This window comes from Coptis chinensis, chromosome 8 (assembly GCF_015680905.1).
Source record: "Coptis chinensis isolate HL-2020 chromosome 8, ASM1568090v1, whole genome shotgun sequence".
Classification (NCBI taxonomy): domain Eukaryota; kingdom Viridiplantae; phylum Streptophyta; class Magnoliopsida; order Ranunculales; family Ranunculaceae; genus Coptis; species Coptis chinensis.
The window spans coordinates 72,415,184-72,559,362 of record NC_141463.1 but is presented as its reverse complement, the minus strand read 5'-3'; the positions used below and the strand labels follow the sequence as shown (position 1 = coordinate 72,559,362).

Below are 144,179 nucleotides of genomic sequence, written 5' to 3'. Positions count from 1 at the left end.
CAGGCTCCTGATTCTATTGACTGGCAATATTCTATTTGATCAAATTTCTCAAAATGTGGTCTTTTGGATGATTTGACATCAGAATTGTCCAATTGCATTAACTTTCATTGGAAAGTTAATTTTGCCTAATAGGTGGTCACTAGGAAATATGTTCAACCTCATGAATAGTTGTTGAATGCATGCAAGTGGGCATGAAGTTATACTGTGCTGAATTATGGATGATCATTGTTATTCTTAGACCTTTTGGGAAGAAAAATAGCATTATTTTACTATTTTTTGAGCTACTAAAGTTTTACATCCCCAGGGAGCTAAATGATAATCGAGGTGGACATATTCCACCTGAACTTGGGAAGCTTACAAATCTATTTGAACTGTAAGTGTCTTCTGACTAAATGTATTTTAGTACCAGCTTTAGTTTTCATTAATTTCAGTTTTTCCAAAGTTTTGTAAGTTGGTTTGTTGTGCCTTTTACGTGCATGCAGGAATGTTGCTAACAACAATCTCCAGGGTCCTATCCCGGATAACCTAAGCTCATGTACGAATCTCAATAATCTGTAAGCTTCTAACTATTTCCAGTGGGCTAGTTATTTGAATTAATTGTTGTCTCTATTTAATAATCTTATTGACCAACTAGGGTTTTTAAAATGTTGTTGTTGCCACTGGTTTCAGGTTCTCTTCGTCATCTTTTACTATGTGATCCAAATACTAATGGCAGTTAAGTTTATGTTTGATATACTCTAGCTTTATCTTTGAATTTGGGTTTATTCACCCAATTCAATAATTCTAGTAGCTTATTTACCTTTTTTATTCTTTCAGCTAATTTGTGGTGCTAAAGTTTGGTTTGGGTGTGTCTTTGCAGTTTATGCGTTACTGTTATTAAGGTTTTTTTTTTTTTTTTTTTTTTTTTCTGGAATAGAATTTGGTTAGTCTCATCCTGTTTTGGTTTGTTTCAGGTATATATATAGTTTTATTTCCTTCTGATGGTGTTGTTGTTCATATGTTTTGGTGATGTTCCTCTGGTCGAGATGTTTCTTATAATGCTATTGGTTTTCCTCATGCATGCTACCTTTATAATTATCAAACAAAAGAGTTCTACGATCTTAGTTACGCACATGATTCAACAGCAGGTTTGACACTATCTGAAGTTTTACCAGCTTGATAATATAGCATGTTAGGAAATTAATCAGATGTATCCTAGTTCATTGTGTATAGAATTTGGCTGTGTGTTATACTGAAAAAATTATTCAGACATATACATGAAAATATATGATAAATATGTGAACATTATGATTAGAACTGACTAGAATTGGAAGTCTCTACTATTGTTATTGACCTCCGATAGCTGGGACTGCTTAAAGGACGTTGACCCCCTTCTCTAAATACAGTTGTTTATTTTAACAACTGTGTATTGAACTGAAACCCCAAAATACTAATTGATGAATGTAGAAATTCTTAAACATGCTTCAACTGGAATGTGTTCTTTCATGAATACTTTGTTTGGGAAATTCTCTTTGGCTTTTGCTTAAGAAAGTAGTTTGTTTTCACACAAAACAGAATATAACTTTATGATACATGTGCTTAGTAAGAGAGTTTCTTGCTCTCTCTGGAGATGTCTGACAGGAGATTCTGATTTGATAGGTTTTATTCCCTTATCCATGCAGATTATCTAGTGACCAAGTGTGGTGTGCTTATTATGTCGCTGTTTATTTTCTTCACAACAACCATGTCAGTTTCGTTTACAGTGAGAGAGACACAGACTCGCATGCTCAAGTTCACAGGTTGGTTTGATATTATTCTCTTTTATAGAAGTATGTTGTAACTTGTGTTCACCTGGTATGACCTCTTGGGTTGCCTTATAAGTCACATGCTAGACTGTTAGAGTAATGACCTTACTATAAAACAAGTCTGGGTAATGAACCAATTAAGGCTATGTACCATCAGTTGTGAGGATCGATAAGCCATGTCCATCTTAACTAGTTATTAGGTGATCTCTGCAACATTATATCTCGATTATTAAGAGTTACTTGTGATATCAATTGGCCATTTCTTTTCTTTATAGATGTAAATAACTATTTTTGTTAACAACTAGTGCAGTGCAACTGGAACACCATGCTCGACATCGACTTCTAACTTTCCAGTTGATCTTTGTGCATGTCATTGAATCACTAGTTTTTATACCAGTAAGTTTTATGTAATCCTTTGGCTCACTTCTAGTGAAGTTTTTAGGTTCAGTAAATGTAGGGACATTTTAGCACTACTGAGATATTCTTCCATATTTCTTAGTTCCTCTTTACTCCATCTTCGCTCCACCCTTTCATTTTACTGTTTTACCCATTTACAGTGCTTTATGAAATTATGGAGTAATCTCATGATTGTGCATGGTTTCTGCAGATTATGATCGGTATCCTATTTTTCTTGTTCGAGTTTTATGATGATCAACTGCTTGCCTTCATGGTCGTGTGCTGACTAGCGAGAAGGCGAGTGGGCTAATAGTAGATCAGTGAGTAGGCAGCTGAAAGATAAAGTGGATGACTATGTGGGGAGGGCTACATTTACGGATGGTCGTAGGATGAGTCGTGTGAGGCTCACGGATGCGGCTTATAATCGAGCGCCGATTGGATACCAACATTGGCAAATGGGTGTAAATGTATTTATATGTTTCTTGGTAGTGGTGTTGCATCATGTCTGGTGGCCTATCTTAGTTGAATTCTTGCTTTCTTAGTTGTGTTCATTGGATTTTAATTTTGACATGACGAAACTATTATATTTTTGGTTTCACATTTTTTTCTGGGTGATCTAATGGATAACATCTTAATGTGCAGATAATCTTATGTCAAAAGAGAAGTGATATTATTTTTTGTGAAGAAATGGTGACAAGGAATTACAAGAGCCTTTCGATGAATCTAAATGCTATTGATCAATTTTTTTATTTTTTTGTGAAGATGGTTTCATTCGTAACTTACTTGAGGGATGTTTAGAATTGTGTTTGTTTAAGTTAATACTTTTATTAAGATGACTGTAGAAAAAAAAAATTATGAAAGGGGATGATACAACTCTCTTTTGTTTCTAATTGAGTAAATTGACTCATTTTTATTTATTGAAATTTTGTTGTTTATTACATATTATTAAATAATTGATATTCTAGTTGTTTTATTTTAGGTTTATTTGTTGAATGGTAATTGGATGGGAGGGGGACAGGTGAAAATTGTACAAATTGTACAAAATTGACGAACAATATTAGTAATAAAAATAGTCTCATATCTATTACTTCTAGCGACGATTAGAGCGTTGTTTAAAACACTCAAAATTCAAATATTTTAGAGCTTTGACGATGATAAAAACTTCGTTCAAACACCCAAAATTCAAATATTTTAGAATTTTGACGACGATAACAATGTCGCTAAAAACACTAAAAATTCACATATTTTAGACCTTTGACGACGATAAAAACGTTGCTAATAACACCAAATTTTCAAAATTTTAGACTAGTAGCGATGATCAAAACGTCTCCAATAATACTAAATTTTTCAAATTTTTTGGGCATTTACCGATGATAGAAACGTTGCTTAGTAAGGCCTCATTATCGACGATTTGGCAAATATCGCAAAACATTCACCTTTTGCGACGTTATTGTATTAAGAACACGAAAATAAATTAGCGACAAAATTAGGGCAATGGCGACAATTACCATCGTCGCTGAAGGTGCCACATCTAGCAACGTTAAAAAAGCGCAGCTCTATATAATTGCCGACTATATCACTAGCTACGATGTAGAAACACCAAAAATCGTCACTAAATATCATGGGCGACGTTTTATCAATATTCAGCGACGTTTATTTTTGTCGCTAAAGACCCCGTTTCTTGTAGTTATATGTAGCCTACCTCCAATGGCGTATGACTTGTCATATCCAGACGAGGTGGTTTGGTGGATACGTGATGTAATGCCAACGCCGGTAGATACCGGTCATGTTGTTGGTGGGGTGTCGAGAGCGCCAGGAAGTAGCGCATTCAGCAGTGACCCTCCTCGTGGTGCTCGAGTACCAAATGTGGCAAGGGAGGCAACGCCAGAGATGTATGGAAGGCCTCGCCGGAGACTGGCTACCCGACACATATCATATGTGCCACCAGTTTACTCATGGGAGCACACCGAAAGTGTGAGTTCCCGGGTTGCATCTAGTGTCCATTTGAACTCGGAGAATAATGCTAGAACTCCGCGTGGAAATAACTTTACCACAGGTAACTCATGTGTGTGCGAGCATTGCATTTTTGTGAACAGCTTACTTTGCGACACGGAAATAAAAAATGACTATAATTCTGCTTGCTAGGAACAGTGCCTAGTCCATCGCGAAGGAGAAATCTTATTGTCAGTAGTTCAGAGGATGAGGAGGAACCAGATGCCCCCAGTAGCTCAGAGGACAAGGAGGAACCAGATGCCCCCAAAAATGATCAAGGGAAGGGTGTGCAATTGGGAGAAACACCACCCCATACTGTTCCGGCTTTTGGGTCAGCTGCAACTAGTTCTAGTGATTCTGGGTTCCGTGTTAGGAGTGGTAGGCCTTCGAGAGTACCCTTAGATATAGTGCCTATTAGTAGTATGATACCGACCTTTGCAGCAGATAGTTCGCATGGATCTAATGGGAGTTCGGCGTCACATAGAAAGCGAACCCCTAATGTATCTGATACAGGAACGGAAGTACTTAATTCCGCGTCATCTAGATCTCATGGCCGCCGATCTGCCTATAGGCAATGTTCAAATCCTGATCATGCTCCCCGAGAGTCGTCGTCGGTGCTGCCATCGGAAGATATATGGAAGTGTTGACACGTTACAATGGGATTTAGACAAGGTAAACAACAACACTTGAGCTTATAACTTTATTAGTAAAGAAGCAAATTAACACGTTAATATTTATATGGACTGCAATACGGGTGTTAGCCACACGACGCTATGAGAGCCATCAGGAGGAGAATGCTCGCTTAGCCAGAGAAATTGCCACGCGAGACGCGGAGCTTGATGTGCTGAAGGAGGAGTTATCCCGATATCGTAACAGTGCTTGAATTGTTCCTATCATAGTTTAGATTTGGTGTTCATGTATGTTTGCATGAAGTAGCTTGTTTTAACTCGGCAGAGATAAAAACTCAGGCAATAAGTTGGATATGTTGAATGTGTAACCCTCCTTATAAAAGATTAGACAGTGGTCTACCATTGTCGCGACTATATCAATGCAACTAAGTCACTTGACGAACAAGCGTAGTTACATTGCAAAGATTCTCCAGTAGATGATCTTTGTGGAGACCAAAGGACAACCAGAAGTGCCTTATTAGTTTGATTAACCTGAGTGTAGCTTAGATTGCGCCACCAAGGGTAGACGCTTTATGTAACCTAAGCAATCGCACCCATACCAAAAATGATACATTATCATTCTTGGGTTTGCGTTGTCGAACGATGATACGAGATGTAAACCCCCTGCACCACGCAAGCCGAAACTAAAGTGCAAGATGGCCTTCGCCACCCGGGTTTAGTAAGTGTAAGAATAGAAACTGTTGCACATTGGAGGAAATTGTCACCGGCGAGTAGAGACATCAAGGAATCTGTCAGCAAATATAAACTATATTTCATCAAAAATATGCCCCCAAGTAGGCTTTGACACGTTAGAAAACTTATAGACTAAACACTTCGAACCGCATGGTATGGCAGGCATGAAGAAGAAAAATAAGTGAGTGGCATGAATGTCGATGATCGAATAAGACTTATTATGTAATGGGTATGTGAAAGTGTTGGCGTAATAATATAGTCTAAGATTTATGTTGTAGTAAATTGTGAGAAAATACTTAACAAATAAAAGTAGGATACTTATCTGAATGTCTGGAGGTAAGATTTGATTAGATTTGGTTGTAGCTTTCCCGTGACACAATATTATAGAAGTTTGACGTTTTGAACCAACTCCATAAGTTGTGAGTTGAGCATTAGATCTTCCTTAGATGACAACAAAAACATTCCCCATTAGTCTTATAAAACTTCTGACGCTGCTATTTTTGTTTTAATTTCGTAACCATTGTCGCGCATCTCACTCTCGTGATTGTAATTGAACTTGGTACTGGATTTTTTTTGGTATAATTCTGAACATCCAATCGGCCATACTGGAAGTTGGAACCAAATTGGCCTGGTATGATACTTTGGTATGTTCCCTACAAAGTAACGTAACCTGTCTTGTACATAAGACCCAATCGCCTGGCTTGCAATCTTGCACACAACTTCTTGTCCTAACTGCGCTCCATAGAGTCCTGGTAAGTGATGAGATTCTGCAGGGCTTCATCGTTGAGTTCCTTCACCATGGCTTCATCACGAGCCAAGATGTTGATATTCATCTCTGTAGAGGTACCTGGTTATACCGAGAGGAAGCCTCCATGAACGACAGACGCTCAAATCCCAAGGTTACACTAACTAGATCTAAGATGCGAGATAATGGGTATGGATGCACTAGGCAAGCTTTGTTTAGGTTGTGGAAGTCAATGCCACCCCTGAGCTTCTCAGCAGGACCATCCCCGATATGTATTATGGTAGCTCTTGCACTCCGCACAGCCTTGTGACGAAGGACACGGGAATTAGATCCCCGAGTCCCTAGTGGTTCCAGAGTGTGTGGAACAACTTCAGACCATCTGTTTCCCCCGCTCTGAGAAAAGGATCTACGACGGCTCGATTGCCCCACCTCTGCAGTGGTGCCTAGAACATTCTCCATGTTCTGTCGAGTCGCGACATGCCGATTGGCAACTTCTGCATCATTCATCGCAGTTTGTCCAGCCATGGTAACAAGGACGATCGAAAAATAAAGTCGAGGATATCACGCTCCGACGGAATACCACGTGTTTGTGGGTTCGATATTCCCCACAGATGGCGCCAAAGAATGTCGGGGCAAAAAGTTAACCCGACACTCCCAATGTGATGGTGCTTCCGAAAGCTCGAAAGAGATGGGGATTGGGATTTTTGAGGAAGAGAGACTGCACCAACGTTCTGGTTGCCTACGTACCCAGTGACGAATCCGGGATCAAATCTCTTAAAACGTAGTTCTGGAGGATGCAGAAGCCTCCGTATATATAACAATCTCCTGCCTTGGCGGCCAAGAAAGTGATTCTCGGAGATTGCCTTCCTTGATGAATCCTAGTATGATCCTATCTAAAATAGGATCATTCCCCAAGATTTCATTCTATCCTTGTGCAAGATCTTATCGGATTATACTAGGATTTCTTACTTCCTCCGATCGGATTATTAGATCAGAATCATCCGAACGGATTGGATCCATGAACTTTGGCCACCCGGATGGGCCCTGGACCTGTTCTGAACTTTGACGGATTAGAAGACCGAATGATCCAAAAGTGTTTATTTGGACAGCCACTAGACTGGTCCGCCGCTGGTCCCACATCCGGTCCATGGTCCGAGTACACTTTGGACTGGAAATATAATGTAGGGTACACATACCAGCTATAATGTTTCAGGCTCAAGGACAATCACAGGAAGGTTACTCATACAATTTTTTTAAACAATATGCTGAAAAGATTCAACCTGAAGCGGATCTAACTTAACAACGGAAAAAGGTTCGGTTAAGGTCGTCGCAGGCGTGACTACAAAATTTGTTCCCAAGACGTCATCAACAAGAGGGTTAGCAATAGAAGGAGAGATAACAGCAGGCACCATGGCGAGAGCAACACTGGCATCTACATGCGAGGGAGCCTCCCTCCCACTGGCAACCAGACGAGCATGCCCCTCTTCTAGCCGCTCATACTTCTCCTTCAGCTCCTCCAGTTCGCTGCACATCAAATCATATGCCTCCTTGGCCTGTAGGGTCACCGCTTTGCACTTCTCAGTGAAGTCATTAACTTTGGCCATCTTCCCCTTCAAATCACTGAGCTCGTTAACCGTGACCGTTCTCTCCAAGGTCACGGAAACGAGCTGAGCTTTTAGATCGGCCAACTCTTTCTTCTCGGACTGCTACACCACCTGAACTATTTCTAACTCGTCTTTCACTCTTGCGAGCTCAACTTTCTTCATCTTCGCGATCTGGGCCGTAGTCTTCAGTTTTTGGTAGCCAGCTATAAACTGCACCCAATCACACAAGGTTACAAACCAAACACACAGCATGTACAAGTAACAAAATCATCCAAGTAGCAGAAAAACTTGGTACTTACCAAACAGAGAGCCAAGTCCATCGTCCTCAGATTCTCCTCCAGGTCCTTTGAGTCCAGGTCCCTCCTGTCCCCATCCAAAGTCATCCCTTCCAACAAGCAGGCCACTATGGGTGCAGACTTGTAACTACAGTCCGACCTCTTAACAAGTCGCTCCTTCGCTGTGCCCTCATTTACATACACCAAGTTACGTTCCAAGTCATCTTTCCCCTTAACAGAATGACCCTTACTAGCAGCCAATTTCTCCTTCCCCTTACCGTCAACAGAGCCCCCCACAGCAGTGGATTGGCCAGTCTCAGTGCCACCATAACCCAGGACACTAAAATCGACCTGGGCCCTTGACCTCGGGACATGAGCTGTCTTCCTTCCAGTTCGGTCAACACTACTAGCACCTGAGCTGCTCCCAAAAGCATGCCCAGCCCCTATAGCGACCTTCATAGCTCGCCCTTCAGACTCCTCAGCCAAACTCTTTAGAGTATTTTTCTGCTCACGAAAACTAGTGGCGATGTCATCCAAGTCAAAGGGGGCATCCTCCTACCCTCTCCCCCTTGCAGCGACCTCAGACCTTTCACCATCAGGTCGCTTCAATGACCTATGACCACCATCCACACCGCCAGGTCGCTCTTGAGTAGACCGGCTCTTCTTCCTAGCCTCCCGACTCACAATCCCACTATTTTCACACTCCATACTCGAACCACTTGATGAGGTAATCATGTTCTAACCTCTGGACCTCTTCTTCTGTTGCTTCCTCTTTGCCCTGATCCCACGTTCTTCTCTTTCAACAAAGTAGCTGACCACTTCAAGCAACTTCTCTCGCTTCTCAGAACGATTCAGACGAGCAAACTTCTCTATCACACTACGTCCTTTCTTTCTGACAATAGCGACCTCTGCAACATAAGAAAGTCAAAGGTCATATTCGTTATAGCATATACTTATCAACATACAAAACAGAGGCATGGTTCAACCAAACAACCTAGTACATACCAATAAAATTATAAACCCTAGTCTCCACACTAAAACCAGAAGTGCAATAATTCCCAACTATCAAAAACGGCCTCTTCTCCCAGGGTTCGTTGCTAACCCCATCCAAAACGCTAGACTTTCCAGTCAATGTCTGTAAGCTAAAGTTGTTAGCTCTAGATCGTTTCACAACAAAATGCTCAACAATATCCGCAACACCAATGTTATATTCACCACTCTCATTCAAAAGATCGAACACCCTAATTAAGCAAACGGCATGTGTTCCCAACGAACTGGCAGGGCGCTTTCTCACAAAAATTTAAAAACTCACATGTCAGCCTAGACAACGTAACTTCAACCCCGCTCTCAATTGCCCTTCGCAGATAACCACACCGTAGTCATGGGGGACGAACGCGTTACTAAAAACATCAGCGTCCTCACTCAGTTCGTGAATCTCTAGATCACTTACACGAATATCATACGCACGCCTCAATTCACCAAAGCTTTTCAGAGCTCACTTGTCTACTACCCTAGGAGGCAACCCACTAGAGGATGATGCACCAGAACTGCTCGCCACCGCAACCACAGATTCAGAACCAACCTTCTCTATCTCCTCACTCAGTGAAACCTCTAGAATCTCATCAGATCGAGTATCATCTGAATCAGACATACTTCCTCTTCTTTAACAAGTTACCAACAACAACCAAACAACTACAAACGACCTCACAACCCAACAGAAAAAGCAAATGGCATAAGAAAATCGCAAAACAAAAATGGCAGAGAAAAAGAAACTAACCTTACGCTCTCGTTCTGAGTAGGATGTAAAGTGACGAACCCTTCAGGTCTCCAGGCATATATCACAAGCCACCGGTTCGTTTCCCAAAAAAGTCCAATCATTTTATTTAACCCTAGTGTGCCACGTCTCCCCACAAAACGAGGTGGTTCAGTAACAACCTTTCAAATCAGCCGTCCCACGTGCCAACTTAAATCTCTCACCAGATCGCTACACAATAACAAATGACCTGCTGAGAGGGGGCTGTGTGAGAAAGTAATATACACTTACAGTAAATATTAAGCACGTGTCTAGCACAACAAGACGACCACACTCATCCAAACATCCAAGTCGCTTATGATCAGCTCATACAAGTCAAGTGACCTCATCAGCACTAGAACGCTCTGCTCCCAGAATGCCCATGTCCAAAACAAACTTACTTGCTTCCACTTTGTTGCCTAAGCCCCAATTCCGAAGGTAGTTTACTTTTTCAAGAAGAAGATATCAAGCCTTGTAAGCAGAACCAATTCACGTTGCCTATGTGTTTTCATACAACTTAACTTCTTGTTGAACAAGTTAACAGAAATAGAAGTTGATTCTGATTCCTATTTCAAGCTCAATACTATTTCACGCAGAAGTTCAACATTCACCTCACAAACCAAATAGGCCGGGCAATTTAACGGAATTAGAAATTAAGTCTAATACTCATTCCTCTATTCAAATTTCCAAAAACAAGTTTCATATATAATACGTGAAAGTTTAGTCTGATCCAGTGTTGTAAAGGCATTAAGGCACACCTAAGGTGCGTATCTCTCTTTATGCATTAGGTGTAAGGTGCGGCGTGCACGTTATTCTGTGAGGCGCGCAGTAATTAAAATAAATAAATAAAAAAAATAAAATATAACATGAATTATCACTGATTTGCATAGCTAAACAATAAAATCAATTCTATAGGATTGTAAACATGTCAACCATTGAGCAACACCCGTAAAAATTGTTAGAAAAATGGGTGTGTAATTAAAAGTTTAAAGTGTAGTGAACACATCACTACACCATAACAGCTTATTTGTAACGGATATACATCCATTACAAAAAATATTAGTAACGGTTATCTTGCATTGACACAAAAAGCGTGACAAATATTAGTAACGGTTATAAAATGTTAGAAAATTTACTAACGGTTATCAAGTGTTGCTAAAATTAATTTCAACAACACATACCCAACCGTTAGTAAATTTATTAGTAATGGTTATTGATTTTGTTCTTAATTCATTTCCAACAAATAAAAGTGTTAGCAATTTTCCATTTCTAACGGATATGTAACCGTTACTTATGCTTCAATTAGTAACGGATATATAACCGTTGCTAAATTTGGAAGCATATGAAAAAAAAAATTTAAATATTCTGGTCCCAATTGTTCCTGGGCCACCTGCTTCTAGCATACATCCCACATATTATACACCTGTCCATCCCACTAAAAACTTAAACATATACTTGGGTACAATAGCGAGAAAGAAATCACTTAAACCAAAATACTCCATAATTCATTCGTAAGTCACAAGTCTTAACTTTGATTATATTTTATTCAACAATAGGATAATAACCAAAAATATAATAACAATCAATAAACTTATTAAGTCTTTTGTAAACAAAATACATGAATAGAATTAGTCCTAATAGCTCTAAAATGAAACCCTTTAATCTCTCACATTGTCCTTCCACGACCTCTAGCAATCATAAAAGTCATCGACACCTGCAACCAGACCAATGACACCAAAAAGAAATTAAGAAAATAAAGAGGTTCGATACATAGTAGTAAGTGAAATTTGTTTAAGTTAGATTCATAAAAACAAGACATTAAAAAACTATAAAACTATGTGTAATAGGTTAAAAGGGTTTAAGCTAGAAACAACTTGATGAAATCTAAATATACGAGTATGAAATTTGTTCGAGTACAAAAATATTAGGGCAATCAAGCTATACTAGGGCAATAATTAGTCTTAAAAAATGAATATTCACTCCTAGCATTAATTACATACAAACCCATAAATATCAGCACCTCATCTTCAATTGTATGCAAGTGGTCAATTGTATGCAAGTGGTAAGAGTTCTCCCTTCCTAAAGTGAATATCTAAATCTTTCTGGAAAAGAGTTTTACTATAATATGGAGATACCACACCACTAAACATACCAATTAACATTCAATTCATTCGCTTAACTGCCTTGAACAATCCATATACATACCCAACACTTTAAACTAGTAAGAAACAAACTCTTATGACAATTAACTTAAGGAGGAAATTAACTTATTACTCTTTTTAAATATAAACACTATTTAAAGTATCAAAGTGAAATTAACTACTTACCCAGGGGTGTATCTTCGGTTGAAATGTGAAGTTGGTAAGAAAAATCATTGAACAAGCAACTAGTGAGGGTAGGAACCTTAGGCAACCATAGTCAAATAAACTTAGCTCTACAAGGTAACAACCTAGGAACTCTAATTGCGGACTGGGGGACTGCAAAAACCACATAACTCACTTATTAATTCAAACATCCACAAGTACTACAAGGGAGCATAACAAGTACATATTCAAAAGTGTGACTGACTTACTTCACAATCCCCTTGTGCAATTCTTGTAAACCTCCGCAAGAAAGTCTTTATCGAGGGATTTCCCATCTCAAAGTTTAGAAACTTAAATATGTTTGTTTTCATCTTTACTACCTGTGAACAAAACATAAAGCATTTGCAAATTTAGATGACATTGAAACAAAAATAACAAGCGAGGTTGAGACACACAAGGGAAAAAGGATTTACCTTTTGCTTGGTGTAAGTATTGTTATTTGTTATATTGACAAAATCTTCAACATGAGGGGGACTGATCTCTTCATATTTTCCTTATTAAAAATAACGGCAATAAAATTACAATACAATTCAATCAATAGTACAATCTAGAGAACAATAAAAGGAGTGAGTTTATCATTCTTATGAAGCAATACGCATGCAAGAACCACCAAGAAGCTAAACTTTATGTCGGTTAAGAGCATTCGAAGATAGATATCTATCCAGGTTGGAGATGGTAAGATAAAGGATATCAGACACAAGTTTGTATTTCAACTGTTGTAGAAATGATAAACCATATCGATTTTCATTTCAGTATGCATGACCTGTTGCAAACTCGCATAGTATCCAATAATGCTTCACAATAGTAGCACACATGACTAGCTAGGATAGCATTTATCAATCATATTAGGAAAACATCTATGTCACATCTTAGCATAGCATCTCATATATCATTATTATGAACAAGAGCTAACACATTCTCTAGTCTAAGATTTTACCTTCTGTTTACACGTTGTGAAAAGCATTTGGTGATGATCCATGGCCCGCTCAATCACTTCCAGATTACTAAGGTATAACAGGTTCACATCAAAAACTTAAAGTTGAAAGCTTGCAACCTGCATTAATGAACCACTAAGTATAAAAAAAATAGATACACCAGAGTATCTAATGTTCTAACAATCTACAGGAAACTACACAATCAATAAAACAAAGCAGAGCATTGAATGTTTGAAAACTAAATGTTCAACAAGAATTCAAACATATCATAACAATATATGCAACGCACATTGAACCAAATAGACATAAAATCGAGAATGAAGGTTACAAAAAGATGATAACACAATACTTAATGTAGCTATTATACCAACTTCCCATGCACTAAATTCCTAGTATACTCTCATATGTTAAAACAGCTAATAGGGGAACATTAAGCTTTGCAAGTATTCTAGCAACTATTTTTTTTTTTTAAAAAAAAACTTTCAATTTCACCTGATAATATAACAAGCAAATGTGCTACGTGCACGGCATTTGTGTGTACATGTCCGTGCAGGAGAAAGAGGAAGGTCAATCCAAAAAAATGGGAAAACAGTAAATACCAAATATTACTATAGTAAGAAGAGTGACCAAATTACCCCTTTCATGTAAAACATCTGGTAAGTTAGGCTCAAACTCTAACGCCTTGGTCAAATCTTCAATAGCTTGAAAAGAAAGAGAATGTCATCTAAAATAGATAGAATTGAAAAGGTGAAGTACAACATGTTGATACACATAAAACTGGGTTTTAAACACACATAAACCTCCCAATAGCTTTTTTCCGTTATTTCTATGGTCTTCACTGATTCTAATCACTGAGCCCCATGGTAATGTTATCTATAAGAAATGTTATACATATGTGTGTGTGTGTGTGTGTGTGTGGAGGGAAAACAAGAACAAGGGTGTGACACTTAAGTTAAACTTATTGTAACATTTTTCACCATAAAGGAACCCACACAGAGACAACAAACAAAGAAAGAACAATTGTACATATTTAGATACCAATAATGACAAACCCCCATAAGACCATAAGTTCCAAACATAATCAAGAGTGGCCTTTGGCTACTCTTTCTTCCTTTTGGTTTTGTAATATTTTTCACCTTTTTTTCATTTTTATGTACGTGGCCACTGGGTCTAGTCTTTCAATAGTGGCTTTGGCTGCTCCTTCGGGTGTTGATGTTATTCTAAATTATAATAATATAACTTCCAGAATCCAGATAGAATGGAAAATGTATTCCCAACCAGCTAGTCGAAGACAATAGCGATTGTTAATGATCTTACACCTCCTCTATCTCATCAAAGTGAAGGTTTAGATAAGGCGAGTACCATCGGTCAACAAGCAAACTCAGTAACGAAGTTGCCACTCCTACAGATGCAAATTATAAAGGAAGTTATATAATAGAGAACCTTGAATGTGGCTGAAGAATGGAAATCTAGTGAATAGTGAGCAGAAACTCTGTTCAACAAGCTAGCGCCCCTTCACTATCACTATCATCCCTTTGCATCTACTGAGACAAAATTGTGAGTTTACAAGGATCAAAGAGACTCCAGTTAACTTCTTATTAATGAAGGCCGTAAAATGTATTCTTGCAACTGAATTTGATAAACTTTTATGAACATATCCCACTTTGTCTGGGATGATGATTATGATTAAAAATTTTGATTTAGAAAAGGAGAAACAAAGATGCCACATATCTTATCTGAACAAAATAAGGAGCCTAGTTGGTGTAGCAAAGCAAATGGTCAAACGTGAGATTTGTTGCCAGATTGGCAAGTATTAGAATCTACGAGCAACTTCAAAATGTGTCATTATTGTGGTTATATATAATGGAAATAGCTTTACATAGTTATATACCATATGAAAATTGTAGTGTAGTTAATTAAACCACAAATTCAAAGAGAAGTATGGAAAAGTCTTGCCTCCACTAATTCTCCTAAAGCTGCCTGAGCCGTTTCCATGCCTCTCCAGCTAATGGAGTCAATTTTATAGCCTAATAAATAAGCAATAAAGACACATCCATTAATAAAGAGAAGCCACTTTTATATACAATGAATGAAGAGATTACAGACCTCCATAAAGTCAGTAGTAACATAATTAAGGGTGTGTTTGTTAAATTTTAACTCATGGAAAGGAAAGGAAATAAAATGGGTGGTCCACTATGGAATGGAATGGAAAGGAAATAATTTTAAATGGTATGTGTTTGGTAAACTGGGGAAAGGAAAGTAAAAACTGGGGAAAGGAATAATCATGTTTGTTTGCAAAAGCTATGGAAAGGAATAATTGTATTGTTGGGTGGGGTGTATTAGTAGTAAGTCCCTATCTATTTATTTTCTTTCCTTTCCTTTCCACAAAATTTTCAGGGGTTAGCTAAAGACACAAAACCTTTTTCATTTGTTTCCATATGGAAAAGCCCATTTCCTTTCCATGGATAAACAAAAGACTTAAAAACTATGGAAAAGGTGGACCACTCTTATTTTCCTTTCCTTTCCATAGTGTTTCCATCATAACAAACACACCCTAAGTTCTTGTTGGAATGCATAACCAGTTCCCCTTCCTACCAATGCCTCTGGATAAATAGGATTGTGTTTCAATATCTGAAGATTCCAAATTTCAAAAAGAGTAAGTTGATCCCTTCTTCACAAGAAAGAAAGAGTGCACAGAGAAGTAGCAAAGGCACACTATGATACATGAATTACGGGCTAGTTTACTACTAAAGAATCAAGAAGAAGATACTTCTTATCAAACAAGGCAGAAAATTTAACCTTGTCAAAGATAGAAATAGCTTGAGCATAATTCCCTTCATTCTGCAAAAGAGTTTAAATCATATTGGTAATAGAAATTATCCGTCTTATAGGCAGCAAAGACAACAAGCAGTCACGGAATTGCCAGTCAACCATCATGCCAAACATTAATGAAAATGAACATAACTTTTCATCTATGTTACTTGGATACATGAGATGGATGTCATACCAAGGTTGAACACTTCACTTCCTCAGTGAAAATGCTATTTTCATGGCATATCCAGGCCATAACTTTGTAGTACCAGGTAACATAACTTTTAGTAATTCTTCTAATTTTAAAATAAACAATTTCCCCATGAATGGATCCAAAATACAAGTCATAGAAAATATTGAAAGTAACATAAGTAAAACTTAGACGCTCTATCCCTCTTGATAATCGAAGATCCAAGCTTATCGACATGGTCTTTGAAACACCATTAGCCTTCTGACTCCTCTTAGATCCATCACTTGTTTTCATGTGAATTGCAGATGCATCAATTGATTTGATGCATATTTCAGATGAACCACTTGATTTTTTGTCCATTTCAGATGTAGAGGTTTGCTTCTTGTGTGATTCAGATACGCCCCTTTGGTTTGCTGCTTGCTCCAGATGTGTCATTTGGTTTAATGATTGCTCCAGATGTGTCATTTGGTGTGCTGATCGCTCCAGATGTCTCATTTACTTTTCTGATCACTGCGGATGTATCATCTAATTTGTTGATCACTGTAGATGTGTCATTTGGTTTGCTAATTGCTCTAGATGTGTCATTTAGTTTGATAATCACTCCAAGTGTGTCATCTGGTTTGCTGATCGCTCCATAAGTCACACTAGAAATGTTGGATACTTGAGAAGTACCACTTGATCTACTGCCATTTTCAAGAGATACATTTGGCACACTGTGTTTTAGTTTCCAAATAACATACACACATAATTGGATCTGAGGACTCTTTAATATGTTGTTCAGAAACAATGCGTTTATTTTGTTTGGCACGAGCAAGTAGCTCCTCCAAATCTACCAATTGTTTCAAATTAGTTGATTGTCAGACATACTATCCATGTCCTTGCTCCCATACAAGAAGAGCTTCCTCCTCCTTTCCCAAACATGACAAGGCACTGCCTAGACTACAAAAAAAAGTGGAAACAAGTACTAAGCTCATGTTCAAAATGATCAACCTAACATTTAACTACTGTTCAAGACTCCAAAGACACTAACTTCATGTGACATAATTGTACGTGAGTTAATGAACAAAAAGAATTTACATGTTGTTTGACTTCGCAACTGACACGCACTCCTTTTGTGTGTTGAGATGATATATAGATGATGTAGATAGATGATGGTCGTTGAACAAAATAAAAGCGTATCAAAACCTAATTATCCCTCAATAAGTAAAGGATGAGTAGGATATTGTTCCACTTTTAAGTGTATGTTTATATGAAGGACGGGACTGGAAAGGGGGTTTGAGGGATTAAAAACTATTATTATAGATATTGTAGATTCTAATGCTAAACTAAACTAAACTAACTAAACTATTGAGAATTTATAAAATAGGGAATTCAAGATATTAGAATCCACCGATACTTTTGATCTGTGACCTTATGCTTTATGGTTGTTCTCACAAGTAGACTACAATTAAGCAATCGAGCGAGTGATGATGCCCTCTTGGATGAAACATCATTAACGAATAACTCTACTTAAGGGTGTTCCCATGTTTATGCTATTAATATCTTCTTTCCTTTTATGTAAGCTTGGGTAGCTATTCAATGAATTACCATCTAAGGCAAACACAATGAATACTTCCCTTACTCTAAAACACTACACAACTAGAAGAAAAGTATAGAATAATAGTATAATATTCAATTACAATAAATAAAACTCTGTTCTAGCATTATATTCAATTGCAATAAATAAAAATCTTAATCTATACTTCCATCCCCTTGTCTGGGCAATGGAACTAATAACTAAACAAACATAAAGAACTAACCTGATTAAAGAATACCATGAACCAAAAGAATCAACAAACCCTAAGCACCGGCTTCATCTTATCCCTTGAAGGAGAAGATTAGCCTTCCATAAAAAAGGAAGAACACGAAGAAGAAGAGTCGAAGAACATAAGACTAGAAAGACTAACTTATTAAGACTCGGCTAGTTAATACCAAATCTTTTATTATTAATCTCTCTCTGCCTCAAGTTCTGAAGACAAGAGTATAAGTGAATTGGCAAATTACATGAGGCACTTAGGTCCTCTATTTATAGGGTTACAATGAATTCTAGAAGCATTCCAAACCTCCATTTGTTTCCTAATACAAATCAACTTCTTTCATAGTCCAACTTTGTCTCCAAAACTGAGAAGGAAATGGCTAAATTGTCGTTTCATGCGTTTGGACGCACGATCCATGCGTCTAGACTCACGATCCATGCTTCCCAAATGCGAAAGTCTATTCCTTTGCTTCTAGAATAGACTTCCGTGTCTTCTTTTGCGGAAGTCTATTCTAACCTGATTGGAGAATATCCTGATTGGAGAACTAACCTAATTGGAAAATATCCTTCTATTTTCTTTTGTGGGCTTTGGTCCAAGCAACGAATCCTTTTGCATTGGGCTTCCAAATAGGCTTTAAAATAGGTCTAAGTCGCATCTTTAATAGCTTCAATTCATTGGCCTTCTCCATGATTGTCCACGGGCTTCCCATGTGATCCTTAATGCTCTGAATTGCTTCGTTTTACCCTTTTTTCTCTAATATTCCACAAAATTCTCTTTTTCACCTGTAAAATCATAAAACATAACTTATAAACACTATTAGTCCACTAAGATGTCTAAACAAGAGGTATAATTGAGGGTTAAAATGCACTTTTTGAGCACTTATCACAACTCCCAACTAGCCTTTTGCTAGTCTCTTAGCAAATAAGATAAAAAAAAAAAAAAGATAAGTGATCAAAATCACATCCTAATAACAAAAATAAAATCATAACTCACTTTTGCAGGTATCGTGATTGCATTTACCATATGCAACAAGGCTTTAAGCCTTTAAGTTCCCCAAAAAGGACGAGTTATAGTCTCGTGAGGGTTTTCAAGTGATATACCCACAAAATCAATCAATAGCATGTTTAAGAATGATAGTATTTTTCAGAGAGAGAAATTCCTTACCCACTTAGTGCTTACTCCAATAGACGGTCTCCATTGCTAACTACATTGCTACAAAGACTCATAGATTATGATGAGAGATAGTAAAAATTGACAAAATTCTCAATCAAGGCTTTATTTGTGTACTTAGTCAATCTCCTATACTCTCTTATCTAAGAAACGAAATCCCTAGTTTACCTTTAGACAGATAATCTCGACTTTCAATCCTCACCGGTCATACTCTCATAAAAGAATCTCTCAGAAGATGTTATACTATTTTACCTCATGTATGTGGGGAAAAGAATAATGAATATGAACATCCCACATACTACCTTGAAAAAAAGAATTCTAGATGACAGTAGTCTCATGGAAAGAATGTCAATCACATATGAAGTGTCGGGTCCTTCACTTTAGCATTCTCTCACCTATTCTAGACTTTGTACCATACTGTAGTGATAAGTCATAGGTTGTAACTTGGCTTGGTATTGGTTTATGAAGGAAAGATAAAAAAGATTCAAAGGTTGTTTCTGAAAAATACTAAGGGTTTTGCTTCATTCTTTGGAAGATTTCTTCAAATTCTATATTGCAGAGAAAATTCTTCCTTTGTCTTAGCTTTTCCATCCATTCTGTTCAACTTTTTTTTTTAACTTCAGTGGTATATCCTTGATTAGTACTGGATATGCTTATTTTCCACTAGCTTCTTTCACTTAGAACAGAATGATGGTCTTCATTGTATCTCTCTGATATTTCCTTGTAATATTCCTTTTGTGCTCTTTCTTCCTTCTTGTTCCCCTCATATTCTCAGGAACATATGGGTATGGCTGATAAAGGTTTTTGGCTATACTCCTTGTCTAGAGTTGGGTAAAGGATAAAGGGTTTTGGAAGAAATGGCTTGATATGAGGCTCAAAAGGGTTTAACATGATGGTCCTACTAGGTGGGATAAAGGCTGAATGGGTTCACTACTTGACTTATCAGTATAATACTCTATTTTGAATAGACTACAAGACCTAATGGCTATCTCCCCAGTTGATGTCACTTCGTGATTAACCAAATCAACGAATAATGAGACTATATTACAATGACATAAAGAACTAAAAGATGTTGAGTCACTAAGACTCGGATTTTTCGTAAGAACTCTCTAAAGAATGGGTATAAAGCTCAAGTCTCATGGGCTAAGTCTAAAAAATTCTACTTCCAGTTTACTAGGAGTTAAATCTCTCTTCTAGCAAAAGTACACAAAACTGACCAAGTACTATGGTGGTGCCTTGATAAAGAATTATATCAACAAGAACTATGTCCGAGCATAATAAATAGTCTAAGCGGTAATGAAATTGATAATATCAACTATCCATCAAACTCAACACTAAGCAGTATAGAATCTATATCCCAGGCTCATCATTAAAATTCATTTTTCTCATGCTACTGATATAGAAACAAAAAAATTTTTGTTTTTGAAAACTAATTTTCAAAATTCATTTCTCAAGTACACCCTCCCCCAACTTGACATATGCATTGTCCTCAATGTATAGAAATTAAGTAAATGAAATGAATGAGAAAAAGGGAAGATGTTACCATTGATGCCGAATATCAAAATTAATTGCAAAATAAGAACATTTCCTTTTACCAAGATTTTTTTTTTTAGGTCTTTTTAAGTCAAATCCCTAAGACTATATATCATGCATTATCAATTTGGAGTGAGGAGATCAGATTTTCTTACCCAAATCTAACGAATGTTTGGAGGACGAGGAGGTCTCTCACCTTGTGGGTTGTCAAAAATACTCCTTGATATGCTGGAAAGATTACTGGTGAAGTTGCTTCTCTACCTTGAACTATTTCAAGTCTGATGATTGTGTGATAGGCTTGTGGTTCCTCTATGTAGAAGATTGACAAAAATCTTTCTTTCTAACAAGACAATAGTATCTGATGTGCCCTTTACCACCACAGTAATGATAATGGATGTCTGGCAGACTGCGCTCCAAGGTGGGCAATAGACTGGTTCACATCTCTCGTTCAGACAATGATGGTGTAGAAGAAGCTTCAGCAGTGCAATTCTTCTTATCAATATGGTCCACTTTCTGCTTCAGAAGACTTATCTCAGTTTCTAGATTCTGTTGTTTTTCCAAAACTTCTTTAAGCTGATTCTCTAGCAACTGATTTTTCTGGGTAGAAGTTTGTTGTTCATCCTGAAATGTAAAGTTCATCTTCTCAAGATATGATACTCTCTCTGTCAATTTTCCATTATGCTCACTTAAATCCTAAATTTTCTGTAGAGATTCCAAGAATATGGCTAGCAACGCCTCTGTGGTGGGGTTCTCAGGTTCATCACAGTTTTCTGTAGATTGAGCACTCTCAATTATATCTTCGAATGGGAAGGATTCTTGTATCATGCTATCAAGGAAGTACACCTCTCCACCTTCGGCGTCATCATAATCCTTATGCAACAGGTGAAAGATATTTATGTCCATGGACATCTTACCAAAGTTGATCTTCATTTCACCATTGTAACAATTTATCAAAGCTTTTGCGGTAGCGAGGAAAGGTCGGCCTAGAATAATTTGAATTTTATCAAAGGCCTCTTGGGTGTCTATCACAATGAAATCCATTGGATAGTAGAAATCAGCTACTTGAACAAGAACATCCTCAACTATGCCTCTGCGAATCTTGGTAGAACGATCAGCCAACTTCAATTTGACTTTTGTAGGCTTTAGGTTCTCTAGGCCCAACGCTTGGTAAACATGATATGGCAAGAGATTAACACTAGCACCAAGGTCTAAAAGAGCATTATCCATGAATTTTTCTCCTATCTTGCATGATATTGTAGGACTTTCTGGATCTTTGAGCTTGACTGGAGCTTGCTGATGGATAATAGATGTTGTTTGTCCAGCTAGAAACGCTCGCTTTAGAACATCAGTACTTCTCTTTATGTTGCATGCATCCTTCAAGAATTTGGCATATGATGGCAACTGCTTGATTGCTTTGAGAAAGGGGATATTTATATTATCTTTCTCAAATGCCTCATTCATCTCTAAAAATTGCTTGTCCTTTTTGCTTTGAGCAAAAAACATAGGAAAATGTGTCTTTGGTACAAACACATCAGCATGTGTCTACTCTTCTTTTTCTTTGGCATTCTTGCATATCTTGTCTTGGTTATCTTGACAAATGGGAGTTGAAAGGATTTCTCTCACTTCCTTTCGAACTTCATTTGAAATCTTAACTGATTGCTCTGTAGCAATGTCATCATGAGAAGGTAAGTCAACCTTGTTGTCTATCTTCAATCCTGATCTAAGAGTAGTAACTAAGCTGACATGATCATGGAGTTGATCAGTACTAGAAGTTGTCCCAATGTGGCATACATCTTCACTCCTCAATATTGGTTCCATAAGTTAGGTTGAGTGGCTTGTGTCTTTATAGACAAAGCAGTAGTGAGTTGGTCGATCTTAGCCTCTAGAGACTCCATTATAAAACATTGACTTGCCTGAGATTGCTGAAGATTGAGCAGAGACTGTGCAATAAGCTCTAGAACACTTTCAAACTTCCAATTTTTTTGTAATAGCAAAGTAATAGCATTCTCCGGTCGGGTGTCGGTCAGTCATAATTTCTCCTAGGATCGCACTAACTCTCCACTTGTATTGGAATTTTTCTCTGAGAGTATAATTGTTGTTGAGGAACCAACTGTGAAGCTTGACTTGTCATGGAATATAACTTTGATCTTGAGAACACGGGGTCCAAATTACCACACCAATAATTACCTTGAAAGTTATTACCACCTTGGTTGGGCCTCTGAAATGAGTTTATATTGTACTCTTCAACTGATGCATGTTGATAGTAACTAGGACATTCTAGAGTTGCATGAGAAGTGTCCAAATAGACTTCGCAGTATTGGCTAGCTTGCATGACTGGGAGAGATTTAGCTTGAGACTTGTTGATCTTGGAGGGATTCATAGAGAACTGGTTGAATTTCTTACTCAGAGTTTCAATGTTGGTGGCCAGGCTGGCCAATGTAGACTTCAATTCTTGATCTGATTGTTCATGTGCTTGGTAACCAAATTGCTTTGGCTCGCCCTCCATTCTAGCTACATCATCATTGCTAGTAGTCCACTGTTGTGTTTCTTCAGCTAAATTCTTGAGAAAGTTGTAAGCTTCTTCTCCATCCATCGATGTAAACTTGCCTTTGTGCATTGACTGTATCATCTGCTTGTTCATCATTGAGAGTCCTCGATAGAAAAATTGAGCCAATGTGCTCTTGTCATATCCATGATGTGGACACGAGACTAGCAGATTGTTGAATCACTCCCAACTACAATGATATTCTTCAGTCGCTTTTCCTTTGAAATTGCTGATAGCTTGCTGCATGGCATCAGTATTCTGGGGTGGGTAGAACTTGTTCATAAACTTTGTTCTTAACTTCTCCCAGGAATCAATGGAATTGATCGGTTGAGCAGTTAACCATTCGGATGCTTTATCTTCGAGTGAGAACGAAAAAAAAATCAACTTGATACTCTCATCTTTGATATTCTGGTTCTTGAAAGTTCTGAGGACTGATAGAAATTTGTTCATGTGAACATAAGGCTGAACATTGTTTGAACCATTGAACTTTGGAAGCATAGAGATTACTAATGCTCTAAGTTCAAACTGGTTAGCTTCTGTCTCTGGAAAAACAATATTGTTGGGTGGGTCTCCAATGATTGGCGAATAGAAATCGCTCAACTTCTTCCTCTGTTGTGCTTGCATGGGTGGGATAGATTCACCATTATTCGGTTCCATAATACCTCCATCATTGCGTGCAGCCATTGTATCAATCTCATCTAGTATTCCTGTAAGTCCGTTGTTGAACCTTGTCCACTGTTGTGTTCTTACCGGACGACGATATGGACGACGGGGCATACACTAGAAAATGCTATGCGAAAAATGACGAACATTATTCTACTATGCTTGATTGCAATTAAACTAATATGCAAATATTCTAAATTATACTAATATGCAAAATTACTTTCCTTCAACTGGGTTGGGCTCAACTAATATCTCACCTATTGTCTAAAGCTGTCTCTTCTAGGGTTATGGTGAATCACTTGGATTGCTTAAGTACCACGGCCCACAGACGATAGTCCGTTTGTCAATATTCAGACAATAAACACTAGAGTTTGATGTTTCACTGTGTTGGCTTACAACTTCAATTGTTGAAAATGTCCTAAATGCAATTATACTATAAAGCAATAATACTAAACTACGATGCAACTATACTAAGAATGAAATAAAAAGAATGAAGATTCAACTAACCTGGATGGTAGATCTTGTCTTCAAGATGTCCTTCAAGCTTCTCTCTTTCTCGAAAGGATGGATGATGCGGCTAAAACTAACTCAAGATCCAAACTTCTAATCTTGAAAGAAAATGTTAAACATAAACAACTTAAAACGGCAGCGGCGCCATTTGACACGCGCTCCTTTTGTGTGTTGAGATGATATATGGATGATGTAGATAGATGATAGTCGTTGAACAAAATAGAAACGTATCAAAACCTAATTATCCCTCAATAAGTAAAGGATGAGTAGGATATCATTCCACTTTTAAGTGTATGTTTATATGAAAGACAGGACTGGAAAGGGGGTTTGAGGGATTAAAAACTATTATTATAGATATTATAGATTCTAATGCTAAACTAAACTAAACTAACTAAACTATTGAGAATTTATAAAAGAGGGAATTCAAGATATTAGAATCCACCGATACTTTTGATCTGTGACCTTATGCTTCATGGTTGTTCTCACAAGTACACTACAATTAGGCAATCGAGCGAGTGCCGATGCTCTCTTGGACGAAACATCATTAACGAATAACTCTACTTAAGGGTGTTCCTATGTTTATGCTATTAATATCTTCTTTCCTTTTATGTAAGCTTGGGCATCTATTCAGTGAATCACCATCTAAGGCAAACACAATGAATACTTCCCTTACTCTAAAATACTACACAACTAGAAGAAAAGTAGATAATAATAGTATAATATTCAATTACAATAAATAAAACTCTATTCTAGCATTATATTCAATTGCAATAAATAAAAACCTTAATCTATACTTCCATCCCCTAGTCTGGGCAATGGAACTAATAACTAAACAAACATAAAGAACTAACCTGATTGGAGAATACCATGAACCAAAAGAATCAACGAACCCTAAGCACCGGCTTCATCTTCTCCCTTGAAGGAGAAGATTAGCCTTCCATAAAGAAGGAAGAACACGAAGAACGAGAAGAAGAAGAGTCGAAGAACATAAGACTAGAAAGACTAACTTATTAAGACTCGACTAGTTAAAACCGACTATTTTATTATTAATCTCTCTCTGCCTCAAGTTCTGGAGACAAGAGTATAAGTAAATTGGCAAATTACATGAGGCACTTAGGTCCTCTATTTATATGGGTTACAATGAGTTCTAGAAGCATTCCAAACTGCCATTTGTTTCCTAATACAAATCAACTCCTTTCATAGTCCAACTTCATCTCCAAAACTGAGAAGGAAGTGGCTAAAGTGTCGTTTCATGTGTCTGGACTCACGATCCATGCGTCTCAGATGCGAGAATGCGTCTGGACTCATGATCCATGCGTCCCAGACGCGGAAGTCTATTTTCCCTCTTTTGCTCTATCCTTCTATCTTCTTTTGCGGGCTTTGGTCCAAGCAACAAATCCTTTTACCTTGGGCTTCCAAATAGGCTTTAAAATAGGTCCAAGTCGCATCTTGAACAGCTTCAATTCCTTGGCCTTCTCCATGATTGTCCACGGGCTTCCCATGTGATCCTTAATGCTCTGAATTGCTCCTTTTTACCCCTTTTTCTCTAATATTCCACAAAACTCTCTTTTTCACCTGTAGAATCATAAAACATAACTTACAAACACTATTAGTCCACTAAGATGGCTAAACAAGAGGTATAATCGAGGGTTAAAATGCACTTTTTAAGCACTTATCAGCAACACCGATCTCTATTTTTAAGATATTAGAGTTAGATAAACTCATGTTCACTTTCCATGAAATGTGTTAAAATTCAATCTCCCATCTAATCAAAAATTTATAGTCAAATAGAGAGCAACACTGCAAATTTCCTATTTCGACTACACTGCAAATTTCTATCACTCGATATTTTAATGCACATTTCCTATTTCGACTACATTTACATTTATAAACAATCAAAATAGAACTTCATTTGTAATTGATAAAGGTTGAAAAAGTTGGATTAAAACAGACCTTTAAGAATGTAGGCTTGAAGAAGAGTCAGATCAAGTTGAATTGCCTTATCACAATCCTTAATCACATGCTTATGTAACTCTAATTTATTATAACAGAACGCCCGATTACTTCAACTAAATAATATCATGAACCAATTCGAAATGAATCAAAATTTCAATCTAATAAATAAAGGGAAGAGAATAATAACTAATACAACCAAATGTCTTGAGTAACAGAAGAACAAGAGAGAAGAGTATCGAGGACACGAATTGCTTTGGACCAATTACGAGAGCTACAAAGTTTGGCAAGTTCTATTCTCTCTGATACAAAGCTTGACTCCATTTCCGTTGCCAAATCGGTTGACTCAATTCGGCTTGTTATATAGGTGTACATTAATAGATAAGAAGCAATGTGCATTAAAAGAAAAAAAAAATGTTATTTTTTCCCTATGTAATAAGGACATTTCATATTCTTAAAAAAATTAGTGTCTGGCACACAGGCACTTGTCGGACACACAAACATGTTACACATACGATTTTAAATTAGGATATCTTTTAAAAACCTAAAAGACTAAGAACATAAATTATTAACATAGTCACAACTCCAAGATATGCCACTTTCATAGATAACTTGTTTGTAAGGAGCCGCTTTTTAAGGTCTTGAACCCAAGAAAAGTGATTATCTTCTTTTGGATTAGTTGTGTCCCCGTGTCCTATGTATTATAGGTCCACGTGTCCAACACTCTATATCTGTGTCGCACACGCGTGCCCATGTCTATGTGACTTAGATTCTTTTTTTCTTTTTTCTGAAAATTATACAAGTCAAGTGACTCCAGAGACACATCAATGTCACCGTACTTAGCTAGTCCATAAGATCCCTTGAGATGTTCTTTTCACCTCACCACTGTTTCAATACCTACCAAACATTAAACTATAAAAAGCAATTGCAAACTCCACAAACAAATAGTTCAATAATAGACACAACAATAAGACCAAATCTTTATGTGATATGCACCTCTGTTTTTCCATTGGTTCCTGCAAATGCCTTAACTTCTTCACTCCTGCAAGTAATTGGAAGATAAACATCAGAGAGATATTCTATTGATATGTGTTCTAAATAAATATTGGGCATCCACAAAGTAACAATTTTTAAATAAGTCTTTGGTTTGTTGTTTACGCAAGAGAAATAAACATAGGAGAATAAAGAAAGAGGAGGGGTTGCAAGTAGAAGAAGAATTTGAAGTTTGACATCCCACTAAAATGGCAACAGTATGAGTTAGTTGAAAGCAAACGAATTGGGCATAAATCAAGACCAAAGCTGGTTTACATAATTCGAAAGCCAAAGAGATAAGAATCAACATACAACTAAGTTCATCAGTTAGATAAAAAAAAATCTTAAAATCGAAGTGAAAATTTAACATGAAGGGAATGAATCCAACATGAACACATTTCCTACCCATGTCATTGATACGCACAATACAATATGAGAGAATTTAAAAGGGATCAAAATCTAACATACAAAGATGCAACCTTTGGCCATGCTTGAAAGATTATATACTAATAAACAATAATAATTTTATGTCCAAACAATCCCATAGATAAGCTAATTCTTTTTTTCGAAAAATAGAAAAAAAAAATATAAACCCTAAATAAATGAGGATTCACTAATTGATAAGTTACCTTTGGCAAAATAACATGCTTCCTTGAGCAAAATGAACAATTTGAGCAATTAATTGTGTAAATAAAAAAACCCTAGCCAAACCCTAACAGTTATAAAAGGGGAAAAAAGGAAAATAAGATGACAGCTTATTACCTCACTAAGCAACACCGGCAACCGGCAGCGGCAAGTTCTAAGTTTTCTCTTCACTTTTTTCGTTTCTTATCCAAGGGGTGTAAGATGAACGCGATACTGAAAAAATTCCCTCCCTATAAGTTTTTATCCAGTTTAACTGTTTTTATTTTCGAGTTTATTTTTTAATATTTGGTCACACTACAATATCCGTCACATAATATCTGAGTAAATGTTACTAAATAAATGAAGTATTTGCATACATATTATGTAACGGTTGGTAACATTTCTAACGGAATGTATGTGTCACATAGTTCCTAACAGTTCAATATGTGTTAGGAATCAATTTTCCTAAATGTTGCAAAATTAGTGTTATGGTGTAGTACATGAAACTTGATAAATGAATGAGTAATTTGTCTCCCAAGCTACCCCACTTGAGATAAAATGGTTGAGAAATGAGTGTGATGAAAAACACTTAGTCTCACATGAGAAGAAAACCAAAGAGTTGTTGAGTATATAAGGCCTAATTGAGACTACTTGGGTTGGGCCCCAAGGGGTACCAATAATTTTCTGTGGAGACGGAATGCAAACAAGCTCAACAAGAAACACGAGCGCGCTCGCCGCTGCACAGTCGACTGACTCAGCTTGGGCATGGCTAAATGGTGTGTAGTGTATATTATTTTTGGACAACCAATTTCTTAACAAGGCACAATCCATTTGGGCTCATAAGACTTAACAATTTCACTTGAAACAGTAAAAAAAAAAAAAAAAAAAAAAAAAAAAAATTTTGAAATAGTACAACGATTCGAAACGCTGTATTATGCCGAAAAGGTGCGACATTTCGAAATATGCAACAGTTCGAAACGTTGCATTATGCCAAAAAGGTGCGACCTTTCGAAAAGTGTGATTATTCAAATAGTCACTGTGTTGTTTCGAAAAGGCACTACTCTCATATAAATATCGAACGTTTTTGCATGAAGAGAAATGACTGAAAACCTCTCTTCTCCTCTCTGTTCTTAGTCAAAACACAATGTTGATTTCGCTAATTGAAGTGTTGTTTTCATAGAAGGAAAAATCCATTTTTATCTGGGGAGACAGTTTCCCATCCAACCGTGAAGCACCGTGAGGGGGAAAATTTGTCTTAAAGACATAGTGAATCTTCACTAGGCTCGGATTGCAATTTTTGTACTTTATACAAAAGAGAGAAAAGTTTGTACTGTTGTTGGTAATTGGTAAAGAGTAAGTATATTTGAATTGTGGTTCCTAACAAAAATCACGAATCATTTAGATATATAGTAGTCACTTAAAAGAAAATGACATAAGCAACCATTAAATAGCAAAATGAAAACAATCTAGCTCAACTTCAATAAACTAAAGGAACAAGCAAATTGAACTGAGCCAAATAAAGGGACTTCATGAAATAGAACACATGATTCAAATTTTATAATGAAATTCATAAAATTTCATTTAATTTATCTCTGTGTCTTTCTCTCAATCCATTCAACTTAATAAAATCTTGTAAAAAAAAGTTTAAAGTGCCTAATATAAAAGGTATAAAAATTGTATGATTTCGTGTACCATACAGTTATTGAATCGAGTGTGGATGCATGTGTCACATATAGCCAAAAGTATACAAAAAACAATAAAAACTGCAAATGATGATAAGGCGCAGCGCTTTGTGCGTCTCGCACCTCAGCAAAAGGTACGCGCCTTATGTGTGCACCCACGCCTCGGTTGAGACGAGACACTAAAGGTGAACCTCTTTGCGCCTTGACTACACTAGTCTGATCACGCACCATCGTTTGTACTAGTAAATTGAACAAACATTTCGTGAAAAATTCATTTTCTCTGCCCACGTACGAAAAGGTTATGCAGTCTCAAAGATTTCAAAATTAGTTATAACTTCACCTAGTTGCACGTTTTGTAGCAAAGTATGTTGAATCGTGTTATCGAAGCTAAATCATCATTTTTTTTTCGTCATCGTTCTTTTTCGTTGAAATGGGATGAATTTGGCACTTTATCCAAAGGGGGAGTAACTCTAGAGGACAAATCGCGGGAAGAAGTAACTTGAGAGGACACCTTTTTTTTTAATCACTCACAAGGACTGGGTAAATGAAAGGTCAAGTATACCCTTGATGCAAAATTAAAAACAGCTCGGGTAGATGAAATATTAAGTATACCCCTGGTATGAAATAATAAATGGCCCGGCCCAACCAAAATGACCCGGTATATATAGTATGAACAATGATTGTTCATATCTATTTGGGATATGAACCATCACTGTTCATACATTAACATGAGTTATGAACACTCATTGTTCATATAAACAATCATTGTTGATTGTTCATACCTATTTGGGGTATGAGCAATCATTGTTCATACCACAATATAATGTATGATCAGTAAAAACACATATTAGAGTATGAACAATCATTATTTATACCTCAACATGAGCTATAAACAATTATTGTTCATATCTATTTGGGTATGAACACTGATTGTTCATACCTCAACATAATGTATGATCAATAAGAACATTTATTGGAATATGAACAATGATTGTTCATACCTATTTGGGGTATAAATAATCATTGTTTATACATCAACATGAGTTATGGACAATTATTGTTCATATCCATTTTGGGTCATTGTTCATACATCAACATGAGCTATGAACAATCACTGTTCATACATCAACATGATCTACAAACAATGATTGTTCATACCTATGAACGCTATGAACAATCATTATTCATACCTATTTAAGGTATGAATAAATAGGTATGAATAATCAATGTTCATACCTAAACATAATGTATGATCAATAAGAACACTTATTAGAGTATGAACAATCATTGTTCATACCTATTTGGGGTATGAATAATAATTGTTCATATATGAAAAATAATTATTGTTCATACCTATTTGGGTATGAACAAACATTGTTCATATATCAATATAAGGTATGAACACTCATTGTTCATAGTAAAACGACATAATGGGTAAAATCGGAAAATATTTATTTCAAATCCGGGCCATTTATCATTGAGGATTATTTTCACTCGAAAATTGGTTTTCAGGGTTATTTTCACCCGATATTTGTCCTTGTGAGTGATTATAAAAAAAAACTCTGTCCTCTAGAGTTGTTTTGAATTGAAATTAGGCCTTGGGACCAATTTCTTGTTATCCAAAAGGGTAAAAAAATGAAACAAAAAAATTGGGAAAAAAAACTGACTGTGATTTTTTCTTCAACCTTTAAAAAAAGGGAGATTGCAAAATCTTAAGCCCTGGTTGCAAAATCGCTAAGCTGTCAACTAATTTTGTAATTGAGATTTTTCGTTAATTCTTTGATATCCTCTACTAATTTTGTAAGATCACAACTTTTTAGATTTGGTTTTCAATTGGACAAGGATTATTGATAACCAGTGGTAAGGTAGTTCCTTGTAGTGGTGTATAACCTGTGAGGCTCTTACTAACATTTTCCCACTAACGTGGAGAGTACCTATTTGTATCACAACTCTATATATTATATTTAATATAAATTATCCTTTACTGATAATAAAAAGTTTGGTTTTGTTCCACTCTGTGCCATATACACCATTTGTTTTTGTTTGTTTTTTTGATAAAATCTTCATAGATATATTTATATTAAAACATGCATAATAGCACCGGAGAATACATATAAGCATTCTTTGGTCCATATGATGTAGCCCAGTCAGCCAAACTCATTGGCCAAGAGTTTCCAGTTACAGAAGTGATTCTAAAACCAAAAAACAAAAAAGAACTTAAAGAGGCATGAGTGCTTTCTATTTTTATTTTTTTGCTAAAAGGTAATTGATTAATAATAAAAGAATAAGAGTTACATGGAAATGAAAAATAAATAGAAAAGAGTAGCTAAGGAAAGGTAACCACAACAATGTGTATCTTTCCTAGTACAAAAGACTCTAGTTAAGAAATTTGAAATAGGTAGTATAGTGGTTCTCTAAATTCTTCATGAAAGGAGGTCTGGAGTCCCACCATATACTTTCTCCTTGAAGAAGAGTAGCTCCATGCCGCGCACAGCTATCAGCTCCCAAGTTAGTCTTTCTCTATATTGGAGTGACATTGATCCATGCAACTTCATCTTTCATCCTTCACCACATATGCTTGAATCTCCAATGCACAGTATTATTCTGGAAAGCTTTAACCACCGAGGAGGAATCACATTCCATCCATATATATCTCCAACCTAGTTCCAAAGCTTTTTTTATGGCTTGCACAATTGTCATGGTTTCAGCCAAGTAGTTAGTCGTTATGCCCATTCCACTTGCTACTACACCCAAATAATCCCCCTTATAATTTCTAAGGACCAAACCCCATCCCGACCTCCCTGGATTTCCCCTCGAGCATCCATCAGTGTTAATCTTAAGAATTCCCGGAGGTGGTAAGAGCCATTAACATTCAAAGATTTTAGGGGATTTGCAGAGTTTGTGTTGAAGATTAAAGCATTTCAGTACCTTGATATCGTGTACTGAATTCTCCATGTGACCTGATGATTTGTGGTGGGCTCTTATTGTTGCTCTCCTAATCAAAAAGGCCACTTGCTTGAATCTTGACTCCTTAGCGTCATACATCACCTTGTTCCTATTCTTCTAGAGGCTTACCATGGCTGTCAAAGAGCATGCTTTCCACATGTCCAATATCAGTGAACTGTAGTGCTTACCCTGTTGTTGCACATCATTAAAAGATTCCAGCTCATTCGGAATGTTGAAGATTTCTCTTGCATACTTCCATACTCTTTTAGCGAAAGAGCATTGAAATAGGACATGAGCCAGAGATTCCACTTGGTTTAGACAGAGGCAACATCGTGAGGCGAGCTGAATTTTCCTTCGATGTAGTTGATCATCAGTTCGAGCTGCCCCATGTGCAAGCTTCTGTGCGATTCCTTGTGTTCTGGGAATGACTCTACTATTCCAAATGAATCGACACCATGGTGGTTTGGCGACTTTTTTCCTGATTGCTTCATGCGCGGAATTGCCCTGTGGTAGAAGCTATCCAGATTCTGGCATCTTCTTTAGAGCTATCCGGCTGTGGTATTGAAGAAATATTGATTCCAAGCTGTTGTAGTACTTAGATCATTTCAGTAGAGAAATGCCATCGATCATCTTGAATATATTCACATAGTCTGGATTGGAATTTCATGATGTCCTTTCTTTCCTCTTGGAAATATTCACAAATTGACTTCTGCATTAACCAATTCTCCCTCCAAACATTAATAGATTCTCCATTACCCACTGCCCATCCATGTAGAGGACCCATTTCGGTAAGAGCCCATTTGATTTCTTTCCAGACTGTTGAGGTTTTATAGTTGGACCACCCACCAGCTCTGTTTATATATTTACCTCTCATGAACATTGACCAATCCCCTTCCTCTGTGAGCAAGCACCAGGCTTGTTTCATAAGTATAGAAAGGCTAATATCTTTGAGTTGCCTGATCCTTAAGCCTCCTTCTTCAATTGGTTTGCATGATTTCTCCCAAGAGACCATGATTGCCTTCCTTTCTGTTGGATTGCCACTCCATATAAAGTTCCGGATAATGGTTTCACATTCCTTTATCACTGAGATTGGCCATTTGTAAATGGCCATGTTGTGAACAGGGATACTGTTGAGAACTGTCTTGCTAGCACCACCCTTCCTTGGAATGATAGCATCTTCCCAGCCCACCCTGAGGCTTTTTTCCTGATTTTATCGATCTAAGGAGTTAGAGCCGCCTTGGTTACTTTCCCGCTGATGAGAGGTACCCCAAGATATTTTTCTGGTAGGGTACCTTCATTAATGTTCAGAGTCCCGCTGATAAGTTCATAGGACTGAGAAAGATCTTGCATTTGTCCTTATTGACGAGCTGCCCAGAGGAATCCTGATACCTGTTCAAAATCTTAACCATATTTTTTATGCATCTTAAGTAAGCATTGCTGAAAAAGAACACATCATCCACAAACATAAGATGTGAAGGGCTACAATATTTCGCATTCACCACCATTGGAAGAATCTTCTTCTCATGGACCAGTTGGCTGATATTTCTGCTCAAACAGTCCTCGGCCAGAGCAAATAACATGGGAGAGAGGGGGTCACCCTACTTAAGACCTCACTGTGCTGTAAAGTGACCTTGAGGGCCTCCATTGAGCATGATAGATAAAGAATTGGTTGCAAATGCACCTTTAAGCCATTGTATCCATATCTCACAGAATCCCAATTGTTGTAGTACTGCGCATAAGAATTCCCAATCCATTATGTCAAAGGCTTGAGAGATATCAATCTTTTTGGCTATGCTTCCTCTGTGTTTGGGAGTTTGCAACTCATTGATTAACTCCGAGGCTAAACCAATGGCTTGTTGTGAGTTTCTATTCGGGATGAATCCATATTGCTCCTTGCTGATAATCCGTTCAGCCAGTGGACTTAATCTAGTAGCAAGAATCTTAGTGATCACCTTGTAGACAAAATTAGAAAGGCATATAGGTCTATATTTATTCACCTGATTTGCATTTCTTTCCTTTGGAATTAAAACTGTGAAGTTAGAATTAAAACCAAAGGGCAAACTAGACCGCCTGAAAAAATAGCTTATCGCCCTTACTAGATCATGTTCCACTATGTCCCAGCAGTGATGGAAGAAAAACTCAGTGAAGCCGTCTGGCCTTGGAGAACTATCCGCATTAAGATGAAAAATTGCTGCTTTGACTTCTTGAGCTGTTGGTAATGCTGACATAGCTACATTGTCTGCTTTAGAGATGAGTTTAGGCATTGTGTGAATAAGGTCCCAATCGATGTCATGCTCAACTTTTTTGAATTTCTCTTAATAGTGTTTGACCAAGAATTCTCTAATCTCTTTTTAAGAGTCCATAGTAACCCCTTCATTATTCTTCATTTCAGTGATCATTGCTTTACTTCTTTTGAGATTGGTTTGAGCATGAAAGAATTTGGTACTTCTATCATAATCATTATCCCATTTTGATCTAGATTCCTGCCTCCAAAATCGTTGTTTTTGCTCCAGCAGCCCCTCCACTTTGTTTTCTTGATCTAGCATTTGCATAGTGAAACCCTCGGACATGTTTCCTTGATCAAATTGCTCTTGCATCTATTCTAGTATCCGTGATTCCTCTTCCACCTTAGCTTTGATGTTTCCATAGACTTCTGTGTTCCATCTCTTCAGAACCCCTTTTAGCCTCTTCAACTTTTAGGTCAGAACAAAAATCGAGTGTGCTAGGATAGGAACTTCCCAACTCTGTTATACCACCTCTCTGAAGGAAGGATGAGAGCACCACATATTAAAGAATTTGAATGGTATGCTCTTGGGTCTTGGAATATCTATGTTGCGCCTCACTAAAGGAGAATGATCCGAACATACTCTGTTGCAAACTTTGTAGTTCCATCCTGGGAAGTTGGAACTCCATAGAGCATTACAAAACATTCTATCCAGTTTTCCCACAATTTTAAATCTCCCCACCTGCTTGTTCCACCATGTGTGGTGAAATCCATTGCAAAGGACTTCCATAAGATGGGCAGTACTAACACATTCTCGAAAGTCATTCATTGCCGTTGTTAATGGTCTGTTACCCCTTTGCTTTTCATAGTAACTCAAATAAGCATTGAAGTCCCCCATTAAGAGTCATGGGATATTAGCATTACTGATGTGCTGTAGTTATGTCCATAGTTGTCTCCTCTGTATATAGATACAATGGGCATGGATTATTGTGATAATAGCACACTCTACCTCCACTGTGAGTTGTTGCTGTGAGCAGTGCAGAAGATTAGGAGGAGTGATAGATGACTTCCAAAACAGCCATAGATTAGGAACCTAATTTCGTCCTGAGTTATGATGAAAAGTTGTACTCAGACCTTGTGATTGGAGAAAAGACATAGACATATCCTGAGGATTGATTTTCGGTTCAGCTATGCCCAAAATATCAGGTTCCCATTTATTGATTAACTTCGATAATCGATTCTTTGATTTGTCATTTCATATACCTCTACTATTCCAAAAGATGCACCTCATCGCGAATATTGGAGTTTTATTGGCTAAAAAGGTTTAACACCTTTAGTTCACTCTCTTTCCAATCCTTGACCTTGATCTGGACCTGGTGGAGGGGGGAGTCAGTTGTTGAAGCTGCCACTGTGGTTTCAAACCACTGTTGGTATTATGTCCTTGTCTTTCCCGAGTAGCTGACATTGGATTTTCTTCGTTTTGACCTTGTTCCTCTCGCTCCCCTTCCTCTATCGAATCTACCCATCAGGAAGGTGTTGAGATTTCTGGGTCCGGAGGTCTCTCTTCCTCATGAGTGTTCAAGACCCCTATATATTTCAAAAAAAATTCCACTTCTGAGTCTGCAAGTTTCTTCCTCGGAGAGACTTCCAGAGCCAAAATGCTTGAGCTACTATTGATGGCTGTGGGACTCATCGTATCACTTGTCTCTGCTTCAATCTCAGCCAAGCTTTTCTCAGTAGATATATCTTTCACTCGAGAGGGTGAACATCTGCCTGTGATAGTGAGGTTGTGTACCGCCCTATTAATCTCTATGTTTTTCTCCAATGGCATGTTATTCTCCTCCCTCACTGATGCTGCACTTATCTCCTAGACCAGCGAATGAGTACTCTGATCTCCCTGAGCAGTTTCCCCTTCTTTGCTTATCTCGCCATTTGATTTCCAATCTTTCTCTGTACCATGCTCCTGCTCCTCAATGTTAAGAAGTTCCTCAGCCTCTAGACTTTCAAATCTATTATGAGTTAGAGCTTCCACCAAATGCTCATAGGGTTTTGGCCTCCATATTATCTCCCCTTGTTTGCTAGTTTCAGCTTGGTTCTGTTTCTGGCCTCTTTTCCTTCTTGGTTTCTCTCCGAGAGGTTCATCAACAGGTGTTAGGTCGATCATGACTTCCTTATCTTTGTTTTCTTTCCCTCTAGTAGTTTGCATATCTCCTTTGAGTTTCCTACATTCTATAACCAGATGCCCAACAATCTTGCAGTGTGTACACATCTTTGGTAGCTTCCCTATCTCCACAGATTGCCAAAATTTCACCATCTTGGTTTTGACATATATCTGATTAGGTATGGGTGCTGATAAATCCACATCCACTAGAATTTTTGCATAATACCCGTATTCCCGGTTAAGCATTTTCTCATCAATCTGCATTGGATACCCTATCCCTCGTGCAATGGACATAAGGGTTTCTGGTTCCCAGAATTCTTGTCCAAGTCCTGGAAATCGAAACCAAACTAGAGCATGGGACTGTCTCTGGCTATCCGGACAAAAGTTCGGTGTCCACTGACTTATTCTCATGGGACTTTTGTCAAAGTCCCAAGCTCCTTTCGCCCACACCCTGTTAAGATCCTCAGCATTGGAAAATCGCAGAAACAAATATCCTTTGCCAATGGGAGTTATAAGCCACTCCCCATAAGGCTGCCAAATTTTCCTTGCAATCTCACGCACTTTTTCAATTGATATTTTCTGCAGATCAATTCGACCCACCAGACAAAATTTGCAGTAGAGCAAACCTTTCTCATATGCTTTCTCTGGGATTGTAATAGCTGGATAGTCCCCCATCTTCTCTAGGGTTGGAAGCTCATGAACTTCCATCTGTTGGTGTGTGGGCTGACGTGCTGCTTCAGCGTAAGAAATTTTTCTAATGTTGCTTTGTGTTGGAGCTTTGTTTGTAGAATTTAGTTCCTTTCCAATGGCAGTCCCTTGATCAGATTGTGAAGGAGCTTGACATTTTCTGCTACCATTGAACGGACACTCAAATTCATAAAGATCCATTCTTTGGTGTTTCTTTTTGGAACTCAATACTATTGGCAGTAGAGAATTTTACCCAAGAAAGAACATAACATAAAGAATGGAGAAAGAGATAATAACTCCTATTCCGAACTCAACACTGTTCTCAGTGGAGGATTTGACCGGAAGGGGAGAATTCCTTATGCTTTTCAGAACTTACACTGTTAGTCAGTGAAGGATTTTGCCCGAAAAGAAAGGAATAAGAGAGTTGAGAAGATAAGATGTTTTTGCCTGTCTTGTTTTAACTATAAGCGGCAAAAAAATTGAGCACTGGATCATAAAAGTAACTTAAGTTATCTCACATACATTCGCCCACCCTTTGGTCCCCATTAATGAAATTGTTTTTGAGTGCTTTCTAGAATAGCATTCCAGGTCCAATTTGAATTCTTTTCAAGCCCAATCAGAATCCTAGTAACTTCTTTACTGGTCCCTTCAAAAGTAGCTTCCAACAGATGCTTCTGCCTGGCCAAGTTCACCGCAAACTCAGCTGCTAACAAATGTGCTTCATTATTTGATAAAACTCTATTCTGTTGCATAGCAGCATCAATACATTCTCCATTCCAGTCTCTAATAATCACAGCAAACACACTTGTTTTCTTATCACACATATACACCATTTGTTGGTTGCCATTAACAATATTAAAAACAGCATTGATTTGGCCCATCACATGTTCTTTTCAGTAGGAAGAAAGCTCAAAAGATTTGTAAATCTCATGAAGCTCAGCTTTACTACTATCGTTCGCTTCGCATTTTCCATAGTACTGCTAGGATATTGTATGACGAATCAATCAAAACTGATGTTGTAGAGGCTCGCTTTGTGCTAGGGATATGAGAGGGCATCAGTTAAAACAACGTATAGTTTACCTGTACACAAAAGAAATTAGCATAGCATTATATCGATTCTTTTAATAATCTCTAAATTATTTTCTTTTGGTTCTATGTTAACTCTATCTCGTTTTTTTTTTGATAAGATGTTAACTCTATCTATAATCTTTCTCTAGCCTAGCATTCTCGCCTTATATACTAGCTTAGAGTTCAGATTGATGGGGTGAAATGTTAGTAGAGCGAACATTGAACAAGTCCCCCAGCGATTAGTAGAGGCTTGAAATGTTAAAGGGAATTGTTCAGCCAAAGATTTGTCTCCTACCCAAGTGTCTAGCCAAAAGTGACATTTGTTGCTTTGGATTGTTGCAGCCAAATATACATATATGTAGGACTGTCAATGGTTTCGATAACCCGATAACCGATCCGAATCAAACCGATAAAAAATGGTTTGGGTTTTGATAATTTAGTTTGTTTTTTACCGACTCGAAACCGAACCAAACCGATAAGATATTGGTTTGGTTTTGAGTTTATTCTCTACCGAACCGATATGAATCCGAACCGATAAGATAGCATTTTAGTAATATTTATGATTAATTTTATATGTGTTTATCAATTGTGCGGTTAAAATTAATAAATTTGATTTAAAATTTAATTGATTTTATAGTTTTCGGTTCGGATTCGGTTTACAATATATCTTATCGGTTTGGTTCGATTTTGGATTAGACGTAATATTATCGGTTCAGTTCGGTTTTGGATTCCCAATTTTCTTATCGGTTTGGGTTCGGATTTTCCAAAATCTGACCCAAACCGATCCATTGACAGCCCTACATATATGTAGAAAATTATGCAATGATAAACTTTGTATTCTGATTATTGTCGCAGCAAAAATACATGTAAAAAACTATGCAAATGGCATCACCGGATATACTATACGTCCATTGAAAGTTGATTTTCTAACGACTTCTTCTGACTTCCAGAGTAGAAAAATCGTACTAACATCATTGTAGATTCTGTAAAATTGTAAATATATATACGGAAAAGAAAATGGGCCATTGAAACCACAAGTACAATTGATCACGGTCAAGGTCAACAACCCGTCCATGTCCATGAGTGATTGATTCTCGACTTCTCCATATTTTCAAACTCAATGAAAACATACCGACTTCTTCTGTGAATCTATAGTGTTTGCTTTGATTAGATCCCCCTACAGATCTCATTCTCTTTTAAAAATCAAAGAAATCTATCTATACTGTCTCCACAATCCAAGAGTGATAGGGGACCCTGCAGGTTTGCAGCCAGAGTTTAGATATGTTTTTTATTGTGTGTTATTTCACATACGACATTTTGACATTTTACCTTCCCATGATTTAAATCAAGAAACTATTCTAGTTATGGACAAATTGTCCTTTTTGCAGCAACCAGTCCTCTTTATGTGGAGGGAAAATGTATTAGTTCTACTTGCAATTTGCAAGCAATTTAACCTGTATATATTAAACGACTCGAGGATTAAAGACAAGAGTAAATATGGGCATATATGTTTCACTATTTACTTGCTAAATCAAATAAGAACATGACTTCTAAATATCTTTAGGTTGAGATTGTTGTGGCTCAAAAAATATAGAGCACACCAATCCAATACAACGGAAGTGAACAACCAATATCAAACTCGGTAGAAGCAACAACTCACAACTATGGTGTATGAAATCAACTAAATAATTCAAACAATATAGCAAACAATGTAAATTACTAACCAATTTAAACACACAACTAAGATAAGATAGACAAAGATTTATATGGTTTAGCTTGCGCCTAATCCACAACTAAATAGAGAAATTTTCAATAAAGAGAATATTCAAAAGAGTACAATAAGCTTTCACCTTGATTCCAAAGAATCCTTAAAGTTTTCCAAGAAGAAACTCACAAATCTCTCTTTGTCTCTCTTCACAACAATGTTCTTTCAACTCTACAACTTTCAATGGTATAGACAACTACAAGACTCTAAAATACCCAATGAGATGAGATTATTTTTCAAATCAGGAATATACATGACATCAACCAAATTTCTAATTGTTCCATCTTCTAACTTCAACCGAATTATTCCAACTCTACCAATTCTGCAGACATGGTCATTGCCTAACAAAACATCACCATCTAACTCCTGAAAGTTAGCAAACCAATCCATATTGGTACACATATGGTAGGAGCAACCCGAATCCAAAATCCACTCTGACGTGGAGCAACCAATAGAAGATGTAACCGACAACGACAAATTTTTCAACCACAATCTCATCTTTACAACAACGTGCACGATTCAACTTTTTCTTCAATTTGGGGCACTTATTTTTCCAATGTCCCCAACAACGACAATATGCACATTCATTTTTCGCAAGAGCTCTTCAACTTCTCGACTTCTGCCTAGAATCAACCAAACTACTAGTGTTCAAATAGAGGCGGTCCTTTACATTCCTTTCAATGTACTTGTCTTCCAATGTCTTTAACATATTATTCGTAAAGATTTCCGAAATGACATAGTATTATTCATTTGAGAGATAGTACCAGACAATATCACAAGTTTTCATGTTCAACATCTCCCAAACTTCTACTTTCATATCTCTTGGCTATTATCCAAACCATTTACGGTCAACAAATCAACAACCTCCATTTTCCACATATCAAAGTCGATGTTTCCATCTAAACTCTCGATATCAACCATCACAATAGAAGTCCCAACCATAGAATTTGACATATCTGTCACATTCTCAATTCCCATAACACCAAACACCAACAACTAAAGAAACACTCTCTTGGGAATTTCTTCAAACACTACTCATGTGAAAACAACCAATGAAACCAAAATATTTGATTTCAACCAAACTTCCATTACAAACAACCATCAACTATGCCAAGGTAGAACCTCTGGCTCTGATACCAATTTGTTATGCCCTAAAAACTATGGAGCACACCAACCCAATGCAACGGAAGCGAACAACCAATATCAAACGCGGTAGAAGCAACAACCCACAACTACGGTGTATGAAATCAACTAAATAACTCCTAAACAATGTATAGTGGTGTCAAATGGGCCGGGTCAGGTTGGCCCGGCCCTCAAACAATTAAGCCCTCATGCTTTGAGAGTCGGGCCAGCCCTACCCTCATTTACCTTGAGGGCCGAGTCAGGTCGGGCCAATGCTTAAATCTGGAAGCCTTTACCCGCCCCTCAACCCTCTCGAGATGGCTTGAAGGGCCGTGCTTGAGGGCCGGATACTATGTTATACATTTGATTTACAAAATAAATTTAGAAACATTAGTTAAAAATGATAAAATGGAATGCACTTCACAATTAAACCTTCAAACTACTAAAAAAAAATTTGTTGAAGTTGTATTAGTCAATTAAGATTAGTTAAATTCTTTTCATAAAATATTATAATGAAATTATAAGGTTGGCAAACTTAATAGATAAACGTTCTTTTAAGTAATTTTTAGCATATTAATGTTAAAATGAAATATATTGTAAAAAAATTTATTAAAATATATGTAATAAATGTTGAGGGCCTAATGAGGGTCAGGCTTAAGTTTCAAAGTCTAGGCCCTTACCCTCCCCCCTCAAAGGCTTGAGGGTCGGGTAAGCCCAGCCCACGAATGTGTGAGGGCCTCATTTTGAGAGCTTTTTTGGTCCATGGGCAGAGGGTCGGGCGGGCTGAGGGTTTGAGGGCCATTTTGACACCCCTAACAATGTAGTAAACAATGTAAATTACTCACCAATTCAAACAAACAACCAAGAGAAGATAGACAAAGATTTAGGTGGTTTAGCTTGCACTTAATCCACAACCAAATAGAGAAATTTTCAATAGAGAGAGTATTTAAAAGAGATAAGCTCTCACCTTGATTCCGAAGAATCCCCAAAGTTTTCCAAAAAGAAACTCACAAATCTCTCTTTGTCTCTCTTCACAACAATGTTCTCTCAACTCTACAACTTTCAATGGTGTAGACAACTACCAAAGAGTTTGGGCATAAACAAATAAAAAGAAGACTCAAGTCTTTCTTCTTCCAAAACTCTCTCAAGAGAGGCACCAAATCTTAAACCCTAACAATCAATTTTGTCTCACTCTTATCTCTTCTAAACCCTAACTTTGTTTTAAAGTGTAGCTTAAATTTCGGTGGGTTCATTTCGGCAAATAGTTGCCAAAATATCAAGACCCATTAGGCCGGTCCCAACAGAGATTACATAGAAAATAAAGAGGTTTGTCAATACAATATGAGTCCTATTACTGACGAACTCCATATTGTGTTGGGCAGACCCAAAAAAAAATATTACAAGTGTGTCATTGGTCTCAAAAAGTCCAAAAAAAAATAATTATTACAAGTGTGTCATTGGTCCCAAAATATTGAATTCGAAAACTACAAGCTTAAACGACCCGGCTAGGTCATTCATTGTGCAAACCCAACGATATGGCCACACCGTTTGAGGTGTGGCCACATCGTTGGACTAAGTCCCAAACGACTTGGCCACATCGTTTGGGATTTAGTCCAAACGATGTGCCCACACTGGTCAAGAGGCCAAAAAACATAACTTTATATTTTTTCAAAGTTCAAATCCCAAACGGTGTGGCCATATCGTTTGAGACTTAGTCCAAACAGTGTGGCCACATCATTCGGGATTTGAACTTTGAAAAAATATAAAGTTCTGTTTCTTGGCCTCTTGACCAGTGTAGGCACATCGTTTGGACTAAATCCCAAACTACACCGTTTGGGATTTGAACTTTGAAAAAATATAAAGTTCTGTTTCTTGGCCTCTTGACCGATGTGGGCACATCGTTTGGACTAAGTCCCAAACAGTGTGCCCACAGCGTTTGGGACTTAGTCCAAACAGTGTGGCTATATCGTTGGGTTTTCACAATGAACAATCTAGTTGGGTCATTTAAGTTTGGGGTTTTCGAATTCAACTTTTTGGGACCAATGACACACTTGTAATAATTATTATTTTTTAGACTTTTTAGGACCAATGACACATTTGTAATAATTGTTTTTTTTTTTTGCCCAACACTGGTCCAAAACTGAATGTTGTAGCATAGCATACCATGTACTCTTAACCATAGTACAAAATATCCCAATATATCGTGATATTTGGAGATATCTATCCATATTTCAGAAAAAGATATATAAATATCACAATAGATTTAGAGATATATGACTGTAAATATCAGTAAGATTTTTACGATATTTTGTGATATTTGAAGATATTTTGCGATATTTTGTATATATAACAATTTTATTTAATATTTACCATTATATTTTAAATAAATATAAATAATTAATCGTGATATATCAATAAATATCCACAATATCCATAATATTTGTCGATATTTTATATATATCTATAATATTTACATGTGAAACAATGTCAAATATCCCCAAAAAAAGATAGATATCCACGATACATATCTAGAAATTGAATATCGATAAACACCTATATCCTGATATTTTACACTATGCTCTTAACTAGGAAAATAACACACAAGATTATGCATTCACCAACACAAACTGCAACAAATTGTATAACAACAATATCAGAATTAGGAACTACAAAGAGAATATAATTCATTCATTTCTTTCACTGATACATCTTTTTACTGCAGACCTTCATGACATTACCCAAAAAGGAAACAAAAAGATTAAAAAAAAAAGATGGACCTATGAGCAGATGACCAGTGAGCAAAAGGGGGACTAACATACTAGATACTACTACTGTCCTATTATCATAAACTAAAATACCACTCCTATACTTCCAAAATAAGGGACTGCTAAAAGGACTATAAGATTCATGACTTGTTCAAGACTTGGTCGAATTATTGGAAGTTTTAGAGGAGGTAGAGCTTCCACTATGTTCAGGCTTAGTGTTGGCTTTAGAGAATTTCTTCTTCAGTTCATATAGCAATTGCTGATTCTCTTTGTCAAGAAGCTTAGCTTGCTTCCGTAGCCTTTCATTTTCTTGCATAATGTAACAGTTTCTCAAATAAAGCTCTGAGTTCAATTGTTCCATGAGTATGAAAGTTTGAGTTCCTGTGACAGTACAATGAAACAATATAACTGTCAGCCGAGGAAAAAATCATATATATACTAAATGAAAGGTGTGTAATAATGGCTACTAATACGAAAACAGAAATGAACTGCAAGAAAAAATAAAGAATTCAACACAAGTCAGACAAACTTCATCAGCTAAGGAGCCCTCCTGCCTCCTGTACCAACTTACTTAAACTCCTTGAAGAAGCAAACAAACTTGTCATTGCATATTTTAGGTCTGCTATGCAGGACAAATCAGGGAAGAGTTTCTAGTACTGCTACTAAGAGGGCCAGAACAGATAGATATGGCTAGTAATTAGTAAATGAACTTGTAAAATTTAAAGAACCTTAAAGTATAAAAATAACTGTTGAGAAGACGTTAAATCTTTTGAGGACACTTCCTTGTCCTTTTCTCTAAATATTCAAGTTTAATGAAAACAGGGGAAACTCTGTTAGAAAATAGAACTACTGGAGTTTAACTTACAAAGGTTAGAAACTTACTCTTTCTTAATTATAACAGTCTCCCTACTCTAGACAAAGGGGACAAAATAACTTAAAACAAAAACTGAAAAGATACTTCATCACTTAAAGAGAGACCCTTAGACCTGCTGGCAGATGTATTAGAAAAATGTTTAAGTACTACCACAAATCTTATATATATATTCACTTATAAAAAAAACACCATACGTAAGAAAGAGAGACTTGAAGAAACACAAGTCCATAGATAGCAGAAACAAACTTTTCAAACCAAAACACATCCTAGACCAACACATAGATAGTTGTATAAAATAAACAGAAAGAGCAACTTGAAGAAGCACACAAATAACATAAAGGATAGAGGATAAGGTGAAAATAGGTGTTTAGATTTTTAAAAAAGATCACCTTACTAAAGTAGTTAAAGACGTGGACTATGCAGACTTGTGACTAGAGGAGCTAGAGATTTCGAGTTGTGAGGTGAAGGGGGTTGTGACTCTGAATTTATAGAGATGTTATGGGAAGACAAAAAGGAGGAAAGTGTTGTTTGAAGGGTGTTGAGGGACGTGCTACTTCTGCACAACAATCATGCATGTGTAAGCACAGAAGACGGCCTGTAAGAGCAAAAGGATTTAATGTCGTATAATGATGGGGGGAAGTTCAAGTTATGATGATGATTGTGCAGCAAGGTCAGTTTAGGAAGGAAAATTTTAGCATGCAAATGATGGTGGGCTGGGCTGTGGAAGATTCGCAATGATGGTTGGATACTTGGATTTCGCTCGAAAAACCATCATCACCTTCCAACCCCCATCAGTATCATCAATGGGTTTATTGCTTGATTTTTCATTTTTTTTTTTTAATGTACGTAATGTATTTTAATTAAACTCGTTTTTGTTACAAAATAATATCATACTATCATAGTTTCAATCTTGTATTTCTTGTGTAAATTATAAAACTACATATTCCACCAAAAACTTAACGAATGCGATGTTTCAGCAAACTGTTTAAAGAGTGAAGTTTTTCTGTATAGAATCTTCTCTCACTTGTTTACATGAATTTTGAGCTCTCCGCCCCTGATTTGCATACTTTATACAAGAGTTCGCCCGTAATTTTCATTGAAGGATTCCTTTTTTTTTTCCAGTTGGCAAAACTCTCACACCATTTCAATAGCAACGTACAATTAGTGCTATTTTGTTTTACGTTATAATTAATCTGACTGTAATTCACATTTAGCATTTTGTTTTTTTTTTTTTGCTAAGTCGAATCTCGTGATCAGGTGCTTAACATGAACTTCATGTTCCTCCAGAGTATATTTGGTATTTTCTGCCGTGATGGGCAATACTTCGGTCGTTTGGTTTTTCATGAAGCTTGTTCCATGGACATGCTCAGCGGTTGGTTTAATGAAATGTAATTATGATTTGAGCGATTTCCTACTGGCTTTCAATATTTTTTTTCTTTTTTCTTTTTTCCATTGGGCTAAACTGACTCATCGATCAGTCATAAGGGAGCACAAAAGACTTCTTTACTTGAGGGGTAGCTTTATGCAACCTCCATTAGTCCATTGTGCTCCTTGGCATTCCTCTGTTAGACTTCAATCTTTCTAAGTATAATTCCGCGGTTATATACTTATATTGCATTACTACACTCAACTCCGATAAAAACATTTATTATAACATGAAAACCCGTGTGCAATACTGCTTTACTTTGAACCCTTACTAGCTTCAAACGTCATGGGCATTCGGAATGTCTAATCCCTGTTTAGTCCATGTAGAATTGAATATTGAAAATTATTTAGTGAAGAGTATGAGCAATGTACTTGATTCAGGACCTTGTTGCCAGTGCCGGCGCCGTCTAAGGCTTCAAAATTTTCTTATTTATCTTTACTTATGTTTGGTATTACCATATGTTTTGAAGAAAAAAAACACAAAAAATAATACCAGGAGTCAATTTGGTTTCTCCCCCACACACTAAATTTCGGGAATGAATTTGTTTTAAGAAAACTTATTCCTATAGTCCACTACAAAGTTTGCATCTCGAAGTTACATGACAAATCCAATAGTTATAAGTGGCGTAGTTATTTTAATTTTTGTGGTAGAGTCCTCATTTAATTAGATTTCTAAATTGAAAATAATAAAAGAAAGGCCTGGGCTACCACGAGAATATCCACATAGGGATGATGAGGGTTCCGAGACCGTTGGATATGTGATCCAACCATAGTTCGGGATTTCAGAATTCCGACAAATCTAAAATTCGAAATTCATCAAATTTCGACCCTTATATATTCGGAATTTCAATTGATTTTGAAATTATCAAGATTTCGACTCTATATTCGGATTTCCGATTTTTTGAAAAACAAAAATATTAGGCAGAATTCCAACGTTTCGTTCGGAATCACGAACACTGGATCAAACGGTTCGAAAATCAAAAACAAAAAGAAAGAGAAAGAATGTGAGTTTGTTTTTTATTTTTGGACCGTTGGATCACACATCCAACGGTCTCGGATCTCGTCCCTCCCTATGAGGATATCCTCGGAGTAGACAAACTCTAAAAGAAAATAAAAAATCCCACAAATCTCCATATTATATGACGTCTTTCCCAGTTTTTCTCCACTTAATTAAAGACATTTTAAACATATATTAACTGATTTTCTCTCCTTCTTAAGGTCTCTCTCACACACACACCCTTTCATGCTTCATTATTTTACTTATTAAGTTTTTAACTATTTGTCCATTGATCATCTCAAACTCGCAAATTTGTATCTATTATTTTTGTATTTCAATTGAAATCAATCTACTCTTCTCTCTGGTAGGTGAAATTGAGGGTTTTTTATTTTTAATATAAAGCTATTAATTTTTTTTTTTTTTTTTTTTGTTGTCAATTTTCTAAGAAAAAAAAAAAAAAAAAAGCCTCACATAGCTATTCGCCCTAAGGCCACATATAGGCTTGAGTCGGCCCTGCTTGCAGCAAAACCCTTCAACACGAAAGTTAGACTAAATGCACTTTCTATTTTAAGCACTAAATGTTCTACATTAACAACAAACCCCGTGAGAAACAGATCAAATACATTCATACCTGATCACAATTGCAGTGCACATGCAAGCCAACTAGTAACCATAACAAAAACATAATTGGTAAACATAATGGCTGCATTACGCACACAAACATCTCCACCTATCCATGCAGTCAAACGTCAAAAGAGTTTCTCTTTAAAACTTTCCATGGGTGTAAATGTGTAATCCATGATGATATTTTTTCAAATCTATGATATAAATTGAGCCGAGGTAATAATGATGACAAGTCCTAATTACACTTCTCTTTTCTCTCCATCTCTACGAATCGATAATGTTTCAACCCTTTTCTAATTAATGCAGCAACTTGTGTCTTTGTAAAAAGAACCTTAATGATGGATATCTAGAGTTAGGTTTTTTTCATAAATATAAGCCGTATTGAAAAAGATTTGCATGGCTTACTGCAATTGTTATGATGCTAAGAGACAAAGAGTGGGTAACTCTGTGTTCTTATCTTACTTCCCAACCCATGACCTCATGAACAATGTAACACTTAATGGACCATATTTTAAGGGTCATTAAATCATTTCACATGATACCCTGCATGGTGAATGATGAAATTACATCATTATAGTCAAAGTTCTTTGAACGCTCTATACACCTAATTGCGTAATGGTTCTGTAAATCAGCATCGGTACATCATGTCTACGTATGTAATTCAGATTTTTAACTTTAGGGGAAATGGGTGAATCAAGTTTCTGAGTGGAATTGTACACAACCAAAAAAATAATCACAATATATTAATGCCACCCAGGCTTCATAACCTCTATTGTTTGGTGGAAAGCATTGCCTTCAATGGAACCATTTCAGAACGCCATTTCGTTCTGATGGGGTTTGTATCCACTATCCAGTTTTTAAGATGATACTACGTTGCATACTCCACAGTTACGTTCGTCCTATCAACCTTTGGTTAGACTTGATTGGATTTACGTGGCAATGGTCAAAAGAGAGGTCGACGTTTAAAGCCCTTAGCATAACTTTTGAGGGTATAGAAATTTTAAAAATACAATGAGCAGTTGCAACTTTCTAAGGTCGACATAGAAGTGAGGGAATTGAGGGATAGCCCCTGCAGAAACTTAAAACTATTGGTGATTATTCATTTCCACACCGTTTACATCTATCTGGAAAACAGAATTGTCACATAATACGACTGCAAACAATCAGATACATGGACCTTTTAGTAGGCAGGACATGGATTGGATTAAGGGATTACAGAGACGCTGATCAGTTGGTGCGATGACTATACACTCATTAGGATAATAATTAAGGACTGAATGTGGAGCATAAATTGGTTAATAGGAAAGTACTCCTGACCTGTGGGTACTCCCATCATGTATGCCTCCATCTCTTTCCTATTCTCATTCCATTGGACAAAACTTACAAGCACTTTGGACATTACATAGTTTTTACCTTTAGATCCAGAAAATATGCAATAACAGCAAAGATCAAACTCGACATTCCAAGGGGGCTTAGCATCAAGCTCCAAAGCACATCAGCAAAACACATCGCACCTTTTCCCCTAAGAAACTAATAATAACCACATATGTCAAGTAGTTTAACAGAAGCACTCGTAAAACCAATTGAAAAACAAGTAACTTGTACTCATCCTATAATTTTGAAGTAGCTGACATGATGCACAGAGGCAGATAAATCTTCGGATGAAGATACAGACAAGTACATCATATTCATTTAATTATTCAAGTACTCACAAAGTTTACTAAGTATATAAAGTCATCTGAAAGGGAATGCACATAAACTTCCACGACATATGTATCCACAATGCAGCATCGAAGAGATTGAACAGGAGTCTAAGCCGATTTCTGAAGAGAACAGAAGCACATAAGATACTCTTTGTGATACACGAGATAAGGTAAGAAAAAAACAGATGCTATAAAGAGATATCTAGAAACATACCTTAATTACAACCACGGTAATACTTCCCGGCCCAAATCAATTCCTTTTTGTTTTTCATCGTCATCATCAGGCTCTGTCAAATAGCTCATCCAAACAGTGCAACTGCTAAAATGAGGTAGATGCAAGAAGCATCCACAGAATCCCCCGAGTTTGACAAAATGGAGCTAGAAGGTTTAAAAGGATAAGGTCTCCACTCCAGTCAGACCCTGGGTTTTTATGCCTGCACTCCTGCCAGTTCAAACAGTCTTGCAAAGGCGACCTTTGGAACTTTCACGCTTGTGTTCGAACTGGCAGGGTGCAGGCATGGCCCAAGCCCTCAGCGGGGCCGGGCTAATCCAAATGATGCTTCAGATTGCTGTTGATGAGGCTACAGAAAAAGTAAAATTTTGGAAGTTGAACTACATTCATAAAGAAATACAATTAAGAAATGTTGAAGAATGAAGCTTGTTTAGATTCTACAGTATAACAAACAGAGAAAAGAACATGTGTTTTCTGGTAATAACAGTGGATTTTATAGAAATGATTTGCTTAGTAAAATATACACAGAACCAATCATGCCTATGAGAGGTTTCAAATGCGAAAGTATAAGTAAAAGGTCAAAGAAGAAAGAACCGTTCACTAAGTCAGTAATGTTTCGCCTGATTCCATACAAATAAAATTTATTCCAAGCACTAACAAAATTGGAATTCCTAGTGCACATGCGTTGCATATGAACAAAACATTTCAAACAGTACGGTTTATTTTGGACGGATAGTATGACAAAGTGAATTACATTGCTATATCTTAACCTGGGATGTAAATGACTATGACTATTAGATCTACAGGTAGGAGTAAAAATTGATATAAATGCCAATATATTCTTGGCTATGATTCATCCAAAGGGTGTGTAATTGTGTATCAAGTTAGTAAGTATGATTCATAGTGAACTTGATGAATAACTTAATTTCTTTATGGACCTACAGTCTTCCAAGCCCTACTATACTCTGTGAAAGAAAGCTCATGCAATCAAAAAGCATGAAGAGGATGTGAAACATGAGCAAGGGACCTACCTGTATGAACTGTTGGTGAAAATGTTCATGAGGATGGATGTATGGCACTCCAGGGCGAGGACAAGAGTAATGCGACGAATGCAGATAGATAGACGACGTAGAGTGTGCACCAATGTGATTGGGAGTGAATGATGCCATCATTGTCTCTGGGTGACCGTATCCTATTCCAGTAGGAGTAGTTGTTGGCGGCCAAGCCCCACGTAAGTGTTGGGGCACTGCCTGGGGCTGATGTTCAAGAGAAATCTGAGGCCTATGAGCTGAACCAAGCTGTGGAAATTCCGTATTGTAGTTCACTGCAGGTGAGTACAAGGGCTGCATGCTGTATGGTCCTCCGCTGAACCCAAACCCAGGATCAAACCTTTGCACATACCTGCAAGAGCAAATAATAGTGTTCAGATTTTTTTTTCGACATAATGATGTTTAGGGTAGATGCTAAACAAATAAAAGCAATAACAAGCACATCATATGACTAATATGGTCAGCAACGTTTATCGTTGTCACTTGCCAAAAGTTCAAGCACGTCTCTAACAGTGTTCCTATAATTAAATTGAAGGCAACTTTCTTATAACAAAAAAATTAGCTTTTATAACTATTCATCCAATATGGGTTTTGTATGACATGAAAAGAGCATTCACAGGATTAATTTACACTGTCTTGGCAGTAGAAGTTGCACACACAAGGAGTTGACAGCCACCATTCCAGTAGACCAAACTGGTATCTCAAGGGTCAAAACTTAATGTTTAAGTATAAAATAATAAATTTGTGAAGTTAGAAACATGGGATATACATGTGCATCAGCCATCAGGTCTGCCACTTTTAGGGTCAGATCTACTAAGTTACACCGCTTGGACAGACTTAAAACCCATAAACGTAATTGGTGTAAAATATAATCAACTAAGACTTTCTTCCCACATCCTGCAAGATTATTGCAACAGAAGCCAAGATGGATCTCATTTTGATCACTTGAGATTGAACTTGCACTGGAATTACTTGTGAAAGCAACTGTTTCTAACAACATGAAGCCAGACTACAATAGAATAACTTGGTACAAATGTTAAGTGCAACACAAGCCAAAGTGTCATTTTGATCACTTGAGATTGAACTTGCAATGGAAATTTGGAATTAGTTGCAAAAGCAATATTTTCTAATGACATGAAGCCAGACCACATTAAGATACTCAAGTTCGATGATAATATAATAAAAATTATAGGAATTAACGAAAACAAAAAATGAAGTACCAGCTTACCTATCATAGCTCCTGTCATAATCAGGGTCCTTCTGATCTACTTCACGGTCTCGGAAAATAGCAACCCTGTTATTCGCCCTGAACCGTCCAACTGGTTCTCCTGTTCTAGCTCTACCAGCCCTATTGCTACCTAAAGAAGAATCAACCAAACCCCTTTCAAAATTCAGTTCAAGTCCTTCAGAAACTGTTTTTTCATCCACCCTACTCGTCACCAAGGGACAATGCCAGAAACTATCTTGTACACTGGGTTCGATTTCTGCTTTTACATCGGAACCACTAACGGTATTGGAATTAAATATTCGTGCACGAGCTCTATTATATTCCTCTTTTCTTTCCTCCACACTTTTTGAATGACTAGAACCAGAAGAATTATGATTTGCGCCATTTGCAATTTGTGAACGCTTTTGCGGTCTCTGTTTAATTGCAAGCTTCAAGACATTACTGTTGTCGTCTTGTGGCATATTAATGGGAATGTCTGCCAGGCGAATCGGAGGAATTCGGCACTCAGAAGTCTTGCGGACAATGATCCTGGAACCAGAACCATCCGGAAGATTGTTGTCTAACATAACCATTGACTGCAGACAGTAGTGCTGAGCTACGCGATGAGCAGCCAGTCTTAAATAGGAAGTAGGCAACTGCTGAAACTCTAATTGTTGTTGGGCAGGATCGCGGATGAATTTCTCAATATCTTGTTCCAACCTTAGAACTGGCCACGAGAAAAATAAAATCAGATAGATACACATACGTGACTGTCAATAAATACAATTGTGAGAAGAGTTAAGCCTAATTTTGTGTTTATAATCGAAACGCCATAAGGTGTTTCAACAATAACATTCTGTTCTATAATGCTAAATGCACAAAAATAAGAATCAAAGGCAACCTATTATTAAGAGTAAAGAAGTACCGGATAAGCGCTCCCTCGGATTCTGCAAAGCTTCCCTTAAAAACTGATCAACTTGATCATCATTTTTGTCGACGCTAACTAAAGAAGGAGCTGAAGCAGATGAAGGCAATAATAGAGAACCAGTTTGATCGTTATTATTAATAATGAATTCTGATTCGGAAGAAGACGATTTGGCAACGAGTAATCTACTCATACTTTTATCTAAATCAGCTAATTCCCATGACTCTGGAGGTCCTTGATCTTCAATTGATCCCTCCATTTTTTTATTTCTAGGGTTTGAGAATTGGGGATTTCATGAAACCCTAATAATATAATTTAATAATTAGAAACAAAGAACATTATTTCATTTGTTGGAGAATATTGTTGGTGGTGTGAACTAAAAGGAGATAGGGTTTGTGTATTGAAATAATAATAAAATAATAATCTGGTGTCACACCCCATACAGCGCGGACCCACAACTTGTGTAGCGGAAAATCACGGCAAATGGGCACCTGTTTGTTTTTTTTCGAAATTTTCCCTTCAGGATTTGAAATTAATATATTCCGATTTTATCCTTTAGAGCATTCCCAATGCAACCACTCTTATTCACCTCTACGTCAGTTTTATTTTCCCTTTTTTCCATCATTTTGGTGAAAAACAAAGTGAGGCTGCCCAATCCAAAGGTGACTATTATTCTCGGACGGGATGTTTGATTCTGTCTGAATATAAAAATCGAAAAAACGCGGCGGACTGAATAAACATCCCGTCTGAAGTTTAAAAAAAAAACCGAAAAAAACGCGAGACGGAATGAAATATTCCGTCCAAAAAAAAACTGAAAAATTTTTAAAAAAACACACAAGACAGAATAAAACATCTCATCCGAAGTTCTCAACTCAGCTACTATCTCAGTTGAAGGTTTTACTCTCGTTTTGACTTAGGGAAATAGTCACCTTGATATTCACCTTTACATTGGACAAAGATTTTTGACCATTTGGAGGTGAATATTGTCACATCCCCTTGATATTTATCTGCATTGGGAATGCTCTTATGTCGATTTGGTATAAACTCTAAATAAGTGAACATACCTCATACATTATGTTGAGGTATGAATAGAGATTGTTTATAGCTCGTGTTGAGATATGAACATATCCTAAATATGATTGTTCATACTCCAATAAGTGTTCTTACTGATCATGCATTATGTTAATGAATGAATAGTGATTGTTCATAGCTCATATTGAGGTATGAATGAACAATGATTGTCCATACCCCAAAATATGTATGAACAATGATTGTTCATACTATAATAGGTGTTTTTACTAATCATACATTATGTTGAAATATGAACAGTGATTGTTCATACTCCAATAGGTGTTCTCACTAATCACACGCTATGTTGAAATATGAACAAGGATAGTTTTGGTTGGGTCGGGCCATTTTTTTATTTTGCATAAGGAGTAAACTTGACTTTTTACCACTAGGGCCATTTTTAATTTTGTGTCAAGGTCCTAAAATCAACCCAGTCCTTGTGAGTGATTATAAAAAAAAAATGTGGGTTTGAGAGTGATTTTTTATTCCTTTTTGTCCTTGAGAGTTAGTTACTTTTTGCTAAATAAATTGGTATGAACAATGAATAGTGCAATATACCCTAATAGGTAATGGTCTATTGATTGTACATACCAAATAAGTCGGGTCTTGGTTGGGCCGAGCCATTTTTTATTTTATGTAATAGTAATTTGACTTTTTACATCAAGATCTTTTTCAGTGCTTGATTTTAAAAAATTGATTGGTTTTATGAGTGATTAAAACGAGACTTTTATCCTTTTCACTTACTCTCTATTTTATTAATAGTGTGATAACATGTCCTCGCGATTCTGTAAGGGTCTATTTGGCAATAGCTACTTGATACGTACACTGCGCAAAGATACACATATTTAGTAGTTGTGCAACCAAGACAAGAGTAGCGTAGAAGTATTTTTCTTTAACTTGTTGAATGTTTGGTTGTGGTTGGATTGTGTAATACATTAACTATTTTGAAAAAAAATAAATAAATAAAATGATTCTGCAGGGTATTATAGTTTCTGATGGTCCTGGCTTCGGGGATTTGTAGTGGCGTTTAACGACGCTTCCATTACGCCTTGGTGGGTTAGGTATCTATTGTGCATTTGATGTCTCTGTTTTTTGCTTTTGTGGCCTCCCGTTATCAGACTTTAGAGCTTCATAACCACATTCTTAGGAGTTGTGGTCCAGTGCCTATGGGTGAGATCCTTGATGATGCTACCAGTGCATTGCGTCTCTGTCTTCCTAATTTTGACTTTGATTCTCTGGCTGTGAATGTTACCGTCCCCTCAAAACCACAAAAAGTTTTGGCGGAAGCTTTCTACGATAAGATTGTTGTTACTCTTGAGAGGGAGTTTGAGTTATCTACTCGTCAGAAAGCAGTCATTGGATGCTTGCAATCAGAACATGCAAAAGATTTTCTACTTGCTATTCCGATGAAGAGATTTGGACAGCGTATGTCACAGGTGGAGTATCGTGCCATTCTCCAGTATCGTCTTATGTTTCCTCTGTACTTTGATAGTGGTCTTTGCTCGATATGCAAAAAGAGTAGACTAGATGTTTATGGGGACCATACAACACATTGTAGACATTTTTCGGGTTTTAAATACCTACATGATCATATTAGAGACATTTTGTGTGATGTATTTTGGAGGGGCTGGAGTACAAGTGAATAAAGAAGCTCCTGTTAACTTTCTCACTAATCCGAATGAAGGCAGATCGACACTTTGGCTTGCGGATGTCTTGATTTACAGTTGGTTTAAAACATGCATGTGTTGATGTAACTAGAGTCTCTATGTTGGTAGGGTTGGGAAATGGTGACTTTGAGGTGGGAGAAACAGCTAAGAGAGTAGCAACAAGGAAGATGGAAAAACATGAGAAAGCTTGTAGGGATAACCAACATTGTTTCATTCCGTTTAATTTCGACACTTCCGGTTTCTTTGAACAACAGTCTGTTAAGCTCCTCAAGAGACTTCATAAAGTTATGGACAGTAATGTTATGATAGCTGGTTATAACGAATTTGTTTTTAGAATGATAGGATTTGCTATTCAGAAAGGACTTGCAGCACAACTTGTTGCATGTTTGTCCTAATTATTTGTAAAATTCATTATCATTATCAATAAAAATTCCACTTAATATATATATATATATATATATATATATATATATATATATATATATATATATATTCCACTTAGAAATACATACTTATTTTAAGTTAAAAAAAAAGTACGTAAGTAAAACCTCACCTAGAAAATGAATTCAAACCTAATTTTTTGTAGATATCATCTACTCACCATCAACATCATCTCTACAAAATTTCGACTCATTTAGAAATCTCTAACTTAGGCAAAAGATGATTGCAAAAATACTATTTTCTGGATTGTTAGATTTCTTTTTAAAGATGACAACAATTTTTAGCTAGGTTAGAGGTTTCCAAATGAGATATACACAGGCCTCGATCTTAAAAGTGCATACTTATTTTAAAGTTAAAATAAGTATGTAAGTAAAACATCACCTAGAAAATGAATTCAACTCTAATGTTTTGTGGGTATTACATACATACTATAAAGATCATCTCCACAAAATTTGAGCCAATTTGGAAACCTCTAACCTAGCTAAAAATTGTTATCATCTTTAAAAAGAAATCTAACGGTCCATAAAATAGTATTTTTGCAATCACATTTTGCCTAAGTTAGAGATTTTCAAATGAGTTGAAATTTTGTAGAGATGATGTTTATAGGGAGTAGATGATATCCACAAAAAATTAGGTTTAAATTCATTTTCTATGTAAAGTTTTACTTACATACTTATTTTAACTTAAAATAAGTATGTAATTCTAAGATCCGGCCTATATATAGGCCGGATCTTAGAAGTATAAGAGAAGGACTATGTATATATATATCATATCTTAAAAGTAGCTATTTAAGTTAACTTTAAAATAAGTACATATGTAAAACTTCACCTACAAAATGAATTTAAACCTATTTTTTTGTGGATATGATATACTCAATATTAAGATCATCTCTATAAAATTTCAACTCATTTGGAAACCTCTAACATTGGCAAAAAACAATTACAAAAATTCAACATTTTTGAACCGTTAGATTTCGTTTTAAAGATGTCAACAATTTTTATCTATGTTAGAGGTTTTCAAATTAGCTGAAATTTTGGGAAAATAATCATTATGGTGAGTGCTTCATAACCACAAAAAAATTAGGTTTGAATTCATTTTGTAGGCAAAGTTTTACGTACGTACTTATTTTAAGTTAACTTAAATAGCTACTTTTTAGAAAATTACTGTATATGAGTGTGTGTATATATATATATATATATATAAATTGAAAATTAAAATAACAACAACAACAATAATAATAATAATAATAATAATAATAAAACAAAAAATTTAATAAGACAATTTAAAAAGAATTTGAAATACCATCAAAATCCATTGAAATTGGTATAATAAGTTCTACTATCAATCAATAGGGATGTTTAAAATTACATAGAACCCAAATAAAACTCTAAAAGCAAACAACATTTTTCATATTAGTACCCAATTTCTAACTGATTAATTCAACTAATCATCAAACCCAAAGTCTATCTAAATATTATAAGAAACAAATTCTTGAAGTTTGGTCATTCTTTCCATGAAATAGAACTTATTTATATACCCATTGAAACTATTTTTCAAATCAAAACCCCAAATGATTAATCCCCGATTGTACCTGAAATAGTTTTGTTATTCTTATTTAAAATTTGAAATTGGTTATGTACAAAATTGTTTGTTTCAAAGTGGATACTTAAGAGAACCTCAGGGGTGAGGAAGAAGAAGACATCAAACTTGTTATTTTATTTTTTTGTGAGCTTGAGATACTTTTCTTTTTTATTTATAAATTTAATTTTTTGTTGATCTGGACCAGTAGAGCATAATCCGACCTTTCCATATGGATACCATTATTATGCCGACTTTTAAGGTTGGGCCAACCACTTAGTAGCATATGATCTACTGACTTGGGCCCAAAAAACAGGAACCAAACATAAAAACTAGATAGTGCACCCGAACCCATGAATAGGTTGGGCTATACACGCTACCAAATACCAATTAAACAGGGCATAAAGCATCTTTTTTGAAAAAGTTTATAACATGAAAACTATTAGGGTTAACTAGTATTACCCCATACTAAATGAGCCAATTAGGATTTCCCTCTTACAAGGGAATTAGAGTCTCCCCCCTAAGTACACACAAAAAAAGTCAACCTGGGTTGACCGTGTTTTTTTGTGTGTATTTGAGGGGGGAACCCTAATTTCCCATTTAGAGGGGGGGGGGGGGGGGTAATGCTCGTTAACCCAAACTATTATCCAAGACTATTGCAAGGCATCTAACTAAGCAATGAGTTGGAAAAAAAAAAAGTATGTATTCCAGTAGTGATGTCTACCTAAAGCATCAGAAGTGAATCACGAAGATCTATAAATTAAAGTAAAAGAAGTGAAAACTTATCTGGGAGTACCAACTGTTTTATCAGTAAAGATGAGTGAAAACTTTGAATTCTTAGTGGATAAGATACAAAGGGGAATATTAGGCTAGAAGGCCAAATTTATTTCTAAAGTTAGGAGAAGTGATCTTATACAAATAGTAGCCCAGGCGATATCAATCTATATATAATAAGTAATCAACCCTCTGTCCCATTCATGGAACCAAAATCGATTGGGACTTGGGAGAATTGTTTCCTGATCCAATTAAGAACTCCATAACCTTATTATTATCAGACCAAGCCTTATCACTGATCAAATCATATGGCCGGCGTCTAGAAATGGCAAGTTATCAGTCAAAACTGCATATAGGTTTCTTACTAAGCAAGATGAGTTGGTGACTAATTCTTCCTTCAATCCTAAGGTGCTCAAGAAGTTGTGGAAACTTAAAATTGCTGCTAATACTCAATTATTTCTCTGGAAATTGTATATGGGGGTTGCCTTCGGGGATATTCTAGATAAATACAAGTTCAAGGGAGATGTTTCATGTATACTCTGCAACAAGGCTATCGAAACAGCTGAGCATTTATTTTTCAAATGTGAGTGGACTAAACGAGTATGGTATGTCTCTGAATCCATGATACATGTTGATCTTCATAGCGATTGGTCTGTCAGAGATTGGCTACAAGAATTCATTTGCTGGTGTGATAGCACCGAAGAATATTTAAGAAGAAAAGATATTTACTGCCTCTTATTGTTGTACCAGATCTGGGAGAGTTGCAACAAGGCAAAGATGGAACACCATGAACCAAGGGTGAATAGAATGCTACACAATGCAATACTCATAAGTACAAAATGTGAAGTAGCTTATGTAAGGTTTAATTCTGATATCAATAATAGCCAATTACTTGGCTCCCTGAATGAGGAAGCTAGTATTTGGTTTCCGCCTTCGCCCCCTTGGTATAACCTGAATTTTGATGGTGCTTTTGACAAGAATACGGGTCGCAGAGCTGTTGTGGCCCTTTGTCGTGCTGGAGATGGGAGCATCCAAGGGACTGCATACAAGTGTTTTCTTTGCTCTTCTTGAGGGCCGAAAGCAAGCCGAAAGTACATAGGGCACGTAGATAGGCTGCGATCTTTGGCAATATAGATGGGTCTACAACATGTCATTTTCGAGGGTAACTGCAGAAGTGTTTTGCTAGTATTGGCTGATAGTACTGTAGCTGATGTAGGTTGGAAAGTTTCTTCCATTGTATATCATATTAAAACTCTAGTTGCAGGAATTAATGACTACAAATTTTGTTGGATCAGGGGAACTGGGAATAAGTTGGCACATTAGATTGCTTCCTGGGCTATAAAAAGAGCCTCATGGACTCAACTTCCCCTTAGTATTTCCAACTTTGTAAGTGATATTACTATGTTCTAATATATAGATAGGGTGCGGTGGTTATCGCGAAGATGCAAAATCTTTGCATACTACCAGTTGGGATAGATTATGTGCACCAAAAGCCTTCTGGTGGACTAGGATTTAGAAAATCCATACATATGAACTCTGCCTTTCTTGTCAAGCATGCTTGGAAGTTTATGAAAAACCAATAAGCTTATTTCTAAGGCCATATAGTAAATGGTGGAGACTTAAAGATACAACAAATTGATATAGCAAATTGAGGCTAGAAGATTGCTCATACTTCCGGAGGGGAGTATGCAGAAGCACTTGGAGGTGGTGAACAGTGCCGGCTCATCCATAATGCGAATTAGGCGGCCGCCTAAGGCCTCAAATTTAGAAGGCCTCCAAATTTTCTTATTTCTCCTTACATAAATTTGATATTACCATTTTTTATAAAGAAAAAAATAAACAAAAAAAGATAGTAGGAGTCTATTTGCTTTCTCCCCACGCACTAAATCTTAGGAGTGAATTGGTTTGAAGAAAGTTTAATCCAATAGACCACTACACAATTTGCATCTCGGAGTTATAGGATGAATCTAATGGTTGCTAGTGCGTAGTTGTCTTAATATTTGTGGGAGTGTCCTCATTTAGTTAGATATCTTAATTAGAAAGAATCAAAATAAAATATAAAATTCCACAATATATGCAAAAATCTCCACTTTCTATGGCGCCTTTTCCACTTTTTATCAACTTAACTAATTAAAGATATATTAAATACATATTAATCAACGTCTCTCCTTCTCAACATCTCTCTCACACACACTACTTTCAATTTTTCAATAAACTTTTAAAATAAAAAAGGCCTCACTTGGATTGGTCGCCTAAGGCCACATCTAGGCTTGAGCCGGCCCTGGTGGTGAAAGATAACTCTTGTATGACAGTTGGGGATGGATCCTCAATCCTCCTTTTTCACGATCCTTGGATTGTCCTTAACGAGAAATCTGTTACTCTTAAGCATTCTCTCCCTCAAAATCCTTTATATCATAATCTCAAAGTTAGCCACATTATCCAGCCAAGTACTTGCACTTGGAACTTAACTTTTATAGGATCTCATTAGTTTAATTTGATTCATATCATACCTAGTGTCTTATACTCTTATCTGATAATTTCATATGGCTAGGGATGGAATAAGAATGATTAAATCAACATACAAATGCATTTCTAAGGGGGATCACATTCAAGTCCTCAAATTCCCTCAAATGCGTTTGGAGCTCCAGCTTGCAATATATATATTCAAGTCTTCGTATGGAAGTTCCTACCTACTGGAGAAAAGCTAAAAGGCCATAAATTTTAAGGGTGATTTGTCTTGTTGTTTCTATGGGTTGTCAACAGTCCAATTTTGGTCCGGTTAAGTTCTTAGTTCATTTAATTTTGCAGTTCCGGGTTATGGTTCTTTATAGCTGTTGAAATAGTGGAATCTTATCGATAACTATCGGTTTCTAGCGGGTATTTTCGGTTTCGGTTATTCATTTCGGTTCTTAAGATATTCATTATTTACACATATTTTTTATTGGTCTTATTAAAAAATGTGTACTAAAAACTCAACAATAACGCACGAATGAGTCACTTTTTAAATATTGATATAAGTAATTATGTCATTCAATAATAAATTAAATAGAACCATATATTTAAGATTGTAAGCTATATTTTTATATTATTTATAACATTAAATACCATGAAAACTATATATTACACTAATAAATAGAATTTAATCATATTTAAATGACCATTTAAAGTTTTTATATATTTTATTTTAATATTTTTTATGTTAAAAATGATAACATTCATTCGGTTCTAGTCCAGTTCATTTGTTTAAAAAACCATTTGATTCTGGTTCTATATGATCCGATTTTTTAGGGGTCTATCAATAACAAATACCTAACAGAAACAACTAAGGGTGTCAATGGGTACCAAACCACAACCGGTAGAAAATATAATGGTTAGAGCATTTGCAATGCAAGTCAAAATAATCCCTCCTTATTCACCTCCACTTATTCCTCCTCATTTCACCAAAACGGTAAAAAAAAAAGTGAAGCTGTGCAATGCAAAGGTGAAAAAAAAAATCTCGGACAAGATGTTAGATTATGTCTGGAAGTTTTTTGATCGAGACGGAATGTAATATCCCGTATGGTATTTTGTCTAAAGTTAAAAAAAAACCGAAAAAAAATAAAAAAAACACGCGAGACGGAATGAAACATTCTGTCCGAAAAAAAAAATCGAAAAAAACACACAAGACAGAATCCAAAATCCCTTCCGAAGTTAACAAATTAGTCACTATCTCGGTGGAAGATTTCACCTTGATTTCAACTAGGAAAAATAATCACCAGTTTTTCACTTCTGCATTGCACACTTTTTTTCAACAAAACTGGTGACTATAGTCACAAACCCCCCTTATCCACCTGCATTGCAAATGCTCTTATGATTTCTATTTTTAAGAACCATTTAAAAATGGGTACTAAAAAAGGTATTTGTTATTGACAGACCCCATATTGTGTTGGGCAGACTCCAACAAAAAAAACAATTATTATAAGTATGCCATTGGTCCCAAAAAAAAAAAAAAAAAATATATATATATATATATATATATATATAAATATATATTATAAACCCTGTGCCAAACGGTCCCAAAAAATTGAAAACCCAAAACCCTGTGGCTTAAACGGATACCGATCAGCGGTGTCGCCATTATCGTTTGAACTAAACCCAAACGACTTGGCCACATCGTTTGAGACTTAGTCCAAACGGTGTGGCCACACCGTTTGGGATTTGAACTCCACACCGTTTGGAATTTGAACTTTGAAAAAATATAAAATTTTGTTTTTTGGTCTTTGGACCGGTGTGACCACACCGTTTAGACTAAGTCTCGAACGATATGGCCAAGCCGTTTGGACTGAGTCCCCAACGATGTGGTCACAAGTCTCAAACGGTGTGGCCATATCGTTGGGTTTGCACAATGAACGACCTAGCCGGTCGTTTAAGTTTGGGGTTTTCGAATTTAATTTTTTGAGACCAATGACACATTTGAAATATTTATTTTTTTTTTGACTTTTTAAACCAATGACATAATTGTAATAATTGTTTTTTTTTTTAAATCTGCCCAACATCGTCAGTAATAGGACCCTTATGTTATTAGGCCAAAAATCTCCTCAATTAATATTGTAGATCAATTTAATGAACACGAAGGTACTTTTGACAGCTCGCCCCCCGCCCCACCAGAAAATCTGAAAACCTATTGGTTTCCAGTTGCAGATCTAGGCAAGGCAAACCGCAGACTAACAACCATCCTATGATCCTAATTAAACTTTTAACTACATTAAACAACTAACTAATTCAACCGACGCTACTCACTACAATCACCTACTTCCATTACTAAAATACTTTCTACACCCAACGAATCTCATCCGTCCACCTACTCTCAACTTCAAATCAACGTCATTAACAAATTAAACACCACAAGAATAATGTGACGCGGACCACACAATCAACCAATCATTAACAAGTCTTCGAAAGTAAAAGAACAACAACAAAACAACAATGTTTGGTCTCTCCAAAACACTAGTAACACGTTTTCAGTGATATCAGCGTCAGCTTCCCAGGAGAGAATCTCGAATCTTTTTTCTTCATGCCCTCAAAGGTGTTACACTTTACTCTTTCTCTACTATTTCCTTTTCCTACTTATTTTATCACTTGACTCATTTTAAACTTCATTTACTTAGCTGGGTTTGTGTTTAATAAAGAAATGGTATTGTTTATATATCAAGATCCATTCCTTGTACTTCAACTTGGGTTTTCATAACTTAAAGTTAGGATCTTTTTTGTGATGCAAGTGTTTGTTGGAAATGGTGAAGTTAAGAAGAACTGTTACTTTAATTTACCAAGTTTAGTAGTAACAGTGTTTAAGTTATCTGGAGATTTAATGATGAAAAGGTCTTTACATTTGTTGTTTGGTCTTGTTCTTGTGGTTGTGACTGCAACTACATTGAGTTGTAAGGTTGTAGTTAGAAGGGGTTTTAGTTTAGAGAATGATTTATCAGTGGGGAGGGTGTTGGAGCCGGTGTTTAATTCAACGTTGCTTAAGTTTGCGGCGATTGATATTGGAGAAGAGAAAGTGAAGCAAGAGATTGAACATATACTTGAAGGGAATTTTGGTGGTCAGGGGCGGCATAGATCGATTTCGTTTTGGAGAAGAGAGAATCATCATGGGATAAGAGTTAGACCACATGATGGAGTAATGTTGAATAGTCTGAGGTCACCTAGGTTTTTTGGAAAGTGGTTTGAGTTTCGGAGGGTTCTTCGTGATTGGTTTAGGAATAAACGGTTTCAACCGGAAATTATGTTGCAGTTGGTGGATCTTGTGAAACGGCCGCTTGATAAGCATTATGGTTTTGGGAATTTGAATCGGTATGCTTCGTGTGCAGTTGTTGGGAATAGTGGCATTTTACTGAAAACAGAATATGGGGAGTTGATTGATAGTCATGAGATTGTAATCCGGTTGAACAATGCTCGTACCAAGGGGTTTGAACAGAGTGTAGGATCAAAAACTAGCATCTCATTTGTGAATAGTAATATATTGCACATTTGTGCTAGGAGAGAAGGCTGCTTCTGTCATCCATATGGTGAAACAGTTCCAATGGTAATTTACATGTGCCAGGCTGCCCATTTTATGGACTACACAGTCTGTAATTCTTCTCACAAGGCTCCATTGCTCATTACAGATGCTCGCCTTGATGTCTTGTGTGCTAGGATTGTAAAGTATTATTCATTGAAACAGTTTGTGGAGGAGAAAAGTAAATCTCCGGAAGAATGGGCACCTAGCCATGATGGAAGCATGTTCCATTATTCTTCTGGGATGCAGGCTGTGATGCTCGCGTTGGGGATTTGTGATAGGGTGAGTATATTTGGGTTCGGAAAATCAGCATTAGCAAAACATCATTATCATTCCAATCAGAAGGCTGAGCTTCATTTGCACGATTATGAAGCAGAGTATGCGTTTTACCACGATTTGGTTGAAAGACCACAGGTAATACCTTTCCTTCCGGATAAGTTCAAGGTTCCTCCGGTGCTAATATATCATTGAAGTCTCCCTTGCCCAGTTAAAACATTTTGAGTTATGTAAATTGAGTTCTGACCATGTTGTAACAATATTTCATTAAACTTGCAAGAGAGAGAAAAAAGGAAAGAAAGATTGTAGAGCTCTCTCTTCTGAAGGTCCTGTACTAGCGAAGTTTGTGCAGGGCATTACTAATTGTAAAATTTAAATCTGAATTATCAAATGCTTTTTGGCTCGTAAAGCGTATTGCAGTAACCCAGAAGATGGAGTCAAGGTTTTGGTCCACATAATGGAATTCACATTCAAACTTTACCACTTAGTGACACGTTTCTTCAATTGCACAGTGTTTTTACTTAAATCTAGCAGTAAATTAGGCATGTCGGTATAGATCGATCGTGGGCCTTTTGTTTGAGTTTCATGCCTTGCGTTATGTTCTGATGTGTTGGATAGCTTTGATTGATTTGAGCACGAGTTTCATGAACAGGTTTTCAGAGATTAACGACCACTTGCAGAAGCTCCCAGGTGTAGTTTCTCAAACTCTAAGAACATGTCTATTTTTCTTATTAATTATCTAGGTCTGATTAGTAAATTGCTCTTCAATAAATCTGAGGAGCCATATAGTTTATTAGATGTAAAGACTTATGGCGTAGCGGAACATTCTCGGTTGCTTTATGCATAGAGAGGTGGTATCACCAACGTCTACTACATATGGAAGTTATCTTTGGCCCTTCCTATATAGGTCAATTTGGAAAATGAGAAATGAATCAGTCTTCAAATATAGGCCAGCTTGACTTCTGTGAAGTGTGAACATAGAGAGGAGGCCTTGTATTTTGTTTTCTTCCTCTTGTATTGGTGAGTTTCTCTCTCTCTCCTCACCCTCCCTCTCATTTCATTGAATAGGTCCTGCAAATATTTGCTGAACAGTGTATCCTAGCTGTGACCAAAATCCTCCAAGTCAGCGTATCTTCATCACATTTTGGTCTCTTGTAATGTGCCAAGATGCCTAGCCTTGTCTCTTATGACTAGGGCTGTCAATGGGTTTTGATAACCCAATAACCGACCTGATCCAAACCGATAAAAAATGGTTTGGATGGTTTGGGTTTTGGAAATTTAGTTTGTCCTCCACCGAACTGAACCGATATAAACCCAAACCGATAAGATGGCATTTTAGTAATATTTATGATTAATTTTGTACAAGTTTTATCAATTGTGAGACTAAAATTAATTGATTTGATTTAGGATTTAATTGATTTTATAGTTTTCGGTTCGGTTTCAGTTTGTAATATATCTTATCGGTTTGGTTTCGGATGAAATATAATATTATCAGTTCAGTTCGGGTACCCAATTATCTTATCGGTTCGGTTTTGGATTTTCCAGAATCCGACCCAAACCGATCCATTGACAACCCTACTTATGATTGCTGTGCTCTTCGTTCTTGGGATTAGTCCTTTGTAGAGAAAGACATATGTTGTATTGTATTATAAATCTTGGTATGAGTCTTTTCTTTCTTTTACCATTTCATTGTTCTTAGTATATTTGTCACATTCATTGATGACTTGAGGCTATCATTGCACGTATTCTAGATTACCAATATCGTTTGGTGTGCATATGAAGCATGTGGACTTTTTCTTTTGCGAAAGATGCAAGCGGGTGTGTACAGTTTATATTTTGTAAGATCGAAAAAAACTGAAATAATCATAGACACATGCCCAACAATAGGGGGTTGTTTTAAACAATGACAATAACCCCACTACTATGTATAGTAAGGTGCATATGCTTTCTTCTACACTAAGCCTCGTGCTTCTTGAGCTTACCCCAGCTTGAATCCTCTCCCCTGGGACTAATGAACTTCTTCACAATCTCGAATGAAAGACCCATGGAAATTTGTGATGAACTAAGCCAATAACCCCTATACCACTACTATGTATAGTAAGGTGCATATGCTTTCTTCTACACTAAGCCTTGTGCTTCTTGAGCTTACCCCAGCTTGAATCCTCTCCCCTGGGACTAATGAACTTCTTCACAATCTCGAATGAAAGACCCACGGAAATTTGTGATGAACTAAGCCAATTAACTTTTCTATGAAGAAGCTCAGTGACTGGATGTTGTGAAGTTGTTCTTACTGTAAACTTTTGATGTTGCAAATGTACATCATATATTTATTTTTTTGGAGCAGTGGTAGCAAATGAAGTTGCTTTTCTGGAACAGTATAGCTGTGCTAGGTTCGCAAATATGGGAGGTTTCATAGCCTGATCTTGCCTTAGATAGGTCTCAAATAATAGTTTAAACCTTTTTCTTGCTTGCCCATGTTTACCTTTATGAATTATGATTGCGTTTCCATCATTTTTAGAGTAGTTCTGTATGATGACTTGCAGTTTTAGTGCCGCTGTACAGGTGAAACTCTTCACAATCTCATTTTGGATAGTCAGATCTCGTGTCAGACTGAGCTGCAATTATGGGGTTTCACTTCTCAGATCGAGATTACATGTAATTCAGAAAAAAGGAATCCATCACCTTCATTTGACATAATTAAGGCTGTTTGGTAGCTTTTGATGGTCAGTCCCAATCTTACATTGGTCGTAATTAAGTATATCTGCATGTTTGTATCATGGGAATTCCTGGCGTATATTGTTAGGTGGAGCACGTGTTCTTTTACGTTCTTCAGTCTTTCTATAATTTGAGCATCCATGGATTATAACTGTAGACATTGTTGAAGATGTAATGGGAACTTATTTCTCTGCGTTATTGTATGAAATGATAATTTACTTACATAACTTCATCAGAGCGTTGTGTTTTTTGAAGTACGTTGTACCAGTATATTAGGAGCAAAGTGCAACTATGACAAAAAATTATTGGGTTAACTAGTATTACCCCCCACTAGATGAGCCAATTAGGATTTCCAAATAGATTTTGGTCAACCCACTTTGACTTTTTTTTGGTCTCCCCTAGAAAAGACACACAAAAAAATTGGTCAACCCACTTTGACTTTTTTTTTATCCACTGAAAATTTCTCACATCTTCCGAGACCCATCAATTTTTGCCAGTTGGGGAAATCCTAATTGGCTCATCTAGTGGGGGGTAATACTAGTTCACCCAAAATTATTTTGAAACTTATCCACTGAAAATTTCTCACATCTTCCGATACTCATCAACCCAATAGGTTTGCAGTTGTAGTTGGTATACAAGCACTGAACTACATATGGTAGAGTAGTGAGCTGGTCAGCTGCTCTACTAGCATCATCTGAAACTGTTATGTGAACTTTTCGTCCCTGCTCCATAATTTCTCCAAGCATGGTAATTCACGAGTGAATCTGGTTGTCAATAGACTTGATAGCTTATTAGCGTATCCCCCCTTTCATTAAACACAATGTGGCTGCTACAGCTTGATCAACAAAGGCAGAATGCTTGAGAAGCCCTCCGAGTAGTAATGGAGCCAGGATTTTCAGTAAAAGTGGACACAAGTTGGGAAAACAACAATCAACTCAGTGTTGCATACAACCCTGAGTATGTAGATGGAAGCCAGAAAGAGGAGAGAAAAAGTGAAAAGGAATCATGTAAGCATACATAGAACTACAAACTAATGTTTTGAAACTGAAGGTGTTAACAGACCATTCCCGTCGATACTCGACATTGGTACTGTGTCCGGGCATTATAAAGGGTTGACTAGTTGTTTTCGGATCATTCGACATCTTACCTTCTACTCTTCTTATTTCTTCGTTTTTCCTCTTTTCTATATACAGTCTACTCCTGTTGATGCAGCCAGCGTTACTCTTTCCAGGCCGACACATTAATTAACTTATTACAGTTTTAAAAGGAAGAGAGGAAAGCTAGAAAAATATAGGACAAGGAATCAAGGATATGACGTGAAATTAATGTAGAGATGGTCCAAAAAATTATGGGTCACGCTCAAAGCATGGCCGGTCTAACAAACTAACAAATTCTTGATTGCTATGTCTAAATGAGACAAGGCCATATGTTCTGAAGTTATCATGAAGACGACTGGCTAAAATACAATGCAGCAAGGCATTGCTGAAAGCATGAGGAGGGACTCCCTTGACGCCATTGAATTGCTTTACATGTTGTCCTCTTTTCAAGTTTCAAAACAGCTCCTGAATACGTTCCTTTTAAGCCCTCACAACCATCATCAGATATTTCTCTTTTGGTAACTAAGCATCGTCAGATATTGCAAGTTGCAATTTATACTTCTTAATGGAGAATTTTCAGTTCATGCTACTAGTCTTGCTAGTCATCTTCATCTTCTGTGATCAAATTATTGTTCATTCACAGGTTTCTTTTGAATATGTTAGACCACCTCCACGGAGTATCATAGCAACTCCAGATGATCACCCAGAATCGCATCCTCAGCAGGTTCTCTTACTATAACTCTGTTCAGGGTTAAACATGAGGTTCTATTTTATCTACTTGCCTTATCCATATGAGTAAAAATCGAATAACACGTATAGTTGAGTCGCATACCACTTGTAATTCAGCCATACACAAACTGATTCGAGTACTGTTTGTTTTTTATTTTATTTTTTTGTATTTTTCAGGTTCACGTTTCACTTGTGGGAAGAGATCACATGAGAGTTTCATGGGTTACAGATGATAAAGATGTTTCACCAAAGGTTGAATATGGTAAAATTCCAGGGAAATACGAAGTATCGGTCACAGGGGAGCATACATCATACCGTTACTTCTTTTACAAATCAGGCAAGATTCATCATGTTAAGATCGGGCCATTAGAATCCGATGTGACTTATTACTATAGATGTGGTGGAGTTGGGAAAGAATTCTCCTTCAGAACGCCTCCATTAAGTTTCCCCATTGAATTTGCTGTGGCAGGTAGTTATCCTAAACCATGCAAAGGTTCTTCTTTCTTTGAAGCAACAACCATTCGTTAAGGACATAAAGTTAGTAGAAGTATTGCTTTAAGCATCAACCTATGAACTAGCTCAGTTGTCAATTCAAACCTTGATCCTATAATTACATTCAACTAGGGCCCAAGATTGAGTATTGATATATGCTTCCCATGTAATTTGTTTGCATACAGGTGATCTAGGACAGACAGAATGGACAGCATCAACCCTGCTTGCACATCAACAAAACAGACTATGACGTCCTTTTGCTACCCGGTGATCTGTCATATGCTGATACTCAACAACCTCTATGGGACACGTTTGGACGTTTTGTCGAGCCATATGCAAGTCGGCGTCCATGGATGGTGACTCAAGGAAACCACGAGGTCGAAGCATTTCCTGTAATCCATACTCACCCATTTGTAGCCTACAACTCAAGGTGGCTAATGCCGTTTGAGGAGAGTGGTTCCAACTCCAATCTGTACTACTCATTTGATGTTACTGGGGTCCATGTTATAATGTTAGGATCCTATGCTGATTTTGATGCTGGTTCAGCTCAGTACAAATGGCTTGTAGCTGATTTGGCCAGGGTAAATAGAGAAAAAACACCATGGTTAGTGGTTTTACTTCATGCACCATGGTATAATACTAATACTGCTCATCAAGGAGAGGGAGAGAGTATGAGAAAAGCAATGGAACACTTGTTGTACAATGCGAGGGTGGACCTTGTTTTTGCTGGGCATGTTCATTCCTATGAACGCTTTGTAAGTCAATTCTCTGCTTCTCACGAATGATTGTTTTCATTGTGTTTTTAACAATTTAATTTTGAGTAACTAACGCTTGGCGAGCCTGTTGCCGTTGCTTTGCAGACAAGAGTGTTCGATAATGAGCCTAATTCATGCGGACCTGTGCATGTCACGATAGGCGATGGAGGAAATAGAGAAGGGCTTGCAATGATGTAAGTACTTGTAATTCAAGGATCATAAAACATATTGAAATGCCTGGCTAAAAGAATCACCTACTGTAAGTATTGGCGATAATTTAGATCATTATATTATTTGATGAAAGTTCACATTTAATCAGTCATCCACTGAACAAACTTGAATAGTTTAGAGGACCATAGTTTAGAACCTGTATAATCATTTCCACAGAACTAAGGGAGATACATGTTATAAGTAAATTTGTCTCTGTTTAGTTATCTTATTATTATGAAATAATACTGATGAATCTATTGACATCATCTCTTTATGTTGAAGGTTTAAAAAGCCCACTCCTCCTATCTCATTGTTTCACGAGGCAAGCTTTGGACACGGCAGATTAAGGGTACTAAACCAAACACACGCCCATTGGTCTTGGCACCGCAATGATGATTATGACTCAACTGTCGGAGATGAGATATGGTTAGAAAGCTTGAGCTCGATACAACAATGCAAAGAAACTTTACAAGATCGGGAACAACCCAAGTCCAGTAATTTTGAGCTGTAATGTAACATTACTAGTGAGAAAATAAAAATCCAGTAATTTTGTAATCCAAGAAATGAAATTAATTAACATGTAATTTGTTCTGATATCCCTGAATGTTTATTAATTTTTTGGGTTAACTAGTATTACCCCCCCACTAGATGAGCCAATTAGGATTTCCCTCCCACTAGATGGGAAATTGGGGTCTCCCCCCTAAATACACAAAAAAAAGTCAAAGTGGGTTGACCAAATTTTTTTTTTGTATTTAGGGGGGAGACCCTAATTTCCCATCTAGTGGAGGGAAAATCCTAATTGGCTCATCTAGTAAGGGGGTAACACTAGTTCACCCTAATTTTTTTAAAAATTGGATCCCATATCACACTATAAGTATCTAGTCTAGAATAATTTTCAACAAATTGAGTTTTTAAACAGTTCTGTACATAAAGAAACGCTCAAAACGCTTTTACCAATTTTCACCAACGTTTTGAGCTTCCTCAAGGGCATTGTGTGCAACATTCAAAACTAAATGTATTTTTTTATTAAAATAATCCCAAATACGAACATGAGAAAATACCAAAGAAAACACAACATTTTTTTATTTTTCCTTTTCTACATAATCATTCAAAAACACTACGTAAAAGTTTGCAATAGGACCTGAAAGATAGAATATAACCCAGCAAAGAATACCCTTTCCTCTCCTAACCAAGAAGCACTCTAAGCTGGTCGTAGAGCTCAAAAAGCTGCAAGACAAACTTTTAAAATCTTGTTAGAAATATTTAAATAAGGTTCAAATCCCTTAACCTTATTTAAAGAAGTCCATGTTAGTTATAGGATGAGAGCGAATTTGTGGACAGACTTGTCCAAAACAGAAGCTTCTCATTGGTCCAAACACTTTGTGAGCCACATAAACAGTTTTTCCGGTCAGGTAAACAGTTTTTGTGGGCAGCTCTCCACCAATCAACACATGAGGTTTTGTGGACAGTAAATAGTTGTATGTCCACAAAATTATTCTCTTATAGGATTTAGAAAAAGAATCTGAGAAGTAAGGTTTTAGCTTCGGAAGCCTGCAATCACCACTCCAAACATATTCACAAAATTTTCTTCCATATATTTTTCAGCTTGAAGATCCAATTTCACATCTTTAAACGGAAAATCAGTATCTGAAAACGTCAATCACAGTATGAATTTACCTATGCAAAAAAAATGATAAAAAAGAAGAAAGAAAATCAGTATCAATATCAATGCATAAACACAAAGGATAGAGAAGACCTACGAGACATGATAAAGACTAAGCTTTGCCTAGGATGTATGAGGTTGGAAACATATTATCGTTTTTGAAGTTGGATCTTCTCATATCTCCATGTCTGGATAACACTGCAACAACAAATGTAATTAGTTCACCACCGTCCTTAACATGTAGTATCGTGTACGGGTTAAATGGGCAAAAAGCAAGGCGCCTAGCTGTGGATCGAGTCAGACTAAACCGTGGGGTACATCCAATGGAGAGTAAGAAGCAGATGTAGGGAGGTGAAATTTACTGAAAATTTACTGAACCGTGTTTTACCTCAACTACAGCATTACATCGTCACATCATCATGGAGGGAGGTGAAATTTACTGAATTTTATGGCAAAAAAAAGAAACCTTTTTTGGTAGGCCTCCATTACCGTATAAAGTGGAGCTTTGGAGGCCCCAACAGAGACTATTTCAAATTTCAAATTGCTAGCCTAGGTGATTGTCTACAGTGTAACTAATCGGATGCCATTTCACTTGGGTATTAAGAACATCCGGATATTACTGTACCAGTATTTTATTCTTTGGGCACTATCACTTGTTACTTATCTGGGAAAAAACAAAAGGAGCACATATTATATCTACCGGGGTTAATACCTCTCTAGCTATCCTATGATATGCCCTACCAAAAGGATAATGACAGAGACACTGACACCTACTATACACTTGATATTATCGTCATCATGCTCATTTCTAAAACTCTTAAAAGCAGATATAGATGCTTAAAAAACAACAGAGCAAATAATGTATCTTACAGAAAAGTAAGCATTCCAAGCACAATTAATGTGATTGTAATAACAATTAACGTACTGCTTTATGCAAAAGGATTAAAGTCGAGCAGTGTTACATATAATTAGGATACACATAGACTTTGCAAAATGAAGAGTCCTATCTCTATTTCCAGTACCAGTGTCGGTCGCCATATCTATGTCCAGGCATCTCACTGCAAATCTCATTTAAAAAATATCAACATATCATTTAATATGTACATATATCACAAGCAAGACCCAGATGCCTCAGTGTACAGCTCTGTGTATTACTAAGGAATAAAATTTCATAGGACAACATTTCAAGAGTAACATAGGGCATTTCCCGTAAATCTGTAACAATGATACATCAAACGTTCATTCTAGACAAAAGAACTACATTTAAATTTTGTTAAGTAAAGAATAAGTAACCTGCAGTATGCCTCCAATCAGAAGAACGCTTCTCGCAATTTTTGTGAGTAGCTCCAGTTTGGGTTCAGATTCACCAAGTAGAGAAAAATAATGATCAACCATCTCTCTCATAACGTTGTCCAAACACGAAGGATCCCACTGCATATATAACACCACAAGGATGTTGTACTCAAAACTGCAATCACCACTTACATGGAATACATGTGATTAGGAGAAAATATGTTGCCAATACCTTGGGTGCAAGGTCCTTGTCCACCAATCGTGCTCTAACACCCTAATAAATAATAGAAAAGCATAGATGTAAAGCATTATTCAAATTTAAAGGCGATTACCTCGCATAAATCTCTAGAGATCTGTTTGGAAATCCCTTTAAGGGACATCTGATACTCACGAACACGGCATTGATCAAGAGTCTGATTTCTACCCTCTCGTATCTGAAGTAGTAGGCAGTATATGTGGTTATAAACCACAAAAGCGTGTAGTTATGAAAAAAAAGGAGAAGGGTGTCAGAACTCAGAAGGGACTCACAGATCTTAAGGAAACCTTTAGGCCTAATGGAGAGGCTTCTTTCAATTTCTTGACCGTTGATATGCACCATTCATTGTTCGTTCGAGCTGCTTCATTTTCCTGAGAAAATGCATGTGCTTTATGTTAAGAGAGCATGGGACATACTTAATTTCCAGCAACTGACAATTTCTCAAAATCACAAGCGTCTGACTCTTTCTGATTTTCTAGTTATCATCTCGGGTGAAGTTGGGGATAAAAGTGCATTTTTTTTTTTTTTTTGTAAATCAATTTATCAACGACAGTTATAGTGGGCATTTGGCAACAAAGCAAATGGTTGCAAAAGAAACGTCTCACTTGACATTCAAGTTGAGTTGTGAAGAAACTATTTCCTCCCAGTTCCCCAAAAGCTCTTATCGAAACTGAGTTTGAATTGCAACATTGGACAGTAAAAAAACGGGTTTTTTAGACTCCCCCCATTTCAAAGATGAATATGACTTACTCAGACTCCGTCTAAGTCAATGCAGTTTGACCATTATCTTCTTATGAAATATCCAAACTATTCTTTTGAGTGTAAAATTATCTAAATAGCCCTTGACTTCACAAGACCTTGAAAAATAGGACACGTGTAAACATCTTGTTCACTCCGATCAACAGTCCAGATTGCATCCCTAAAATTCGCGCTTTCTCATTTTTAAGGCGGGAAAAGATACTCTAGCTTTCATTTTTTGTGTTGAGTTATGGTGTTAGGTCGTGTTTGATAAATTCATGTTGTTTTAGCGTTAGTCTTCATAGCAAGTGCTATTTGTTGTCATTTTCAACTGTCAATCTGTTGCAACTTGAAGAGGAGAAGTAAGGACGAATTTTTACTGCAATTTGTAGGTAATTATGTTACGTTTTAAAGTTGTTTTAAGTATTTTTGGTGGAATATGTTGATTTGGTACCTGGGAAATCGAGAAAGATAACAATTTTATGCATGCAGTTTAAATTTGTATATAATTTTGACAATTTCGATTCAACCCAAGATATAATTTTGGTTTTTTATGAATGGAAGTGGGGTTAATAATTTTTATGTTTGTATTACAGAAATGGGTGATAGGAAAAATTTGAAGATACATTATGCTGGGTCGTTTTCAAAAAGAAGAAATGGAGAGAAATTGTCACATTTGGATTACAGATCAAAATATCCAGTTAAGGAAATACTTGATGTTGATAGTGATGAGTTGAATATGATAGACTTTGCTGCAGATGTTAGTCTACCTAGTCACATGTCAAAGTTGGATTATATGAACATTAAGTTGTTCTATCTTGTTAGTGGTAAGCAAGTGTATGTAAACAGTGATAGTGGTCTTTTAGGAATGTTTGATTTGTTAGGGTATTGTCATGTATTTGTGGAGAATGATATGGGTGAAAGTGTTGTTCCACCATCTCAAGAATATGATGAAACAATGTGTACACTAATGGATTTAAAAAAATTGATTAAGAAGAGGGCTTTGAATGCAAATGACAAGGGAAATTCCATGCAAAAGAAGAATAAGAGTTTTAATGACAAGGGATTTGGTAGTAAGCAAAATAAGAAGAGTGGTAAGGACAAGGGAGAAGCAAAGGGAAAGAAGAAAAGTACAACACATATAAAAGGTAAAGGCGTACTAGTTGATGAGGAAGATAGCTTCTGGGTTGAACTTAGTAATTTTAATAAGTTTTCTGATGAAGTATGTGGATGTACCAGGACCTGCAACAAATGATCCAGTAGAGATTGAATGTTGAGGTTGGGTTTAGAAACCCACCTAGACAACCTCAAATTGAATCAGCTTGATCCTAATGAGGGATACCACAGTATAAACTCATCAGATGAAGAAATAGAGTGGCAGCAACCAAGGAATGATGAGTTTTACAATTTTGTATATGAAACCTCCAATGTGTATGTGGATGAAGGAGAGATAGTTATGCCAACATGTTCTGATGAATGGAAAGTTGGCATGGAGTGGCCTGACATTGAAACTCCAAGGCATGAAATTTCAGATTATTGCATAAAGAATAGATTTGAAGTTGATATGAGGACTATCAATGAAAGGTACAAGATTAGAGCTAAATGTAAGGGTAGCTACAAGGGTAAAGACTGCCCTTGGGTTGCTTATTGAAGACTGAGACCTGATGCCTTCACAATGAGATTAAATACATTTGTAAATGAACATATATGTTCTGCTGATCCAGAATTGAAGAATGGGATGGCTGATGCAAATTGGGTTGCAAGAAAGATTGCAGCACAGATGAAAGTACATTACAAGACCATGTCTCCAAGATTTATCATGGCTGAAGTCATGAGAGGAGATTTCCATGTTAGTATTAGCTATTGGACTGCTTGGCATGCAAGGTTGAAATGTTTGCAAGATATTCATGGTGACTATGGAGCAAGTTATAACATGTTGCATGTGTTATGTGACCAGGTATGTTATTTATACCCTTATTTATATTTGTAAATAATTTGGTTATTTATCATAATGGTGTTTGAACTATTTCAAATGTTTATTTGATACAGATTTTGAAAAGTAACCCAGGATCCAAAGCATGTTATTCTAGAACTGATGGTACTTTGAAATTTGAGGATATATGTTTTTGTTTTCCTGCTTCTTTGCATGGTTTCTTGAATGGTTGTAGACCTATCATAGGACTAGATGGATTTTTATGAAGGGGAAGTATGGAAGGCAATGCTTAAGCATGGTGGCCTTGGATGGAAACAATGGGTTGTTTCCTGTGGCCATTTATATAACTAGGTCTGAGAATAAAGATAGTTGGATTGGGTTTTTGAATATAATGAAGAAGTATGGAATAGATGAACATATGGAACCTGTGACATTCATTTCAGGTAGACAGAAAGGATTGGTTAAGGCTCTGGCACATGAATTTCCTAGGAATCCCCATAGGTTTTGCTTTAGGCATATGTTTAAGAATTTCAAAAAGTACTTTAAAGCCAAATACTTAGAGACTATAGTTTGGGGTGTAGCTAAGTGTTATAAGAAGATAAAGTTGGAAAAGTTAATGGAGAAGCTAGGAAGAGAATGTAAGGAAGCCAAGGCATGGTTGCTACAAAAAGATGTGGAATGTTGGGCTAGGTCACACTTTGATCTTACTACAAAGTGTGATCATATTAGCAACAACTTCTCTGAGTCTTTTAACAATTGGATATTGGAACTGAGGGATAAGCCAATAGTTCATTTTGTTGATAAGTATCATACATTGTTAATGTCTTTTCTGTACAAAAGGAGAGAAAATGCCAAGGAATGGGATGAGGATGGTCTAGTTCCACAAGTGGAAAAGAGAATCAAAGAACTGATAAAAAAAGTCCATTGGTATCATGTGGAGTCAAGCAATGAGGTGGTGATAAGTGTTAAAACTGAAAATGGAACTAGATTTTGTGTGAACTTAGTTGACCATGAGTGTAGCTGTATGAGGTGGCAGTTATCTGGTATAGTTTGTGTACATGCAGTGGCAGTGTTGTATCCAAGGAGAGTGTATTGGAAAGAATATTGTAGTAGCTATTATTGGGTGTCAACCTACAAACTTGCTTACATGGGACACATCATGCCAATGCCTGATATGTCTGAGTGGCCTATGAATTGTGTAAGTTGTAGTCTATCTGTAATTAATGATTGTGTAGTTTCCTAATCTCAAAAGGACTAACATATATTATGTATGTAGGATCTTGAAAGACAAATCATGCCACCTCCATATGTCAGAGGCATTGGGAGGCCCAAAAAGGCAAGGACTAGAGGAGCAAATGAAGAAGTTAATCCCAACAAGCAAATCAGACTTTGTTCTAAATGCAAACAGCTATAACACAATGCCAAGACTTGTAAAGGTCTACCTGCTGCAAAGAAAGATAAGCATGGCAAAAAATCTCAAGAGGAAACTCAAGCATCACAAGCTTCAGCTCCTATTCCAGATGAAGCTCTAGAATCCACTGAAGCATCACAAGCATCATCTCCTACTCAAGCATCATCATCAAAAGCAGCAAAGAGGGTTTGTTCTAAGTGCAATCACCCAGGACACAATGCTAAGACTTGTAAAGGTCTTCCTACTGCAAAGAAAGATAAGCATGACAAAAAATCTCAAAAGGAAACTCAAGCATCACAAGATTCAGCTCCTGTTTCGGATGAAGCTAAAAAATCCACTCAAGGATCACAAGTATCAGCTCCTGTTCCTGAGGAAGCTCTAGAATCCACTCAATCAGCATCATCAAAAGCAGCACAGAGGGTATGTAAGAAGAAGTATGTAGAATCAACTTCTGAAGGACCAGCTCCTACTGAAGCATCTAAAGCAAAGTCTGCAACAAAGTCAACTACTGAAGTAGCTCCAAAATCAAGTTTGCAAGCATCTCAGGCTTCATCAGAAACTCCTCAATCAACAGCTCAGCCTGCAACTCTGACTTTTGGACCACCAAGAGTAAGAAGATAAAAAACTGCTCAAGTTTTTAAGGTATATTTTGTAATTATTTTAAGTTACAATATGCTTACAATATTATGTTCCTTATGTCAGACCCTAGTTGATTGGCTTAAAATTATGTTATGTTTTGTTATCAGGCACCAGAACAAAGGCACACATTTGGTGATTTCTTGTCTAAGTAATCAGACAAGTCATCCACTAGTGTGCTTGAAGTAGCCGAGCTGACATTTACTGCTGGGGGAACTGTCAGGGCAACCAATAGCAACCAAAGGGCCAAGGCCACATGGACCAGGATCAACTTCATTTATGCCAAAGCCGGACCCGAAATCTCTCAAATTTTGGGTGCCACCAGGACAAGTGGGGGATGCACTATTCAAAGCAACTAAGAAAATACTGCCTCCTCTTGCTCCCGGCCCCTTGCCAACATCAAGGAAGAAGTTTCAAGTTGTCAGACCCAAGTGATGTGGGTCTGTATAGGAGTGGAGTGAATTGTTTTTGGTGTTTTTGTTAGTAACTCATGTCAGACATTTGGTTAAGGTTATGCTCAAGGTTTTTTTTTGTTAGTAACTTATGTCAGAAATGGTTAAGGTTATATTGTTGATTTTTTGTTCATAATGAGCACATGAAAACACAACTATTATGGCTATGGCTATTCAAGATTGTAAATCAAGGATATATGTGTTTGAAAATTTATGTTTGCTTGTACATGTGTTTCTCTGGTTTGAGGAACTATAGGCATTTTATGCTTGGAATTTAGTTATTTAAAAGATAATGGTTGATGGAGGACTGTTTTTTACAGCTTCTGTGGGTTAAAGAGAATTTGTAAGAGTCATGGTCCATGACATTCAGATGGATGGATTTGAGTGATTGGTTGTCTTACAGGTATTTATTGTGTTTATATGTTGAAATGTGAAATCAATCAGCTTATATGTTGATTTTTTGTTAGTAAAATAGTTCTCCAATCTTCTCTTCAAATTGAACTGAACTTCCACTGTCAGTCTTGATGAGAACATATCTACCCTTCTCCATGACCACATGTTGCCTTGATAAAGCATCTCTACTACCTTCCGATTGAAATAAAATGGAGAGAGAACCAATAAGTCTTACTTCACCACAATGGTAGTGATAACTGATAACAATATAAACATCTACTTTCAGACTTGGCACACAAGCATGTAACCTAATCCACAATATATAAGTTAAAATTTTATGTCTAATTAGTTTAGTTGATTAGAAGAAATTGGCAAAGAAGAAACCTAACATTCAAATAAAAATGTGTTATAAGAAAGTAAAACAGACAGGGTACCCAAATAGACAACTCAAGGTACCCAAACAGACAAAATGGCAAAGAAGAAACAGACAACATTTCAAAACACAAAATCAAGTTCACACAGAACTTTAACAACATTTCCATTTCTATTTCCATTTTACAGAGTGCTCAAAACACAAAACACAGCATTACAACATCACTTCATATGTTCTTAACAACATCAAAACAAAACATTACTCCCTAACTTCTTAACAACATGACAACATCACTTCATCAAAACACAGCATTACAACATCAAAACAAAACATTACAACATCACTTCATCTGTTCTTAATAACATCAAAACAAAACATTACTCCCTAACTTCTTAACAACATTACAACATCACTTCATCACTTCTTAAGCTTCGACAAGGGCACACCATTAGCAAGAAGTGCTTGAACCACTTTCTTAAGTTGCTACCTGTGTTGAGGTGATGCTTGTGGTCGTTGAGCTGTAAGTGGCAAGACCCTTGTAGATCTCCTACCAAATCCACGAGTGGAGCTGGAGCTGGAACTGAACTGAACTGCAGATACATTTCTCCCTCGAGCTGATCTGACCAGATGTTCAAAACCTGGTGGTGGATCATCTGTCTCTAGAGCTAGACCTCGAGCTGGAGTTACAAGTACATTTTTCCCTCAAGCTGATCTGACCAGATGTTCAAAACCTGGTGGTGGAGCATCTGCCTCTAGAGCTGGACCTCAAGCTGGAGCTACAAGTACATTTTTCCCTCGAGCTGATCTCTCCACATGCTCATAACCTGGTGGTGACCAATCTATTTCCAGATGCTCATGATTTCCACTTCCATCTCCACGTTCCATCTCTATGAAACAAAGTCCCTACACTTACGGCATGAAGTCATCCTCAACTTATCATTTTTCAACACAACCTCCATGAAAACCCTACTATTCACCCTTGCTTTCAACATAGTTATGATAGCAGCACAAGATTCCTCTATATTGTCATGATCCACCTCCATCGAGCATAACTTAGCCTTCACCATTTCTACACTTTATGTCAGACCACTCAACTGAAAATGAACTGAAAACCACCACGAGTAGCTTTTATAGAAGTCTTTACTCTTCTTGGAACCTGTTAGAAAGATTTTTATAGAAGAATAGAAAAGAATACAACACGGTCTCCACCTCAATCTACTAACAACATTCATTCTTACCTAAAAGTACTTCATAACTCCATCCCATTAATGAAAAAGTATCTTAACATATTAATTCCCAAGTCAAAAGTCAATGAAAGTCTAAGAAATAGTTCTAACTCAAAGTTCTAGTTGCTATTTTTAGTAAAGACTAACTACAACTAGAGGAATTACACCTGAAGTACAACTAACATCACAGCTATAATAACTAACAAGTATGTTGAAGTACAACTACGACATCATTGATATTTATTTAGACTAACAACTAACATCACTGATATGTTGAAGTACATGCCTTCCCAATCTAAACATATAGTTAGAGAAACAACCCCAACAATACTATTTTTAATTTAGACTTGCCTCCCCAATATAAACCTATAACTAGATAAGCACCCCCATTCTAAGATAACCATAAACCCTAATTTCAAAAGTAGAATAACCATAAGATAACCATAATGCAAACAACCAACAACCATTTGACTTTGATCTTCTTCACCTCCAACTCCAATTGACGATTCACCATTTTCAGTCTACGATTTTTTGCTTTTAAAGCTTCAACTCTTGCCTCCAATGCTTCTTCCTTGTTCTGTTGACGATTTGGATTTTTATCAACCCAGTCGAAAAAGTGGCAAGACAATTCTGGGTTGTTCTTGTTGTAATGTCTGCATCCATAGAACAATCGACCTGGGTTCGTGTCTGTATTGGACCTTTTAACAGATACTGGATCTCCATGATAACAAGTTCTTTGGGATGAACAAGAAGCGGAAGACATTTTAGGGTTAGTAATTGAAGATGAGAGAGCGTGAATTTTAGGGTTCTCCTATAAAAAAAAAAGTGAAAAAGTGAATTTTAGGGTTCGTAATAGGGATGCAATCTGGAATGTTGATCGGAGTGAACAAGAGAAATCCCTTTAGTTTGGAGAGAAGTTGAGTGTGTAGAAAGATGTTTGACGAAGATATGGGTGAAGAAAATAGGTATTGAATTTTCAAGAAATTCAGCAAAATCCACTGACCAAAACATGAAAAACCCAAACCCCAACAATGAAACCTCACAAAACTCAAAACCTCTCATGGACCAAATTGAGCATCAAACTAACCTTTTCTCAGGAGAATAATCGTTGATGTTGAATTAAAAGCAAAACTCTTGGACAAATTAAACTTCAAGAGCATGAGAAAATATGATTTTTTTTTTTCATTTTGTTATTTTTACTATTGGCAAAAAAAAGTGGGAGAGACATAGATGGAGATTGAGAGGGAGACGTTATGTGAAAGGACTATATGTATTTACTAGCTAATATGCCTGTCCTTTGGCGGGGGTTTACTATCTTCATTTTTATTTTTTTCTCCATTTAGTATAAATGAAAAATAAACACAAAAACCATAGGTAAAAGCCCTTACGATGGGCTTGTTACATTATTACTTGTTAATTTGATTTTTTTTCTTAGTAGATATGAAAATTAAATATTGTAACAACCATCAAGTAATCATTCAATTTAAACGGAAATGGGAAAGAGATACACGAACTTTGTTGAAAAATGTGATTAACATAATTTTGGGGTTTGAAATGAGGAATATCTGCCAAAATGAATCTTTTTGGGCTTTTCTATCACTTACTTAAAAAGTTTGGATGATTGGGTCCATTCAAACTTTCATAATATCCTTGTTTGTGCACTATTAGAATATTCATCTTAAAATTTATGAAGCACATATGTACTCATAGTTCCTTGAGTGTTTGAAGTATAGAGACTGAGCAACTATATTTATCAAAAGAATGAATGAATGGTTTCTAAAACTTGTGTTACTACTTACTACTGATATCAAAATAATCAAAACGTCAAACAACAAATTACAAAAACAAACAAAGTGCATTTCAATATGAGGGTGAAATCAAACTTGCTTTAGCAGCACCACATACAAATCCACTGTAGAAGGAAAATTCTAAAATTTAAAATTACTCATACGACTACAGCATATCATATATAACTTAGTACACCAAGAACATTCACAAATGTAGATAATTATTCCCCAATATCTCGCACTCTACATATGGATTAGATTAGTAGTAATAGTAGTTATAGCTGGGGTTCGTAAGGCAATGTCTGTGTGTTGGAATTGTGATGGTCATGCATCATGTGGGTGTGTTTGACATCAAGTTAATCGACTTTGTGCTCAGCTTTGCTCCATTTAAACTCTTCTTTGGTTGTTGCCACTGCAAGCTTGATATTTAAGGAACTACTACATGAGAACCTAATTCTTTATCAATGTGTACTACTAATTTTGTAACTCTCTTTAGCTAATTTATTATCGACGCCACATGTAATGTTGCTAATTTATTATCGATGCCACATGTATTGTTCTCTTGGACATGTTGACTATATTTATACTGATCAGAAATAAGCGATAAGAAATATGAAGAAATGTGAAATAAATTTTGATTTGAATATGTCAAAATCTCAAACACTAAAGCAGAAACACCAAAGGGTGCTACTTGGTTTAACACTTCAACCTACAACAAAGGTCCCTTTTCACTTCGTAAGATGTCAGTCCAATCCTATTAAAAAATTGCTAAATATGTCAACTCTATTAAATTGTTGAATGTAAGGTAATACAACCAAGCTGCAAAATTCAAAAGGAAAAACTATATATAAGATAAGTCAGGACATTAGATGCTCACCTATATTGAAATAATTAATACATATATTGAAGAAAACAAATGAAACAATCAGTGATATGGTACTCAAGCAAACCCCTATCTCAATTAGTAGAGTATACCATAATTAACATGGACATTTAAATTGGACCAGCCTTTTTTCTACCATGAAATACCCTTGATAAAATATTAAAATCAATTGTTCAATGCCTTTAAGAAGAACTACTTTGTCATTTCAAAATTTACTACCATCTATACCCTTAAGATTATATATTTACTACTTAAGGACGTATGTGTAAATTCAGGTCGGAAATCAACTATACGCCCCTATTCAATTGTCCGCGACTTACCCTTCATTAATTGCCAAATAATTACCTTTTATACCGAAATTAAATTCAAGAAACCAACCGTCTCTTTTCTTCTTCTCTTTCCCAAATTTCCCCTCATTTGCTCTCCCTTAAACTGAAAGCCACAAATAAATAAAAAATAAAAAAAAAATATATATATATATATATATATATATATATATATATATATATATATATAAAAATATATATAAAAGGTATATATTTGTCCTTTATTTGATTACTTGATTTCGATATCGATATCGATATTGATTTAAAGCCCTTGCGCATCTCTTTGTCCTCTTGGTTCATGGTTTTTTTTTCATCTAAGACAGTATTGTTATATAAATTTTATAGGTAACATAAAACAGTTGGCTCACATTTTTCTAAGAGAAGGTTTTCTTTTTTCTATCGTTCCACAACTTATTTCTATTTGGATTTCTTTTTACATGGTTCAAACTTTAATTTTGGGATTGTTCCAATTTCAGAAGAAGCCCTTTCATTTTTAATTTTGGATTTCTTTGAACTCGCCATATAAAATGGGTAAAACTATTGAACTCTTTACTTTTGTGATTGTTAATTTTTGCACCACAAATTGTTGATTACTTTTTGTTTTCGATTTTTCAATTTTTCATTCTTTTTGTATTCTAGAAAATTGGTTCATTACTTCATTCACATTTCTGTAAACTGCGATGGAAGAGGCGATGTCTATATTCTTCTTTTTATCCTCTTAGTTTTATTCTTCTTTGATAACATCTAACTATCAATTAGCATTTAAATTTTGTTATGTTCTTATTTTTTTAGGGTGTTATTTGGTTGTCAGACTAATCATTTGGTTGTCAGACTAATCATACATTGTGTTTTGATTTTTTTTTTTGGGTGTTATTTGGTCGTCATGTGGATAACAAATAATTGTATGCTCTATAATGGTTATGTAGGAAGAGGGTTGCGATTATATTAGTAAACACAGATTGTATCATTCCTGTACGTGTTTCATATATTTTCCTGAGTTGTCGTGTCCCTTGAATTTTGTAGGATGTTTGACTTCTTCTTTGAATCACGAAACAACAAAAAGGATCCTTTGGTTATATGGTTGAATGGACGCCCAGGATGTAGTAGTGAATTGGCTGTTTTCTATGAAAATGGACCTTTTACTATGGTTGGGATAAGGTATGACCATTTGTGTCTAATTTCCTGGTTCACTTTATCTGCTGGGCATACGGTAGAATAAATGATAGTAAGGACTCAGGGAATAGAAATTAGTTCTTGATAAATTAGAGATCCTTGCCTATTTTTCTATTAAAAAATCAGTCGCTGCAAAGATCTATCAAGCATACATCCATGTAATGCATTGTGATAGTCATGTACACCAACAATCTCAACATAATTTCTACTCATGATGCAGGCATCAAACCTTTTGTATGTCGACCTATTAATATCGAAATTATTACCATTTATACCAAATTTAAATATTAGGAAACCAGACGTCCTTCTCTTCTTCTTATGCACCCATTTCTCTCTCTCAAATCTCCTTTCATTGGCTCTCTTAAAAGCTAAAAGCCTAAAAAAAATCCCCAATTTCTTCCACTCAATACCATATGGGAAATTAATCAAAAGAAAATTGATATTAATCTTTTTGTTAACCTTCTTCAGGTGAGTTTCTTTGGAGAACCATGTCGAGAATTTCAACAGTTTGAAAGGTAAGTGTTTTAATTTTAAAATTTTAATTCGTTCTTAATCTCATATATCATTCGTTAGCTTCAAGTAGTCATTCAACACTTTAAACAATGAGCTGGTGGAACTGTTTTAGACCAACTAACAGTAATTGCATTGATCAACCATGTATTTGGTTTGATTATGCTTTTTTTCCATCAAGGGAATGATTATGACTAACTAACCTCTTATTCTTCTTCAAAGTTATGATTTTTTTTATTTAAACTTTTAATTTTCTTTAATGTATATTTTTTTTTCCTCACACAAGTAGTTTATCTTCAAAGGCAAAGTTCAGTTGTGTTTAATATGGTTTTCAGCAAGAATTTTACTTAGCGTGGCTGCCTCTCCAAGATATATGATGGTAGGAAAGAATCCTGTAAACTTCTAGAGATGGTTTGTGAAACAAGACTGAAACCAAACTATTGATTAAGTTTATCCATTATTCTTACGAAGTATGAGACTAAATATTCTAGGTGGAAAATGATTATCTTAAATCACTAAGTAGTTAAGGTTTGTCGATGATTAACATGATTTTAGACGTAGCTAAGCTACTAAACATGATTACATAAAAGTGATTAGTGTCAATGATTAACATGATTTTAGTTGTAGCTAAGCTACTAAACATGATTCGAAAATACTACATCCTTTTGAATTTTTTTACTTCCCTTCTAGATCTCCTTTGCATCAGTAAAATGAGAAAACATCAAAGTTTCATGTGTGCTATGTTGCTTCATGTGCCAAGGAAATGTGAAAAATGTGTTTCGCTCCTAATTTTACTCAACTACAATGTTTTTGTGTGCTTAAGGAATATTTGATGAACTATAACTGTGTTTAGTTGCTTTTGGGAGTTTTTTTTCTAGGCCTTCCTTATGAGATTGAGACAATCACATCCCGATCAACTTCCCGACCATGTCGAACCCCAAGTGAGTATTAGGTACACCCTTTTGTTTTATCATATAAGAGAGGCAGCTAAGAGGTCCTTTGGTGTATTGGCGAACGGTTTGCATGAGTTAAAGACTATTTATGCTGACCTATACACAAATGTAAAAGGGACAGCTCTAATCTCGGCCTTCCATGGCATCAATGTGTGGGAATGGAAAATTTGATTAGAAATTAAATCATTTGGCATCAAGTCTAATAGGGTTGGTTATGTTATCCCTGTGCTTTTGGCCTGTGGACACAGTGGATTTCCTCATAGAAATGGACATCTTAAGGAGGCAGAGCAATTAATCAGTGGCTTACCTGTCCAATGAGTGAGAATTTGGTCTTTGGTGTATGTGTGTTTGCGAAAAGTGTATCCAGCTCCCCTTGCTTAGGTTATTCTGATTTGCTTTATCACAGACAAAAAAGTGGGGGAATATTTTTTTTCCTTGAGAGAATCAAGCAAAAAGAAAAACCACTTAAACACATTTTTGTTTTTTGCCTTAAAATTTTGAGATATTTCATATGTTCTATTTGCTCATTCTGTGAAAAATATATTTTTGTATTAACGACTACTTCTTTATTGTCTGTTACAAGATGAACGTAGAACGTTACTAATTTGACTATTCGTTTCAGAATCGATATTGCGTTGTTTTGTGTTTTAAGTCGCACAACTTCTTCATTGGGGGTTGGTTAATTTGGTAGACTCGGAAAGAGTTTATATGTGCCTGTTTGAATTTATCTATTAATAATTTCTTTACCAACATTGTTCAGATATCGACAATGGCGACTTATTTCGCATCTCTATCAATAAACGGTCATTTAATTAGCTAACAAGATTAATACATGCTAATTTTCAGAGTGGTTATGCATGGTGATGGTGTAAGCGACTGAGTCGAAGGCAATATAAGTAGAAGACAATATAAAGTTAGCAGAGGTGACTGGGCTCGAGCTTAAGCAGATCAACAAAAGGGCTCTAGTGGCTGTCCTGAAAACTCAAATTCGTGTTAAGGGTATTTTCATAAATTTCATATTTAACCTAGGGACATTTAGGTAATTAGTCGGTCGGGTTTACATTTCAAACTTACGTAACTTAATGAAACTTAACTCAAACTCATAAGCCACGTTAGATAAGCAAATCATATGAGAAAAAAATTTGACAAAATGTCGGTTAGCGGCTTTTCTGCGTTCGAAGCTAGGCACGAGTTAACAGCTTAAATGCATGAGTGGGTTATCGTTATAGCCTGCGGTGGGATAGAATGTAGGAGATTAAATTAAGCTGGATGGGCCGAAAAATAATTTCGACGCTAAGTTAAATTAGTTAGTGGTTAGGAGTGAATTATGTTTTAGGCCTAATTTAGACAATTGGGTTTGGGCCTTAATAACTAAAACATGTGAAGACAAAAAAACAAAACAAAATCGCAAGAAACAAAATCGCACCAATTTCTCTTTCTTCTCCATTTCGTAACTACTGAAAACCTAGGAGAGAGAGAACTCCATTCGTCCATTTTCATCGATTCAATCCAAAGATTTTCGCAACCCATCTCTTGTAAACACTAAAGTCAAGTGTGGAGTTTAGAAATTGTGAACGTGCCGGAGTGGCTATCGGGTTTTCTTCTCGCGACAATGCAAGATTCAAATTTCCTCGAATTCCATCGTACCAAAGTGAAAGGTGAGTTAGTTTTATTCTCAATTAGATAGTTTAAACCCAATTTCGATGGAATTGGATATATTGATGAAAATAATTGATTGGGGGTTTTAAATTTCGGCATTAGCAGTTTGAAGACGCTAGAGTGGAGCGATATTGGTGGACCAGAAAGCTAAGGAGCTATTCTTACTGACTTGGTAAGGATTTCGATATATTTAATCTATTTAGAGAAGTTATGTTAGTTATATACTTGTTTAGGATTAGGTCGATTAATGAATGATTAGGAAGGAGCACAACCTTAATTGTTGCTAGATTTAATAGGAATCGAAGGGTGTGGAATTTGTTGTAGTTGAAAATTTGGAATGGATAGGATTGGTGTTGGCATAAGGTCCTACAGTGGCTGTAAATGGACTACCAAGCCCTGTCAGAGTAGCAGTGCTAGAAATGGCCTGTAGCGCTGTTGACATTAGTTATAAAGGAAAGTTACCGGAAACCAAATTCGTAGCGTCGAGATTTCTTCTCAGCTTGTGTTAGATAAAAATTTCTCGTTAATTATAAATTCTAATAACCTACGTGTATATGCTGTTATAGGAGTTAAATAAGAGTGGATTCGGTTAAACGAGCTTGATTCGGTTAAGTGGGCTTGAGGGGAACGAAGCTTGCTAAGGTAGGAACTTACATACCAATATATAGCATGCTTATTTTCATGCATGATTTGATTGTTTTAAATTGGGAAAGATAGTTTGCGTACCAACCATGCATGTATATGTGATATTCATGTTTTGCATTGTATTTACTCGATATAAACTAAATATATAAATAGCTTTCGTGTGAAATGGTTTTGCAAAATCTGGGTAGCGGGGATTTATTTTCTTTGTTAAAAGCGCAAAACTGCTTTTGGGAAGGGTTCTCGTCTCTTGTCTCAGTAAGGAGACAAAGAGATGGATTTTGTAATGCGGGTAAAGATTACCCGGTTGTTTGTAACTATGTGTGAGGTTCTGGATTATTCCACGGATGGTTCATTGTTATTTACGATGATTCGCCGTTTGGGAATCATCGGTTGTCATTTACTATGACTGGCCCGTTTGGGAGTCATAGGTTGCATTACTCGATTGTTGGATATCCAGGAACTCACACATACAAAACCAACAATTTTAAAAAAAAACTAAATATGTATCTATAGTATTTGGAAATAACCGGTAATACGAGTATATATATATATATATATTACTATGCTAATCACGAGGGGATTTAGAAAAGGAATTGTGAATTCCTATAAAAAGGAACTGTTGTCGATTTCCTGAGACGGCAGTTAAGCTTCTAGATTCCAACCGGTGGTGTACACCTTTCGAGGTGGTGGGCCATCTTTAAAGGGATGCATCACTGGATGTAGTCTGGGAATTCCTTTTCTATTTTTCTAGATAACCATATTTGTACGTGTCACGCTGTATGGTGCTTAGTTTGTGTGAGGTTACATGTTACCTCGATGAGGTTTAGACACGAGGAGTGAGAGTTTAGTCCACTCCTGGATGTGTGTCAGGATTCTGAGCAGTCTGAAGTCGTCGAACGGTTGACCACCCTAAGTTAGGTGACAGCCTGTATGGGGGTCGTGGTCACAGGGCCCACATGAGCCCTAAAAGCTTTGGGGATTTTGTGTGTACGAACACAACAACGGCATTTCAGCTCCCTGCCAGTAAAATTAGGAAAACAACGGTGCATGGTGCACACTGGGAAGTACTGAACCGAGATATGCCTGCGGATCACCGAAAGTACCGGTCATTACCTCACCAATTTAATAGGATGCAGCGGCCACAATAGTTGTATGATGTTTGTGAAAACTATATTTTGAATATTAACGAGGCATGTCGAAATGATTTCTGCTAGTTAGTGGTGTATTATATAGTCACGATATTTGGATATTATTATGGAAACCTGCATGTTTTAAATGTTTTGCTATAAGTAGTCTATTTATTGGTTATGTCGCTTTCATCAAGATAGTTGTTTGCTCATCCTACATTAACATTTCAGCCGAGCCAGATGCAGAAAAGGCTTTCCCTACCACTAGTGAGGATGGTTATGGGGATTTGGATGGTTTCCCCTATGCTTGAAGAGGGGCAAAGTCAAGTTCATTTTGGGTTGTATAGAGTCTAGTTCATTCTTTGGTTATATATATTGAGAGCTAGCTCATTTTGGATGTAATAACCGATGTATTGGAGTGTAGTTAATCTAAAACATTTTTGGATATGTATATGGACATCACTGTTGTGTATAAAGTTAAGATTTTACATATATATGGTTGTTGGAAGGGTATTATGCGATGTCCAGGTTTTATGACAGGTTTTCGTATACGAAACGTCGATTAAACAAAGGAAACTCTACCGAAATTTTAATAGAATTGGGATAACGACCGCCTCGAGAATCAGCTCCATGTCCTCGGGATGCGTGATGGGCCTCGGGGCGTTACAGAACATGGTATCAGAGCGTCCACTATTAGATCCATTTGGGAGCTGTAGTGGGGAACTCGGTCGCGACGAGTTTCGAAAGTCTTAGTCGGAACCCGGTAAAACCCTAGGTAGGGATACCTTAACCATTAGTTATTGCGTTAAGCGTTAATACTAGCTTGACAATGTCGAAACGTCGCACGGTTATTCTTCTTGTCACAACGGAGAGCGCGGTTACTTGTCGAAATTTTTTTGACGAATTGGACACTATATAGTAGAAGTGAATTTTTTCATGTTCCGTTGAGAGCGACTTGCTCTCTGGAAACATGTTGGAACCGCCGCCAGCTCTTGTCGTGAGGAAGTTCCAATAACTTAGCGCCTCTACCGCGACTTCGCCTCTTGCATAATTTTGAAAACTCTCTCTCATTTATCAAACACCGAGTTGGCTCTTTGTATATGTGCAGAATAGTTACCATGGATCCGGAAAGTACTAGTGGTGATGATACTACGGATCGTGGTCGGGAGGACCGAATGGATAGGCTCCTCGCTATGATGAACCGATGACTCAAGCAATGAATGAGATGAGAGCGAGAGATCGAAAGTTTAAGGGCTAGTCGGAATGAGCCCTAACCTCGTCTACCATCCGTTGTTATTCCACCTGGTTTAACACCAGAGGTAGCATCCCCGACCGTAGTGGGAGTTACGGAGTTCAGGCCACCAGTGCAAAGTCAAGCGGGTTTTGTGCTTGCAAACTTCATCAAGTTACACCCACCTGAATTTGTGGGGTTTTCCGAAGTTAAAGTAGTCGAAGACTGGTTGGTAGACATGTCTAGTATGCTAGACTCTATGATGTGTACCGATGTGGAACGGGTTACTTTGGCTACCTTTATGCTTAGAGGTGAAGCCAAACACTGGTGGATCAGTGTTAAGGATGTGGAGACGTTTCCGATGAGTTGGGCTAAATTTGAGGAACTCTTCCTTTTGAGGTATGTTACCGAGGCGGCAAGAGCTAAGAAGCGAATGGAATTCCTCAAATTGGAACAAGGAAGCATGACCGTGGGACAGTACGAAGAGAAATTCACTGTTCTTTCACGATACGAGAAGGAGTTGATTTCCACAGGAAAAGCTAAGGCTAGGAAATTCATTGACGGGCTGAAACCGTATATGCAGAGCAAGATGTCTATCTTTCAGATCGATTCTTATGCTGAGGCTGTGAGAAGGGCTCAAGGCATTGAAAGAGTTGATGATCAATTATTGCTCAATAAGCAAGAGGCGGGAGGAGTGAGGCAGCCGACATTTCAGGGTAGGCAGGATACAGGAAAGAGGCAGGTTTATCAAGGCAGTGGTTCCGGGTCGCAACAGATGTATAGGCCGGTCATCTAGCAGGCACAACAGTGGAGGGCACCAGTTGTACATCGGGGTTTGAATGTGGTTAGGCCAAAGACAGAAGTCTACCGGTTAGGAGACCGACGCGTGGATCACGATGGCACCGAGGGTACTTGCTCCTTCTCAGAATAGATCACCAGAACGAATGTTAGGCCTCTGGGTCAGAGAGCTAGATTGCAAGCGGTAATACCGCAAGGTACACAGTCAGGATGAGAGGGTGTGGTTTGTTATAACCGCGTGAAGCCGGCATATCATATCGGGTTTTGTCCCCAAATCCAATTCGGGGTGGAACAGACCACATGGCAAGGTGTATTATCTAGTGCCGAGGGAAGAAGTTGTGGATCTTGATCCAATCCAAGAGGAAGCCACAAAGTGTATATAATGCGATGGGGGCGATATCAGCCTACCGATCAAGTGGTTAAAGGTATGGTATGTTTGTTTACACATAAGGTGCATGTCTTGTTTGATACGGGTGCTACTCATTCCTTCATTTCTAAAAATATGGTGGAGATTCTTGGTTTGGATGTAGTTAATACCGGGAGGAAGCTTATTTTATCTACTCCTCTAGGAAAGAAAACTATGTTCTTTGAAGTTTGTCACCATTGTGTGATAAAAATAGGTGATAGGGAGATGATAGTCGATCTAACGGTGATGGACCTAAAAGATTTCGATACCATAGTAGGGATGGATTTGTTAGGAAAGTATCATGTCCATGTAGATTGTTTTGCAAAAACGGTGACGTTTAAAGTACTGGGACAGCCAGAGTTTGTGTTTAAGGGGATTAGAAATACGGTATCTTGAGTTGTGGAGGCCAAGTCTGACTTCAAGTATGGCAGATACGGATTGTTAGCTGATCTTAGTCTCCAAGGGCCGAAGTTCGAATCTTCCGAGCTTGTTCCCGTGGTTCGTGAGTTTGCGGCAGTGTTCCCAGATGCATTGCCGGGATTGCCTCCCTGGCGTGAGATAGATTTTGTAATAGATCTAATACTGGGAATATCGCCTATTTCGATGATTCCTTATCGAATGGCTCCTCTTGAAATGAGAGAGCTCAAGTCCTAATTAGATTAATTGAAAAGATTGGGGTTTATAAGGGAAAGCCAGTCACTGTGGGGAGCACCGGTGTTATTTGTGAAGAAGAAGGATGGGTCATTTAGGTTATGTGTGGATTATCGAAAGTTGAATAAGGTGACTATCAAGAACAAATATCCGTTGCCTAGGATCAATGACTTATTCGATCAGTTAAGGGGTGCCAAGTATTTCTCGAAGATAGATCTCAGAACAGGCTACCATCAGATGAGAATTCGAGAAGAAGATATAAAGAAGATAGCTTTCCGAACACGGCTAGGGCATTTTAAGTTTTTGGTGTTACCATTTGGATTGACCAATGCTCCAACTGCATTTATGGATCTCATGCACCGAGTGATGTGGAAATACTTAGATCAATTTGTTATCGTATTCATAGATGACATATTGATTTATTCCAAGACTAGGGCTGAACACAAGGAACATTTGAGGATTGTCTTCCAAACATTAGTTGATCATTAGCTTTTGCCAAGTTTAGTAAATGTGAGTTCTGGTTGAATGAAATGAAGTTCTTAGGGCATGTTGTATCAGAGAATGGAATAAAAGTTGATCGTTCAAAGATAGAGGCAGTGAATAATTGGCCGAGACCGACGTCAGCGACGAAAATCAGAAGCTTCTTGGGATTGGCAGGTTATTATCGTCGTTTTGTAGAAGGATTCTCTAGCATAGCGTCGTCCTTAACTAAATTGATGCAAAAGGATGTGAAGTTTGAATGGACGAAGACATGTGAGAAAGCCTTCCAAAAGCTAAAAACTCGATTGATAACATCGTCAGTTTTGACTATCCCAGATCCTGAGAAGAGTTATGTGATTTATATTGATGCCTCTCACACCGGATTAGGATGTGTTTTAATGCAAGAAAGGTCAAGTGATAGAGTATGCGTCTAGACAATTGAATGCCCATGAGAAGAATTATCCTACTCATGACTTGGAGTTAGCGGCGATTATTCATGCTCTAAAGATATGGAGACATTATGTGTATGGTGAAAAGTTTGAAATATTCTTTGATCACAAGAGTCTTAAGTACTTGTTTTCGCAGAAAGATTTGAATATGAGGCAGAGGAGATGGGTTGAGTACATGGAGGACTATACATTCTCATTGCAATACCATCCTAGTAAAGCAAATGTAGTTGCCGATGCATTGAGTAGGAAGCGAGAACATGTTTGTGTTCAGATGAAGGAGTGGCAATTGCTAGAGTCTGCTGCTTTTTATAGTTTTGAAATCACTAGAAATGGAAGTGGAGATCCTCAGAAGTGCTGTTATTTAGCACAGATGACCGTGATAGCAGAAAACACCTTGGTTCAGGATATCGTGGATGCTCAGAATACATCGAGGGATGGACCTAGGTACCGAGGATATGTGGATAATGCTGAGGATGTTGATTGGGGAAAATCCGGAGACGAAAGCATCAGATTCAGAGGAAGAATTTGGGTACCTTTTGATCACTCTTTGCGGAATAATATCTTGAATGAGGCACATAGATCGAAGTATACCATTCATCCTGGCGGTACCAAAATGTACAGAGATCTGCGTCGTCAGTTTTGGTGGCCGGGTATGAAGCGACACATTGCAGAATATGTTAAGAAGTGTGCCACATGCCAACAGGTGAAAGCGGAACACCATAGACCACCTGGTCTTCTTAAACCTCTGGAGATTCCGGAATGGAAGTGGGAGAATATAACCATGGATTTTGTATCCGGGTTACCGAGGACCAGTGAAGGGATGGATTCTATATGAGTCATTGTTGATAGGCTGACCAAGTCTGCCCATTTCATACATGTTAAGACTACTTACTCTGTTGAAAAGCTAAGTAAAATCTACATGTCAGAGATACTGAGGTTGCATGGGACACCATTATCGATAATTTCAGATAGAGGTACTCAATTTACCGGTTCATTTTAGAGAAGTCTTCAAAAGGAATTGGGGACCAAACTGAAATTCAGTACATCATTTCATCCGCAGACCGATGGGCAATCGGAAAGAGTCATTCAAATCATAGAAGATATGCTTCGGGCTTGCGTGCTTGATTTTGGGGGTAGTTGGAAGACTCATTTGGCGTTGGCTGAGTTTGCTTACAATAACAGTTACCAATCTAGTATTGGTATGGCACCGTTTGAAGCGTTGTATGGCGACCTTTGCGAACACCTCTCACCGGATCAAACCGGAGATAGTATTATGTTGGGGCCGAGATGGTTAGTGACACCACCGAGATCGAAGATTAAAGTGATAATGAAAATCGGTTGCTCACAGCCGTGAGTCGTCCGAAAAAGCTATCTGCGGATAGGCGACGCCCCTTGGAATTTTATGAAGGTGACAGGGTATTTTTTAAAGTATCTCCGAAAAAGGTAATTCAGAGGTTCGGGATGAAAGGGAAACTTGCACCTAGATATGTGGACCTTTTCCGATTATTCAGAAGATCTCAGAGTTAGCGTATAAGCTTGAGTTACCGGAAAGGCTATCACGTGTCCATAACGTGTTCCATATTTTGATGCTACGCAAGTATGAGCCTGATCCCCTACATGTGGTCGATTTGGAATCGTTGGAATTAGAAGAAGACATTACCTATTCGGAAGGGCCAGTTCAGATTCTAGATACGAGAGAAAAGAGATTGCGGTCAAAGGTCATTCCATTGGTAAAGGTCTTGTGGAGAAATCACAATGTAGAGGAAGCAACATGGGAGAAGAAATCGGATATACGGCAACAATATCCAGAATTGTTTAAGAACTAAGGTATGATTTAATTTCGAGGACGAAATTTTCTTTTAAGGAGGGTAGGATGTAAAGACTCAAATTCGTGTTAAGGGTATTTTCATAAATTTCATATTTAACCTAGGGACATTTAGGTAATTAGTCGATCGGGTTTACATTTCAAACTTACGTAACTTAATGAAACTTAACTCAAACTCATAAGCCACGTTAGATAAACAAATCATATGAGAAAAATTTGACAAAATGTCGGTTAGCGGCTTTTCTGCGTTCGAAGCTGGCACAAGTTAACAACTTACATGCATGAGTGGGTTATCGTTATAGCCTGCGGTGGGATAGAATGTAGGAGATTAAATTAAGCTGGATGGGCCAAAAATAATTTCAACGCTAAGTCAAATTAATTAGTGGTTAGGAGTGAATTATGCTTTAGGCCTAATTTAGACAATTGGGTTTGGGCCTTAATAACTAAAACATGTGAAGACAAAAAACAAAACAAAATCGCAAGAAACAAAATCGCACCAATTTCTCCTTCTCCATTTCACAACTACTGAAAACCTAGGAGAGAGAAAACTCCATTCGTCCATTTTCATCGATTCAATCCAAATATTTTCGCAACCCATCCCTTGTAAACACTAAAGTCAAGTGTGGAGTTTAGAAATTGTGAACGTACCGGAGTGGCTATCGGGTTTTCTTCTCGTGACAACGCAAGATTCGAATTTCCTCGAATTTTAAATTAAGCACCAAAGTGAAAGGTGAGTTAGTTTTATTCTCAATTAGATAGTTTAAACCCAATTTCAATGGAATTGGATATATTGATGAAAATAATTGATTGGGGGTTTTAAATTTCGGCAGTAGCAGTTTGGAGACGCTAGAGTGGAGCGATATTGGTGGAGCAGAAAGCTAAGAAGCTATTCTTACTGACTTGGTAAGGATTTCGATATATTTAATCTATTTAGAGAAGTTATGTTAGTTATATACTTGTTTAGGATTAGGTCGATTAATGAATGATTAGGAAGGAGCACAACCGTAATTGTTGCTAGATTTAATATGAATCGAAGGGTGTGGAATTTGTTGTAGTTGAGAATTTGGAATGGATAGGATTGGTGTTGGCATAAGGTCCTACAGTGGCTGTAAATGGACTATCGAGCCCTGTCAGAGTAGCAGTGCTAGAAATGGCCTATAGCGTTGTTAACATTAGTTATAGAGGAAAGTTACCGGAAACCAAATTCAGAAGGCCGAGATTTTCTTTTAAAACTGCGTTAGATAAAAATTTCTCGTTAATTATAAATTCTAATAACCTACGTGTATATGCTGTTATAGGAGTTAAATAAGAGTGGATTCGTTTAAGCGGGCTTGATTCGGTTAAGTGGGCTTGAGGGGAACGGAGCTTGCTAAGGTAGGAACTTACATACCAATATATAGCATGCTTATTTTCATGCATGATTTGATTGTTTTAAATTGGGAAAGATAGTTTGCGTACCAACCATGCATGTATATGTGATATTTATATTTTGCATTGTATTTACTCGATATAAACTAAATATATGAATAGTTTTCGTGTGAAATGGTTTTGCAAAATCTGGGTAGCGGGGATTGATTTTCTTTGTTTAAGAGCAAAACTGGTTTTGGGAAGGGTTCTCGTCTCTTGTCTCAGTAAGGAGACAGAGAGATGGATTTTGTAATGCGGGTAAGGATTACCCGGTTGTTTGTAACTATGTGTGAGGTTATGGATTGTTCCACGGATGGTTAGTTGTTATTTATGATGATTCGCTGTTTTGGAATCATCGGTTGTCATTTACTATGACTGGCCCGTTTGGGAGTCATAGGTTGCATTACTCGATTGTTGGATATCCAGGAACTCACACATACAGAACCAACAGTTTTAAAAGAAAAACTAAATATGTATCTATAGTATTTGGAAATAACCGGTAATACGAGTATATATATATTACTATGCTTATCACGAGGGGATTTAGAAAAGGAATTGTGAATTCCTATAAAGAGGGAACTGTTGTCGCATTTCCGGAGACGGCAGTTCGCTATAAGATTCCAACTGTGGTGTACACCTTTTGAGGTGGTGGGCCACCTTTAAAGGGATGCATCACTGGATGTAGTCCGGGAATTCCTTTTCTATTTTCTAGATAACCATGTTTGTACGTGTCACGCTGTATGGTGTTTAGCTTGTGTGAGGTTACATGTTACCTCGATGAGGTTTAGACGCGAGGAGTGAGAGTTTAGTCCACTCCTGGATGTGTGTCAAGATCTTGAGCACTCTGCAGTCATCGAACGGTTGACCACCCTAAGTTAGGTGATAGCCTGTATGGGGGTTGTGGTCACAGGGCCCACTTGAGCCCTAAAAGCTTTGAGGATTTTGTGTGTACGAACACAACAACTGCATTTTAGCTCCTGCCGGTAAAATCAGGAAAACAACGGTGCATGGTGCACACTGGGAAGTACTGAACCGAGATATGCCTATGACTGGGGTTGAGTACCAGTCGTACCTCACCATTCTAATAGGATGCAGCGGCCACAATAGTTGTATGATGTTTGTGAAAACTATATTTTAAATATTAACGAGGCATGTCAAAATGATTTATGCTAGTTAGTGATGTATTATATAGTCACGATATTTGGATATTATTATGGAAACCTGCATGTTTTAAATGTTTTGCTATAAGTAGTCTGTTTATTGGTTATGTGTGTTTCTACTGGGCATAGTTGTTTGCTCATCCTACATTAACATTTCAGCCGAGCCAGATGTGGAAGAGGCTTTCCCTACTGCTAGTGAGGATGGTTATGGGAATTTGGATGGTTTCCCCTATGCTTGAAGAGGGGCAGAGTCAAGTTCATTTTGGGTTGTATAGAGTCTAGTTCATTCTTTGGTTGTATATATTGAGAGCTAGCTCATTTTGGATAATAACCGATGTATTGGAGTGTAGTTAATCTTAAACATTTTTGGATATGTATATGGACATCACTGTTGTGTATAAAGTTAAGATTTTACATATATATGGTTGTTGGAAGGGTATTATGCGATGTCCAGGTTTTATGATAGGTTTTTGTATACAAAACGTCGATTAAACAAAGGAAACTCTGCCGAAATTTCAATATAATTGGGATAGCGACCGCCTCGAGATTCATCTCCACGTCCTCGGGATGCGTGATGGGTCTCGGGGCGTTACATGTCCAGGTACGGCATTGTTTTTCAAGTTGTTTGTAGTGTTACCAGTTAGATCTTAGTAGAGACGATGAAATTTGTATATATGGTTTAAACATTTTCCATTCATAGTGATTCTTTGACTTCCAAAACATATTTTGAAGTAGAGATTTGGCTATGTTACAAATATGCAAGCGTTAGAGCTCCTCAACATTTTTCAGAACTGACATCCAAGTGCCATGTATATCGTAGTGCTAATACAGGCCAGCAATACATGTTGCATTTCAGTTTTAAACTGAAATAGTCATTGAAAAACAATGAACTCGCTGATTTTAGGTTTAGTTGGGCTTGAGTGGGTTAATTTGAAAGAGCTTCTTTTGGAATCTAATAGTTTGGTGACCTTAGATATTGTTGGAGTCGAAAGATTGAAATTATAGTGGTGACACAACCTAACCTGAATCCTAGGTGTCCTTCTTCACCTTCAACTCTCTCTCCAATTTTTCATTGACCTTGAATAATGAAATTTAATTGTGACCACAATACATCTCTTGGATCTTTTTTTTCAAGAGTGGTTTTCATATGTGTGATAAGACCTTTTTTCCAAGAGTTGTTTTCATCTATATGTGATAAGACCTTTTTTTCATGAGTTGTTCTCAGTGCATGAAGTGTAGTATCCTTCAGTGTACCTATCAATTTTACCCTATGCTTTTTATTTCCTCTCAGATTAAACACTGAAGTGGAGGGTTGTACAAAATAATCGTTGTTGCTAGCAACATCTAGAACAAATCAACAATCGTATCTATGGTTTGTGTCAATATGCATTATAAATTGTTACATTTGTTAATAGGATGCATCCATGGGATCAGAGGTGCTTCTGGCTCTGATGGATGCAACTTGCACTACAAGGCATTCATTGATTGCATTAACACCAATGGGAGCGACATCAACAAGTGCAAGTTCTACCTTGATATGCTCTCTAAGTGCCGCAAAAACTCTACAATGAGTGTCTAAAGCTTTGGATTATTGTGTGTTGTAGATGCCCACCATTTTAAACTTAACCAAAATGATACCTAAAGCATCAACCAATGTTCATCGATTTATAGGAGTTGCTGACGCCAGGGAGCTTTGCAGAGTTCAAACATGATCCATACTGTTGCTGGCAAGCGCACCAATCAGCACAATGGGCTAACCAAAGACTGCAAAAGATACCTTGTGCATCACGGAAGTCAAATTTTGTTTCTCCTATTATAAACCATTATGAAACATCAAGTTTGGATATAGCATCAATTGTTCCGGGTAATGATAATGCATTAGGACTCCAAAGACGCTCAACTCGCAATGCTCTCCAGCAAGTTAAATTAAAGGGTGGCCAATTTTCTCCAGCTACGTTATCTCAGAAAGTGAGGAGTCTGGAGATGCTGAAATCAAGTTTGAGGATAAGGTTAAAAAGTCTAATGAGATAGGTGAGAGAGGTGGACAGAATTTTGATAAGGTTGCAACTTTGCAACTCAGGTTTTGCAATCAAGAAAGAATTTGGTGCCTCATGGAGAGCTTGGGCATAAAGATGGCGTTCGGAGACAAGGAAGGACATTGAGGTGATTTATTGGTGTGTGGTCTGGCAATCCTACGTCACTTGAGAAGCGAGGCAATGCAAGCACCTCAAAACAGCTTAGAAGTTCAAGACTTGGTCTTGATAATAAGATTGAAAGGTGCAATCTATTTCCTTGCAATAGTTACAGGTTCTCCTACTCATAGACTTTTCTTAAATATATATGATATTATATATTCTGTTACAATTGATAAAAAAAAATTATTCAATATAATTCTGTAATCATCTCTTACTTCATTAGTTGTTTGGCTCAGTATAACAAGTTGTCCACCAACTAAAAGCTTTTGGACCGCAAGGCGTATACATGGACACCCTTATAACGCCGTGGGATTCATTACTCCCCTATTTTCTGTAGCCATCTAATAAGATGGAACCAATTCTTGCTATTGTTGGTAGCACTTCATTTGACAACCGTTTTATAAAAGTATATGCTTTGCTAAAAGGCCAATGGAGTAGCATGCTGCTATTAGAGTTTTTCGAGGCATCCTATTCTAATTTATATTTTGAAAACTTATTGATTTTCCATGCATCCTACCCCAAAATGCTTATTTTTATTACAAATATAATTGATTTGTTTTAAGTTGGATGAAATCCACTTAGGGGTGTCTTCTCTTTCTGGTTCGCGTGTTGGAACAAGTCATTGAACTTCGATTTGTTGGGAAATCAGGTTAATTATTGTTTTGCGTGTTTTGAGATTTTTTTTCGATATATTGGATTTTTTTTTTTTTTGTGTGAATTTTTGGTTGCAATTTTAGAGTTATTAGAGAAGTTTAGAATTTGAATTGGATATTTCTCTAGTTTGTATAAGATTATATTGTATTGTATGTATTTTTTGTGTTTGGATTTTTAGATTAGACCTAGAGCTTAGTTTCTAGATAGTTGGCGTATAATAATTAGTTCGAGAGTTAGATAATTTGTCGGTATTGCAATGCTTATAGTGTTGGTTTAGGCAGCTACTTTTAATATATTGTTATGGCATGTTTGAGTGATGCAATTGTTTTTGAGTTATAATGTACTTGTGAATGTTTTAATTTGTTTTATGTTTTCTTTTATTGCGTAGCAAATGGTTTTAGTTGGGTGATAATATCTACTGTTTTATATATTGCTTTTTCAGGAAGACCTACTCCCCACGTGCTTTTTCAGGATCATTTTTGCTCTTCTATCAGTGCTGATGAGGACAGAGCCTTGGACTTTGAACTCCTTGGATTGGCCTTGCTAATTCTTGGTATCCGACCACCCACAAGCCACAAGTTCACTTTTGATGAGCTTTCCCCAGTCAGGTTGTATTCGCTTAAAAATGAATCTGAATAACATATTCAGACGCTTTGAGGCTTTCAAGGAATCAAAAACAAAAGCTATAAGGGACACTTGCAGTGCGAGAGTGGTTTTAAAGAAGCAAAGTGATGCAGAAGTAGCTTTTGGTAGTGCTTGAATGTTTAGCATTTTTGGACCAGTACATGTGATTTACCAGCCAAGGTATTAATCCTTATTGCTATTTATGCATCATGTGCAAACCCATTAAGCTAAGAAAGGTATATAAATATGTGAGAGCTGAGTAAACATGATGTCTCCATTGCTGAACACTGCGCTAATAGACGTTAATTCCACTTCTAGCAAAAAAGGCTAACACACAAATACATGGGTTCTGTAGTTCATTAATCCCAGTGTCCCAGATTGGAGATTTTGTGAACAAGAATTCAGCACATTATTCTGAACTACACTTGAAATTTGTTTTAAAAATTGTTAAGGATGAAGAATGTCTTAAAAATAAATGTAACAATCAGGTAACTCGAAGCGTTGATTGGATACTTGGATCAATCATTTTAATTAAAAAAATTTAACTCACTTTTGCTTTTTCCTTGGCTCTATTACCCTTTGTGGTTAATGTTTATTGCACTCCTACTCGGCATCTTCTACTTTATATAATGTTATATTTTCTTCTTCTATCATTTAGTTTATGATATTGTGCTTTATTTGATTAGTAATATTCAATGCAATTTTCAAGCTTAACTTGGGTGGAGATGGAAGAATAGCGTGAGAAACAGTGAAAATCTCAATTAGGACATACTGATTAGGTGGTGAAGGTAACTAGACAACAAACTTGTGTCTCTCTTTTATATCGAGTTATAGAGGCGATGAACTTAGAAATTTGGTTTGAAACTCTTACAAGTGAGCTAATTAGAAATATGACACATGCTACTCACAACGAGAAAAGAAGGTGAAAACTTTGGGAGCTATTGACTTACTACTACAAATGAAATCGAGACATCAAAGTAAGTTTCGAAGGATTTTCCTTCTTTCTTCTTTCATTTACATTTAATTTGATTCACAAGCTATGCTCTGATTTGAATTAATTGTCTGTTTGTTTGTTATGGGATTTTATATATCGATAACATGAACGTAGATCTCATTAGAAAAAAATCAAAGATATAATCTTGAGAAACCAGTGTCGCAGTTTGAGGTGACATTGTAGCGACTTTGAAATAATTATAACATTGTCTGTCTTTGTTAGTCACCCTGAAAGTTTTATGGGGATTTTACCTTAGAGAATACCTTTGGGTTGTATGTTAGTAGTTGCCTATTTCTATTCTTTATTCTATCCGATTTTCATCGATATAGTTATCATTCATTATGCTAAGAGTGGCAATGGCAACATGTTATTTAAGATAACAGTGTACTGATGCTTGGTAATCAAAATTTTTGATTGACGATGGTGGTTTGAGTTCAAGGAAGGTTATAAACTCACTTGAAGTGATTCACCTAAAAGCCCTTTCAATGCCATTTCTTGGCCTACCACATAGGATATATAACACTTGGCCTTTACTATGTTATTGATCATATCAATGTGCAATGTGAAATTTGTCTATGCTCTTGGTTATAGCGCGCAATGTGTAATGTGAAATTTGTCTATGCTTTTGGCATCTACGGTCACAAATCAATGACGATCCATTAGAAAAGACTAGGGTTATTCAATTTTAAATCAATAAATCTATTTTATGAACTTTCCTTTACAATAATTTTTTAACTGTGATATACTTAAAATGATCCTAACATGAAGTTGGTCTTTGAGGAGCTTATAGTCTATCATTGTCTTCATTTGCTTTGGGGCTTGGTTTAGAGTATCTACTACTCCATTTTCTGTAGCATAGTTGTTACTGATGGTAAATGATAGTTCAATTTTTGCTTAATCGTTACTTTATTAGTTTAAGTCAAATTAGAAACAAAATGGTATAAGGTGGAAAAGGGCTTTAATTAGTAGAAGCTAGGTACTCAACAAATTAATCGAATGGTGTTTTTATTTGTGCCCAGTACTTTGCATACCATTGATTGGTGTGTGCTTATGGTTTATGTTAAATTGCAAATACTTCTTCTTTCTCTTTAAGAATATCTCCGTGGTACCTCGACCCCGACTTTCGTCCATCAGAGCAACCTAGCGTTAATTGCTTGATCATTTAGTAAAGGTAATAGCACAAGTGGGTAACCTAAACCAAGACCCTCAATGATTAAGTTACATCCACAATGCATCAAGAAACAGCCAATTGATCTATTAGGTATGCATACTAGCATAACCAAATGGTGTCACTTTACATCGGTTACTGAATTCTTTTTTGCACATGATTGGATCCACAATAGTCATGCAAGGTCATTTTTTCTCCTATGCAGTTGGACTGAAACCTTCTTGCTCTCTGGATGCTTAGTCATAAAAAAGGTGAATCTTCAGGTGATCCTTTATTCACTCAGTCAAATTTTGAAATGGAATACAGAATTGGAAAAGGTCTCCGTGTACAATTTCAAAAGATGGTCATCTTTCTAGGTGTGAGATTAAGTTTGAGTTTCTAACTCCAGCAATTGAAAATTTCTTTTGATTTTTTAAGGTATCTATATAATGATTACGATTGCATTGATATGTGCCAAAAACGTTGAGATCCTAGCCATTTTATAGTAGTTTACAGATTTTATGGCCATTCCGAGTAGGTTGAATGGGTCCCCTGTAGGGGTGTAAAACGGGGTGGGTCGGGTTATCCGCGGGCCAAATAGTAATGGGGCGGCGGGCGGGGCGGGTCTGGGATTGAAGGTCCGGCGGTGCAGGGCGGGGCGGGGGAAAGTGTTAAGGTCCATACCGTCACCCAACCTGTTGGGGCAGGTCTTGGGGCGGATAACGGGTCGGGTTGGATACAATACTTCTCTTGCATCAACTTAAAACACTGTTGACCTTGATCTATCAAACCAGCGTGGCTACAGGTCCGATAACAAAGAAACAAAGGTAACATGGTCTGGCTTAACCCCCTTTTCCTCCATCTCTCCAAAGAGACTTAATGATTTTTCACCTTGTCCATGGATGTCATGACCTGATATTATGGCATTCCAAGGGACGGAACTCTTTCTAGGCACTTGTTTAAATAACAGCATAGCATCATTTAACCTCCCACACTTTGCATAAACATCTATCAGGCAAGTACCTACATATATATCACTGAGGAGGCCAATTTTAACCGTGTGTCCATGAACTTTCATTCCTTGTCGCAAAGCTCCTACATGGGAATAAGCTGGAAGGGTGCTGACCAGAGTCCTTTGAGTCGGTACAATCATCTCACACTCTCTCATTGTCTTATAAACAGCCATAAATGAATGAATAGTGCCAAAAAACAGCCATAAATGGCTAGTTTTGAAATTCAAAAAACTGCCGGGTTGGGTCTTATTTGACCATTGGGGCGGAGTAAACGGCTTTTGGAACGGTACGGGTCGGGCGGTTGGATGGGTCGGGTTGGAAGACAATACCTACACCCGTACCCAGACCGCATAGAAACGGGGGCAGAGCGGGGAGGGTTAACTTTTGGGTCGATTCGGGTTTGGGTGGTAGGTCAAAGACGGTTTACCTGTCGGGTGATGGGTCAATGATTTTTTTTTACACTTCTAGTCCCTCGTCTAATTTCTTTATGGATATTGGCATTACCTATATTAATCCTAATTTATTAGACAGCTGAGGAACACGGCCTTTTGTATGCCAAATGCCGAAAGTTTCACGCAAATTTAATTTATCTTCTCAATAATTTTTTATTGCATTATGATGAAAAAGATCTAGAAATCTTAGCAAATCTTTTGCTTGAATATTTTCTGGATTCAGGATACAATGGAAGGATTTCTCTGGAGGAAGCTTTAGTCTCAGGAAGAAGGGGTCTTCGAAAAACAAGATGCTTGGAGATGGTGTAGCTGGGAAGAAAACAGACAAGTCGGAGCCTGTTCGTAAGAGCAGGCGTGTCCCCAAGCTGCGTGTGTTAGATGAGCAATTTGATGATGGTGATAATGATGAGGAGATTCGCTATCTTGAGAAACTCAGGAGTCTTAAGGTTACTTCTGATTGTTACTTCCATTATGCAGATGGTGAGGATAAACATCAAAGGAAGGTTTTAAGAGATGGTAAGAAGTCTAGGTCAGAAAGACAATCTGAGAATAAGGATCTTGTGGAAGAAGAACTTATATAAGACGTTTTACAAAAGGATTCTATTTATTAATCAATTGAGGAGAAAAAGGAAATGTCTCTTACAAGACGTCAACGAGCGCTTCCGTCGAGCAAAGACACATCGACAAGTTTGATTGAATTCCCAAATGGGTTGCCTCCTGCTCCACCTATAAGTAAAAAAATTTAACCTTTTTTTTGTCGTCCTTTGAATTTTCTTAGATGAACCTGTTGGTTTCCCATTAAACTTCTCTATTTTTTTTGGTTATTGGGTGAGCAAAGCATAAAGAAAAGCTTACTGAAGTCGAGCAACAGCTGAAAAAGGCAGAGGCTGCTCCAAGACGTAGAGTGCAAGTAGCAAAGGCGGCTAAGGAGTTTGACGTTTGTCTATTATTTATGTATAACATCTTCTATAATTTGTATTTCCCTATATTTCCTTAAATGTCAACCTCTAGAATTCTAAGTGAACAAATAATTAACTGGGGTTTTTTAGGCTGAGGCTATTAGGAAAATACTGGGTCAAGATTCGAATAGGAAGAAACGAGAAGATAAGCTAAAGAAGCGTCGAGATGAGTTAGCACAGGTACAAAGGCCTATTGAAAATTTTAATCTTTGTGTGAAAAATTATTGTCGGATATTTACAGCCCTTTGTTTATGCCATCAATGTTTTTCTACTGACAGGGGAAGGCTGCCAATGCATAGACACTTCCACCAAATACTATTTGATGGGTCATTCGTCCTACTGGGACAGTCGTTACATTCTCAGAAGATGTTGGCTTACCAAGTATATAGCTCGAAGCCTTGCAGGTGAAAATCCCTCCAGGCTTCATTCTCGTGGGATCAAAATTGAGACATGATATGCCTATCCCCATCTCTAAACTATATACACATTACATTCTTTTACAAAATTGATGAGGTATTTGGTTTGGACTGTCGGTTACCCACCTCCTCATGAAAAATGTGTTGGTTCTTAAAATGTGTTGGTTCTTCCTGCACCAATCCATATGTATATCGAAATTCCAAGTCAGAGCTTCCATTATGCAGTCTCAAGTGCTACAAAGCAATACATGAAAGCCAACACCTTGACGTGAGGGATTAATTTATGTTACTTAAAACTTCATCAAGGAAAAGCAGTTGATTGGAGCCTCTACAAGTGATAGTATGTAGTAAGTCGATATTTACCAATATAGTAATTGTAGTGTTCAAGTCTCACATGACGCACTGGATGGGCATGCTGGGGAGTGATGCGAAGGGTCTTATCGGTTTCGTGCGTTCACTGATGTACCTGATTTGGGTGTCATTCCCAAAGTTGCTCTATAAGATTTGAGTGTCATTCAAGGATGCACCTTCCATATTGATAAAACATAAAATTGATAGTTTACCTACGAAATGAACGATGAAACTCAAAACGTAAGTAAACTAAAACTATCTTATGTGCCTATATTTTATCAAAGATTCTACTCTCAATCCTATGAGATATAGTGGAGTAGATGATTCGTTCCACTCCTAGTCCTTCCGCATGCTGTGTTCTCTATGTATACGTAATCTACTCTAAGTCTAATGAGAAATTTACGAAATGGCAACTAGACTACGATGCAACTACCCACAAGATGCAACTAGTCGACTATTAGAACAACTATGGGAATGCTACGTTGATTCTATGATAAGGAGTTAGAGGGGGATTGATTCCACCTTAACTCGACTTAACCCTACTAACGACGAATCGTCGTAATCCGAATTGAACTGCTTCGCAGAACAATCTGGTTACTCCTAATCCCTAATTACACATGGCATTTCTACCAATTCATAACTAGCATGTGAACGATTACACTCATTCTCATGGTGAACTAATCGTTTCTAGAGTGGAAAGGAAATTACTTAATTTACTTTACGATAATCGAATCAAGCTTTCATCAAGGCTTCTCAACCCCCTCAATGGAGGTTTAGCCGAGAATCATCACGCTATTATTCCCAATGGAATTCAAACAAGACATGATATAAAGATTGAAACTTTGATTGTTTAAACTCAATTCAAAACTACTAATGCAATAATTGAATTTAACTAATAATGACAAATAATTAAATCTACGAATTGAAATTAAACAATTAATGGAAATGAAACTAGATTATGGAGAACACTATTTTATTAATCTAATGAATAATAAAACAATGATTCAAATACTAAATTAATAATCTAACTAATCTAGGTCTAGCTATCTACGTAATAAGGGAATTTAGATCTACACAATTGTAAATGACAAGAATCAAAATTGACAAACTAGCTATTTTATTAATCAAACTAATTAAGAATAATGATTCTAAGAGTTTAATCTAAAACAATAATTTAATTTAAACTAAACTTAATTTTATTACATGAAAACTAGATCTATAATTATCTATAGTTTTAGGTCTAACTAACTACCATTAACAAAGAGCTAAGCTTTTGTTTTTATATGTTCAGATCCAAAAATCGTGCATGGGCTTGGAGCCATGTTTTGGGCGGAGAATCGGCCCAAAAACCCAATTCTTCAAATCAAAAGGCCTCTTCAACTGCAGTTGGCTTCAACAGACTTTTGGTCCACTTCTACTCCTCTGATTGGGTTAAGGCTTGAACAATTGGAAAGCTCTTTCCGATCCGGTCGTTTTGACATAAGGTAGGCCCCATTCCGAGGTCTGAGTCCAAAGATACGGCCTTTGGAAGTTCTGATGACTTTGTGTCTTTGTTTACGCTTTCGTCGACTTTTCAGCTTTTGACCGGGCTTTAGAAAGGCTTTGTCTTCTTGAATCTTGGCCTTTAATCACGGAACTCCTTAGTAACCGACCTTTGCTCCTTTATCTCACTAAAGTGGCACATTTCTGCACATAATGGACTTTGAAGCCTGAAATACATAAAAACACGTAATCAGTGTTAACTCTTAATTATTGCTCACATAATTGGTCTAAAAGTATGACTGTTACAGGGTTAAAACTACAGTTTTGGGCTCTTATCACATATGCATATTGCCATTTCAGCATGTATATTTAGAAGGTGGGGAAAAAAATTCTTTGTAATACTGTTCAAATTTTGAACATTAGGAAAACATTAATGATTAGTATTCACGTTATTTGTATTTTAATTATGGTCAATGACCCTTTAAGGTGTCCGTTGTAGTTAAGGAAAGTCCACACCTTACAGATTGCTTATTTAGTAGAAGCTTTATTATTATTACTACTACTATTATTATTTTATGTCTATGGAACGTAGGGGGCAATTACTATCTTTTTTCATCAAATTTAGAGGAAACAATTACTCTTCATGCCTATGTTTACCATGTTGTTAGGACTTCAATTCAACTTAGAACTTATGATGGACAATTTCATTTTTTTTACTTTTTGTGAACTTACACAGTATTATCTAATTGTGTTTCACACTTCCAAGTTCCACCTCTAAAACCACGTAACATTTTTTCTAAGATATATATGTCGCCACTCTGTGAAACCTAGATCATATTTGAATTTTTTTTTGTATCTACAAGCAGATATATGGTATAACGGTATTTAACAGCTTCCATCTTCCATATTCTTTTAGCATGGATGCCAGTTTCGGAAGCTAATGAACTGAGTATGCTAACATAATTTCATAAAAATGAAATGTAGACACCGATATTATATTCAAATACAAATACCTGTAAACATTATTTATTTGACATCCATGTGCAGAGCACGTGCATTTTGCTAGTATACATAGTGACGGACAACCCATCAAAACACATTGAATACAGAACAAAGAGAAAAATATAAATACAACACCATCCAATAAAAAAATATATATAAACTTGTTCATTCAGGTATTAGGAGCATGTTGTACATAACTATTGATTGTGTTATTTATTACAAATCATTCTCTCTTTCTCTCTCTATCTAGACATATTGTCAGACACTCATACTGCACTGGTTCATCTCTCTGTGTGTTGTTGTCTGATTGCAATAGTATTTCCTTTAGTGGTTTCTTCTGCTCTTTGTCCAATCTTTCTTCCCAAACACCTTTCTACTACTTTCGTGCTTATTGCCGAGCATAAGTTGAAAACCTGAAACAACAATAGTTTATCTAATAATATATGGGCTAGTGCAAAACTTTTTAAATTATAAGTGGAAGACCCCCATAATATTTGGCACTAGGCATTCTTACTACTTGAGTCATTATCTAAAACTGCAGTCCAAGAGGTCTAAAACTCATTTCCTGTAGTCTCACTCTCATATCATATTCTAATAGCACATAGAATGCATAGTGCGTAACCCCATGCATATAAAAGAATATATGCTTTAATTTGTTCAATGTGTGTCTAAACCATAATGCAAGACAGATATTGTATGATTAAAAGACATTAAAACACCATATTTACAAACGATGACCATCATTTGTAATGGACTATAAAATATTGATAATGTTATAGGATCAACCTCTTCATCTTTTCATGTGCGGTATAATAAGATCATTTGTAACGCAGAATATTTTTCAAAGACACTACTAAATCCCTGTAATATTTATATCACAAATTAGAACATTGGTGTCAAAACATACATTTTGCATGGATGAGAGTTCCTGGTAGTTGTCAGATTCCACATAAATAATGTCTTGAGGTTCTCATGATGCATTACAAACATTAACATAAACAACGAATAAGATATTTAAATGGTCATGAACAATGAACAATAAACGGTTATATATGTGCAAACATTTCTGATAAGGTGATGCCTTTGTTGGTATCAATGATGTTTTAATAACATAATGGAGATTAAGATGTACCTTCCAAAGATAATGCTAATGTCATGACAAAAATAAGCACTAACGTTAGAAAGTCGGCAGTCTTATAGCCATAGAATGGTCCATCCTAAACCTGGAAAATAAAATTCAATCCAAAGCTACATCACTATGTATATGAAACAGTTCTTACTTTTGTAGCTCATGATCACCTACCATTCTAATCTTCCATTCTAACCTTCTTTGCTTTGACACCAAGTGAACATAAGAACTTAATCAACATCATTGAGAGCAAAAAGAGGTTATAGGGTATATGACCCATAACAAATGGCAAGAAAAACTTGCCAAAGCTTCAAGAATAGAGAATGTTGTTTTTCGAATCTATATTTTCTCAGTATCGAATTCCCAATATATATTGCTAAATTAAAAAAAAAACTTGATTTTCACAAGCTATTCAAATTGAGCCCAAAAAAGTTTGACATTGTTCAACTAAGGTTAATCAAAATAAGAGAAATGATTCAATAGAGTAATCACAATAAATCCAGTTACCAAGAATGAACTCAAATTGCAGCAAAACTATTATCACCTTTAATTGATAAACTCAGTAAGTGATTATTAGTAATTGAACCCTGCAACAATTACAAATTGAACATAGGGATAACAAACATCGGTCAAACACTGATCAAATTGCATGATGAAATCATTGTTCCATATACCAAGACGCCACTCATGGTCTCAATTTGTTAAAATCTGACTCACATTCTCACAATTTTGTACAATACCCATTTCTTTCAGCCTAATTTTTTTTTCCAACCATTTAACTAGATAAAAAAAAAGTTGGTTCACTTGGAGCTTAAGTTCAAATAAACCATGAAAATATCATTAATAATTTTAAAGCATGCCCATTTAATTATATTAAAAAATATGTATAACCAATAAGACAGAAACGCATTAAACCCACTATTCATGTGTAGTTCTTCACATCAAATATATATAGAAAAGTAACTGAAGAAAAATGAGTGTGGGAGAGTGAATCTTACATGGTAATCTCGAGATTGAACAATTGCAAAGAGGACCCAAGTTTTGGATTTTTTTGGTTGTCTTGTGTTGTGAAGTTGATAAAGTGTGTGTTTTAAAAGGCTATGAAGAAACACTTCAAACATTTGTGTTATAGATCACAGCTCAAAAGATATTGTAATCTGCAACTATTACCCACTTGTCATCCATATGGGAAAATAAAAATTCCAAAAATACTGAAGGTAGACTAATGTCAGAATACAATGAAGAGTTGGGTCAGTAGTGTGAAGACCAGTTTGCAGCACTCCCAACTCTAGGCATGCCAGCTTCCTTCTTAGAATCCATATCAACCTTATATGATATGGTGCTTCCTTCACAGACCTCCCCTGAGCTGTCGACCCTTGTAAGCTGGCTATGGTGCTTCCTTCAGAGATAACCAAGGTAACTTTAAGCAAACTATAGGTAGCCTTATAAAGCCTAGCTACCTACGATAACTTGAACTTTTCAACGATGAAATGCTTATGCAGATGCATCATTCCAATGTACATTTACTTCCAGTTGTTTCTCTAATAAATTTGCTAACAAATATTCGGTTCTTGACTGTAAAACAATAACCACTGGATAAATGAACAGTAGCATACCTTTTCCACTGTCGACGCGAATCGGATCAGTTCCATGATACTTAGAGTGCACAAAGAGAGTGGCCATGTCAGCAATCATTTGAAAAGTGACACCAGAGGCAAAGTACCAATTAGGATCATTTGATGGAGCAGTAAACGTGACAATTGGAGGATCACTGTCGCCAAAAAAACAATCTTCAAATCTAAAATAACAAAATGGAGCCGTGTGACCAGGACGATCACAAAGTTGACAGCTTACAAGTTCAGGTGGGTTTTCATTTATTTGTTCCACTTGTTCCTCCTCAGCCATCACCCCTGCCGCATTTTCATTTATTTCTTCAGGTGGAACCAGTTGTAACTCCTCCTCGTCCCTTGGCATTGCCTTCCTTCATTCAAAGGGTGCTCAAAACTCTGCAAGCCACTAGAAGTCGTAAAGAAGCACCCTGAAAAGATCAATGGCGCAATAAGAGAATGAAGAATTACCACTTACAAATCAAACCCCGTCAATGTAACCATCCAGTATATACACCATATTTTGCGAGAGTTCCAAGAAGAATCAAGAGAGAGAAGAACCCGTAGGTGAGGGTGAGATTTGGTTTCCATTTTTTTTCTTGATTTGGATCTTTGAGAGAGTTTGGGTGTTTGACGACAGCTTAGGTTTCTTTTTCGGGTTGTTAATTACTTATTTACCCCCCAATGTACAATTCAAATGAGGCGTGTTTTTGGTTTTTTTTTCTCACCACATGTGAAAAGACCTAATATATTTCTATAAATTACAAAATAGACCAATTTTAAGGGCATTTTTCGTAAGAAGGAAAGTAAATATTCTAAAACCATGGGTTTTTTTAAAAACTTTGCTGATGTGGCTCACTATGAGCATCTTAAAAGAATGGATATTAATGTAGGTAGGATGGTAATTAAAGACACGTAATTAATATTAAGTGAGCATTCATTGTGTGGGCGTACAATTCAAGATGGCGTGGATTTGGTTTTTTAATTAATCACCACATGAAATGACCGATTATTCCTATTAAACAATGTTTATCAATACTTTAATTGAAGGACAATATCGGTACTACAAATTTATATGGGTGTAAAAAGACCAAATAGTCATTCTTAATAATATTTAGGTGTTTTATTTAATTATTTATTCAGGAATATTATGCGTAACAAAAATACCCGGATGAATTTAAAGGTCCATGATAGTTATAGGAGATACTACTAGTAGAGATATATTAGAGACTTCATATGGTATTAGAGACGAGTTCATATGGGGTCATTTTGTGAAGAGTTGGGTTGACTAGTATTGGGCTCTCGAGCAGTAATTCTAGACGGACCTACTTAATATCACCTACTATTTCAACCTACTTATGTGTCTAATTAGGTGGCAACCCACGTCAGCCAAATGTGAGAATTACAAAGTCCCATGAAATCTTCCCGCGATTTATTTTTGGCTAAAAAACAAAAAAAGGAACCCAAACTAAAAATTAAATCCCTGTATATTCTTCTTCTTGCCAAACAGATTCAAAATCGAAGATCTTATTGAAGGAATCTCAAGCAGGAAATATCTATATGGCGTATCGATCGCTCGTCTAGTTTGTTTCAGATGCTTCCAGTTTCGACTTCTCACCATCAGACAAACTAAATTCATCCTCATCTAGTTTGATTTTGCAGATTTAGCTTAGCTTCACTATTTATGAGTTTTAATGGGGATGGCCAAGGGTGATGCAATATTCATCAGGCTTGTCTCTGCAGTAGAGACTGGATTTTTTTATGTGAAGCGTAAGAATCCACGGAAGATGACAGAGAAGCTTGAGTTTAGAAAGTATGACCCATGGGTGAATTGTCTTACGCTATTTACTGAGGCAAATATGAAGTAAAAAGTTATGTTTTGGTCTTTGGAAGAATGATATAGACAAACTCCACATAACTTAAGCACTCGTCCCCTCCCTGCTGTTTTTGAGATGGCTTAGTTTGTTTGGATCTAGTTGTTATCCCACTTTTTATATAAAATTCTTTTACCTTTCAAGGAAGAAAATGAGTACTGACTTTAAATTAATGCAAAATGCTTAACTAATATAAATTGACACAAAAAGATAAACAATTCATGTTTTGAAAGAAGTTTGCTTCTAAGATGCAAGTTCTGATAACACAATTTTTAAGAGTATAGTTATACCGCACATTGATCGTCATGAAACATTGTTTTGAATAACCAAAAACCAACTGATCACTCTACACATACATCACATCCAATAATTGACTTGTAATAGAATCTCCACCGCATAACTAAGGCAAAGGACCACATCAAGACCCTCCAAGTCAAGAAGCATTAGCCATTGAATCTATTAGTAGCTGGCAACCTTCTGGTATTGATGTTTCTGTTTGCACACACTCTGCTAACGCAGGAATATTAGCATTGGGAAACCTTGACATCAGGAGTAGCAAGCGAAAATCTGAAATTTTCTTCACAAATGGAAGATTCTTTATCTTGTTCAGGTGAGTTTTCAGTGCCCTCATCGTCATTGGTACAACCGTAAATGATTTATACAAAAAATAGATAACACATCAATAATCAGCTCATGTCTTCATCCACCTTCTAAGGTGTATCGTGTCTACTAAATGGCATATCACCCCCACTCCAAAAAGGGTAATGGTAACTCTGTGACACCAATGATGTTTGTAAGTTTGCAGTAGTAAAAGGGGGGTAACTTATTTGCAATATAAAAATAGAAAAATAAGTTACTGGAATTTGAAGTGGAAAGTTGATACCCAAAAAATTATTTTGAGGATAGGCACGAGGAAAATTATCTTCATTCTCCTGCAATTGTAAAATTCTTAGTATAAGACATCTGCAAATGACATTGACAAATACCCAAGTTGATACCCAATATAGTTATTCAGATGGCTGCCATGTCGAATAGGAAAGGTTCCTCTAGTGTCCTATATATTTATAAGATATTTAAGGAAGAGACATTGACAAATATTATATGAAAAGATAATAACTAATAACCTGCAAATGAAGAGGAAAGCCAGCATCAATCGAATTGTAAGGATGATTGGCATGAGGGGCATTTCTTCCATGGTCCTACATTTGTAAATGTTCAAAAAGTGGCATTTGCACAAGAAACAAAATCACGACACAAAAACATCAAAGCTCAATACAAAATTTGTAGAATATGAAGTAGTATTTATTTAAAGAATAACCGAGAGCAAAGTAAGCTACGAACCTTCATTGTAATACTTTCTTGTGTCCTACCAAGCTCGATAACTTCTAATCCACCAATTGAATCCTACAATGATAGTACAATAAGTTATATACATATAAGTATCAGTTTGAATAAAATATATTAAGTGCAATAAATGACAACTGAGTAATTGAGATTTGTGTTAGCGATTAGTTGCTTGCTACCTTATCGGAGTTTAGGTTACCAAAGACACTTCCAGCACCGACCTCTTTCTCTTTTTCTCTCACTTTCTTCTCTTGTTCCTTTTTCTTTCTAACAACTTGTTCCCCCTTAGACTCCTTCCTTTTAAAAGGCGGTCGACCTATATTACTACGGACTGCCAATGGACTCCGAACAATTCCATTTTGCTTACACATAGGAATAATGTCATGACTTGATGATCTATCATGATGTTCGATGCCTGACAATGAATTTGGCAAACTACTTCCCCATGCTCCTTCATCTTCATTCAGTTCCTTGCATAATAACTTAATCCGATCAACAACCAATCTCGTCTTAGCTTCGTTATGAGTTGCCAAGTCTGCAACTTCATAAAAGACTTTGCACATCCTGTCATATCGTTCATTATCAAGGTTTTGTAGCCAATCAAAGCAACTGATTTTAACCTTTGTGTGTTGCCTCCTTACATCTTTCCTCCATCGCCTAAGAATGTATTTTTCAGGCACCTTTTGCACTTTTTTGTGAATCAAGACCGTAAGAGCATGTCTACATAGGATTCCTTTAAACTAAAACAAACGACAATTGCACTTAATATCCAGGTCATTTAAGTTTAACGAAACAGTAAAAGTGGTTTGCCGATCCAATCCTTTATCTTCTAAAATTTCATACACGTGAATACCACAATCCTCTTTAACTTGAGACATGTCATAGTAATCTTACTTGTTAGCTCTGTCTGAAACTCCTTAAACTTTGCAGTTGTGTAACTATCTTGAAATTGCTTCTCCATCATATAATGAGTAATACAAAGGACTCGGGAGTTGAATGAGATAAAATCTGCTTGGTTTTCTTTCTCTACCTTGCTTCGTAGTGCATTTTCATACTGCTCGACAAACTGTTTCATGGTAGTCTTGGAGTTTACATACCCATCAAAGAATGAATTCATGCTCTCACTTCTTTGAGTAGTTGGCATCCCTGCCCAAAAAGTATCCTTTACAAACACAGGAACCCAGCGAGTTTTCTCCTCATACAACCCATTCAACCAATCATTTTTTTTAAGATCAAATTTCTCGATAAATATCTTCCAACTTTCTTCAAAATCATCAATAGTCACAGACTCATAGACTGCACGTTGCATTGCAAACTTGATAGACTCGTACTCTTTATGAGCCTTTAACTTTTCAAGCAATTTTTTCATTATATGCCATAAACACCACCGATGTCGTGTGCTCGGGAAGACACTCCCAATAGCATTTTGCATAGCTCTGTCTTGATCAGTTATTATTGCATTAGGAGCACGACCACCCATACATTGTAGCCAAGTCTGAAAAACCCAAGAAAATGTAACAGTATCCTGCTTCGAAATCAAAGCACACCCCCAATAACATTGACTGTCCATGATGGTTCACACCAACGAAAGGGGCAAAAGGCATGTCATACTTATTTGTTAAGTATGTCGTGTCAAAAGTGATGGCATCGCCAAACTCTTCATATGCCACTCTACTCCTTGCATCAGCCCAAAATATATTCTTTATCCTGCCATCAATTCTATCTAAATCCATCAGAGAAAAAAAAAATTGAGTTGTTAGCCTGCATTTTTGCGAAGTAGTTTTCAACTGATGCACCATCTCCATTACCGAGTCTTAACCGTCTTACTTTGTCAAGATGATTGCGACAATCTTTCTCTAAAAATGGCACCTTCTCATGACCACCTGCTTCTGTAATAAAGGTGCGATAATTGTTGCTAGGTTTAATACTCGACATATCATTCAGTTCAAGCCTTCTTTTTACAGATGGTTTCAAGCCACGGTTCTTCTTGTAAAATCGTGATTTTCCTGGGCTCAGCACGTGATTATGATCAAACGCAACCGATGTCACGTGCCACTTCCTATTGGGGCATAAAGCAGCCCTAAGCCTTGCATTGCATTCAGTTTTGGTGGTTGGATGCAATTTGAAAGCATTTCTTGATGTGCTCTCTGTTTTGCCTGACCGAGAGCATGCAAAAGCCACCCATCGAACCTCCCCGTTATCGTCAATCCTTGAGGATCTTTTCTTAACTGGAAAACCATTTTCATTGCCATATTTCAAATAGTACTCAAATAAATCAGCAACACTATCAAAAATCATTCCGACATTCAACTCCAATTTATTTTCTTCTTGAACAAATACATTCTTTACATCCTCATCATCATCTGGTATAACCTCAACCTCATCTTCATCAGTATACTCGTCAACATCTACTACATCTGTAGGGGAGTGATATCTTCATAAAGTTATCAGGCACGCGTGGAGCATAAGCGAACTCAGGACATCGACCTCCAAGACCGACTGTGAGCAGCTCCCTTTGAATACACATGTAACTTATAAGATAAGCGAACTTTCGAACATCGACCTCCAAGACCAACCTATGAAAGTTCCTTCCGTAGGTGGTACTGCGAACAAAGATGTCTCTTTAATATGCGACGCATGGCCGAGACATTGTTTACACCGGATAGGATCACCACCGGGGGTAATCATTACCAAAATCTTACTTGTACTTCCCACCACTGGGAAATAGGGCGACCGCCAACTCCCCAATCATCTTATACATGACTAATAATATAACCAGCCCAACACTCATTCACGATCTCCACCTTTACATGTGCAAGAGACACACGCGTGTCCCCCGATTGACATTTCCTTAAGCCTATAAATACCACCTATTTGAACTTACGCCGGACCTGATTCCTCTCCCCCAAAAAGAGAAAACCAAAAGAGGATAATGTAGTATTACATTTCGCCACAAGCGAACTTCGGTCCCTCCAGAGAATCTCAACCCTCTTCCCTCTTTCTTCTTGCGAACCTCAAGGAAAACCAAAACACTCCTTTACATTGGCGCCGCGTGGTTTTGATTACTTGAGAAATCACATTACCCTAACTCAAAATTTTCTCTTCAAGCCCACGAAGCATGGTCACCTCGAAGCTCGTGTTCAAAACCTCGCCCCAAACAAATTGGGTGTAACAAAGCGAAAGCATTTCCTTTGCTCGGGCAAGAAAATGCTACTTTACGAACATGTAAGTCGACGCTTTTTATCAACAAAAACCGGTCGGTAATGTTGCTGAAAAACGGCATCAACGAGGTTAATCGCCAGATTAACGAATTGTCACATAGGATAAGCCAAAGTGCGGTCGGAAAAGACGAACCCAAATTGTTCAAAAGATGCTCAAGACATACCGCTGCGCCCCCGCTTAAATCCGACGTTCTCAATCATAAAATCCTCTCCTCAAGATTTTATCCAGCCACGTTTCCCCATGTATGATGGCGGCTCGTCCCAAAAACGTCCAACATATGGCTCGATACATTCAGAGTTTGGCCCTCTACCCGTTCTTCCATCCCTAAACGAATCAACATATGATCATCTTCACCGCCGATTATTTCCGGCCGCCTCAAGGATGGCGACTTGATTGGTTCTTTTTCTCGAACCCGATTCTATTAAAACTTTTGAGCAGCTTACTAACCTCGTTTGCCGGCCAATAATACGCATAATGACGTAGAAGGCAGATCTTGATTCATTGTTCCAGCTTATCATTCGTGAGAAGACGGTGACCATTCGCCAATTCTTAGGGCGGTTCAAGGCTGAATTGTTGTGTATGGAAAGCGGATCGAAAAGAGTCTTTTGCCACACCGGCATTTTCTAACGCTGCCGAGTTTCAGTACGTAATACCAACCTCTCCAGATCGCTCATGAAGGAACGCCTAGAAACGCTTATCCGAATCAGACGCGACGAAGTTGACAAGTATATCAAGTTGCAAGAAAGTTTGCGAAAACCAAAACACTAGTGGTTTAGCCGAGAACCGAGAGGTAGCCACATATCTCGATCATACCCCGCGTAAGTGAAGCGATCCATATCGCTTCACCAAGGCGTGAACCCGACAGATAACAACAGAGAATTCGGCTGTCTCGACACGCCTCCTAGTTACATTCTAGACAAGATCCGGCGAGCCTCGTACTTCCACCCGTGAGGTGAAGCAGCCCGATGATCGACTTGACAAGCCATATTATCCTTTACTTCCACAAAGCCAAATGTCATGAAACCAATGCGTCTTTGGGGCTTAAGCACTATCTTCAAGACCTTGTCGGCCAAAGTGATCACATTAAACAAGACACCAACATTTCGACGGTGATTTGCGCCATAAGCTCATGGCTCGCCGAAAGTGCAACCGATCTCCACCTCGCCAAAACGCAATGATCTCCACTGCCAAAGTGCAGTCGATCTCCACCTCGCCACCACCACCAAGACTTTCAAGGTCGCCCTCACAATAGAGGCGCCCCTAAGATCGTTCGTCGCCACGAAGCGAAGACAACACCCTCCGATCGGACAATACCGAACAATTCACATGATTACTTTCCCCGATGATTCGCCATTTCATCCAGAGAGAAAAGACGCCGTGTTGGCGCTTCAAGAAGTATATCACTTTACTTCCCAAGCAAAGACATGCTCGCCGCCAGTTGCCATTCAGAGATATCATTTTCACAGAGGCCAACCTCAACAAGGTCCGCCTTCCTCACAATGATGCACTAGTCGCCCACGCCAAGATCAGCCGACCGATAAGAAAGCCGCCTTGGTCTTCAAATCTCGGAGAGTTTCTCGCAACGCTTTTATTTTACCACACTCTCCAAGAAACGAGTTTACCCAAGTCGGTTCTAATAGACCCGATTGCCCCTTTATGGGTTCAATGGTTCCGTCGGTCGACCAAACCGGTGATATCATCCTTCCAAAGATCGGTGGGATCTAAAGAAGACAAAGTCACCGCAAATACGCCGCGTCCTAGACATCCCGCCGCCCTATAATGCCATCTTAGGACGACGATGGATCCACCAAATGCAAGCCGTATTCCTTCGACGCGTTGCATCAAGTTCTCCGCTTCCGCCCCGAGGACTCGATGGAGCCGAGAAGCAATCAACCGGAAGCATATCATTGTAACCAAATCTTGTCAGCAGGAAAGACCGACAGTACACCACTCCACACAAGTAGCGAACCCATCAGTTATACTATGGCCAAAGACCGTCAGCGAGGTCGAGCCAACGATCAAAGCAACACCGGGCTCCAAAGAAGAAGAGGAAGTCGTCCACTTACACTCCCGAAGTCAATCCAGCCGTTGCCGCTCCATCAGAACGGATTCCCAAAGTCACCTCAGTTGGTGTTAATACCGCAGTCACGCCCCCAGAAGACCCCTCTGCTATTGTTATCTCACCCGTTAGCAACCCAATGGATTCACAGACACGTGTTACACCATAAGTCTTCCTGCCGATGGTCACTCCAGCCCCTCTTAGTATGACCACAGAAGCCATTCCAGTTCCTGTTCTCGTCACCACAGCTGCCGATCCAGTTCGGGTGAATAAGTGCACTCTCCCTCAGGTCGTTGAAGTGCCACCACACGAAGAAGCGTCGCCACCCAGGCCAGCACCTCCACAGGTCGACAGAGAGCGGGTGAACTTAGGAACTGATAATGACCCCAAGTTTGTATATGTAGGGGCTAACCTTGACCCTACACTCAAGGCCCAACTTGTAAACTTTCTGGCTATGAATAAAGATGTTTTCACCTGGTCGTATATCGATGTGCCCGGTATAGACCCTAGTGTAGCATGTCATCGATTAAATGTAAATCCTAATGCTAAACCAGTTAAGCGGTAAATGCCCGGGTTATCTCGCTTTTCAGAAAGCCATTAATGACGGTCGACAAACTCAAGCAAGTCGGTTTCATCGAAAGGTGGATACCCGAATGGGTCGCTAACATCGTGCGGCGGTCCCCAAAAGAATGGAACAGTTTAAGCCTATGCGTCGATTTCAATTAATGTCAATCAAGAAACACCGAAAGATAGTTTTCCCTACCACGTATTGACCGCCTTTGTCGACCCGGACTTGCGGGCATGAACTTCTTTCCTTTATGGATCGTCAAATGGATACAATCAAATCCCACTACCGAGGAAGATCAAGAGAAGACCTCGCTCATTACCGAACAAGGAATTTATTGTTATAACGTCCTCCCGCTCGCCTTAAGAACGCCGGAGCGACATATCAGCGTCTGGTAACTGACATGTTCCAGGACATGTTAGGAGAGACCATGGAGGTTTACATCGACAATATGGTTGTCAAGAGCAAAAAGCGATCGATCATATTACTCACCTTGAGCAAGCGCTTCTCAGATTATTGCGACTCGAATGAAGTTGAACCCGTGAGAAATGCCTCTTTGAGCCGCCCTCTAGTAAATTCCTCGATATCGTGTCACAAATTGGGATCGGGCGAATCCGCACCAAATCGAAAGCGTTCTTAGACATGCCCGATCCACGCACAAAGAAGCGATACGGTTGTCGTATGGTCGGCGCACTTAATCGATTCATATCCGTATGCCCGACAAATGTCGTCCGTTCCTACAACTCCTCAAGACAGGCGAGCCGTTCTCATGGACTGATCAATGCCATCAAGCATTCGCCACTCTCAAAGAATACCTCACCACACCTCTCGTCTTAACCACACCAGTCGATGGAGAGACATTGGGGCTATACCTGGCAGTATCAGATTTCACCCTCAGCTCAGTTCTCTTCGAAGAGGAGAACAATTCCGAAAAGCCGATCTACTTCACAAGTAAGACGCCACGCCAAATTGAGAAAAAATTATTCTTTCCTTGAACGAGCCGTATTTGCTTTGGTGTATTCGCCGTAAAATTCAGGCCGTACTTTCAAGCACATCCGATCAACAGATCGACCGACCTCCCATTGAAGAAACTTCTCCACAAAGAAAACAAGACTACTCGCATGGCCGTATGGGCCGAGGAGCTTGGTGAACACCACATGGAGTTTGTACCTCGCACCTCTTAGAAAGGTCAAGTCGTAGCCGATTTCCTCGCCGATTTCCTCTCAGACCCCCACCGGGAACCGTGAGATGGAGATTGTTGTTGACAAAGAGCGCGTCAAATCACTCTGGTCTCTCTTTGTAGATGGATCTAGCAACCCCGAGGGAGTGGCATCGGAGTCGTCTTAGTGTCTCCCGAAGGACTTATGGTCGAAAAATCAGTTCGACTCAACTTCGCATCTTCCAATAACGAAGCGGAATACGAAGCGCTGATCATGGGCCTTCATATGGCGCTACAACTCGGTGTGCAAGAGCTTCAAGTCTTTAGTGACTCGCAACTGGTCGTTCGCCAGATTGCTAAGGAGTACACTACTCAAGAAGGTAACCTTCCGAAGTATCTTCAGGTCGTTCATCATTTGTTGCCTTCTTTTCAGAAATCTACCATACACCATTTTTTGCGTGATAAGAACCGTCACGCAGACAGCCTAGCTTACCTAGCCACTCAAACACCGAGTTGCGTTCCACGACAACTCCTTATTGAGGTGATCGACCGACCTGCATATCAGGTCGAGCATGCCCTACTTATAGCCGATCTGATCCCTCTCTCCGAAGATCAGTTGCACCAGACCTAGATGCAGCCCATCATGGACTACATCCATCAGGGCACGCTCCCTGTAGAGCGTGCCAAAGCCAGACAGATCCAATATCAAGCACGTCGTTATTGCGTGTTGCACGATAAGTTGTTTAGAAAATCTGCTGGTGGACCGCACTTGCGATGTATTACTCCAGAGCAAGGACAATTGATATTTGTCGAAATCCATGAGGGAGAATGTGGAAACCATGCCGGAGGTCGTTCTTTAGCCCATAAGGCAATTTCCCAAGGCTATCCGGCCCCGTGATGCATCGAGGCCAAAGCATACGTTCTCGCGCTTAAAATGTCAAACATTCGCCATTAACATCATTCACCAAGACGCGAAGCCGATCAATATAGCAAGCCCATGGCCATTTCACATGTGGGGCATGGACATTATGGGACCATTCGTCCCCCGTAAAGCACCGGTTTTCGGTTCGCCTTAGCGACAACCGACTATTTCACCAAGGGCAAGTGGGTTGCCATTCCTTTAGCACATGTCAAAGAATCGCGATGTCCGCAATTTCATCTGGACTCATATCATCACCAGATTTGGGTTGTCACATACACTCGTCATGGACAATGGACCCCAATTCAAAGGCCGAACCGTTAAAGAATTTCTAGCTAAGTGGAAGATAGTTCATGCATTTTCTACTCCACAAGACGCCGAGTAATGGTCGCCGGAAGCCGAAGAACAAGGCCATCTTAGAAAATTTGAAGAAAAAGATTGAAAAGAACAAAAGCCAATGGCCGAACCAGTTGGAGAACATCTTGTGGGCTCATCGCACCACAGCTCGGTCCAGTACCGGCAAATCTCCATTCTCCTTGTGTTATGGCACAAAAGTCAGTCATTCCACCGAAGCCGATCAAATACTACGACTCGGTCCGAGCTCGTTAAAACCGACACAATGATTCTCCGTCTTTAGCACAAAAGATCGATTTGCTTTCAAGAACGGCGCGTGACTTAGCCACCATTGAAGTCGCGATCTTATCAACAAACCCTGAAAGAACTCCTACAATAAACGAGTGCATCCTCGATCATTCCAAAATGGAGATCTGGTGCTCAAAAAGACGCAAGACGATTCCAAACTAGCCCCTAATTGGGAAGGTCCATACATAGTAGAACGTGTTGTGGGCAACGGAAATGATGGATAAAAACTCAAGAAGGGAAATTGTTACCTCAGCCATGGAATACTTATCTACTGAAACGATTTTATCAATAAAACCTTTGTTGTTGTATATTCTGTTTTTTTTTTTAAGCACTATAAGTTTCAGCTTTATTTTTTATGTTACCTAGTATAAGCTATTCCATTTACTGGCATCCAAACGTCCTCCTCGCATCCAACACACGACCAGTCTACTTCCCCGCTTTCACATGCTTAACGCGCCATACGCTCTCATAAACGAGAACGCTCTCCGCGAGCAGACAGCTCTCCGGAGCTCACAGGCTACATAGCCTCTCCAACTCTTGTCACGTCGAGGACCTATATTTCTAGGATCGACTAAACGAGAACGCTTCTCCGCTGAGCGATGCATGACTCTCCGAGCTCACGGGCTACATAGCCTCTCCAACTCTTGTCACGTCGAGGACCTATATTTTTAGGATCGACTAAACGAGAACGCCTCTCCTCGAAAGCGAATACTCTCTCCGGAGCTCACAGGCTACATAGCCTCTCCAACTCTTGTCACGTCGAGGACCTATATTTCTAGGATCGACTAAACGAGAACGCTCTCCGCGAGCAGACAGCTCTCCGGAGCTCACAGGCTACATAGCCTCTCCAACTCTTGTCACATCGAGGACCTATATTTCTAGGATCGACTAAACGAGAACGCTCTCTGGAGCTCACAGGCTACATAGCCTCTCCAATTCCTGTCATGTCGAGGACCTATATTTCTAGGATCGACTACACGGCAGGATGCCTATTTCTAGAATCATAAGTAGAACGCTAGTTACACACAAGTACGCGGCAACATGCACGCGGAACATAACCAATAACATTATATGACCATTCGTCACAACAACTACATCCACCGATCTGCTGGGATTACCCAGAAAATCCAGATCGGTGTTCATTACAAAAATTAACAAAGTATCGAACTGCCACTTTCGTGGAAACCAGTTCTCTGAATAAAAAAAGGCGAACTGCTCAGGCAAGCCTGAAGACACAGCTCTATTGTTAACTCTCATATAAGAGAGGAAAATGTAAACAGCACTTACAATTTCTGGCTAACAGAGACAAAAGTAGATCGCATCATCAAATCTCAGTGACGACATGCTTATCTTTTGGTGCCGCGCTGGTCGAAGCAGTGTGCTTGGCAGATCTCAACATCACACGCATCCCCTGCCCTTGTTCATCACCTACAGTAGCTTTCTTCAAGGTGTCATACTTCGGCCCAGAGCAGCAAAAGCGATCTATACTTCGTTATCGCCTTCTTGGCTTTCATGGCCCACCTTCTGACATTTCTTAGCATAAGCAGTCACCACAGCTAATTCCCTTTCTAGCTCCGTCACGTCAGTCACTAACACAGCATTCTCAGCCATAATGTTCTGGTACTTGGTAGTCATCACTTCCGACTTTCTCTTCCACGAGCCCGTGATACACCCTAGCCTAGCTCGGCGAGGGGTTATTATCATCAGTCGCGGTGTTTTGGACAACTTCTTTCAACTTATCATATCCTGCAAGAAACTGCACGAACAAAGTCAAAGAATCAGTTTGCCTTGATAACCAACATAACAACCTAGTGTGTCTTGAACTTACCAAACAAGCGGCCATATCCATCGTCCCCAGCAACGTCTCCATGCCCTCATCTTTCACCTCTGCCTTATCACCGTCCAGTACGATCCCCTTCAGAACGCTGGTCGCTATGGGCGCCGAGTGGAAACTACAGTCTGAGCGTTTCACCATACGCTTCTTCCCCGTCTTCCCCATGTAGTAGAATTCGCTCCCCACATCACCACAAATACGGGACGAACTCTCAATGGCGATCAGGTGACCTTGCCTCAGGTCGCTACACTCCGCAGCGTGACGATCAGTGTCGCCTACCCGCTGCGGCGACCTAAACACAATGCCGCAAGCTGGACGTCCAGCCCTCCTAGGTCGTTTATGACCGACCACCTCTCTAAGCGGCGGCTTTCCTCTTCCCCGCGATCACCATGCACGTGAGGTTCAAATTCCATCCTCTCCATTATCAGAGGAGACGTTTCTCTCATGCTTTCTTCTCCCCTCATGAATGGACGACACCTTGCCATGATAAAACCTAGCAAACAAAGGTACTGTCACATGAGCTACAGTTTTATTCCAAACTCTTCTCGACGAAATAACACTCTCAGAGGAGAATGAACGTACTTGACCGAGCAGCAATGACGGTGATGCACAGCAAAAGAGCAAAGCGAGAAGGCAGACTTAAGCTTAGGCAAGAAAACGAGCAAATACTTTGTTGGTATTCGATGAGCAGTTTTATTCAATAGGAAACGTCTTTTACTAAGCGCCTCATAATTACCTTGAGACGCCAAATGCCATCTGCCCGCCATCATTATGTTCCTTGAACCGCTCGTCTCCCTCCACGTGTCACGCACGCAAGGGAACACTGCCGTTAGCGGCACTAAACACAACATGATTCGACCTCCTTCATGAACCAGGATCCAGCGACCTGGTGGACTCGTTATGAGCAACACCTTACAGCTGCAAGCAATTTAACAACAAGGCGCTCATGCAAGTTGACCAGTCATGGGCAGGGAAGTGGTTACTGCAATGCACCCGCCATGCTTTGTTATACGCAGACACAACTATGGTCAAGCAAGCGATTCACACTTAATAGATGAACAAACAACAAGCATGGCATACACGCAAACAACGACCTATCCTAGCAAGTTGGAACCATAGTAAGTTAGCCGGGTTGCTGAGACTACTCAGGAAATCCAACTCGACTAAACAATATTCGTCCTCACAGGAGTGCCCCAAAACAGAACGGGGTACCAGATCACTCCACGATCTTTGCGGCACATACAAATAAAAGACGAATGCGCCTGGTTACCCCAGAAACCAAATTTATTGTATCACAGCTTATAAGCTGACAGCATTACATAACAAACTTACAACTCGCCATCTCTGGGCTCGACAATTAGTTCCCTAGGCATGAGCGATTCATCAATCTCAGCATCCCTCCCAATCACCATAATAGATACTCCATCCAAGTCTAAACTCATCAAGACATCGACCAAGAAGATCGGGCCATGGTAAAATGCAATCTTCGGCATGACCTCTCAAGGCGGCCGGGGAGCCACTAATTACTCCCCCAAAGACTGTTCTACCCGATGTGAGATGTGCAAATGTGCATGATCTGTCTTCAAAGCGTTGTAGTCCGCCTCCAGTTCAACAAAGTCTGCATCCAGAACGTCATAGGCTTTGGTAGCGTCCTGAGCAACCTTCTTGCAGTGTAAGGCATACTCGTTCAGCCTACCAATTTTCACGATCAAATTGCCAAGATGTTCTCTTCAAATTTCCCTCGAGTTTTGCCTCCGATCTTACGCTTTAGGTGTCTTTCGGCATCTTGGCGGACTTCGGTTTGATGAGCTTTCTTCAGATCTTCCAGTTCCTCGTGTTCCATCTTCGAGGCCTCCTGGACATTTTTCAGCTCATCAGACAGCTTCACCACCGCTTCTCTATCTGCCTCCGCAAACTGGGCAATCTCTTTCAATTTTGAAACCCACTTACTAGCTGCAAAAACACACGCATGGTTAATAGCCACAAAATAATAGCGTGTATACATAAACAGTTACATCAAACACAGATAGACACGCGTACCAAACATTGCGCAATTTCCATTTGTCTCAAGTTATCAGCCAACCCTTTCTCATCCAGCTCCTTGCGGTTGCCATCCAGAGCTATCTGTTCTAACAGGCAACCCGATATCTTACTCGATCTGAAGCTACCATCACTTGGCTTCACAGTTCGTTGCGCCCCATGCTCATCCAGAAAAACAAAATGTCCCTCTAGCTCGTCAGCAACCACAACAGCCTTTCCACTTTACTTCTTTACGCGGAGCTTTTAAACTTTCGCCCACCGGACTAGGTTCACACCCGACAAAGGCGACTAGACCACGCCCCAAAGTAGCCAAGTCCATGACTCGCTTTCAGTCGGCCCCACTCCGGGCGAAACAATAACCCCCGGGCCACCATCGAAACCGCCATACTGGAGCTTTCCCAAGAGCGTCGCGCCTGCTACTTTTGTAACTTCGAGGACGTCTTTTGCTCAGCGACATCATCGCGGGCCTCTTCTCCGACCTGCTCCTTTGCACGAGGGTTGAAAACCACCGTTTCTAACTCCACGGGGCATCGATCGAACCCCTTCGTATGGAAGCTCGATCCTCCGGCTCCCGAGGCACCACCTCAGCAAAGTCGCCTCCCATCGCCCGTTGCCTCTCTTCTCGTGTTACTAAGTCACTTGTTCGCGTCTCCATCACCTTTTCCCTTGTCTGACCTCGAGCTCGATCTTTTTGCGCCTTCCTTTTTTCCCGGATTGCAGGCCCACCCTTCTCCACAAAGAAGTGTGCAACTTCAGGCAACTTTGCTTGCTTTTCTACACGAGTCAGCCGCGCGAACCTCTCTATCTCCCCACGATCAGATCGATTCTTCACAGAAAACTCTACAGTCAAAGCCACACAAAGGCCTGTTAGAACAACTATTAGTCGTTAAGTAAAGCAACAACAGAAAAATATTTATACCCACCGGATATGTTACAAATCCTAGTTTGCAATCTACACCCGTTCACACAGTAGTTGCCAACTAGCAACAACGGTCTCTTTGTCCAGGCCTCATTGCTTACACCATCGATCACATCACAAACCGAACGTCGTCATGGTTTTGCAAGCTAAAGTTCAAATTCCTGATCGCCTTACCACATAGTGCTCCACTATGTCGGATACCCTATGTCGATTCCCCACTTTCGCATTCAACAGTCAAACACCTTAAACAATCGCCCGTTGTTACCAATGAACTCGACAAGGAGACTTCCAACAATGGGCCAAGAAGTCACATACCATTTTCAAGAACGGTATTTGCATATGCGCTCTTAGCTGTCCCTCACAGATTATTATTCCACCATTTCGGGTTGTACTCCTCACTACAAACATTTTCACTCAATCGTTGATTCGTTATATCTCCCAAGTCGGGGACATTAATCCCATACGTCTGCCTCCAGCCGGGAACGAGTTTGCGACCTGACGGTTTACACTTCTAAGGGCACATCGCTGATGATGACGACATCTCCCCTCGACCTGACGTACTGGCTATGCCACCTTCTGACCTAGATCGAGTATTACCCTCATCTACCCTATCTTCCTCATCCAGTTCAACCTCAACGCTAACACTCACTGCTTCTTCATCCTCATACTCTCCGCAACTCAATGATATCTCCCGAACCTCCTCCGATCGAGTATCATCAGAATCAGACATTATAACGAGTCTTTTCTATCAATTACTCAAGCTTAAACCCTATAATCTTACAATGACCTACTTACTTAACAAAGCCGCGACCGATGAGAGGAAAGCAAATTGAAAATGGAAAGGTAATGCCAGCCAGAAACACTAACCCGAGGAACCCTAGCTTGTGTTTTCGCGGAAGAAGAAAGAAAACACGCTACCCTTTTGATGTCCCAAATTTTATTTTGTATAAACCGTCCGCTTCGATTACCTAGAAGTTATGATTACGATTATGCTCTAGCCCGCATTACGCGTGTTCCAAGGTAATCGTCTTTTCGCCAGATCCATTATATAATACTGGCGACACGTTTCTCCTCAACAAAATACGATTACGTCGCGTGCATATGGATCGGCATTTCCCTTTCCCGCCAAATCATCCTACCACATGATTCAAAAGTTGCGCTCGTCCCTAAATATCGTCCCACCACCACCGGCTTCGCAAATGTTCTACACGTTCTTCCATTTTTTCTCGGTGAACGTTTAAAAAGACAAAAACACTCTTACCGGTAGGGGGTTAGGGGAGTGATATCTTCATAAAGTTATCTACGCGTGGAGCATAAGCGAACTCAAGACATCGACCTCCAAGACCGACCAGTGAGTAGCTCCCTTGTGAACACACATATGCGCGTAAAGATAAGTGTAACCTCGTATTTTTAAAATACGCTTTTATCTATTTATTAATTAATTAAATTAATTATTTATTTAAAAATTCGTCGGATTGGACACGGGATACATGGGCCCGGTTTTTGGGCGAAATGGTGTTATTGACCCCAAGATATAAACACATTTTCTGTAAAATAGGGTTCGCAAAAAATAATATATTAAAAATGGAGGAAAGGAAAAGAGGTTGGAGCAACCCGGTTCGACTCACGGAGGATTCGGACGGGTTTTAATTGGTGAGTAAATTATTTTGCTTTTTCACCGGATTTATGGTTTTCGTGTATCAGTGTATACTGTTTAATGTTTACGTTTTTATATACCGCTCATTATATCGGCTTTATTCGGCGTCGTCCTGTCTGTTGAAAACTCTGTTGAATTTGTCGTGTTGTTAAAACTCGAAAACTCGGAAAGTGAGGTTGAACTGTCGAACCTTGTTTGGGTCCGTAAGGCAGCGCAAGCCCAAGCCACAAATCGTCCCATATTTTGGTTTGAACTCTTTTGGGGGTGGGTTTTTGAAACCGTACTGATGTGGTTAGGATTGAAGATGCGGGGTGGTGGTGGTGAAGTGTTGGGGTATTTGTTGGTTGGCTGCCGATTGGGTTGTAGTGGTTTTGGTGGTTGAACTGTAGAGGGAGGCGTCAATGGCGCCGAACGCCATTACTGAGCTACTGGGGTGGGGCGATTTTGTTGGTAGTTTGAACTGTGTGGGTTGTGTTTTTGAATGTTGTGTTGGTTGTTGTTTGATTGAGTGTTGTAGAGTGGTGGGGGGCTGTCGGCTGGAAGCTTGAAAGCAAGCTTTAATGGTGGCCGAAATTGTAGATCTAGTTTGGATGGAAAATCGGGATTGAATGATTAGGGGATTTTGTGTTTGACAAAGTTATAGGGTTTTTGTTTGTGATTAAAACCGATATGATGGAGTGGAAGATGGAGAAGAGTTTGTGGTGGCCGGATTTTTGGGTGGTTGGTGGCTGCTGTTGGAGAAGATGACCGAACTTGGGCTTGGGCCGAGTTCAGTCTTTGGGCCAAAAGCTAATTAGTTCATTTGGGCCGAACTGTTTTAAGTTCTTGGGCCCTAGCTTGTTTTGTTTGGGCCCGGATTCTATTTTAAGTTGTTGGGCTCGGTTTATATTAAGTTTTGGACCAATTTGGCTTAGCCTATGGACCGGTTTCATTTTAATTTTGGGCCGAACCCTTTTGTATTTTTTTGGACCAGTTTAATTAAGTTTTGTTTAGGCCTTCTCCAATTAGTTTTGGGCCCGATTATCTCCCCGCTTCTAATATTTCTTTGCAAAACGGAAATCGATTGGACTTAAAATAGATCTGTTTGGGTTTTCCAATGTTTAAACTTTCGGTTCTAAGGTTGGGAACTAGATTGGGTCGAACCATTACCTTTGATACGTGACGAGCACGACCATGCACCTTTATTTAGCTATTTAATCCATGGCTGACCTCATCCGAATCCGGAACGACGGTTTGACTTTGACCATGATATGATGATTTGACTTTGACATCACGACATGTTGACTTTGACTCCACATGTTGAGTTTGACCCCTTACCATGATGTGTTGACCTTTGACCCTCGATCGCCGACTTTGATCGTTGACCGTTTACTTTGACCGACTTTTCTAGATTTTCACATATTTGATTATATAAAATATTGTCGATATTATATAACTTGTTTGATTGGCCATTATCTAATTTAGATTTACGCGTGAGTAGTGTGTAAAAGCGTATATATATTGGGGGCTTTGATTGTGGACTTCTTAATTTTTATGTGATATTATTATATGGACACATATAGTAATAAAATCTTTGTGGAAGCTTGATAATTTGGTGGTCATTATCTAAGAAAGATTTGACCTTGATGTTGTTGTGTATTTTTGACGATGACGATATTGAGATATTAGGAGATATTATATTCCTAATAATGTTATAATAAAAATGTATGTGATACGTTGAAGCATTGTGACATGAGATAATATCTTTGGGATATTTATATTAATCTGATATCTTGGAAAATGTATATACACTCCATTATTTTATATGTGAGATCTTAATATAGTATTGGTGAATATTTTTGCCAAAGTGGTGTAGTCTGATAATATATTGACGTGAAAAGAACGAAAGCCCACTATGAGATATAATTGAGATGTTTCTAGATATTATGGCTTTGCACGATAAGGTAATTGACACGCGTTGATATAGTAGAAATGTTTATGAGTCATTAATGTATTTACGGAATAAATTACTACGAAAATCTTTACTTAACCCGACTACCAATAACTCATGTGATTGGCCCCTTCCTCGGCGTTCAGATTAAATCGAATGGCGCCTTTGGGCGTTTCGGTTAATCTGAATGGCCTTCAACGGTGACCCTTCCGGCGTTTCATAAATTTGAATGGCCAATCTCTGGCGTAGCCCGAATAGTGGTCGGATTATTCCGTTCGCAAAATAGAACGATGATCCCTTGATATTTTATCTTACGAATAGTGGCGGCGATTTACATAATTGCTTCCGTGTGAGGATTTACGGTGTCGGCATCCCGCCCGGGGTGGTTACGCCGGAGTGGTTCATTATGTAAGGGGAGGCATGTGGATGTACATGTTCGGCGTTGGGTAGCGATTGTGGTAGCCAGAAACTAGGTAAAGACATAGAATCGATAATGAATTTTAGGGACCGCAAAGAAAGCCCGAAATAATCTAATTATGGTATATGTTTGTCGGTTAGTAGTTTAGTTATAACCTAAAGCCTCGTGGAGGAACTAAATGCCTTATTTATGATGTGTATAGTTTGTTGTGTGGTTAGTGGGAAGTAGCGCCTCCGATTGGAGGAACCACCGCCTGATTATTATTATCTTAAGGATGTTGTATTAGTCGTTGAAAGTTAAAGGCACCGGTGGAGAACTAACCGCCCGTTATGGTTTGTGTATATATTGGTATAACTATATGTTGTATTTTAGGGCTCACACCAAAGCATTTTTATAATCTTGATTTGCATGTTTGCTTATCCGGGTGTGTTCATCCAATGAACATAGTTGATAAGTTTTGAGGTTTAGTGTTGAAGAAGGTTGATTTCAGATATGGTTTAATATTAAGATTGTTTCGGGATGTATTTTGTTTTCCTTAAAAGGTGATATAGATTTTTGGAGCATTTATTTGTCTTCATTTGTAATTTTTAAATAAGGAGTTATTGAAAAGAGATTTGTAACCTAATCTTATTTGTAAATTTTTGTAATGAAGAGGACATTTGTTTAAGTTGAAATTTGTATTGGTTTTAATTATCCGCGATATTTAAAATTGTTTATGGGTTTTGGAAGTTGAGAGTCGCGTCGCACCTCGGAGATCGAAGAGTCGGAACAAATAATGTTTTTCCGTAATTGTGAACACAAATTGCGGTGTGACAATAAGCGAACTCGGGACATCGACCTCCAAAACCGACTTCGAAGCAAAGATGTCTCAAAGATGTCTCGATGCGAGCGGCCGGCCGAGACGAGCGCCTCGGATAGGATCACCACCAGGGGTAATCATTACCAAAATCTTACTTGTACTTCCCACCACCGGAAATAGGGCGACCAACGCCAACTCCCAATCGACACATGACTAATAATATAACCAAATAACACTCATTCACGATCTCCACCTTACACGTGTCCCCCGGATTGACATTTCCTTAAGCCTATAAATACCACCTATTTGAACTACGTCGGACCTGATTCCTCTCTCCCCCAAAAAGAGAAAAACCAAAAGAGGATACGTAGGCAGCTCGCTCACAAGCGAACTTGGTCCCTCCATATAATCTCAACCCTCTTCCCTCTTTCTTCGCGAACCTCAAGGAAAACCAAAACACTCCTTTACAACATCCTCATTTTCATCTTGACTAAATCCATCCATTCCTTAAAAAACAAGAAAAGTTTAGGATTATTTATCTTACTGTTATGATGACGAGCAGTTTGAGATTATATTTCTGACATAAAGTCGTTTGTGTTTTTTTTTTTTTTAGAAGAAGAAGAAGAAGAGACGGAGAAGAAAGAGGGTCATAATTTTTCTCTTTGTTTCCTTTCTTATTTTTAGGGGAAAAATCGTGGGAAGTGGAAAGATTTTTCATTTTCGCGGACCAGTTCTATAACTAAAAATTCGAAAAATTGTGGGCGCTGATCTGGAGATGGAAATAATAGGTCAAATAAGTGGGTCAGTGTAGGACCACTCGCTCTCGAGTTGGTTGCGCGGGCAATTCCATTTCCGTGTGAAAAGAAAACACAGTCTGTGAAATTGTTGCCACGTATGATTTATTTAGATCGGCGGTACAGGTGTGCAACTCTATAAATAAGGTTGCCTATAAACAACATCTCTCTCTCTCTGTCAAAACTGAAAACTAAAAACAGAAAATTTGGCAATAGCTAGAAATATTTTTTGGAAGAATTGAAGAAAGAAAACGGTGATGAAGAGGTCCACGAAATTAATCGTTGGCGCCTTTTATGGAAGAAGAAGATTAAATCTTTTTAAACAAGAAGAATGTCTTGGCCACTACAGTCCTTCGTCTTCTTCTTCTTCATTTTCAACAGCAACAACCCGTTTTTCTCTGCAAAATAAAAACACCTTTGCTCCATGGGGCGGTTTCGGAGGTTAGTTTTTGTGTTTCCGTTCTTGGGCTTTATTCGATTAATCACCTTTTTTGTCTGAATATACTAGTGAATTTGCTTCATTTCTTATGACATTATCGTGACAAGAAGCTTACCATAGCTCAACTTATGACATTATCATGTATCTTTATTCATCTGTCACCTACTTTTTTAAGGTAATATAAACAACACAAACCCAGTGAACTTCAGGTGTACCTCTCGACCAGTTAAGAAGTTTAGTATATGCTTGTTTAGGCACGACTAGAGTTCTATCAGTAAAGTTTTTTTTATGCCTTGATTTAAGGTCTATATATAAGTTACTACCTTCTGGTTTTTATATGAGAAAACCGTAATAGCTGGCTATTCTTACGTTGCTGCTAATTGCACAGGACAAAAGAGGAGCATGTTTATCCAAACTCAGAGCACCCCGAATCCTTCATCTCTCATGTTCCACCCAGGAAAGCCAGTCATGGAAGTTGGGAGTTCAGATTTCCCAAATGCCCGTTCAGCAATGACCTCACCTCTTGCAAAAGTGCTCTTTGCCATTGATGGTATGCTTTTCTTAGCTTTTTATCTTCTTGCCGCTATCTGGCATGATATATAATTTTTTTTTTTTTTAAACTTTATATTTATTTTCCAGTAGCTGAAGAAGTACAATCATATTCTTTTCACCTATGGTTTCCATCTTTTATGGTTCCAAATGTCAGACGGGTTTTGAGAGGGAGTAGTGGTGGCTGAGCTGTCCTCATATTATGGATATCACTTTTCTTAGATCTTATATATTGAAATACTGGCAAAATGACATAGTAAAATTTTATTGTTGTTAATGGAGTAGAAAGTTTGGAGAGAAGAGTGAAAAAGAGGATACGGCCTTAGTTTAATTTCGGCCTTCTCTCAGACTTTTTATATAAGAAAAATAGTTGGTTTACAATATAGAAACATAATGACTCACTTAGAACTCTAACAGACATATTTCTCAAAATATTCGTCATAACGCTTTTCAGAGATAATGAAGAAAGAAGATGACGTTCTTTAGAGGTGTCTCTCGCTAAAAGGCTTATACTTTAGACTTTAAAAGGGAATATATCTTTCTCACATGCCAAGACCTTATATATCTCATTATTATTCATGCTGAAATGTCAGTTGTACCTGATCTGTTAATTATGTTTTGTCATTACCAAACAAGGAAATGAAAAAAGAAAACATATTTGTTTCTTATAATAAATTTTCTCATTGTCTTAAAAAAGAAAACTTGGATATCCGTACGAGAGAAAGTTAAAAATCATTGCATCTGTAAATTTGGGTTGACTCAAATTTTCATCTAATTGCAGGAGTCACTCGAGTTTTTTTTGGGTCTGATTTCGTAACTGTTACAAAATCGGATGAATCTTCTTGGGATCTTCTAAAACCTGAAATTTTTGCTGCAATTATGGACTTCTATACCTCTGGGCAGCCACTATTTCTGGACTCTAATGCTGCAGCATCCATGGACACAGCTATCCATGAGGTAGATATCAATACATTATGGAATTCTATTTTGAAAAATCTTGTGGAATTGGTTGCCCTACCAACTGCTAGAGTTAATTTCTTATAGTTCGTCAACTTCTTTCCGTATTGCCTCTTTTGTGTGGATGGCCTATTATACTTATTAACTTGTGTTGAGTGTCTAACGGTTTATGAGTTGTCAGAGTCTGAGTATCAAACACTTTAAGTTCCACCATACCATTCTGCCAATATCCCTTAATGAGCTCATTGCATAGTTTCAGTATATTGCTGAATGTTGTTAGTGTAATATTAGTGAACAAAAGGATGTATTTAGACAAGTCGCCATAAACACTTTGTTAGGGGAAAGGTAACAAACGCAAAAAAGTATCATTTGGTAACTGAAAATGATATATTTGAATGGAACAAGGTCTGCTTGGCGACATGTGGTAGCACATGCTTAACACAAATTGTCCTTGTTGCAGAGCATATCCAACAAAGGAAAAAGGTTTTAGGTCTACAATTCTTTGTATAATTGTTAAACATGACCTATCTTCCCCAGTAACAACTGAATTTTGGATATATTTCTTCCTTGAATAAGTTTGGTACAACTACATACTTCTCGGAGATTTTCAATGGGGTCCTTAGTATTCAGTTAGGTTTAGTTATTCATCCTCATATTACAAAAGTCGAGTGGTTGGTGGTATGTTTTCCAAACACAATTATAAGGAATTTGCAAAAGCAACGAAATTGAGAATTTCTTAACCACAAGGAAACAATTTGCAACGTACTGCTCTGGTGTCAAAGAAGATCTATATGATTGGGAAGCTGTAGGACCTATATTTAGGATCTGAAATTGACAATTGTGTATGTAATTAGGATTCTTTTGTTTTGTAAACTTGTTGGTTGGTTCCTAGTGGTGTTTTCTTTGTTCGAGTTAGGATGGCAAAGAATGAGTTGGCTAAGTGGCGGTTGGTGCAGTTCTAATCAGGATGTCTTAGTATCCATGTAGATGTCTGGTGCCTTCTCTCGTATATGCATCGCACAATTAATAGAATATTCAATATTGAGTGTTATTCTAATGGATAAGAAAAAGAGAGTTAAACATGTTATGTGAGGCTCCTGCAAGTTCGATCCTTACCCTACCTTTTACAGGATGATTCAGAAATCGTTGCGATGATCAAAGAGTTACTTGAGACTCGTATTCGACCTGCAGTGCAAGATGATGGTGGGGACATTGAATACCGAGGATTTGATCCGTGCGTTTCTCCCATATATTTTTTGTCTTATTTGAATACTAAGATTAAAAATGATTAATGATGTGATTTTTGTTATAGTTTGACCTGTACAACGTTTATTGTTTTCAGAGATTCTGGAGTAGTGAAGCTGAAGATGCAAGGAGCCTGTAGCGGCTGTCCTAGTTCATCTGTTACACTGAAATCTGGCATTGAAAACATGCTCATGCATTATGTTCCCGAGGTAACTCATAAGATGTTTGATATACAACCTAATGCATCTGAATTAATGCTACATTAACACTCCACATTCAAGAATTTATTGCCAGAACCTCATTTTATTCGCATTCAAGCTCGTACTGTTGCACTTTCACTAAAATGTCTTTATTGATCCGTAATGGATCTGTTGCTGAATAAGTCAATGACTTATTTACGATGATCTGCATCGTATTGCCTCTAATTTTTGTGAAGGCATTAGAAAAAGCTATCACTCCATGTATTGTCGTAGAAAAAAGCAATTATTTGTTTGAGCCTAACATTACCGTGCAGTGAAGTGAGACACATAAATTCACTATCCTACCTGCTGAATGTGTTTCAAATATTCACACCCATGAGAACTTTTAGCTTTTCTTTTTTCTTCCCCAATACAGTTAAAAACAAAACTATTGCTAAACAAATGCTTGGAACCAAGTACATATTATCAAGTAGCTCTTTTCTGGTCTCTAGACCAATTTAGGGATCTTCAAAATATTCATTTGGTTAGTAGGCTTGAGAGACTGTTGAATGTGGGGTTTGGTAATACTACCCTTGTGGTGGGGTAAAACTATCCAATCTGCAATGGCCGATAGGAAAATTTGGCACAGTTCAAGCTGCATAAGCTCCCAGTCTATTTTCTTAATTTCCTACTTGTGTGAAGCCCACATTTTCTTGATCCTTTTTAAGTCTGTTGGAAGTAGTAGGCAATGGATATCCATGGTGACTTCACATACAAATTAACACGTACTATCTATCTGTGCATCACTCTAGACCATTCAGTTTTGGATAGCATCTAGCTTATAGCTAAAATCCGAACGTCATATATCAGTAGTGTTCTTGATCAAGCAACAGAGTGTGATCCATTTCAGTTGTATTATTAACTTTTAAAACAGTCTTAAAGAAGGGATCACTGCATAGAGGTGCAGAATATATTCTCTTAAATTACCCACATGATTGTATGAATTCTCAGATCTTGGTCCTCTCGAAATTAGTGTTTTCCCCTCATCTGAGAAGGCACATCTCCCCTTCGAAGGCTTACTTGGAAGACCTTCCTTTCCTCAACATTGTTATTGAAAGGGAAGAAAAGAAGTTGCTCACCTTCCATCCCTTGTAACTAATAATTTATTCCCCCAACTTTTGGGCCCACTTGGGAGTAACCATAGACAGGATTGTTACAGGACTTTTACTAAGTTTAGTTGGCACCCTAGTCGAATGGATTCATTTGAATGTCCTAAACAATCCTTTGTACCCTCGTATTCATATATTTTACTACTTAGATCATCTGTCACGTTCTTTTCATTTGTTAACTTCTTCTGGAATCTGGATATCTACATTTTCAGGTGAGAGCTGTAGAACAAGACCTAGATGATGAAGAAGATGAAACCATAAGCAGCCAGATGGAATAAGAACTATAAAGAGTTGTGTATGATGCACCTCTCTTCATGTATGATCCATGCTGTACTCTTCCTAGTTTTTTCAGTAGTGTTGAAAGGCTGACAATGATCCAGCGAAGTTTTTGTTTAAGCTCAAGTAGTAGTTAGATTTCCTGCGTGCATTTTTCTTTATTCTCTTACACTTTGCTTTAAAGAATGCAATCCATCAAATTCTACTTGCTCTGTCGCTTGCGTGACGTCTATCAGATGGTTGCACTACAGGTCTACAGGTACTTCTCTCCTTGTATTTCCACGTCAGCAAGAGGCTCCTCTCATTTGTATAGAGGTCGTAACAAATAAGAAGGATATTCTTGGAGTACAGTTGTACGATCTGTTGTCATTGTTACACTAATAATATAATGTATTGAGGAATCTGCTTCTCTATGTATATCACATGGTTATTACATTTGATAAATTAGTGCTCTGCCCTATTTTGGCCAAGTCTTCTTAACCTAAGTTAACTTTGAGTTTTAGCTGGGTTTGAGCTTGTGAACTATAACTGTGTGACATGGCGTGGCAAGCCATTAATTTGTACAAGTAAAATACAAAAAATAATAGACCATTCTGGATTCTATGGAAGGGTTCTGCATTCAATTAATTTAATTTAATTTAATTGTTTTAAGCTTCTTAAATCTGTTTCCCAAATTAATGATTTCTTCAGCCCCCCACCTCTGCACTTTCGTTGCCACGCTTGTAAACACTCTTATGTGGGGTGTGTTTGGACTTTGGAGAGGGGGAAGGGGATTGGAGAGGATAATGCATGCAATGACATGGGGCATACATGGATGATGGCGTTGTCCAATCAAGATGTTTCTTCATGAAGGTTACATGAGCTCTGCCAGGATATAGACGAGAGAGTGAGCCAAAAGAAGCCTTCCTTTGCAGAAAAAGATAGTGCGGGTGACAGGGTGGTGGGGAATTTGAAATAAAAGTTTTCGGCAAAAGCTTTTTCGTTTTAGCAAACCTTTGCAAGAAAGGTGGTCGCTGTAAAATGCTTTTGTCCTCAAACCAGTGGAACCATGATGCTAAGACAGCACTGGATTCATTGCAGCACACCAACTCTGACTATTGTAGATTTGTAGCACTAGGGTTTGCAACTGGATAGCATGAACCACACCTTACATATTTTTTTCCCTTCCCTTAGGACGAAATTTCACTATCACAAAAAAATTAATACACGACCAATATATATCGTTTAAGTATTCAAAATGAATTTTGAGGTTAAGGGGCTGCAGGGTCCGTTGGTTTTTCTAGCAGTATTGGAAGTTGTGTACGTTGTGTAGGTTTTCTCCTTGCAGAGTGGATGCTTGCACCTTATCAAGGAAAAAAAAGAGTGGAAGCTTGCATGCGTCTATGTAGCCCTTTGGTGGCAATGGAAAATGTAGGCTGTCCAAAACTTCCTCTGCAGGAATACTGAATTCACAAGGTTTTCTCTATTTTCAGTTCTGAGGAACCGATACCTCGTGGGCGTAATATAGTAGTATGTAACTATGTATAATATGTATGCAACTCAAAGGTGAGTTGATTATTGGAATCTCTACCACTTATTAGACAGCTTGTCGAACGACCATCATCATGCCTACCTTTACCAAATGGTAAGAAATTAAGTGAGGCGCTTATCCACAAAGGATACTGCTCGGTACAATCATTCTTGTTCCATTGAAATAGATAAAAACCGCTGCGCAATTAACCTAACCTGCCGAAGTTTCTCTTTTCACAACAGAAGAATTAAGCAAAGAAGAAAAAATGAGTTTTCATACATTCCAAACCTTATGGTTAAGGCAATTAGTTCATGGTTAATGGAAAAAAATAAAGGAAGAAAACCGACCCAGCACTTACATTCTTGGCAAAATTCTAAAGTCTAAACTTTACTTGAAAAACTAACTAAGGCAATTAGTTAACTAATGACTCGTGCACGCTCCCTAAAATGACCACTTCACCGCAGACAAAATTGGGCAATTGGCATTTCCCATACGCCAGTCCCCTCACCAACTTTATTACCAAAAGTCGCTATGCTTTACCACTCAAAGACAAGGAAAGTAAGAAGCCCCAGCAAAACAAAAGATACCACCCCTCACCCCCACCTTTACCAAACCACCTATGGACGCTCTACAGATTCTCGTCTCTTTCCGTGTACAGTGTACTTCAATCCAGCGTTGACAGCTCCGCTTAACAACTTCCCATCACTCACCTACTATTAATAGCACCCCCTAAAATACCATAGTTTGTTTCAAAAGATAATATATATAATAAACTAAAAGGTTAAGTAATTTCAAAATTAATAAATTAGAATAAAATTTCATTAAGAAATGAACAACTCAATTTTGAGCTACCACCTACAACTCAATCTTGTAGCCTACGGTTTAGCTTTTTTGGGACGGCACCCCCCTTTTTTTTTGTTTTGATCATGTCAAGGATCATTGATTGATCCATCTGAAGATCCTTGATTGATGATTGTATGAGTTTGTCCATTGAGGGAGCCCCCTATTTGGGCCCCGTTGCCTAAATTATTTATGGAAAAAATAGAGCAACTTATTGACATTCTTGCGGGGTAAACTGTTTTCCATCAACTGCAGTAAGTCCCTAATTAGTTTAAGCAACTTGTTTGCAGTAACCTAAAGAACATATAACAGTGTCCCTCTTGGACATTTTTTATAACCCATTTTGGTAGCAAATCTATGTCCCGGTGTTTGGGCAGCGAGAAATCGCTTCTTTCATAGACTAATGCAACATTTTGTCCTCTAATGCAATTATGCAACACGTACAACGGCATAGTATTTGTCAAACCGCACTTTGACATAGTTTTGGTCCAGGGCACAAGGCATTTCGTGTAATTCTACTGACGAGCATTCATAATTCAAACAACAACTTGTTATCTCGACACAGGACTATTTCTCCTCATAGTTATCTTTTTAGTGACTATTGGGGGTTGTCCAATACAAATATGACTTTAAAATTCGGACCAAATGTTTTATTTCATTTGAATATAAAAAATTAAAAAATTAAAAAAAATCAGACAGAATGAAACATCGAACATCCGGTCTGGAAATATAAATTCTTTGCATATTCTGACTGCAAGCATATGTCGCCGGTGGAGTATCGTTCTATTCTCCATAATCATTTTATAATTCATTTGTGCTATGCCAGTGGTCTATGCCCTGTTTGCAAAAAAAATAGATTCGATGTTTTCGGGGACCATGCAACACATTGTCGATATTTTTCAGATTTCAAATATTGACATGATCATGTCAGAGACATTTTATGTGATGCATTTTGGAGGGGTGGAGTATAAGTGAAGAAGGAGACTCCTGTCAATTTTTTTACTGATCTGAATGAAAGTAGATTGACATTTCGGCCTGCAGATGTATTGATCTACAGTTGGTCTGAGGGGAAACATGTGTGTGTTAATGTAATTGGAGCATCTTCGTTGGTAGGAGAATAGAGTCTTTGAGGTGGGAGAAACAGCTAATAGAACAGCGCCAAGAAAGATTGAGAGACACGAGAATGCTTGTAGGGCTAACCAGACACTTTTAGTTTCTTTGCACAATAGTTTGTTGAGCTTTATAAGAGGTTACAGAAAATTATGAACGGTAACATAATAACAGCAGTTCTAACGAGTTTGTATTTATGAGAATATAATTTGGACTTACAGCGCAGCTTGTTACACGCCTGTCTTAATTATTTGCAAAACTCATTATCATTATCAATAAGATTTCTACTTAAAAAAAAAATTAAAATAAAATTAAAAAAAAATAAAAAAAAATTAAAAAAAATAAATCGCAATACCAAATGAAACATTCCATTTGAAAAAAAAAAAAAAAAACATACGAGGCGGAATAAAAATTTATTGGGCCATTGTTTTTGGTTCATAAAGGTGACAAGTTGATATTTCTCCTCAAAACTGCTTGTATTGGGAATGCTCT

General features: G+C 37.7%; 6 protein-coding genes, 1 long non-coding RNA gene and 3 pseudogenes across 32 annotated transcripts in view; 6 read left to right on the top strand and 4 right to left on the bottom strand.

The window, feature by feature from the left end:
* LOC147482854 (membralin-like protein At1g60995) overlaps positions 1-3,103 on the top strand; it is a 4,161-nt gene extending 1,058 nt beyond the window's left edge. The window contains exons 6-13 of one of the 15 annotated variants that reach the window (XR_015206184.1): positions 305-373; positions 483-554; positions 670-714; positions 817-881; positions 954-1,127; positions 1,662-1,778; positions 2,095-2,180; positions 2,392-3,103. Coding sequence is in view for 3 of the 15 variants with exons in the window: in XM_086580693.1 (XP_086436819.1) it covers positions 305-373; positions 483-554; positions 1,662-1,778; positions 2,090-2,180; positions 2,392-2,466 (424 nt within the window). In the remaining 12 variants the exon portion in view is untranslated. Of the gene's footprint in view, positions 1-304; positions 374-482; positions 555-669; positions 715-816; positions 1,128-1,661; positions 1,779-2,089; positions 2,181-2,391 lie in introns of all 15 variants that reach the window. The other 14 variants (XR_015206183.1, XR_015206182.1, XR_015206185.1 and 11 more) reach the window with 14 other exon arrangements.
* Positions 3,104-44,388: 41,285 nt separating this feature from the next.
* Positions 44,389-46,318, bottom strand: LOC147482853 (protein LITTLE ZIPPER 3 pseudogene; annotated as a pseudogene). 2 transcript variants are annotated; one of them, XR_015205160.1, is made up of 2 exons: positions 45,763-46,318; positions 44,389-44,875 (listed from the first exon to the last, which is right to left on the bottom strand). The product of XR_015205160.1 is annotated as a protein LITTLE ZIPPER 3 pseudogene, transcript variant X2 (transcript). The 2 variants fall into 2 exon arrangements; XR_015205159.1 differs by having other exon boundaries at positions 45,758-46,297.
* Positions 46,319-49,997: 3,679 nt separating this feature from the next.
* On the bottom strand, positions 49,998-53,995 carry LOC147482852 (uncharacterized). Its single transcript, XM_086575896.1, has 5 exons — positions 53,531-53,995; positions 52,627-53,332; positions 51,381-51,750; positions 50,332-50,698; positions 49,998-50,237 (listed from the first exon to the last, which is right to left on the bottom strand). The coding sequence occupies exons 1-4, from the start codon at positions 53,787-53,789 to the stop codon at positions 50,648-50,650; spliced, it is 1,386 nt and encodes a 461-aa protein (XP_086432022.1). The 5' UTR covers positions 53,790-53,995; the 3' UTR covers positions 49,998-50,237; positions 50,332-50,647.
* Positions 53,996-59,532: 5,537 nt separating this feature from the next.
* Positions 59,533-60,129, top strand: LOC147482851 (uncharacterized). The gene has a single exon (XM_086579438.1). It carries the CDS (start codon positions 59,533-59,535, stop codon positions 60,127-60,129), a length of 597 nt encoding a protein of 198 aa, XP_086435564.1.
* A 3,877-nt stretch (positions 60,130-64,006) lies between these two features.
* On the top strand, positions 64,007-68,313 carry LOC147482850 (Glycosyltransferase family 29 (sialyltransferase) family protein). Of its 5 annotated transcripts, none has more exons than XM_086575533.1 (3): positions 64,007-65,509; positions 66,024-66,061; positions 67,934-68,313. In XM_086575533.1, the coding sequence occupies exons 1-2, from the start codon at positions 64,310-64,312 to the stop codon at positions 66,036-66,038; spliced, it is 1,215 nt and encodes a 404-aa protein (XP_086431659.1). In that variant the 5' UTR covers positions 64,007-64,309; the 3' UTR covers positions 66,039-66,061; positions 67,934-68,313. The 5 variants fall into 5 exon arrangements, with proteins under 5 accessions (XP_086431659.1, XP_086431660.1, XP_086431658.1 ...); XM_086575534.1 differs by having other exon boundaries at positions 67,921-68,313; XM_086575532.1 differs by having other exon boundaries at positions 67,915-68,313.
* Positions 68,314-69,530: 1,217 nt separating this feature from the next.
* LOC147482849 (purple acid phosphatase 22-like) lies at positions 69,531-71,961 on the top strand. 2 transcript variants are annotated; one of them, XM_086575535.1, is made up of 6 exons: positions 69,541-69,701; positions 69,827-69,907; positions 70,090-70,381; positions 70,590-71,159; positions 71,265-71,353; positions 71,652-71,961. In XM_086575535.1, exons 4-6 carry the CDS (start codon positions 70,758-70,760, stop codon positions 71,878-71,880), a joined length of 720 nt encoding a protein of 239 aa, XP_086431661.1. In that variant the 5' UTR covers positions 69,541-69,701; positions 69,827-69,907; positions 70,090-70,381; positions 70,590-70,757; the 3' UTR covers positions 71,881-71,961. The 2 variants fall into 2 exon arrangements, with proteins under 2 accessions (XP_086431662.1, XP_086431661.1); XM_086575536.1 differs by having other exon boundaries at positions 69,531-69,907.
* Positions 71,962-72,427: 466 nt separating this feature from the next.
* On the bottom strand, positions 72,428-75,329 carry LOC147482848 (uncharacterized). 5 transcript variants are annotated; one of them, XR_015203553.1, is made up of 4 exons: positions 74,854-75,329; positions 74,558-74,759; positions 74,326-74,463; positions 72,428-74,090 (listed from the first exon to the last, which is right to left on the bottom strand). It is a non-coding gene; the product is annotated as an uncharacterized LOC147482848 (long non-coding RNA). The 5 variants fall into 5 exon arrangements; XR_015203552.1 differs by having other exon boundaries at positions 72,428-73,230; XR_015203551.1 differs by having other exon boundaries at positions 72,428-74,463.
* A 20,411-nt stretch (positions 75,330-95,740) lies between these two features.
* LOC147482847 (uncharacterized) lies at positions 95,741-108,146 on the top strand (annotated as a pseudogene).
* A 5,472-nt stretch (positions 108,147-113,618) lies between these two features.
* Positions 113,619-121,959, bottom strand: LOC147482846 (protein FAR1-RELATED SEQUENCE 6-like; annotated as a pseudogene).
* Positions 121,960-135,580: 13,621 nt separating this feature from the next.
* On the top strand, positions 135,581-140,671 carry LOC147482845 (nifU-like protein 4, mitochondrial). Its single transcript, XM_086577884.1, has 7 exons — positions 135,581-135,854; positions 136,241-136,402; positions 137,183-137,358; positions 138,489-138,592; positions 138,701-138,812; positions 140,164-140,267; positions 140,479-140,671. Exons 1-6 carry the CDS (start codon positions 135,671-135,673, stop codon positions 140,227-140,229), a joined length of 804 nt encoding a protein of 267 aa, XP_086434010.1. The 5' UTR covers positions 135,581-135,670; the 3' UTR covers positions 140,230-140,267; positions 140,479-140,671.
* Positions 140,672-144,179: the final 3,508 nt, after the last annotated feature.

Excerpts from the sequence above, each read along its gene's own strand:
- LOC147482845 (XM_086577884.1), top strand. The coding sequence starts at position 135,671 with ATGAAGAGGTCCACGAAATTAATCGTTGGCGCCTTTTATGGAAGAAGA. Across the intron at positions 137,359-138,488 it reads TGGACACAGCTATCCATGAG|GATGATTCAGAAATCGTTGC; the intron begins GTAGATATCAAT and ends TACCTTTTACAG. Across the intron at positions 138,813-140,163 it reads TCATGCATTATGTTCCCGAG|GTGAGAGCTGTAGAACAAGA; the intron begins GTAACTCATAAG and ends CTACATTTTCAG.
- LOC147482852 (XM_086575896.1), bottom strand. The coding sequence starts at position 53,789 with ATGGAGGGATCAATTGAAGATCAAGGACCTCCAGAGTCATGGGAATTA. Across the intron at positions 53,333-53,530 it reads TCCGAGGGAGCGCTTATCCG|TTCTAAGGTTGGAACAAGAT; the intron begins GTACTTCTTTAC and ends TCTCGTGGCCAG. Across the intron at positions 51,751-52,626 it reads TATGACAGGAGCTATGATAG|GTATGTGCAAAGGTTTGATC; the intron begins GTAAGCTGGTAC and ends TTGCTCTTGCAG.
- LOC147482851 (XM_086579438.1), top strand. The coding sequence starts at position 59,533 with ATGGGGGTTGCCTTCGGGGATATTCTAGATAAATACAAGTTCAAGGGA.
- LOC147482850 (XM_086575529.1), top strand. The coding sequence starts at position 64,310 with ATGCAAGTGTTTGTTGGAAATGGTGAAGTTAAGAAGAACTGTTACTTT.
- LOC147482849 (XM_086575535.1), top strand. The coding sequence starts at position 70,758 with ATGGTGACTCAAGGAAACCACGAGGTCGAAGCATTTCCTGTAATCCAT. Across the intron at positions 71,160-71,264 it reads TTCATTCCTATGAACGCTTT|ACAAGAGTGTTCGATAATGA; the intron begins GTAAGTCAATTC and ends GTTGCTTTGCAG. Across the intron at positions 71,354-71,651 it reads AGAGAAGGGCTTGCAATGAT|GTTTAAAAAGCCCACTCCTC; the intron begins GTAAGTACTTGT and ends TTTATGTTGAAG.